General features: G+C 40.2%; 7 protein-coding genes across 18 annotated transcripts in view; 2 read left to right on the forward strand and 5 right to left on the reverse strand.

Moving 5' to 3' along the window:
- Positions 1 to 2,160: 2,160 nt before the first annotated feature.
- NIM1K (NIM1 serine/threonine protein kinase) lies at positions 2,161 to 11,284 on the forward strand. Of its 4 annotated transcripts, none has more exons than XM_085213328.1 (4): positions 2,161 to 2,459; positions 3,019 to 3,257; positions 8,064 to 8,332; positions 10,426 to 11,284. In XM_085213328.1, the coding sequence occupies exons 1-4, from the start codon at positions 2,392 to 2,394 to the stop codon at positions 11,173 to 11,175; spliced, it is 1,326 nt and encodes a 441-aa protein (XP_085069454.1). In that variant the 5' UTR covers positions 2,161 to 2,391; the 3' UTR covers positions 11,176 to 11,284. The 4 variants fall into 4 exon arrangements, with proteins under 4 accessions (XP_085069454.1, XP_085069452.1, XP_085069453.1 ...); XM_085213327.1 differs by lacking the exon at positions 2,161 to 2,459 and adding an exon at positions 7,237 to 7,321 and having other exon boundaries at positions 3,117 to 3,257; XM_085213326.1 differs by having other exon boundaries at positions 2,164 to 3,257.
- Positions 11,285 to 12,498: 1,214 nt separating this feature from the next.
- On the reverse strand, positions 12,499 to 22,336 carry HMGCS1 (3-hydroxy-3-methylglutaryl-CoA synthase 1). 2 transcript variants are annotated; one of them, XM_085213323.1, is made up of 11 exons: positions 20,532 to 20,645; positions 19,072 to 19,529; positions 18,581 to 18,706; positions 17,890 to 18,054; positions 17,063 to 17,231; positions 16,761 to 16,931; positions 15,957 to 16,063; positions 15,501 to 15,626; positions 14,985 to 15,148; positions 14,458 to 14,564; positions 12,499 to 12,745 (listed from the first exon to the last, which is right to left on the reverse strand). In XM_085213323.1, exons 1-10 carry the CDS (start codon positions 20,570 to 20,572, stop codon positions 14,472 to 14,474), a joined length of 1,620 nt encoding a protein of 539 aa, XP_085069449.1. In that variant the 5' UTR covers positions 20,573 to 20,645; the 3' UTR covers positions 12,499 to 12,745; positions 14,458 to 14,471. The 2 variants fall into 2 exon arrangements, with proteins under 2 accessions (XP_085069449.1, XP_085069451.1); XM_085213325.1 differs by lacking the exons at positions 12,499 to 12,745; positions 20,532 to 20,645 and adding an exon at positions 22,180 to 22,336 and having other exon boundaries at positions 12,802 to 14,564.
- Positions 22,337 to 25,934: 3,598 nt separating this feature from the next.
- CCL28 (C-C motif chemokine ligand 28) lies at positions 25,935 to 63,948 on the reverse strand. Its single transcript, XM_085213339.1, is given in 5 exon segments — positions 25,935 to 27,986; positions 27,989 to 28,136; positions 28,878 to 29,004; positions 38,400 to 38,728; positions 63,819 to 63,948. Coding segments are annotated over 4 exon segments (381 nt in total). The 5' UTR covers positions 38,479 to 38,728; positions 63,819 to 63,948; the 3' UTR covers positions 25,935 to 27,959.
- TMEM267 (transmembrane protein 267) lies at positions 46,416 to 63,952 on the reverse strand. Its single transcript, XM_010725382.4, has 3 exons — positions 63,819 to 63,952; positions 61,457 to 61,841; positions 46,416 to 54,746 (listed from the first exon to the last, which is right to left on the reverse strand). Exons 2-3 carry the CDS (start codon positions 61,766 to 61,768, stop codon positions 54,411 to 54,413), a joined length of 648 nt encoding a protein of 215 aa, XP_010723684.1. The 5' UTR covers positions 61,769 to 61,841; positions 63,819 to 63,952; the 3' UTR covers positions 46,416 to 54,410.
- A 1,965-nt stretch (positions 63,953 to 65,917) lies between these two features.
- Positions 65,918 to 79,743, reverse strand: CZH5orf34 (chromosome Z C5orf34 homolog). The gene is made up of 12 exons (XM_085213334.1): positions 79,463 to 79,743; positions 79,126 to 79,215; positions 75,604 to 76,250; positions 74,546 to 74,647; positions 73,176 to 73,299; positions 71,520 to 71,611; positions 71,242 to 71,311; positions 70,781 to 70,951; positions 69,683 to 69,771; positions 68,840 to 68,932; positions 67,986 to 68,026; positions 65,918 to 66,518 (listed from the first exon to the last, which is right to left on the reverse strand). The coding sequence occupies exons 1-12, from the start codon at positions 79,655 to 79,657 to the stop codon at positions 66,334 to 66,336; spliced, it is 1,899 nt and encodes a 632-aa protein (XP_085069460.1). The 5' UTR covers positions 79,658 to 79,743; the 3' UTR covers positions 65,918 to 66,333.
- A 2,993-nt stretch (positions 79,744 to 82,736) lies between these two features.
- PAIP1 (poly(A) binding protein interacting protein 1) lies at positions 82,737 to 105,160 on the reverse strand. Of its 4 annotated transcripts, XM_085213336.1 has the most exons (14): positions 104,910 to 105,160; positions 104,661 to 104,768; positions 103,720 to 103,815; positions 101,278 to 101,453; positions 98,167 to 98,355; positions 95,166 to 95,278; positions 93,241 to 93,352; positions 91,865 to 91,990; positions 90,342 to 90,448; positions 89,512 to 89,613; positions 89,146 to 89,263; positions 88,962 to 89,016; positions 88,244 to 88,337; positions 82,737 to 84,242 (listed from the first exon to the last, which is right to left on the reverse strand). In XM_085213336.1, the coding sequence occupies exons 2-14, from the start codon at positions 104,689 to 104,691 to the stop codon at positions 84,149 to 84,151; spliced, it is 1,413 nt and encodes a 470-aa protein (XP_085069462.1). In that variant the 5' UTR covers positions 104,692 to 104,768; positions 104,910 to 105,160; the 3' UTR covers positions 82,737 to 84,148. The 4 variants fall into 4 exon arrangements, with proteins under 4 accessions (XP_085069462.1, XP_085069461.1, XP_085069464.1 ...); XM_085213335.1 differs by lacking the exons at positions 103,720 to 103,815; positions 104,661 to 104,768; positions 104,910 to 105,160 and adding an exon at positions 102,583 to 102,961; XM_085213338.1 differs by lacking the exons at positions 89,512 to 89,613; positions 103,720 to 103,815; positions 104,661 to 104,768; positions 104,910 to 105,160 and adding an exon at positions 102,583 to 102,955 and having other exon boundaries at positions 89,146 to 89,306; positions 90,346 to 90,448.
- A 3-nt stretch (positions 105,161 to 105,163) lies between these two features.
- NNT (nicotinamide nucleotide transhydrogenase) overlaps positions 105,164 to 142,635 on the forward strand; it is a 43,629-nt gene continuing 6,157 nt past the window's right edge. Inside the window, exons 1-19 of one of the 5 annotated variants that reach the window (XM_085213329.1) lie at positions 105,164 to 105,300; positions 106,091 to 106,284; positions 112,586 to 112,815; positions 114,662 to 114,879; positions 115,258 to 115,345; positions 116,068 to 116,156; positions 116,901 to 117,088; positions 117,672 to 117,805; positions 119,412 to 119,603; positions 120,758 to 120,911; positions 121,779 to 121,940; positions 122,775 to 122,885; positions 123,628 to 123,773; positions 124,499 to 124,694; positions 126,342 to 126,575; positions 127,581 to 127,741; positions 128,186 to 128,365; positions 133,574 to 133,733; positions 134,469 to 134,550. In XM_085213329.1, coding sequence (XP_085069455.1) covers positions 106,134 to 106,284; positions 112,586 to 112,815; positions 114,662 to 114,879; positions 115,258 to 115,345; positions 116,068 to 116,156; positions 116,901 to 117,088; positions 117,672 to 117,805; positions 119,412 to 119,603; positions 120,758 to 120,911; positions 121,779 to 121,940; positions 122,775 to 122,885; positions 123,628 to 123,773; positions 124,499 to 124,694; positions 126,342 to 126,575; positions 127,581 to 127,741; positions 128,186 to 128,365; positions 133,574 to 133,733; positions 134,469 to 134,550 — 2,876 coding nt within the window. In that variant the 5' untranslated portion in view covers positions 105,164 to 105,300; positions 106,091 to 106,133. The other 4 variants (XM_085213333.1, XM_085213332.1, XM_085213330.1 and 1 more) reach the window with 4 other exon arrangements.

Genomic DNA, 142,635 nt, shown 5'->3' on the forward strand with positions numbered 1-142,635 from the left:
AAAGTGAATCTTTAAAGTGAGACTGAGGGCACTTAGCACTTCCTAGAATAGGACTAGAACATCAGTACCTGGAAATACGTGAACAGCAAGGTCAAACAAGAGCAGTGGTGGGCTGGGACGTATCTTAAATGTCTTATGTCTGTTCACTCTGTCTTATATTTCTTCTTGTTGTGTTTATTTAGTTAGTTATTTTGCATGATTATTTTGTTATAGGAAGTAATAATGTGGCCAAAACATTCTCCTGAGGTTTTTTATATCAATAGTCAGCCATACAGGAAACAAATAGATACATATGGATATTGTCCTCCATCATATATGGATGAATCCTGATTTCATATTTTCTTCCTTCTCCTTTGGAATTACTGCTTTCTTTTGCAGACAGTGCCCTTTTAGATGCTATCAGGGTGGATTTTACTGATCTAGGTTACAGGAAGGAACTTAGGCCAGAAATAGATGGTATATTTTCTGCTAAGAATACTGAAATAGTTCATCTTAAAAGATGGGGGAAACCTAGCCAGTTGGCCACAGGCCAGCAGATTGCCAGGCTGACAAGTCGCGAGAAGCCTGGCTGGCAGATTAATGGTTTAAAATCTAATGCTCTAAAAGGAGAAGTTGGGCTCCAGTAAGCATTTGGCAGGAGCAGATTCGGGAAGAGCTGTGTGCTAATGCCCTAATGCAGTTTTGCCTTTGACCCAACAGCATCTTTGCAAGGTCATGGCATTCCCACCTGGTGTTTCTGTCACTGTGGTACTGAACGACAGCCTTTTCTTTGCCCTTACCAAATGTAATCAGCAGGCAACTGTAGAGATCTGTTTGATAGAAATCCTTCTTGAGACTTCAACCATTTAATTGCAAGGTCCCGGTTATTTTTGCACAAAAGTCGTCTTTATTGTGTGGCTTTAATGCTGAACAGGCTGACATCTGTGAGACCCAGCTACCTCAAGTGCCCTTTTCCAGCTGTTCTCAGCATTCCAGTTGCTGTAGTACTCACTAGACCAGAGATTTCCAAAGCCTTGCTCTGACAGAGTTGTCTGCCATTAAAACTGTGCAACATGGTTGATGTTCATGTAACATTTTTTTTTATTACCTAAAACATTCTTAAAATCATTAAGTGAGACAGGTTAAACTAGAAAACAACTATGGGCCAGAATTCGGGCAATCCTGCAAGAAATTGTTCTTTCCACAAATGGAGGAGAGCAAATATAGATTGGGAGTTTGGGTTTAGGTGGATCTTGCTTGTTTGTTTACCTTGTATTTTTGCTAAGTATTTCTTCCCTGGTATCAAAAAATGGAGACAGAGGCAGCATACAGTGCTCCTCAGGATAGGCTGACAGGCAGATCCCGCAGGCTTTGCTCTGTTTCCAGTCAGTCTTTCTTTCACTTACAGTTTCAGGCTTTGGCCAGGGATGGTTGCAAACATGCAGTGTTTGTCAGGGGGCTGACTCTTGGATCCACAGAACACAATGAAACATATTTGAATACTCTGTCTTAAAGTTTGGGCAGTGTTTACAAGTTGTTTACTTTCCACTTCTTTTCATTCATTATTTCTCGTGATTTGACAGCATTCCAGATCCAAGATTGATTTGGTTATATCGTACACTTTTCTATCAGACACAAAAACGGCCTCTTCCTGTGCAGCTGTGTGACAGCAGAGCTCAAACAGGAGTAAGATCTCCAAATGAGAGTAAGAGGAGTTCAAAGGCACATTACAGAAAACGCATTTGCTGCCTGGCTGCAGTTGCAGCAGTGCCAGGGTTGAAGGCATGGCCCATGGGCAGCCCGGTGAGCAGAGCAGAGGGGATGGTGACCCTGCAGCATGAGCTCTGAGCTGGCGGAGCAGCTGTGGTGCCCTCAGGCTCTCCTCTTCCTCTTAGTGGGGTTGCTGGGTTTTAGAGGCCGCTGTCACACAATGTGCTGTTTCAATGATAAGTCATTAGTTATGCATTCAGAGAAAGGACTTCTTTCCAATGCTGCCAAACAAATTGAGCTAAACTAGTAAAATGATGCCTGGTGTGCTGTCTCTAAGTGAAGTGCTTGGCTGTTACATAATGGTTTTAATGACTTTCTTCATCTGTCTGCTTAGGAACACTATGCGTCTGGCAAAAATTTGAGAAGGCTCAAGGCGTTAAAGAAAGCTCATCTAAATAAAGGCGGGTTAAAGTGACATTGCAGTTACTTAATCCTGTATTGTCCTGCCATGTGACTTCAGTGATACTGAGACGCTGCGTTTCTTTTGGCTGGTGCACAGATCATGCTGTTCCTGTCATCTTCCAGGATCAGTTGCTTTGTTAAAGCAGCAATGGGAAGGAAACAGAGGGGCAACAGACTATTTACAGCAAGGCTTCGAGGCGGTCACTTCCAAGGCACAGTGACAAGCTCCCAGGCTGAGGAATGAATCAGAGAAAAACCCTGTGTTCAGCTTTTGGACTGGTACCAGAATCAGGAGCCACGTTCTTAAGGTCAGCTACTCAAAATGAACTGGAAGCATCTGAATTTATGCAGAGTAGATAATCAGCTACTTGTCTGAATTTTTTCTGTCAAGTTAGTTTTCAAAGCAGCTAGCTAAAGGCTGAAAATTTGTGTCAAATATTCTGCATTTGTTTCAAATGTACTACATAGAATGTGAGCAACGCACTGTTTTTCTGCATAAAGCTTGCTGTTTGAACTGCAGAGCCTCTTTTACCATGCAGATGAGCATCCTGACACACTAAATCTGTCAGTGAGATATGGACAAAAATAGAATCAAATTCCATCTCCAAATTAGGACAGAACTGCAATGTGTAAATACAACTTTTGAGGTGAATTCCAAACTGGTATTTGGACTTCTTCAGTAAGCTGTTTTGTTGCTGTTTGCACGGTGTCTGTTACGTGCAGGATTACGTGCATATGAGCAGAGGAATATTTCACTTCATTAAACTCCTTGTTGGGACATTTTGTTCAATGGAGAAGTGATTACCTACAGACTATGACAACAGGATTTGTAAATGGAGGAGGTCTTGGAAAGCATCGCTATGCCAGGTGGAATCGTGAAGACAGTGGAGAAGACTATGGGCGTGAGGAGTGCTGTGGAGGAGATGAAGAGGGCAGGCAGCAGAGGCTGACTCCATTTGAGAAACTAATGCAGGATATGTCCCACAATGAAAAAGTGGTGAAAGAATTAACCCTGGGAAAGAGAATTGGCTTCTATCGAGTCAGAGGAGAAATAGGAAGTGGGAATTTCTCGCAAGTGAAACTTGGAATTCATTCTCTTACCAGAGGTAGGCACTGCTGTGTGGGTCACCTGGTTTCTGATCGCCCTAGTTTTGTGTATACATAAACTGACCTCCTTGTTAAGAAAAATGCTGCCAAAACCTTCAATACACATACCAGTTGTATGTGCCTTTTTCGTTGTGTGAACCTGTAAGCAAGTACAAAGATAAATGCTTAGGTTAGAGGTAGCCTTCATCCATGACAAGCAGGCAGAAACACTTCATTTGGGTGGCACGTCTTACCCTGCAGCTCATGACTCCCCGCACTTTGAAAGATAGTGCTGCAAGCAGTCTGCCTGCTGTCTCCCGTGCCCAGCTCAGAGGCTGCAGGCTTGCGGGTGCTAAGCTTCCAGGGCAGCCTAGCTTGGCATGGGCCTGCCACAGCTGTAGGGAGCAAGGCTTCCTTTGTTTAATGGCTAATTTCAGTAATTTTGGTGAGAAATTTGATGTTGTGTCATGCAGGTGGTTCACTAAGGTAAAAAGCTGGGGCAGGGAATACAAGTGTAGGCTGAGCAAATGCTGGAAAACAAGCATTGGTACAGCCAAACCTGGGTAGAGGGTAAGTACAGAAACACACTGCATATACTGCTTGTATGGAGAGCTAGAAAAGCTAGGTAACTGCAGCAAACACTTTGGTTACAGGTGTAACTGTGAACTTGCTTTCGTCTACCCTGTTTCTGCTGCTGTCTTTGACCAAAACAGAAACTGCTTGATTTCCCTTGGGGATAGCTAGTTTTCCACATGCCTTTGTACATTACTATTTTCAGTTTTTCTCCCATCTTTCCTTTACAATTCAATCGATTCTCATTCCTTTCACCATCTGAAAGTTGAGAAGACTAGGTACTCCCCAAAACTTTTATTCTTTACTATCTGCTGCTATTTTTGCTGACCACCTCCTTCAGACCAGACTACAGAGGTCTGAAAGCTCATGTTGAGCCCAGTTACAGTGCAGTTTTTGCATTGGGAAGTGAAGAATTGGTGGTATTGTCTGTTCTTGTGTTTTTGTGCTGTTTTTTTTTTCCCCCAAAACTGATGTCTGTCTAAGCCGACGGGGTTTGTCTATCTGGGTTCATCTTTTCTGCTTCCTCGCTTCAGGAAACCCTGTTCTCCTTGGCCTACAGCAAGTTGTTTCTTTTTCTGCTGAGTGATATTTTTCCTTTCAGAGAAAACTGTCTTCTGTTATCATTGGCAGAAATGCTGCTCCCATACTGGCAACAGGACGAATGCTAACGGGAAGATAAACTTGAACCAGATGAGCTTTTACCTGTTGAATTTCCCTAGGAGACAGGTTGCTTTTGCATTTGCATAGGGCTGATTGATTGAACACTTTTGGACTTCGGCAAGTACAGTAAATTTGAACAAATTAAATACCAAAACCAGGCTTTTTTTTTCCTTTAAAAGCTTCTTTTTCACCAAAAATCTCTAAAATTATTTTTTTGTCATTGGGGGTTAAAATTTTCACTGGGTAATTTTCTGATGCTAATTTTGCAACTGTCACGAAGAAGGAAGGCTGAGGGGAAAGCATCATCTTACTTGTTTCTTCTTGTGACTTTGTCTGGCATCATAAAATATGCAGTTGGGATGGAGGAGAGGAACAAGTGTGGGTGTACTTCCCCAACATAAGCATGCACACATACACACACCATTCCAAAGAGGAGTCTCCTTCCAGTGTATGTTCACTGCTGTGTTGTTAACGAACTGATGTGTCTGCACAGTGCTAATGAGTAAAAGTCTCCTTTTGGCAGAGATGCAGATAAAAAGGCCTTCCTTGGGGCAAGGGAAGGTACGTGTATATCTTGCATATATTCATCTCTTCAGTTGTTGTTGGTTCTAAGCATTGTCTTTCTGCTGACATCTCACCCTACTTGAAGAAGGAAACAATTTCTTTCTTCACCATGACCAGTTTCTGTAACGATTCTGTAATCAGGTGTGTGCTGTTCTGTAGCCCTCATGCTCTGTTGCAGCAGAATGCTTGAAAAAGGTTTGCAAGAAGCTGGTAAGGGCAAAAAAAACCAATAGCATCAAAGTGGATGAAGAACCCTGCTTCTCTCACAAAGAGAACCTTGGTTGTTCAGCAGTTGCAGGAAAATCTTTGGTGGTGTGATGTGTATTAGGTTATTCAGACGCACTGCCCCAGCTTGGTTTTATTTCCTTTTGCCAATGTAGCATATGCTATTTTTTTCTGAGATAATTTCTCAACCATTTATTAACTTCTCTTATTCACTACGACTTCACATAGCTCTTTTCAAATCTCAACGTATGGTCAGTCAAAATCTTTTTAATAATTAATTTCAGTATTTTGGTGAATAGATTTCCTGATGAAAATGTTCCCGTTTAGAACTGCTGCCATACAAGGGAAATACAGCGTTTAGAAACGGGACTCTCTTTTTTTTTTTTTTTCCTTTTCTGAAACAGTTTTGAAAGGAAACAAAGGCCTTTTCTTACATTATAGGTCAGCTGGTTTTCTATGCACTGCATGCACATACAACATAGAATGCAGAAATGCAGATTTTAACGAGCTTGCTCCTGATACATGATGTTGTGTGAATAAGATCAGGCCTTTCAGTTCTAAACCCTTTTTTTTTGTTTATTTACTTTCCTTCTAAAATTTTATTGAGAAAGTAGACATAGCAGAGGGATGGGAACAGATGAACTTTAAGGTCCCTTCCAGCCTAAGACATGCTGTGACTCTATTTCTCCTACAAGTTGCTTTTTGTTGTTGTTGTTTTGCTTGTTTAAAGTCCAAATGCTCCCAACTTTTTATCAATCAAGATGTAACAATGCAATTACATAGCTAAGATTTCAAGAATTGTTTTCTCTGTAGCATCTAAACATCTAGCTGTGCAAATCTCCCCCAAGCCAGCACTCTTTATTCTTGGTTCAGGAGGTCAATATACTACAACGTGACAAGGGTTTTACAGTCTTTCACCTCTAGGTTAGCAGTCAGAGCTCTGCCAGGATCTGCCACGTGCTGTTCCCATTAAACAGCTCATTCCCTTCTGATTCACCATGCCAGGTGTCTGCACTGTGCAGTAGGTGCAATCATTCCTAACAGCCTCAGTAGGCAGCAAAAAGCAGGGAAGTCTGCTCTCTCCTCAGTTCAGACTTTGTCTGAAAGCAGAAGCATGGAAGGGGTAAGTCAGCAGCTCTCAGAATCTCACTTCCCCAGAGTATCTGCTGCACTGCAGTAGGGAAATCAATTAATGCATTTATATTACTAGGAAATATAAATATACCAAACATGGAGTTTTCTTAATCTGTACAGACATAAATGCATATATATCAATAACATTTCAGGCGTACTGAAACACAAAATTTGAGGTAAATACCTTTATAATAGTGTAAATGGAAGCACCTTGAAAGTTTTTCTACCAAATGTAAAACCATAATGGCATTGTCATGCTTCTTTTAAAGTAACAGCTTTTATTTTTTAGTAATTTAACCTTGTCTGCTAGAACATGAAGTTTTTCTTAGAAATAAAACGGTAAGAATGATTAATTGCTAGGACATCTGTAGAAATATATTTTTTTTTCCCAAGAATAAACAGTTGTTTTAACTACCATGTTCCAGTTTAATTTTGCTGTCTTAGTAAGTTATACAAAGACACTGTAAGCCTATTTTAACCAGACTAATCCCTCCAATACCAGCTGTATTCAAGACAAATGCCATGACCTACCAATTTTCATACAGAACCATAAAAGCAATTCTCACTGAGCTTTTTGAGCTACCCTGTTGATACGGTGAAGCTGTATATGTATACTAGCATTTCAAGGCCCTTAGCTTGTAAATATGCTACAGAACCAAGCAGAACTTAACCACAGCTTTGCATTACCAGGACTGTATAAGACTGATTAGTTGTTTTACATGATCCCTGCAACTTATTCTATGTCGCTGTTTTATTTCCTTCCTTGGTATAAAATCTGTGGTGTGAATTCACAGCCAACTGTGGTGCAGACATAAAATTGTACTTTTCCTGTATTCCGTGCAGTACCAAGAGCCACTCATGCATGAACACGTTGGAAAAACTGGCACAGCTATCCTGAGAAAGACAAACCTCTGCAACACTGATTTTGGTAACTGAGAATTTGTGGGGATGTGGGATAAGACATTAGGCAACATTTCTGTAAGTCACATACATGTAAACACATCTGCTGTAAGCCTGCAGGGTTATTTTCAAAGTCCTTGCACTACCTCCACGTTAGTCCACCTGCTCTGCAACCAACTGCCTAAATTCAAGCCTCCATTAGTCAGTAAGCACCAGGCTATTGCATGTAATTCACAGCACTGAGCTAGCACAGACTTCCTTTAACAAATCTGAGCACACAGTCAGGTTGAAAAGTGGGAAAGGTCTGCAGCTCAGGCTTAGGGGCCTTGCAGGAACAGTCTGTATCCTCAGAATGGAGCACAGCCTCCAGATTTTGTAATGCTGAGACTCTCATTTGCCCACTTCCTTCTCAACAACAGGAACACTAGCTTCCACTCAGACAGGGGCCAGATGTCTGTTTTGAAAGCTATAATGCCCAAGTCAGATACCTAGCATAGATAATTGTTGCCATCAGATATGTACTGACATGCTTGACAGGCTAGGAACATGTTACCTGATTTGATTAGCACTTGTAATACTCTACCAGCCCTTAGCTGTATCAGCAGTGAGGAGGATGCTGGAGACAGTAGGGTGTGAAAGATGACAAGGCTTTGTAGGCCTCTCTAGCTTATCTTATATTTATCATTGCAGTTATGTAACTATGCATTGTACATAAATAGTATTACTGTTTGTACTTACTGAATTAACATGGAAAAGTATTTTCTTTTCAGAGAAAGTAGCTATTAAGATTTTGGACAAGACAAAACTAGACCAGAAGACTCAGCGTTTGCTATCTCGTGAGATATCAAGCATGGAAAAACTCCACCACCCAAATATCATCAGGCTGTATGAAGTGGTGGAAACACTCTCAAAACTGCACCTGGTAATGGAGTATGCAGGAGGAGGGGAACTCTTCACTAAAATCACTACAGAAGGAAAGCTAATAGAAACAGAGTGCAAAATAATCTTCTCCCAGATTGTTTCTGCTGTGAAGCACATGGTAAGTGGCTCTACCATGGGCATTGCTCCTCACTGCTTCAGCTGATTTTGAGAATGTATTTTTTTTTTCCAATTAATAAGTTTAGTGTTATCAGGATTTGAGGCACATATCTTTGAAGAGCGAAACCAGCCTGAGAAATACCGTCTTAAAGATACCCAAGAGTGTTTTCACATCCATCTCAACTTACTGCCTCATGGTTAACATGTTTGGGGAGGAGATTGAATTGAGAGCATGTGGTGGATGGAGCCATCCATTCAGTTACAGTGTTCCTCCTGACCACTTGTTTTTGTATGGATCAGGTAGCAAAGCTTCATTTCACCTCTCAGCTATTTCAAAAGAGCATCACTCACTTTTCTGCAAGAAAGGAGTCCCAAGAAGAGGTGTGTTGTGTATTGCAGACATCCAGCTTACTTACTAACAAATATGGGAGATTAGTACTTAAGACAGTTAATTCCTGTTCCTTGCTTAGCAAGTCATTTCCTCTTTTCTAGTCTTCATTACTGCAACTAGACTTAGAATGATGCAATTCGTAGAACCCAAAGCATTCTATAAAGGCAGAAAAGAGTAATTAACCACTTCCAGTACAACCTCCTCTGAATCTTGCTTAGTAACTACACTGCTTAGAACAACGTTACAAAAGCCATGAGAAGTCTGCTCTGCGTTTGACTTAACACCAGTATTTGTTAAAGTTGGCTCAGAGTGCCCTCCGGTGGCTCACATTCTCCTGCCATGTAATGGGCTCCAGCTCCAACAGGCAGGAAGATGCAAGCAAGGGTATTTCCAGGTCAGATATCTAGAAATGCATTGCAAACAACGTACATGAAAAACATGTTAATGTATTTTGACAGAACAATCAGATGTCTTTAAATGAATTAGCTTCAACATCTTTTCCACAGGACAAGTATTCAGGATCTACTGGATCTTCAAGATCATGTGTATTTCTTAGCATTAAGACCAGACCTCCAAGCTCACCAACCTCCTTACTCATAAACTCGTTTCCTGCAAAAATATTTTATTTTTGCTAATCTATTGAAATCGGGCCACTTATATCCCATCTCACTGTTGTCAGCCCATATGCAGACTGAAGATCCTTGCTTGTTATTGATGACAGGATTTTCTAGTGTCTCCATGTGCATCCTCTTACTTACAAGGATAAGGGCAGAGAATGCTCAAACTCTTTCATTTTTCCTAGTCATTTCAAAGATGAAATTAAACCCTTACTTAATCAGTATAGTTTATATGTCTACTCAGCAGAGCACATCAGTACCTTCATTTCTGAGGTTAAAAAAAAGGTACATGTTGCAGCCTATTCACTTCAGATTTCTAAAAGTAGAAGACAATACTGAACGTCCTGCAAGGATATAAAATACCAGGTGCAGCTTTGTGCACACCTCTTCTCTTGCCAATACTAGATATTAGGATATGGATCATAAACTAGGACAGTTGCTACAGTTCTCTTATCTGGTACCATATTCACTTAATCACAGAATCATAGAATTACAAGGTTGGAAAAGACCTATAAGACCATCTAGTCCAACCATCTTCTCACTACCACTGCTACCACAAGCTATTAAAGCATATCTCACAGCTCCTCATTCAGACAATGTTATCAATGAACTAGAAGCTTTCAGTTCAGAAGTCTGTATGCTCAGAACAAATACAAAAATGGCTTTACATACTTAAAAAAAAAATTTCTGTACAGTAGAAATGTAGTCATTTCAAAAACAAGTGCTCTGAATCCTGAAAAAATACAAAATACTTGGTACGGGAAGATACACAGTCATGTAGGATTAGCCATAATGCCATCACATCTGCTTAATATAAATACTAATTCCTAACTAATATTAATAAACGCTAACAAGATGTTGCTATCCTTCAAAACGTATATGTATATATAGAGATAGATTTCCGCACTTCCTCAGTCATTTTCTTACCAGTAGAGAATTAAGATGGACTTGCAATCTTTGGTTTCATAGCAAAGCTTATTTCTTTGTTTGAGATAAATAATTCCCTCTCCTAGGTAGTAATTAATAAAAGATGAAGAGTAGTCACGTAAGCACTTGCTAATACCCAATGTTCTCCTTCTTCTACAGCATGAGAATAATATCATTCATCGGGACTTGAAAGCAGAAAATGTATTCTACACCAGTAACACCTGCGTTAAGGTGGGAGACTTTGGATTCAGCACAATCAGTAAAAGAGATGAAACTTTAAATACTTTCTGTGGGTCTCCTCCTTATGCTGCCCCTGAACTCTTCCGAGATGAAAACTATGTTGGCATTTATGTAGATATCTGGGCACTAGGAATATTGTTATACTTTATGATAACGGGGATCATGCCATTTCGGGCAGATACGGTGGCCAAACTGAAAAAGTGCATTCTTGAAGGGACATACAGCTTGCCTCCCTGCCTCTCGGAAGCTTGCCAGAAACTGATAAAAGGAGTCCTTCAGCCAGTACCAACAGAACGATATTCTGTCAAACTTATTATGAACAGTGAGTGGATGCAGGGGATACAGTACCCAAAACCTTTACAGCCATTTAAACTGGATCCTAAGTATTTATCAGAGATCAATACACTCAAAGAGGAGGAAATAGAAGTGAAAAATGCTCTGAGAGATCTGGGAATCACAGAAGAACACATTCAAAATAACCGGGGAAGAGATGCACGCAGCTCAATAACAGGAGTCTACAGAATTGTTTTACACAAAGTACAAAAGAAAAGGGCCCTTGAATGTGTCCCTATAATGTCCCATCCAGATCCCAAGGAACAAGACATAAAGAAAGGAATCAGCTCTTGTAACGGTATAAAGCACACATCCAAGCTGTGTTCTATTTTGTAAACCACACTGCAGGCTTTATACTCAGCGCACTTAACAAGGGGTTTTATTCACTTTTCACAGGTTTTGGTGTTGTATTTTTTGTAATTTTTAAATAAACCAAATTGCCTCATCTCCTTTGTATTTTTCAGCTCACATTTGAAGTGCTCAAATGCAGAGCTCTAATGTACTTGTTTGCCCCTTGCTCCAGAAACATGGTATAACTGGTGCAATAATTCAAGTAAAACAGAAAGAAATTATCAGCAGAAGTGATCTTTTAATAAAGATCAAATGGTACTGCATTTAACACACTTCAGACATCTCTCAGTACAGCCACGTAATCTTGACAAGTTTTACCTTAGCTTGACACAACTATACCACTGCAAACAGGATAGTTTTTGCAGAGAACTAAGTTCAAACAAAATACAGACTGCAAATTCTTAAAAACATTTTAAACAAATTAAACTTGCTAAATTGAAAAAAAAAAAAAAAGCATTTTAATTACAGAAAGAACAGTGCTGTTGTTGACCACGGTTCTCGATTTGCCACAATCCAAAGGCAAATTCAGATATGCTTACTTTAATCCTGCATGTGTGATTGCAGTTTTTAGTGCCTAACTGGCTGGGTTACCAACCATTAATCTTCTGACACCTTCCGCTATTTGTATGATTCTCACAGTCTCTAAATGCTTGGAATAGAGCTGCACTCCAATAAAAAACAGATGTAAGCATACTCTTAAACTCTGAAATTCTTGCTTTAGCACTAGATATCTGTAAGTAAATTGAGTGTTGTCAATACCAAAATCTAGTTACAGGCTGTACTAGCCTTCTGTCATACTATCTGAGCAAGAAGGCTGGTACAAAACTGATTTTTATATTCTTGACCACTAGAAGTTAAAAGTTGGATACCCTGACAATTCCAATTTTTCTGAGTGTCACCAAGATGTTGCCATGTCCCACTCTACTTTCATCTTTCAGGTAATTTATACTTCCATCAACCAGCCCAATGCAGTAGTAGAAAAGTGCAGTAGCTTTCCTCTGAATAGGCACAACTGAAATGCCCACGGTAAGGCAGAGTCTGAATGATTTTAGTTAAGGTGAGTAAATTAATGAAAGGTTTAAAGAGGTACATCTAGTGCTCTCGAATATAAAAGCAGAATCTATTACAGGGACTAATTAGATGTTTTGTTGACCTTAAAAAGAGTAATATAAATAAACAACAGGATGACTTTGAAAAAACCGCCTGTGGGAAACAAGGTTCAACCAGCCTCAGCTATGCAAAAAGCAAGAACCAATTCCCTTTCACAGTTTTTGTGAGAAGGAGATAAAACAATACTACATTTCAAAATACAGTAATGAGATAAATTTTATTTCATAGGCTGTGAATGAATTTCTCCACTATGAACAGATGCCACCTGAAAACAAGTTATCTTGAAACAAAGCCTTGAAGTAATGCTTTTCCACAAGCCTCAGCAACTCTTTCCTTTTTTTTTTTTTTTTTGTAATGAAATATTAAAGAGAACGATCCAGGAGGTCCACAAAGACTGTGAACCCAGAACTTCAAGTTTTCATAAGGCCAGTTTCCTCTTTCTTGCCTGTTAAAGAAAAATTGCATCCTGAAAACCCAACAAGTCAGCACTACTCCAGCATGTTTCAAATATCTCAAACTTTATTTTAATAAAGGATCTGCCTCACAGTGAGGTCCCTGTGGTTAACTTTTTGTGCCAGTAGCAGCTCAATTCTTGGCTTGTCCACTGCCAGCAATGGACTTTTGTTCCATGGCATTTTTATTTTCTGGTAACAGGACAAGTTTCATGGGGGCAAACTAAACCAAAATACTTGCAAACACTATTTTCATGCATCATTGCTCCATCACTTTCAGCAGAACAAACAGATTATTATCCATCAAATTATAAACATCAATTTTATCAAGGCTTGACTGTACAAATACAGCAAGTTACCAAACCCTAGTAAGTGACAGGTATTACAAACACTCTGTTACACAAAAAAAGATTGTGATTTAAACAGATGAATATTTTTTGCTACCTTATGAGATACGTAGCTCTGTAGAATTAGCAAAGAAATAAAGTTCAACAAAACTTCATTCTGTACATTAGCTCAATTAAATATATTACAAGCTTACAAGGCTCATGTCATAGTTTATTTCTAATCTGGGCTTTAAAAAGCTACCAGAGTATAATCCCCATAAGTAATATGTATCTACCACTTGCAAGACAGATAGCTTCTAGCGTGCACGTTTGGGAAAAAAAGAAAGAAAAGACCCCACTTCTACGACATCCCCAATAGAGAGAAGAACTTCAAAGCACAATGCCAAATTTAAAGTTAGAAATTGTCCCTTAGAAATGTATTATACAAACAATAGCAAGAGGTCAGAGTTCCAAGTTCGGGTCATCCAAAATGATCTTTTTTTCAGATTACCAATTAAAGCAGCTCTAATGATATCTTAGGAGCTTTATTTTAAAAGTCTGCTTCCTTAAATGTTTCTGTTACAGTTTAATAATCCTGAAAAAGTGCCGTATCAGTCAGTTCAAGAAATTTCTTATGAAGAACAACTGTCTGTCTCCCTTGTAATGCCTCTTTCCCTGCAGGCTTCTATGATTTATAATGCAGGCATAAAACACACAAAATGGATAGAAGGTGGAATTATGAAGTAACTAACGTTGTCAGTTACAGAGTTTCTTAAGGGTGAAACTATCAGCCTTGTGTTCTTGAACCAGTCATTCTGATGGGGGAAAAGTAATTTTATTTCAGTAATGTTATTTGGTTCTACACCTTTTCCAAAGCAACAGTGTGAGGAGAGGTAGACTGGGAGAAGAAAGGGAAGGTAATAAAGGGAAAGAGAAGTGCAGTATTCAGAAGACTGACTAGTTACTGTCAAGGCACTGAGAACCCTAACATTAAAAGCTCAGACTTTTGCAAGTACAAGTAGAAGTTAACAGTGTAGGTTTCAAGTCATTTGACATGGGAAAAGCAAGCAGAAGATTCATCCTTTCCTATGTAAAAAGACCTTGTAATAGACTACAACTACTACCCAGCAATTAAAAAATTCAGACACGTTAAGGAATCCACAAAGCCCCTAGCAAGTTGCTCTATCCCCAGTATATTAATGATTTTAGTGTTCTGAAAATACTATAAATATCAGCACGCAGTATTACGACAAATCCTTTCAAGGAGTTTAAACAGCTTTTTCATGCTCCAATTAAGTACTACTGTATAATGAAACTCCAGTACTACTGTAATCTTTCCACTCTTTCATCCTACCCTCACACCTTTTTCCATTTCCCACCTCACAGAGGTATCTTAATGCTCCCCATTGGAAATGGCAACAGTAACGCCTTCAGATTCTGTTGTTGCAGGGATTCTTGGCACTTTCTTAGCAGGGCTTGGGATGTGCTAAGAAGAAGGGAAAAAAAGCATTAAATACAGGTTTCTAGTTCACATGCATTCATACTTCATGGCTAGTCCAACTTCCGAAAAACATTCATGCTATGCTGGATGGCTTGGTCTTAAGTCATTCAAATCGGTCATGGCTCATGCAAACGAACGTGTGAAAAGAGTCTGTTTCTTCTTGTTTCATTCTTGTGTAGTTTCATTCATTCATGTTAGGATGAAATGTGCTTTTTAAAATCCCATGTTCTTTTTTTTTTTTTTTTTTTTTTTTTTAATATTTCTGGCTTCTATGTTACATATTTTAACAAAGCATTTGAAAGAACTTTTAAAACCCCTTCCTCTTTTAACACATGTATACATGCTGTGACAAAACATATATATCAACCATTTATATCAAACTTTAAAAGAACGCTCAGTGTTCACCTCATGAACAATGCCTGGGTGGACAACTTCAACTCCTGCCTCCAGGGGTCCATCAACCATAACTGGGCGTCGTGCATATGTTCTTCTGTGTTTCTCATCCACACGCACAAGATACCATGTTCCCTCAAAGAGATCTTCTACTGAACACTGTGGAATATAGTTGGCTGTAAACAAAGAAAAAAAAGCCAAATGATGTACTGCCAGCTGGTTCCTGCTGAGCGTTTTATACAACAGAGGCCATCAGGTGCTGCAGTTTGAAGTAAAAAAAAAAAAAAAAAAAAAAAAAAAAAAAAAAAAAAAAAATCAAACAGGAAAACCAAGTCTGCTTTTTCACTGCAGTTACATCAGTCCAATAAATACAAACCACTGAAAATATCTTTACAAGGTATACAGGTGTAGAAAAAGTTGGACATCAACTTCATTCTACACCCAAAACATTTAGTGATAGCCATGCAAATTTTGTAATAAGTATTTTGCTGTAGGATTAGTAACATTTTATATTTACGACGTTCTTACCCAAGTGATGTGTCTCCTGTCTAATCTTCATGTTTTCAGCAAAGACATCAGGTGCAATGCATTTTCTTGAGTCAAGTCTTGCTTTAAGATCAGAAAGGCTGGCAGTTATTTTGTCCAGTGCAGAACCTACAACATAAGCTTATAATGTAGGGTAGCACCAGTGCTAAATACCGCACATTAGCACTGCACAACCATTCAAGATATTCTGCATTATAGAAGCTGAACTTCTAGTTAGTTACAAATATTCCTAACAACTTGAGCAAAACTCTTGTAGCATCCGAAAATGCAATCCATTTGCCTAAGGAGATACTTTAAAGGTGATCCTGCTCTAAGGAATATTTTATATTACTATCATTAAGCACTGTTCAACAGATTTACTTAAGCTGATGGGTAATACAACAAAGCAGACAGAGGTAAGCTATTCAAAGGAGTTAATTCACATCTCCTTTCACTCACCAGGAGTAGCATCCTGTGTAACTCTGATGGAATACAGTGTAGCAGCAAAACCAGAGCCATATGAGAACACACTAATTCTTTGTCCTGCAAGGTGCTCTGGAGAGTACCTGTAGATCGAACAACAGTTGGTTAAAGTGAGAGTAAGGCTAAGGTGCAAGTTTTAAAATAACCAGAAAGTGCAGTTGACTTAGAAAAAGCAGCCAGCAGATTCTATCTACTACAATACCAAATTCAGGGTGTTACATAAGTGAATGAAAGAGAATTTCAGCATAATGATTTTCAAATTTGCCTAAGCAAAAAGAGCAAAGACATGCTCATTTATCTAGAAGGCAACCAATTTTCGTTTGCAAGTGACAAATACCCTAAAAGGAACATTCACACCTTGGAATGGAAAGTAACAAAAAAGAAAAGAGGATACAAGATAACTGGTTTAGAAAATAATGCTGCATGTAAACTAAGTTTTAGATATTTAAAAACAACAACAAAAAAACTATGACATGGTACTGGGTTGTTTGGAGCAATGTAGGAAGAAAGGCTAGTAAAAGGTATGCCACACTAAAATTTGAGATCCTGCTTTGAAAAGCAGTAAGTAGTGCTTTTGATCGGCTTCTGACACAGAAATTTTGACTATACTTGTCTTCAACTAATTGCGTCTGCAGAATAATTTTGTAACGCAGTTTTGCTAATTAAGGCAGTCTAATAGGCAAACATGTATTAAAACATGTACTCTTACAGAGAGTTTTCCAAAAGAAAAATGCTTACATACAGAAAGCTATGACTTTGATTTTCCAATTTTATGCTTACTGGGCTAGAAGAGAAGCAAGGCAACCGTAGACTGAAGGTGTGTACATGTTTCCATTCTGATTGGACACAAGTAAAGAAGCTTTGGTTTTCTGATTGAAGAGCTCTGCACTAGCTTTCATAAAAGCTTTTTCCACATCCCTGTCAAAATACGTATCTTCAAGCTTTACATCCCTATTTGGAAAAAAAAATTAAAAAAAAAAGTGGTCAGAAACCATTATTAAAACAAACAAAAGGAAGGAAAACCATCTCTGATTTTACCAAGTTAATACAATCTGAATAAAGAAGACAGCAGCCATTCTCACCTGAAAGCTTCCAAACCACTGAAAACACCATTTGCTGTTTCTGCATTCTGGTCACTGAGAAAGTCATTCAGCAATAGCCTTGCCACAGATTTCTGTACCAGTTTACAGTAGGGAGAATGAAAAATCATGAATCCAAAGTCATTCAAGGTGAAACGTCTGTCTGTCCCCTCTGGAAATGGCAGAAAACTTGTGTTAGAAACTATTTTTTGTATTCAACTATTAAAATAAAATAGTTGGATGGCATGTTCCAGTCATCTCAATATGTCAACATACAAAATGCAAAAGTCTAACTCCTGCTTGCAGGTTCATGTTCATTTAAAATGCTGCCAAAACTTCTGCTTAAAATTCTAATTCTTATTGATCTCAAGCACCAACTAACATTTGCCCTTTTAGAAGAAACAGCTACAAGCTTTACAAAAACTCAGTACTTCCACCAAGCATTTTGAAAGTAAGAAATACTCTGCTGCATCTATCTAATCCCAAACCTATGCTGCTTAGTATGGGGGAAGCAACTACTAAACGCACTTGAATAAAAACAATAATTATTTAATATGTATATAATAGCATCAGAAATGTTAAGAGGGTTGGGTAAAATAACATGCTCTTAAGCAAGTATTACAACAACAAGAGCCTGCAGAGACTACTCTTTATTGACTACCAAGTCCTCCAGCATATCAGAAGAGAAATAACAATTTCTTAAGTATGAAAAGCATGCATTTCAACCACTGCAGAACACACAAACAGGGGACTACACTAGTCAGAACAGAATGCTAAGACTCAAAGACATTATCTACATAATTGCAATAACATTTCAAGAGGTGACATACCTTTTTGCCACTGGGCATGGATTTTGTTGCGATAAACACTATAGCAGCGATCTAATGCACTGAGGTAGCACTGTATAGACAGCTTGCCATCAACTACAGGATATTCAGAGACCATATCTGGTTTATAGAAGTCATAAGCGTGCTGCATGTGAGTTCCACGCAATCCTGATAGAGAGAATTTGACAAAGCCAAAAGTTACTTGATTAACCTTTGAGTCAGTTTGAATACGTACTTTAACAAACATGGAAAGCAAGTAATATCTGACTCTAAACAAATAGGTTTTCTCAGGACTTCAGGCTCTTCTAGGTAATATTTCAGAAACAGATTTCAGTTGCCTGCTACTCAAGCACAGTACAATTGAATGTAACAAACAGGTAACAAATCATTTTTTCTTGAAAATACGGTGCTCTGTTACTCAGCTCTAGCCCACTCTTTGTCAATTTTAATTGGAGAATCCCCAAATTAAAAAACAGACAGAAGCACCTTTAATAGGTTTTTGCTGCTTCTTATGTTAGGACTTGGCCAAGTCAGCAAAACCAAGAGGAGACAAAATGCAATTTCTGATATTAATAAAGGTTAATCCAGTCTTCAAGTACCCCAGAAAAAAACAAAACAAACAAAAGAAACAGGACAAGCTTTAGAATGAATCTGGTATCTGATGGAAAAGTGCTTATTTTCTCACACGACTAACCTCTCTCAAAAATTAGAGGAGCATTTGGACCGACTAGCATAGCAACAGCACCAGCTCCACCTGTTGGCCTGGCATTTCCAGTCGCATACACGGCAATGTCTCCAGCAACAACAAGTGCATAGCGTCCTGTAAAAACACAGAAATAACAATGAGAATTAGCCATGAATTCATATTTTAACATCCAACAGTGATTTAGCCTTTGATTAGAGAGAATAAGACTCCAGGATTAAGGGTCTGTTGAATCCCTTCCTCCTTTTCATTTTATTGGCAGGAAATGTGAAGGAAAACTTAGAGGAAAAGATGATCATCTAGTGATTATCCGTGTTGTTATCTCTTGTATGTAATTAACTAGTGGCAAACATCCAGAACATTTAAGACTCCAATAGTTTGCCCTCTGGGTTTATATGGTTAAGAATGGATGCTGTAATTATAGGCAGACTACTCAATGGTAGAGAATGATGCAACTTCTAAAGAAAGTACCCTGAACTTACCATCCCAAGAGCTGGATTCAATCCAATTAATAGCATTAAAAAGAGCAGCAGTGCCTCCATAGCACGCATTGGTTGTGTCAATTCCTTCTACATCTGTATTACCGGATTCTTCAAACAGCTGCATCAGGACCGTCTTCACCGATTTTGATTTATCAATTATTGTCTCCGTTCCAACCTCCAGTCTCCCAATGCAGTCATAGGAAAGGCTGTTCCTCTCCATAAGCTTCTGAACCACAGTCAAACAGAGGGAATTGATATCCTCTCGGTCAGAGCAGAAGCCCATCTTTGACTGGCCTAACCCAATGGTGTATTTGCCTGCATCCACACCGTCATACTTCTCCAGCTCTGTCTGGTCAACATACTGAGAGGGAAAATAGATTTCCAGTGCAACAATACCCACATCTTTGGGCCAGCAGGATTCAGTGTTCACTGGAAGAGACCCAGGCATTGTGGCAGATCTATAAGCAAAGAACAAACAGACAAACAGCTCATTTATCCACATCCATCATCAGCAACATACTTCATACACTCCATCCTTCCTCAGGTTTACAGAAAATGTAAAGTTTTAAGGTAAAGTTTTAGGTATTCTGCAAGTTCGTTTGCAAACCTCAGAGATTTCTGGTCTGAGCATACTGTAAATGTCATTATAAATTTTATAACATTTTATATGAAGAATTTTTTTGTTAATATCAGCACCAGAGCTTGATGTACCTTGCCACTGTCATTTCACGGAGCGAAATACATGATGGAAGCATTTCAGAAACATCAGTCTCCAGACACATTATTCTATTCCTGTACACAGCTCTCACTTTTACACAAAAAAGCTACGCTGATTTTTTTATTATTATTATTATTTATTATTTTTAAGCGTGGCTGACCGAGAACGAGCACATGCAGGAGAGGCGAGCCTTGGGACGGGACAGACGGTTCCAAACAGCCTTTATTTTCATGCAGAGCGATCCGTTTGCTCACGCGCCAGGCCGCCGGGTTTTGCTTTTGTTTTCCCCAGCGCCGCTCGGCAGCGTGGGCCGCCGCAGCCGCTGGGCCCGAGCGGCGCTGACCCCGCGCAGCGCCGGGCTCCGCCACTTCCCCTTAACGCAACAGATGAGCGCGGCGACCGTCCCAGAGAGCTCACCGCGCTCCTTCCAGCGCCGCGCTCACCTCGTACCGGAACGGGGCCCCTCCACCCAGAAACGACCGCCGCAGGGAAAGCACCGAAGGCGCGCTCCCGCCCGCAGACAGCGCCGTGGGGACGCGCCGCCCGGAGCCGTCCGGGCGCGGCGGCCTCAAGGTTACCGGGACCCGGCCGCGGGCAGGGGCTGCCGCCGGGCGGAGGTAGCCGCGCCCACCCGCTCCGCTCTTCCCGCGTTCGGGCCGTGCCCCGCAGAGCCGCGCAGCGCCGCGCCCCGCTCCCCTCAAGCCGAGCGCTCCCCGCGGAGCCGCACGGCCCCGGTACCTACACGCTGCGGAAGCCCATGGCCGGCTGCCAGCGCGGGCGCATGCGCGGCTCCGGCCAGCTGGAGATGTGCGCACGCGCGGAGCTCCGGCCGCGCGCCCCCTCCGGTGGACCGGGAGCGCGCCGCGCGGGCACGGCGGGGCACCTGGGAGCCGGAGCGAGGGCGGGGCCGCCCTCGGCTTTCAGCCGCCGTCTCGGGAGCTGTCCGAACGTGCGCTGCTCGGGAGGAGCAGGGCGGATATACGCGTGCTGCGGCCGGAGCTGCGAGGGCGGTGCAGGCCCACCCCGTGAGCGGAGCCCGGGGATGCTCAGTGGCAGCCCAGGACCGCTAGCTGCACGGAGCCTTCGGAAGGTTGGATTTATCGGGCTGGAACGCAGCCAGAGAGCCGAACTGCTGCGGTTCGCAGCGACTGCTGTCTCCAGTGTCTGCTTCCAGCACCCACATCGGCGCAGGCAGTGAAAAGCCGCGAACAAACTGACACCGCGCACACGAGATCTGTGCCGCCTGGGTGAGGCCGGGCTGAGCCGCGTCCCCAGAGCCAGCGGGAGCCTGTGTGCTTCCGTGCTTCCTTTCAGCTAGATGGGACCCTCTCAGATCGTTGTGTCCAGCTGCTTGACCAGCTCGGGGCTCACCCCAGGTCACAGCATGCCCCTGAGGGCGCTGCCCAAATGCCTCTTGAGTATGGTGGGCATTGGACATCACCACTTGCCCAAGCAGCCTGTGACAGGGTCTGGCCACCTCACGGCACAGAAATGGATCCCAACGCCCAGCATGAGCTCCCCAGCACCTCTGTGTCAGTGCCATCCTGCCCTCGGTTTCGAGGGAGATCTTAATCGGGGTTACAGTGATAGAGAAGGTGATAACAGCACGTAAGGGACTGGATACGTCACAGCTGTATAACAGGCTGTGAACCAGGCACACGTTCCTCAGAAGTTCAATATACCAGAAGAGTTTACATCACCGGTAGGGGCTGAAGATGACACCGCCCCTATGCTTGCCCTTTGCAGACACTGGAGACAAGCAGCAGCATTTAATCCCGTATAGTTTCTGCAGTTCTCTCATCCAAAGGCTTTTTGCAGAAGAGAAAAAAAGAGGCTAATGCTGCCGTTTCCTTATAGCAGCTCACCAAACACACCCGACAGAGCAACCGCCAAGGGCTACCAGCACGTACCACAGTGTAAAAGCCTGGCTTTGTACGCTCGCTCTGGGAAAAAAAGGCGTGCTCAGCCTAAGACAAACAAGGAGTAACGAGGCCGGTTTGGGTTTGTTTCACATCCCATCACGATTACGTAGGGAGCGAGCTGCACGAAAAGCTACAACTTTCTGCTTGTGTACCCAGATACAGAAACGCATCTTCCCACTGCAGTTAGTGATTTTCATTGTCTTTATTAGTAGCATTTTTTCCTATAATTTGGCGCTAGCATTTCCTGACAGCTTTTTAAAAGGCAGGAAACGCTCGACTGAAAGTCATCAAACCCAAACGCAAGCCTGCTCCCCATCAGCCCCGCACCTGGCAGCCCTCTCCTCTCCTTCTCCCCCGCCCCGGGCTCTGCCCTAGACGCGCCGCAGCCGGCGTACAGCGCCCGCCCTAGCTACGCTGACCCCAGCCCGGTCCCGCTGACGGACCGCCGCGCTGCCCAGCGGTTCTCACCTGCACAAGGCGATGGCTCCGGCTCCGCTACCGCTGGGCGCGCTTGCACACACACACAGACAAGAGGACAAGCGGACACGGGCAGCCGATACGCGGCGCCTTTAAACCGCCCCGCCGCCCGGGCTCACGCCCACGACCTGAGCGGCTGCTCCTCCGACCAATCATGTCTGCCGACGCACAGGTCCCGCCCTCCGGTCGGCCGGCGGCCGCGGGAGAAGGCGGGGGAATGGTGTGAGAAAGTGACGCGGCATGGCCAGAGGGCAGCGCGCCAATGAGAACGCGGCTGAGGCAGCGGGCGCTCAATAGGAGCCGAGCGCAGCGCGCGGGCAGCCAATGAGAGCGCGCTGCCGACCGCGGGTGAGAGTAGGACGGCTGCCGGTCCCCGGCGAGGCGAGGAGCCTGTTGCCTGGCGACGGGGCGAGGCCCGCCAGGCCCGGCGGGAGCGGCTCGCCCGCTCGAGTCGCATCGTGTCGTGCTTGTCGCGTGTGTCACCTGTGTCATCTGTGTCACCTGGGCCTGGCCCCGTGAGGCCGGAGGCACAGGAAGGCAGCGAAGCTGGGTCTAGGGGCGGCCCCAGGCCAGCACCCCGCACCCCGACTCGGGTAGCGTGGAGAGTGCCGAGCCACCCCTGGCTCCGAGGCGGCGGTCGCAGGGGGGGCAGCGCGGGGGTTTTATTTCTGCCTTTCGCTGCGGAGGTTCCACAGTGTCCCCTCAGCCTCCTCCCTGATGGTTCTGCGAGCACAAGTGTTGCAAATGGGAAGTAGATCGATAAAAGTCGCATACCGATTTTAAAAGCTGGACGCGCTGGTTGTAAAACACAGAGGGAGTACACTCCCTTGGCAGCTGATGATTGCTGCAGCAAGCAGAAGGTTGTACCTGGCTCTCCTCACAGGTCGCATCGCCACAGCCCGGTGATTTCTGCCATCACAGGGGCAGGTGGAAACAGTGTGAAAGCATGGGGAAAGATCTCATGGAGAGCCTTAGCGGGTCTTGTTTCTTTGATCAGATTTGGTCTTGTAACTGTTCTGTAATCATCATGTAGAAACAGAGATTTGTCACAAATCTTCATAGTGTAAGAATTGAGAAATACTATTGAGAAATTGAGGGTTTTGTTTGCACTTGCTACTCTGCAGTCTTCTGACAAACTTACGTCAGTTGGTCCATACCATCAGCAATCCTGAAAGAACACAGTGACAAAATGCAAACTTGATGGGCCATGATGTAATTATGTCATATAAACACACTGTACCTTCCATGCCCGTAGACCAAACAGAATTCGTGTCTGAAAGTTCAATGTTTCCTTGTTTGAAATGGGTTGCTAGTGCCAGCCTGTCATGTACCTCAGCGGCAGAATGTTTCCTCACATGGTACTTTGGAGCCATGGAGCAAGACATAGTGTTGAATTGGCAGGATTGTATGTCAGGACTGCAAGCACACCCAGGGCCTTTGCAAACCCTTCCCCACCACCTTAGTTTAGCTGTCTGTGGAAGGCCGGCTTCAACAGCTCGTACCCTTGTAAGGGACTGCCAAGAGAAGACGTGTGGTGGGGAGCTGTGAGAAGCCTTCTTACTCACCTTTCCTCTTCACTCCAGAGCTGCTACATTCCCTACTGCTCCTCACCCCTTGGCTTGACTTTCTGAGCTGGACCTTAAACCCTCCCCACCACAGCAGATCTGGAAATCTGGACTCCTGGCTGACCCACCTGCTGCCACTGGCTCTGCCCTGCTCTTTTGTTTGGGTGCTGTGAGAGTGTCTTTGCCAGCAAAGCCACTGCTCCACTCTTCTTGACTCTCAGCTCCTGGCCCTTCAGCCCTTTAAGGGCAGCCTTTCCCCACTGCTTCCTGACAGCTTAACTGTACTTGCCTGTAAGCTTGTTGTTGCTTGTTTTTTTTTTTTTTTTATTGTCATTTTTTATTTGATAAATGTATATGCTTGTGAAATGGAAAAAATGTGTTTTTTTAAATTGTTTTTAATTTAACAACATATGCAGATATAAATAGCCATCTTCTGAATTTTATTAAATCTTTACATATCTAATCAAGAAAAAGTGCCAAAATGACTAAGTAGTTTGGTGAGATAATCCGTATTACTGCCTTCTTTTCCATGATGCAGGATTATGAACGACTTTCCACCATCTTTTGTATTTACTTTCCATGCTGTAGAAGATAGTATGACATAGACATGCACAACATCATTACTGTTGATCTAAGAGAATGTACTTGCAACAAAAAGTCAGCCACCTGAAAACAACAGAATTATAACCATGTTCTCCTAATGTGACTTAGAAAAGCACATTTCAAGATTGCACCCTACAAACGATGAAAGAAAGCTCAAAGGTAAAATTTAACAGCCAGTTTCTAGATTTTCAGAATTTTAAAACAGAATCTGAAGATGTAATTCAGTCGTACTTTTAAAAATAATTTTAAAAACTTAAATGCAGGGACCATGTTTAATCTGTACTGGCAAAAGCAATGTATTTGTCTCCTAAGGATGTTTCTGGATCCAAGTGCAAATTTAAATTTACATCAAATTCAGATGACCTCCTCTTGCAGACCGGTTTGATGACTAATTTAATAGCTTTTGGTAGCATTTAATAGCCTAAGGTTTACTACTACTTCTAATTAATCAGTACAATTTCTCTTATAATTGTCGTCAATAGTATTATTCTTTTTCTTCAGCTTTAAGAAGCTTCAGATCTGATTATCCAGTCATTGGGTGTATGTATGGTAATTCTTATAAAACATTGCTATTATCTCTGCAAGAAAGGATCTGCTCTTGCAATGGAATTGGCTACAATCATTTTATATGAATTTCTCAGAGATTGCAGAAAGAATATTAAAGTTGTTGGTGGATCTTGTTCTACATCTCTTAGGTAATTAATTATAATTATAATTATAGTCTTCTACCAATTTATTCTCCGGACATGTGATTGCCACCATTTGCACCCCTGCTTGTGAGAATGCAAGTCATTCTCCTTTTATGACTGAAGAAACAGTGATATTTTCAATAGAGACTGTAGTAGAGACTGCTTTTGGTATGTTCGGACTAACACACCAGAATAAATGCTGTACCTTGTCATAGTAGCCACAGAATGGGAAACCTAACAAACAAGGATTTGCCAAAGATGCTATTACCAAAGAAACCTAGAATAACTCAGAACCATGTAGCAGCAACATGCAAGGATGTTGGTAGGGAGAGGACAAATGCTTCCTTTTCCTCCCATTCATCATTTGAGTGTATTTTGATAGAAGTTTGGAGATAAGTCTCTCTTACCATTTCTCACTTTGCAGACGTGGGACCTCCTAAGGAAGGAAACATGTGTGTTCTCCTCCTGGTTTTCAGTCAGTGTATCAAATTTAGCGTTCTGATTTTGTCTCAATAGACCCAACAACTTCTTTACTTCTGTTACTTCTGGTAATTCTTAGTTACTCCTGTGGTAGCTTTATTTCTTAAGCTTCCTAGAGAGACAGCCTATTATGTTAGTTTAATTACTTAAAATAAATGAAACAGCCAGATACTAAGGATGTTTCTTAAAACTTGGAATTTCCAAGAATATTAAATGAATCATAAGCCCATTTTGAATGGAAATAAATGGAAACCAGACTTCTAAGTCACTAAAATATTCAGTGTATTCAGAAGCATCTGGCTGCATCTTTGGGTACCTAAATTCATTGAAAAGATAGCTTAAACCAGCATTTTTGGGAAGACAAAGTCATGTGCTGTAATGACATATTCTGCAAAACACAACATTGAGATGACTTTACTGAAAAAAAAAAATTGATTTTATTTTGTTGCCAAGTACAAAATAGCAAAGGTCAAAAATAACACTCAAGTACAGAGAGTGCAACATCTCCTAACTGAAGGTTTGCTAGCTGGACAGTTCTTTGTCATATTTGTGTGTCAGGGTTCAGGAATAAATCCACTCTACCAGTGAGTGGATCTTTAAAGTGTTGTCTTGATATTTTACATACCAATGTTGTGGAAAGCTTTTTACATTGAATGATTTGTAGATGTTATTCCTAATTCAGTTTCCAAAAGAATGCAAAGGAGCCCAACCACAATACACTTGTCAGCCTGGAGATGACTTCTACCTTCTCATAATCTCTCTATTTGATCTAGCGTATCCAAAAGAACCTTATATGAGATAATGAACACTCTGAAGAACTGAAAGATATAAACAAAACTATCAAAGCCTGTCTTTTAAAGTAGCTTAATAAAGGCAAATATTATAATTGCATTTAAGTTGCATATCTCTCTGGGTCTTAAAATATCTGTGGCTGTGGCACTGCAGCAATTTCAATTATTAAAAACTACAGAAGTACAGTTACATCCCAATTTGCTGTTTTTCTGCATATGCTGAATATCTCTGGTAGAACAGTTGTGGAAATTAGGGTACAGACAGTACTTTACTCCATACTTAGGTAAAGCCCACATGCACTAAAACCACTGGTTGTGTTGATGGAAAGAATATGAGGAGCTGAGACATCACCATCAATCCTCCTGGATTTGTTACTCAAGAGAGAAGAATGAAGGTATAAAATTTGGAATCATTAGAGCACAAGGAAGAAAAGAAATTGACAAAGCAGTGTAATATATTTGCAGCAATTTAGTATTCATGACACTCTGCTGACCTGGGCCCATTAGGTTTGGATTCTACTACACATTTGCTGTGTACATATGACATGCACTTAGTGCAGCATCAGGATAGAAATGAAATGGCTAAATCAAGTGTCATTTCAGTTTGTATCAGCCAGGCCACCCCATCGTGCAGCACAAGGCAGTGGGGACAAAGAGCTCCTGTGTATGATCAGAATGTTCTTCTACTCCTGGCAGCAGGGTGGAGCTGTGCCAATACACAGTATTCCCTAGAAACTGGAAGAAGAGTTGCATCATCTGTCAGGGCACTGTTGGCTCATCAGAGATTATAATTATGCTTCTTGTTTTCTCTTATCTGTTTTAGACAGAGTTCCTTTCATCAGATATGTATCTGTGGGAATATGCTATTCATTCTCTAGTAACCTTGATACAGATGTTCATCGTTACTGTATTTAGAGAATTTACAGATTCTTCTATCTACTGTCATCTGCCAACCATTCTACCATGTTTGCAGTATGAAGTTAGACATAAAATGAAAAAAACAAATACTAGAGATAACTCTGAGGAACTAATTTATCAATGTAGTAAAAAAGAGGGAATGAAATGAACAAAAGCAATAGGGATTATCTTTACTGCATTGCTTTGGATGGTGTTTCCATCCAGTGATAACAATGGCTGAGAGCAGAAAGTGTTTGGAATAGGCAAAGAATGTGTAGGCCAACATAGAGTAGTATCTGGAAAGGTATCTGTAAGACTAGATAAGAAAAAAAATCATAATTAATGACTGAAAGAGTAGAAACAAAAGAGGCAACAGCACAAAGGTATTGCAGAAAAAAAAAGAAAAAAGGTGCCAGTAGGGACAAAAAGGAACTTTGATGAATGGAGCACTGAGAAGGAATATTGGCATGTCAAGTAAAATCACAGGGAGTAACAATGAAAACAGAGTTGGAGAGGGGAGAATTTAAGTATATCCATAGATTTTGAGGTACAGCAGAACACTTGCTACACTTTCAGGAACACCATTTTGCTGTTTTGTTTGTAGTTGGCCCAACATTATTCTTGTGTACTGGTGATGGTTCGTCTAGCACATAGATATTTGAAAGGTCATTTTAATTGTATAATCATTCATCCTTGATGCAGTCTTGTACCATTGTTCACAGTTCTTATTGCCACAGGTACCTTCATTATGGGGCTTGCTTCATGTTATTGTTTATTCTTTTTTTTTTTTCAATATTTTGGTTCTTCTCTGTTTTCTTCCATGATGTTTTTTTCTGGGGATCTTGTGTTTATTCTTCTTCATCCATTTTTTAAGTCTTTTAATCCGTGGGCTTACACAGAACTTTCTGCCTTCTATGTGGAGACTGAGCAAAAATCAGTTGTTAGAGGAAAAGTGTAAACAAAACAAAACAACAAAAACCTATTATACTTATCATTTAAATATAAAATCATCATTAAAATGCTTAATCATATCATCAGTTTGGTTTTGTCTGGTGTCAGATATGGTAAATGTTGGTATCTAAGGTTTTCATAATTATAGTATCTTCCAAAATCTGAAAAAAAAATGTTCCTATTTCAGTGGCTCTGAAGAGAACCACAGTGCAAACCAGTACATTTTGATTGCTAAAAAGTAAGTAGAAGACTTTATTATTACTACAGCGATGATTATCCAGCAAATGTAAATGTCTAGAAATAAGTATTTCCAGGATTTATTTCAAATTTATCATTTTTACATAAACATGATACTGTACTAGCAAAAAAAAAAAAAAAGTGATTTAATTATAAATAGCTTATGTAATCAATACAGTCAAGAATTGGAAAAATAAAATGGAGAATGAAAATGCATAGTTCTTTTTCAGTTCTAAAAGTAAAGCAAGTATCAAAGTTATTACAGACTGAATAGTAATATTATTGTTGAAATGGAAATTGAATGTTAGCAGTCTTGAGTTCAAATAGCACAAGGGAGGACAAATCTTAAACCACTCACAATCTTGTTTTTCATTAAATTTTTGCTATCCGACTAAGATTCTATTGATTTTGATGAAGTCTAATAGTTTAATTTCATAGTATCCCTTTCACAGTGAAGCACACAAAGCAACTCTTACATAACAGCATGTAGGTGACACAGGCCATCATGTTTCTGGATTTCAAATCTCTCCACTCTTCGGAGGATTCCTTTAGGAATTTCTTCTGAAATTTTCGTGCAACAGTTAAAGGCCTCAGGAAATAAAGCTAGGAAGAATAACAAAGTTAGAAATTGCATAGATATGAAGGGACAACTCATAGCTTGACTTTACAGTATCACATAATAGTTGAAGATGTAAGGCATCTCTTGAGGTCATCTAGCCCAACTTCCCTGCTCAAGCAGCAACAAGTAGGGCAGATTACCCAGTTGAGTTTTGAGTATCTCCACAGGTGGAGACTTCACAGCCTCTCTGAAAACCTGTTCCAGTCTTTAACAACTCTCACAGTAAAAAAATGCTTTATTTTGTTCAGATTGAATTTCATGTGTTTTAATTTGTAACCATTGCCTCTTGTTTTGTCAGTAGCCACTACTTGGAAAAACTTGGCTCCTTTGCATTCTTTCCCTCTCATCAGGCATTTGTGCACACTGTTGAGATCTCCCCTTTCAGAAATACTTTCCTGGAGGATTTTTTCCATTCTTTTCCCAGGGACTGAGGTGAGTTTGGCTAGCCTGTAATTCCTTGGATCATCATTCTTGACCTTCTTGAAGAAAGGAAAGATATTTTCTCTCTTTCAGTCTTCAAGAACTTCTCCTACTCATTATGACTGTTCAAAAATAATTGAGAGCGGCCTTGCACTGCTATCAGCCAGCTCCATCAGCACTCACCAGTGATGCAACCTGTCAGTCCACAAGGCCTGACGTCCATTTATTTTAAGTGGGTTCCATAGCCTGATACTCCTCCACTGAGGATAACTCTTCAGTACTCCTGAGTTTCCCTCTGGTTGCAGAGGTCTGGATTTCTGAAGACCAGTTTCAGTCATAAAAAATGAGGAAAAGAAGGTATTGGGTATCTTAGTCTTTTCCATTTAACATCTATAGCTCTGCCCTCATTCAGTAGTAGGCCCATGTTTTCCTTTATCTTCATTTTGCTATTTAAGTACTTGCAGAATTCCTTCTTGTTGCATTTTATAACCCTTGTTAGAGTCAGACCCAGGCCAGCACTTGCCTTTGGACCCTAATCCTGCAACTCTTCTCCTTCTTCATCATTTGCCTCTGCTTCTTCCCCTTGTACACTTCCTTTTTACACCTGAGTTCAGTTAGGACCACTGTGCTCATCCTTGTAGTAAGGCTTTTGGTTTATTGGGATGGACCTTCTTTTAAGGAGGTCCCCTTCACCCTGGAGGGGGTGACTCTTGAATATCAATCAGCTCACCTCAACTACTTTTCTCTCTCAGATCATATTCTGTGGGATTCTTTCAAGCAGGTCTCTGTAGAAGAAGACATCTCATCTCCTGAAATCTTGGGGTATGGTCCTTCTTCTATGGTCTCCTCCTTTCCTCCTAGGATTCTGAACCTTACCATCTCATGGTCAGTGCATGTTTTTCTGTCTTTGGTGAGTTCTTCCTTCTTTGTAAATACCTGATATAGCTGAGATCCTTGGAAACTGTCATCAATGCACTCAGATTACACTGATGTCTCATAGATTGCTTGAGCACATGTCTTGTCTTTCCGGCAGGTATCGGGGATGGTTAAAGTCTTCCATCTGGAAAAGGGCCTGTGAACCTGAGGCTTTTTCCAGTTGTTTGAAGAAGACCTCATCTACTTCTTGCTGACTGGGAGGTCTACAACAGGCATTCACTCAGTGTCACCAATGTTGGCCTCCCACTAATCCTAACCATACGCTCTCTGTTGGCTTAGCATTTATTCTTAGAGAGAGCTAGAGACCTCTGTGCTGCTCTGTCACAGAAAGAGCAACTCCTCCTGCCTACCTTCTGGGAATGGAAGATCACTGACACATGAAGTTTTCAGGAGTGTAACTTAAAAGCTCTGCCTTGTAAGGTTGAATCATCCCCATTATCTTTTGTCTTAGAAATTATTAATGCTGTTGCTGTTTTTTTGTTGATTTCCCCCCCCCCCCTTTCCCTGCCCCCCCATGGCTCATGGGTTCATGACTGAATGTGTCTCTGCTAGGGAGTGATCTGCAGATTTTTTCCTGCTTGATAAATACCACTGTAAAAGAAAATAATTTCAAAGTCAGATCATAATTCAAGAATCTTTGGTGACAAATAGAACATATTGGTGTTTGATTTTTCTTCTGCACTAGTGCAGAAATATATCTTCTGAAAGGGATTCCCTCCATCAGTTCAAGTTTTGAGGGATTTATCTACATTGTGATAGTCTTGTGATCAAACCCATGTTTCAAGGTGAGCACAAGGACTTCTCTATCCCAGTCAATGAATCAGTGTGGGTGCAGTGGGGAGTCTGAATTTTTTTTTTCCTGGCCTGAAAATCATGCTATTCCTTAAGTAACCATTTATCCTTGGAGTGCAAGAGTCATGCAGCAAGAAAAGAATAAGTAGGAAAATCTATTTTGAGTGGTTCCTGTAAGCAGGAGATTAAAAATTTCCTCAAAACATTTCTTGCAATGAAGAAGATTGCATGCACTGGTTCTTATGAGAACTCTGGACGAGAGCTGGGATAACAGAAGATGCCAGCAGAGGTGCAACACTGAGCTAGAGCAACTAGTACTGTAGCAGGAGTCACCAAAGATCAGCCATGCTATCTGCCACAGCTTTCAGGAGGTTTTGTACCCAGTGTGGTGAATGACAGCCCTGGGACATCATGGGTCACAGAGGAGAGTGAAGCAGTTGCCTTTTCAGCAGCCTGGAAAGGAGGACTATACATAATCATGTGGTACAGAAGGATGAATTAAATTTTTTTGTGTTACCTGTATTATTTCCCTGATGTCCCTTTCTCTTCTTGCTTTAATAGCACACCGTTTGTGTAGCCAATTAATTTGTATTTGCAGATGGAAATTTAGTTCACAGAACATTGCTACATTTAAACATTTTGTGGGTGATTGAGGTATGAACATTTGTTTTGCCGGTGCTCGCAGAAGGATTATACAGGAAAAAAGCTCAGGAAAGGATAATTGTATCCTGAACACTCAGCTCTATTCCTCAGCTTCTGTGGGGTCTGGCATTGAGTCCCTTAGCAAGGCCAGCACTGATAGCTGCTTACAGTGTCATGGAGCACTATAGAAGGTCTGAGGGTGAGCCAGCTATCTCCTGACCTCATGCTTAGCTGTTTTCTCTGCTTCATGGTCATCATCTCTTGCCCACATCCACTCTGTATACTTTTTGTACTTAGAAGTATCACTTGTTTTGTTCCACAGATCTGGACTATATCGCACCAGCCTTTGCACACTGTGTAACTGAAAATTAATAAATTATTTTTATAGTAATTTAAATTTATATTAGTTTTATTGTATTAATTTTATACCTGTGTAAATTTGTATGAGAAAAATTAAAGCAAAATTCTTAATGTCTTCAGATGAACTTGTGAATATCTCACTGTCCATGACATTGCCCTTTTGCAAGACACTTGGGAATGCAGAAAGGTGTTTGTAATTGCATCTTTAACAATCACTTATGTAACCAGAGTAGCAATTTTAGAATGAACTCAATTATCCAATGCTCAATCTTTGAACTGGAGCATTAAATCCTCCTAATTAATGCAACTATGCAGAAAACCTGTGCCTTTAAATTTGAAAGTATACAACAGACTGCATGTGAAGCTGATGAATACATCACCAGGAAGCAGAATGAAATTTTGTCCTAAAATGTGAATGAGGGAGTGCTTATGTCCACCTCTCACAGAGGCTAAGAACCTGTCAGTTACTTTCTGTGGAGGTATGTGCTTAGGGTTTGTATGGGTGCTTGCCTTGAGGAATTCCAATCTGCACTAACTTGTTTTTTGACTAAAAAATAAGCTTTACTTTTAAATAAAATTTTATATATTTGTTGTTGTTGTTCTGTGGATGATCCGCAGTTACAATATGGCAAATGGACACTAAATATCCATCTCTGAATTGCAGATAAATACACATTATCAGAGCTTTTCCATTAGACAACATGTAAACGTCATCTGCAGTCTCGTGCTGGCAGAGACATGATCACTTTGAAAATGAGTCAGTTTGAACAAGGGTACATTTATCTTCTGCTGAACAGGAAGAATGCTCAGGGCAGTTGCTCAGGGAATTCCCCTGCACCCCAGAAGCAGGGACCTCCTCTCCCGCAGTGCTGGCTGCACTACAGCTCCACTGCCTGGTCCATTATTACTATAACTGTGCTCTCAACCTGTAAGTGGGCAGTGGTTAGAAGCAAAGAACTGCAGTTCTCCACCTGGAAGCTGGCCTGGCCTTTTGTTTGCCCTTCCAACTCTACAGAGATTTTTTCAATGCTGCCCATTTCACTTGTCTCTATGCCTCGGCAACACAATCAGAAATCCACAGCTGCTTACCAGAACTGTTTAGATCTACTATCTGGTATCGAGCCTTCTTACTCAGACATCTAAAGGAGCTTTCTGTGTTGCTGGATGGCAAGACCAAGATTAGTGATGAATCTTAGACAGGTCCGTGCAGGGATCGCTCTGCTTTTTAAATATTTTGTTTCCCATTTTCAGTGGCATCTCAATACTTTGATCTTGCAGAAATGTCCATTGGAGTGAGTTAAGCACCACAACTGATGGCAAGCACAAGTAACTGGAAAACAGCTTCACTCACCCGAACTTCTGTCTTGAAGATGCCTAGGTATGATGTCCTTTTCAGACGGGTACTCTGTCATTGTACCTTATGGCATACCTCACTTACTTTTCATTATACTGGCTTTATTCAGTATGCTGTATATAGCTTTTCCAATTTCAGATGAAGTGGAAAGAAAGGAAAGCTTTGCCTTTCAAGTGAAAATAAGGTGTTTAGCACCTTTGAATAGAAGGGGGAAAAAAAAAAGTCTTGATTTTTCCTTTAAAAAAAGAAAATAAGAGAGAAGATGTCTGAAATTCTGAATTACTTTGAAAATGTCCTTGCTTTTCAGAGAATGCAGCAGGAGAACTTAATTTCAGCTTTCCACAGTAGTCTGTTTTCTTTCAAGCCTATCAGACTTGGTAGAGCTATAGTTACTTTCTTAGGGCTGAAAGGATCAAAAGCAGTTGGCAACTACAAATGACTTCTTTCATCTGTTCTTTTAGAGAACTGTTTCTCCTAAATGGAAGAGATCCTCAAAGTCTGTGATATCCACTGGGTTTTAACTGAACTGCTGTTGATTGCTAGAGAATGAGCCACAGAGAATACAGTGGCTTTGATGGAATAGGATCTTTGTTTTATCTGCCTTTACACTTGTGTTCATCAGTATCAAGTCTCTTTGCTGAAGCTTCCTTCCTTCCTTTCTTCCCTCCCTTCCTTCCTCCCATTTTTGGAAAATGCCTGATGAAGAGCCCTCTTACTGAATCCTGTAGGGGTAGTGAATGGTTATTCTGCTGGCCCCTGGCTGTAGGCAGCTTTTTTAGGCAGATAGATTAATATTTCAGTGTGTGTAAACACTGTGAAGGAGAAACACAGCAGCCATTGTCTCAAATAGACTTGTCCTGCAGAAAACAGCAGGGCATGTATTTGTCATATATTTTAGCTGAGGGGAATCAGCTGGAGGAAAAAAAAAAAAAAAGGAGAAGAAACCAGGTGGAAATAGAGTGAGTGATGGAGAACATTCCCCCCCCCCTGCACTTTGTCACAAATTTGCTTGGTATCACTTTTGCTTCCTTTAATCAAATACAATAGGAAAATGATGGGCTGTAGGTGGGAACAGTAAGAAAATCATTTCTGGTCTCTGTGTCCAACCTACCCACGTTAGACCTTCTACAACTCTCCTCCTGGCAGGTTTCATGCCAGCAGTTAGTATTTTGGCATCAGTCCTGAATCCTGCTGGCAGCATGGATGAGCCCACCACTGCTGCTGGCAGAGCCCTTGATTGTGAGCTGCACTAACCCATGGGCTGCTGAGTGAGAAGCCATCTGTAGACATTCTCCTCTGTAACCAAATGGAAGGTCGGTAGTTCTTAAACCTATGCGGGCTAAAGGAGTGCAGCAAAGATACATTTAGACATTAAGCAGCATGAATTCTTTGAGCATACCATGTGGTCAGACAGATAGCTTATCTTGCATGGTGAAATCCATAAACCTGGGGCACTTTCTGTATCTGTGCTGAATCTGCTACTAATATCCCTCAAATTTGTTGTGAATTGATGTAGCTTTGCATTGATTGCACAATTCCTGGAATTATTAGTAGCAGTCATTAGTGTATCCTAAAGGAATTTTTTTGTGGTTGCAAAGTAGGCTTTATATATCCACAAAAAAAAAACAAACCAAACCAAACCAAACCAAAAACCTTACACTGATTATCTGGATTAAAGCCTTGCTTAGAGCATGATAGCTATGAGAATGCTCTAGTGTCTGTAAAGACATTTCTGTAGATTACTTCATAAATTCGCATAATCATTAAGGTTGGAAAAGACCTTTATAAGATCATCCAATCCAACCATCAACCCATCAACCGTTGCCCACTAAACCATGTCCCTAAGTACCACACCTACATTTCCTGAACACTCCAGACGCCTTACCACTGCCACAGGGATACTACTCATGTGATAGTTTGCTTCCCCCACTTCTTTCTTTCTCCCAACCTCCTCCTTCAGCCTGGCCTTGTACACAAGGTCTTTCACAGGAAGACAACAAGCAACAGTAGTGATTACACTCTATGAAACAGATTAACAACCACAAATCTGTCTAAAACTGGAGAATTGAAAGAAGGGATAGAAGACACCTGGTTCAACAGCTGAATGCCTATCGAGCATGTGCCTAAAAACAAAGTATGAATATTAGTCAGTCTTTCTACTACTGAGAAGCCCAAGAGCTCCTTGAGCTCTTCTGCATGGCACTGGGCTGCATGACAGGATCTCTCTTAAAGCAGGAGCGCATCTCAACGTTAACGCATGAGGGCTGGCAGTGAGAGTGGTGCACTCAGGGCAAGGAGGCTACTAATGTATGCCATCCTGATCTCTGTGCTGGCTGGCTGCTTCCTCATGCTCCTGCTCCAGCTCCTGTGCTTCTGCAGGAAGATGCTGGAGACCCCCTGCATGGCCAGAGTTAATGACAGCTTCTTTCACACCCACATCACATCCAGACATAGACTGCAGTACTATTTCCATGGCACCAAGCCAGCAAGTGGCAAGGTGGCAGCAAAGCTGGTCCTGGGACCTGTGCTGGCTGCCTCAGTTCCCGTGGTGGGCCTGGAGCCCTGCACTGTGCTACCACAGCAGTCAGATCCCCTCTGGATTCCACCTCCAGCAATGAGTTGTGCCATTTCCTCAATGCCATCTTCCATTTTCTTTTCCAGGAGCTTGGGGACATGGCTCTCATCAAGAACAGGGTGATTAAGATGGAGTTTGAAGAGATGCTCCAGACCAATATGACAGGGAAGGTGCTTAAGGAACTCAGAAGATCTGCCTGGACAATGCCTTGTCCATCTTCAAAGCCATCAGGCTCATCTGGCCAGTGGTCTGTCTGTAAGGAGGAGGGTGGCCCCAAAGTGCTGGGCTTTCAGGTGGACCTGGAATACAATAACAGCTTCCATTTGGCCATTGACTTGGACCTGGTCTTTGGCAAGTGTTGCTGAATTATGAAGATAGGCTACATCCTCAAAAGAAGACTGCTATCTCACCTACACTCTGGTTTAGCACTATAAGGCAGATCTTTTAGTGCTTGTTTGCAGGTACCAGAAAACATTTCTCTCATCTGAAGCAAACTTTGAGCTGTTTTAAGAGTTCAATTCCTCAAAGAAGTTCTTTTCTGCTTAACCCAAAGCACATCAGTACCTCCTTTGCTATGAAGGAGGCTCTGATCCTGGCTGACAGATGAATAAGACGGGATGCTAGAACCCTTGGCAAACGTAGTGCAGTTGTCCTCTGTGAAAATGTGGAGATTGCTTAACAGTTGGATGTGAGAGGGGTACTCACATGATGAAATATGCTTTAATACACCCTTCTTCTATTCTGACAACACAGGAATGCACAAAGATAACTCATACAACTGAAAACAAGACAAGGAAGAGGGAAAGCAAAATCTTTAAAATGTAATTAAATTACATTAATAAAATAAAAATTTCCTGCCACAATTCTACAAAATGATCAGGATCTCCACTCATTCTGGCACTGCCTGGCAGGGCCACGGTCCTGTCCATGGCAGGTATGATTTGGCCTCCAGATGGCCTTCCTGGCCTCAGTTCAACAGCTATCAGTGCACAGCCATGAACAAAGACAACTATTCCAGGTCTGTATACATCACCCAAAATGTGTTTGTATACCTGCACCACACCACTGAAATAAATAGATGCATGCGAAACAGCTTCAGCAGCCTGACCCATCTGCCAGCTCCAGGTGAGAAGGGTGTGCCTGGGCCCATACACATGCAGCTCTGCCTACTTTTATTGCAGATTTCGCTGTTGTATGTTGCAGTAAAGCATGGAACATGTTTGCATACAGAAAACTAGAGGATGAAGGAATTTTCCCTGTGCCAGATAGCTCAGTGTGAAGGAACGTGCTCCAAGAAAACCTTTCCTTTGACCTGCGTATGTGCACTCTATTGCTATTGTGCAAGATCTGGCTCAGTGGCCAGATCATAAAATGAATGGAAAAAACTCATGCAGCCTGTGCAGGCCAGCAGGTACTGTGGCCATTTTAAAGGATTAAAAAATTAAGGTAGACTTTGTCCATGCATCGTGAACTCAGTAATTCCTGCTCCTACTGCAGCCAGTGGGAATTGAGAAAAGTGCACTGCAAAGACTGAGTCCTCCAGAGTTATCTTCTCCAACAACATACCTTATTTTACCACGGAAAATTACAAACAAAAGGATTCAAACACAAAACTGCATAACTGTTTTGAAATGTATTTCAATGGAAATACAAGAAAACAAAAGCAAGCATTATGAGATCTCATGAATCCTCAAGACTCACGGTGAATGCAAAGTTGTGAAAACCCTCGTCTGTGTATGAGAAATAGGTTACATGGAGTTTGTCATATTGAGATCTTTGTCATCTGTGACAACTGAACTTTAGAAAGAAAGGATCAAGTTTTTTTGTAACCCATTCTCTCTCAAGAAGTTTGGAGAGGATTGCAGCTGAACAGGAGAGATCCTTTTAAACAAACAGTAAATCTTTATTAAGTGTTCCCTTGGAAATTACTGCTCCAAGGTATTACACCTTCAGCAATTAAGGCTCTCAGCTGCAGCGTTCCTGATTATATTCCCTGTGACAAATCACCCACATGGCTTTTCCTTGTTAAGCCATTGTACAGAATCACAGAGTTCCCATACCTTTAGGGAAACATGAAGGAAACACTCAGAAGAAACTAATACTGGCGGCTCTCCGTGGGTGGGAGAGCTGAGTTCCACTTTTAGAACTTCTCATGCCACAGACCTGACAGCTAACAGCTCTGATCCAGAGCTGCAAAGACTGAAGCAGACATAGCTCACCAGGCAGACACCTCTTGGGAATACCCTCGTCCTCTTTTAGGAAATTAAATCACAGAAGTAGGTAAGTGCAGTGTTACTTACTTGGGGATGTCAGGCTCACTGCAGCCGCCAGCACAGCCAGGGCAGTGACAAAGCTCACATCCATTCCTCCCGGGGCCATGGGTGTACTGCAGGCAGGTGCAGGTGTTTCAGGAAATGTCCTGTGGCTCCTGTCTGCCAGGGAGCGTGGCTGCCAGGGCCCCTCCCTGCAGCAGCTCGATGCTGGCCCTGCTGTGCAGCAGTACTACCGACTACCGGTATCCCTCCTGTCTGTAGCCCCATGCCTGTCTTGGGCTCTCCACACTCTCCTTGCTAGCGTTGCTCCTCAGCAGCAGAGGATGGAAACGTCCCCAAAACAAACACTTGCAGAACTAAAAAACAAATCAAAACAAGACAACACAAATCAAGAAAGCGCCTTTGCTGTTAAATACTGTGTCTGTGTAATAACAGCTGAGTGTGCAGCACTGTGGACAACTGGCTGCAGCAGAAACAAGCTTAAAAGGTGGGCCCATGTGTATCTGATGAGGTTCAACTCAGCCAAGTGCAAGGTGCTGCACCTGGGTCAGGACAGTCCCAGATATGTGTACAGACTGGGAGAACCCATTGAGAGAAACTCTGCAGAGGATTCTGGAGTCCTGGTGGATGAAAAGCTGGAGTTACATCGAGCCAGCAGTGTGCTTATGGCTGGAAGGCCAATTGTACCCTGGGCTGAGCAGAAGAGGGGTGGCCAGCAGGGAGAGGCAGGTGATCATCCCTTATGCTCTGCCCTTGTGAGGCCCCAGCTGCAGTACTATGTACAGGGCCCCCAGAGGAAGAAAGACATGGAGGTATTAGATCAAGTTCAGAGAAGGCCACAGAGGTACTCAAAGACCATGAACACTTCTCCTGTGAAGGAAGGTTGAGGGAGTTGGGCTTGCTTAGCTTGGAGAAGAGAAGGCTCCAAGGTGGCCTTCCAGCACTTAAAGGGAGTGTATAAACACGAGGGAAGTCAACATTCTACACAGTCTGATAATGATAGGACAAGGGGGAATGGTTTTAAACAAAGTGAAGGGAGATTCAGTTTAGATGTCAGGGGTAAATTTTTTACTCAGGACGGTAGGGCCCTCTGTGCACAGGCTGCACAGAGAAGCCTGATCCCTGGAGGCATTCAAGGCCAGGTTGGATGGGAATGTGGGTAGCCTGAGCTGGTGGGTGGCAGCCCTGCCTGTGGCAGGGAGGTGGAAATAGATGTTCTTTAAGGTCCCTTCCAACACAACCATTCTATGATTCAAAGAGGTGCAACCTGGAGAAGCCTTGAGCCAGGCTTGAGTTAGACAGCTATGCCTTCAGTGTGTGCATTCCCAGGGCTGCACTGCCCTAGCCCTTCAGACCCACTGGGGCTCTGTAGTAATTTGGAGAAAGACAGCAAGAAGGGAGCTGCATCTGGTGTGCATCCTCCATTCCTTCCCGATTCTTATCTCTGCAGCCCATTTCAGTAATTTTCCGTGCCTCAGTCTGACCAAAAGCATGGCCTTCTGTGGGGAAAAATAAAAACACTGTCTTGGGGCTGATGCTATCCAGAGTGCTTCTGTGAACAGTGTCAAGAAAGACTTTTCCTGGATCATACAGGCAAAGTCGGGGGTGGGGGAGGGAAAGTCAGGGAAAGTGTTCTGCTCCACTTGACACAGTTCACAAGTGCCAATCTTCCAGTGCCTGCAGAGATTATGGGCAGCCTCCGAACAGGGGCTGTAACAACTGCAGCCACACTGCACTGCTACCATGCAGTTCTTCTGGGACTCCCTGGGGCTGAACAGCAAAACCCTAGGCTCCTGACCAGGCTCACCTTTGCTCTGTCTCACCACAGCAGTGCTTACTGCAGTGGTTCTTAGCTTCCGAAATCCCAGATCACAAGGTGTAAGGAACTGCTAGCCTCAGAGACTTTAATCTGCACTTGAAACTTCCCAACACCGGTTTCACAATTCAGCCTAATAATAAATTAATATGGTGCAATCAAACTGATGGGCTATCATGGTTTAACTTTGTCGCTCTTGGTTCCTTCTTGATGCTCTTATCTATGAGGGCAAGAGAGCAAGGCACCTGCAGAGCACTATGCATTCAGATGAGAGCCAGCTACGTTAAGAGGGGAAGATTACATGTGCCACTTGGAGCACAATTTCAAGGAAGTCATTTGCGCTGAAATCAACAGGCTGACTCATTGTCAGCAATTAATTACAGTGAAAAATCTGTTAAAAAACTCAACTGCCACTGCAGAAGCTAAAGTAGCTCACGGTTCATTCATAAACCTGAGCTTAGGTAATGATGAGACTGTTAACAGCATTAATGCACTTCAAGGCAGCACGAAGAGGAACAAGCTGAATAAAAAGAAACACAATGAGACAGGTGTTACTGAGGCAATATGTTAAATAAACAGTCTGATTCAGTACTTATTAGCTCCTGTGTTCCAGCTGCTTGGCGCTGCAGAACTGGGGTACATATCCTTGAGGACAACCAAGGCATTCACTCTGACACATGCTCTGCATGGGATCTCCAGATGCAGCTTTAAAAGCCTGGTGCAGGTTCACAGAATCTTAGAATCATGTAATTGCTTAGGTTGGAAAGATCCCAGAGATAACCTGGTTCCAGTCCCTGCTCTGGGCAGGACTACCACCTGTCAGCTCAGGCTGCCCAGGGCCCCATCCAGCCTGATCTTGAATATCTCCAGGGATGGGACATCCACAGCTTCTCTGGGCAGCAGTGCCAGTGCCTCACTGCCCTTTCAGTGAAAAATTTCCCTGACATCTAACCTAAATCTACCCTTTTTTAGTTTAAAGCCATTTCACTGTGTCCTGTCACCTGCAATGAGATCTCCCCAGAGGCTTCTGCAGGCTGAACAAGCCCAGCTGCAGCATCCTCAATAAAGCTTACCTCTGCAGTCTCATCACATAACTTTAGCTCATGTTTTACAACTTTTGTTCTTGCAGAGTCCACAGTAAGGGTCCAAAATAAAATAAATACCTACTTACTTTAGTGGGAAAGTACCGCAAGGAAATTGATTAAGGAGACCCAAATATGCTTTCCACTTTATGTGCCAGTAATTTACAAGATGAAACCTAATAGAAAAAAGGCAAAAGGTAAACTAAGGAAACAACTCCTTTTATGACATTGGGAAATTCAAAATAATAATAAAACCAGAAAACAATAGCGAATATTTTGCTATGACTACACTACATAGGCAACCATCCAGCACACAAATAAATACCAGGTTAGCCAGAAATTCTTTTCCCAGAATTGCACTGACGTAGTTGACAGTGGCATTAGCTGTAATTATAGCTAAAGTAAAGTGGAGGGGTTTATTGACATATTGGCCTGGATTGAATTCAAAGCTGAAATGAAAGTGCTAACCTGGAGGCAGAAGGCAGTTATTCTTCTGCCTTGAGAAACAAAGCTAATTCTTGGTTTGGTCACTTTTTAGGTTCTAACTTGTACTTATGAATGGAGCATAATGTCTCAAACCTTTCTCCAGTCACTCAAACAGTCTGCCCTTCTAGCCCACTCTCTGTCCCCACAGCCTCCCATCACAGCAGCGATGGTGTGGCACAGGAAGCAGCACCTCGTGCCCTGCCCCACTGGCACAGCCCAACTCCAAATCCAAAGCCCTCTGCAACAGTGGAGGGAAAACAGGACTCAGCAGCCTTCAGTCTGCCCCTGAACTCTCAGCAGAGGGGCTGATACCTGATGAAGAGTAAAGCCAGTAACTCAGTTTGTGAAATTGGGATAAAACATGTTAAAACAACTTTGGACCACGGCTATGTTCAGTAAGATGTAATTCAAACCTTTGTTTTTGGCTTACTGATAGATCCTGTGGGTTTCTCTCTAACTTCGGAACTTTTTTTTGTTCTGCGTTCCCCAAACCTGCACACAGTGCTCAAGACGAGGCCAGACCAATGCAGTGCAGACTGGGACAACCCCTTTTTTCACCTAGCAGCCATATCTCCTGCTCCAGGTGAATGTCCCAAGATTATAATGCTGCCCTGACCCTGGTCCTCCTTTCTGTGCCTGAGGTGTCCCGGCCTCTGCTGTGAGCTGGTACCTGGGGCTCTGGCATTATTAGGCACTATATCTGCAAGTGCATCTACTGGACTTTGCTTTGTTTTTGTACATTTTCATCCTAGGTCCACGTCAGTGCCGGGCACCTGCCTGTGGGAAAGACTGTGATCCCCCTCCCACCTGACCAAGCCCCCTGCCTGTCGGTGTGGCTGCTGAAGTCATTGCTGACCATGAACTGTTGAACCCTGATCTCTTGCAGAGACTGTTTGTTCTGGGAAATTAAATTTTCCCTTGTACATCATGAAAACCTAATGAGTTCAACAAGGCCAAGTGCAGACTGCTGCACTTGGGTTGGGGCAATCCCAGATATTTATACAAACTGATCTCCTTGAGAGCAGCCCTGTGGAGAAGGTCTTGGGCGTCCTGGTAGACAAGAAGCTGGACATGAGCCAGCAGTGTGCACTTGCAGCCTGGAAGGCCAACTGTGCTCTTGGCTGCATTAAAAAAGTGGTGCCGGCAGGGAGAGGGAGGTGATTGTCCCCCTCTACTCAGCTCTTTTGAGGCCCCATCTGCAGTACTGTGTCCAGGACTGGGGCCCTAAGCACAAGAAAGATGAGGAGGTCTTGGAACACGTCCAGAGGAGGGCCACTAAGATGATCAGAGTGCTGGAGCTCCTCTCCTGTGAGGAAAGGTTGAGGGAACTGGGCTTGTTTAGCTTGGAGAAGAAGGGCTCCAGGGAGACCTCATTGTGGTCTTCCAGTACTTGAAGGGAGCTTATAAACAGGAGGGGGAATGGCTGTTTACATGGGTGGATAGTGATAGGACAAGGGGGATTGATCTTAAACTGAGACAGGGGAGGTTTAGGTTAGATATTAGGAGGAAGTTTTTCACACAGAGGGTGGTGATGCACTGGAACAAATTGCCCAAGGAGGTTGTGGATGCCCCATCCCTGGAGGCATTCAAGGCCAGGCTGGATGTGACTCTGGGCAGTCTGGTCTGGTGCTTGGCAACCCTGCATATAGCAGGAGGTTGAAACTAGATGATCTTTGTGGTTCTTTTCAACCCAAGCCATTCTATGTTTCTATGATTCTATGATCATCGTGCTCTGTGTTACCTCTCTAGCATACAGCTGGCACTAGGACCTTCCTGCTGCCTTGGTGAACTTGTGCCCATGGTCACTAGCCCCTTTCTCTGAGGAGAGCTCACCCAAAACATATCCTCCCCACACCTTTCTGACTTTCCATTCCTTTTTTCTAGAAGGACACAAAAGAAATTCAGGATGAAACTCAACTATGTGTTACACACGAATGCATGGGCAGAATTGTAGCTGGGTTTGTGTTGTGATATTAGCTGTCTGCTTCACTGGGAATAGAATCACAGAATCATAGCATCACAGAATCACAGAATTGTTTGAGTTGGAAGGGAGCATTAACGGTTATCTAGTCCAGCTGCAATGAACAAGGACACCTACAGATAGCTCAGGGTGCTCAGAGCCCCGTCCAGCCTGACCTTTAATGTTTCCAGGGATGGGGCATCCAGCATCTCTGGCAACCTGTTCCAATGCCTCATCACCCTTATTGTAATAAACTTCTTTCTTATATCCAATCTAAATCTTCTTTCTTATAGTTTGAAACCATTTCTCTTTGTCCTGTCGCAGCACACCCTGCTACAGAGTCTGTCCCCTTCCTTCTTACAGACCTTTTTTAAATACTGAAAGGCTGCTCTCAGGTCTCCCTGGAGCGTCCTCCATGCTGAACAGCCTGTCCTCATAGGAGAACTACTTCATCCCTTGGATCATTTTTGTGGATCTGATAAATGTTTATAAATATCTAAAGGGAGGTGGGAGGCAAATAGATGAGGCCAGGCTCTTCTAAGCAGTGCACAGAGATAGGACAAGGAGTAATAACCTAAAACTTGAACTTAGATAGGAAGTTCTGTACTGACATGTGGAAGAACTGCTTTACGGTAAGGGTGACAAATGTTGCCCAGAGAGGTGGAGTCTCTTATAGAGATATTGAAGACCCAGCTGGACCTACCTCTGTGACATATTGTAGGATACCTGTTTTAGCAGGAGCTTTGGACTCAGTATCTCCTGAGGTCTCTTCCAACTCCTTAAATTCAGTGATTCTGTGATTCTTACGTCCCTCAGCTTCTACCTATAGTGGGGGTTGCTGTGACCCTGGAGCAAGGCCTGGAGCTTTTGCTGAACATCATGAGGGTCACCTGGGCCCACTGCTCAGCCTCCCTAGGTCTCTCTGGAGACCATACACAGCTTTTTACAAAGATAAATACTGCATCAACATGATGGAAGGCAGACAGACCAAAATTCTGGACAGCGAAAAGATGCATGAGCTAGGTACTGAGCTTGATATCCTTGTCCACAACCCCATGATCTGCGTGGGGCAATTTTTGGCAACTCATTCTGTAACATCTGATAAAATTAAAGAATCATAGAATCATTAAGATTGGAAAAGACCTCTAAGATCATCTAGTCCAACTGTCAGCCCATCACCACCATGCCCACTAACCATGTCACTCAGTGCCTTGGACACCTCCAGGGACAGTGACTCCATCACCTCCCTGGGCAGCTTCTTCCTTGAGTTCCATGAGTTTCACAAGTCCAAGAAGCATGGGAATTACCAAAATTTTTTTGGGAAAAAAAGTCCTGTAGGCCTGTTTCTTAAACGAGACCATAAATAAAATAAATAATTTTGTAGGATCATAGAATGGCCTGGGTTGAAAACAATCACAAAGATCATCTAGTTTCAACCCCCTGCTATGTGCAGGGTCGCCAACCACCAGACCAGGCTGCCCAGAGCCAATTGAATCTCATTAGGTTTTCATGGGCCCACTTCTTCAGCCTGTCCAGGTCCCTCTGTGTGGCTTCCCTTCCTTCCAATGTATTGACTGCACCACTCAGCTTGATGTCATCTGCAAACTTGCTGAGGATGCACTTGATGCCATTATCGATGTCAGTGATGAAGATGTTGACATGTTACTTATTACCTACCACATGTAGAACAGACTGTGTAGTTGGTGAGATCACTTGGTAAGGGGCTATGTTATTTGTAATTGTTACGCAACAGCCCACACATGTGACTGAAATCTTCCTGCTCTACAATATAATGCACCTGCTTCTGCAGCTCTTATTCACTGATACCAGGAAGAGTTTTGTTTGCTGGGTTTGGTTTTTATTTATTTATGTATATATATGTATATATAAAATTTCACTAAAAGGAATGCAATCACTACATATTCCTTGTTTGTGTTCCATCCTTTCCTCCTTCGGACACACTGCTGCAATTTGCCCGCTGGGCATGGGCACCCTGACATGTCCCCCAGGTGGATGTGCAGGTGACTGCTTTCCAGAGGACATCACTCACTCCCACTGTCATTGCTTCTGTCACTGCCTGTCCTCGCATTATCCAGCGGTTCCTGTCCATTGGGTACCTGGATGGGACAACACTATCGCACATTTGTATTTACCAACGTCGGGCAGGAAGGACATTTACTTTGGCAAGTGAATTTATTACCTTAGTTCCTGGCATTACCTGTTTCCTGGCTCTGGAAAACTGTTTGCAATAACAGCTCTCTTTTTGTAGTTCTTAAGCCCTGGACTGTTTCATCATTTTGGGCCAGCTAGCAGGAAGTGAGTGACTGACCATTTAACCATGCAATTCCCTGCTTGGAAACACCGAGTTTGAAATTAGCTCTTTTCTAGAACCATGTTTTTTCTTAGAAAACTGCATTTCATACCAGTTTTCCCCATCTAGCTCTACTTCTTCCACTTTGAAGAATTTATCCTTGAGAACACTTATCTGGCCCAGTTTCTTTTTTTTTTTTTAATGATACTAAACCTTTTAATGTATTTTTCAATTTTTAAAAATTTACTTATTTATTTATTTGAAGATTAAGTAAGCACCTATTGAGATTACTAATGCTTGTAAAGCATTGGAAGATCAGGGTGGCTGAGCTAAATGCAGACGACTCATGGAAACAGGAATCATGAGAGAAAAGAGCAGGTATCGGGAAGAAGTTTTACTCTCAGTTTTACTGTGATAAATTAAGAAGGTATATAACTTTTGATAGCATTAAAATGTTCTTAATGCACGTCCCAGGACACTTCTGTTCAGCTGTTTGTATTTGGAGAGCAAGCAGTACCTAATGCAGGAGGCCTGACTAACACCATGAGCCACTGTCCCTCATGGCCTCAAAAGAAGTGGCTGTCAGGCAGCAGACAGATTGGTAATGCATTTTCTCCTGTACGCACCTACAAACATGGAAAATTTTACTGGAAACTGTTCTAATTACACAGGGAAAATCTATATTTGTTGCTTTTCCAGATGTAATTACGTCAGTGCGCCAGATCAGCTAAAACCTGAACTGAAAGCTTAAGCTTTCATCTTCATCAATAAGGTCACTTCTGCCAGGGAAACTGGCATGCTGTCCTTGCACGAGTAAACTCCTTTAGTGCCAGAGAAACAGCACTCCCTACTTCAATCAGTGCTGCTCCTTCTGAGATGTGTCCCTGCACAGCTGCATGGTGCAGCAGCAGCAGCAGCAGGTCACCAGCAGGGCACTCTGCTACCATTGCCTTACTCACCTTCACCTATGCACTTGAAACCTTTCATCCTTCATGGGAGCATTATGTGTACACTATGTGGCAATGCAAACACTCTTGAAAGGGCAGTCCTCAGCAAGCCGGAGAGGTAGAACAGACAGATATAAGAAAAATACAGCAAGGTGACTCTGTCCTCAATATTTTGGATTTTTTTTTTTATATCCTGTTCTATCACGTCACTGTCTTCCATGAGAGATGCACCTATGGTCTTCTGCATAATCACTTTGGGCAGATTCTCACTGAATGCTCAGTAGGTGCTGAGTTCGAGGCATTTTCCACCTTCAACAAAATAGCTTTTGTACACAACTGATAGGACATTTGTAAAACACTGCTAAAAACAAAAAAACGTTGTTCAACCTTTTTTGCAGCCATTTGTTCATTGCAAGGAGGGGGAATGCTAATGTTCTTGATGACTACGAAGACACTGCATTTTTTTGCCAACCCAGACAACAGGGAACCAAAGAAATGTGCCAACATTAATCTTGAAATAAGGCAGTGAGAGTTTCATTTCCTTTAAACTGAGTCAGAGTCAGACTGGTTTTCTTATCTGAGATAAAATCACAGGGATATCATGTCTCATAGGGAATCTTCTCCTTTTTTCCAAAGGACAGGATTTTCTGTATAGCAGATGACAGTTTTAGCACTCAGGAAGTGCTGAAGCACATAACCCCACACCACGTACCAAAGCCAGAGTTGCCCCTCACTAGTGCTGCTCCTCCTTCTGTGCAGGGTGTGTGCAGTGACAGCTGCTGCACAGCCTGCATACATCTCCTTGAGAATAGGCAGAGTGAGACTCTGCTGAAGTAAAGGACAGAGTGACCATGACTTTCGTGGATGCTGTACATAACTGATGGCCTTGTTATTTCTGCTGCCTTGGTTTTCTTTTGCTCTGCTCCTGTACCAGAACTCTCAGCCACTAACCTTTTGGGCTCTCTGTGAGATTTGTTGTGAAGGAATAGAGAGGAGATCTGAGAAACCACCCTGTGAACCATACCTGTTCAGGAATCTTTGCTGAATGCTTTGCAATTCCTAAGGGGAAAAATGACTAAAACTGAAATAAGATCCAGCTCTTGTCAACATGAAGAATGCCCTTGACAACATTTATTGGGCAAAGAAATGGTGTCTGTGGTGTAAATAGCAGCATAGCATATAGTCTGACTTACAGAAGTAGGTTGCTTATGCAGATCTACTGCTACAGATGTTTTCTGCCAGTTGGTTTTGGTTAAACATACCTATTTTTGCAAACAGATATGGATTTAAAACTTTTGTTGAAAGGAATATAGTGTCTTTTCTTTTAATTAGTTCTCAATATTCTGAATATTTCATTAAAATTGCATTAAACTTTTTGCTGAGTAGTAGTATAACATACAGATGCAAGCACTGCTCATCTTTAATGTTACAAGGTATAAGCAAAATAAAACAATTCTACAGTGCAACATTCCAATTTACAATTCAGTGTAGATAACACAGAATTTGAGGAATTATAAGAGCCAAAGTTACAAATTCAGTATTTTGAGGAAAATCTTACTCCTGTGTTTTTTTTTTCTTTTTTTCTTTTTCTTTTTGTAATAAATACTACTCTCACAGTACTTCCTTTGTTCCAGCACAAGGTCTGCCTGCAGCAGAAAACAAAACTCAACCTGTGGGCTTGAATTACTGCTGATCAAAGCCTGTGTTATGTCACAATATCACATATATTCACAGTACCAGATTTCTTTCACTGTGACTAAATTTACATAACTGACATAATTTAGATCAGTTGAACTAGTTAACATGAAATGTACTCTTCAAATGTATTTTATCACCTAGTTCCATTTTGACAGCAGCTGATGTAGCAAATGCACGTATACATTCAAAATTAACAGCATGCCTATATTTTGGAATGCTGTGTCCAGATGTGGAGTCTTCAGTACAGGAGATACATGGACCTCTTGGAAGGTGTCCAGAGGAGGGCCACAAAAACGATCCAAGGGATGGAAGACCTTCCCTTACGAGGACAGGCTGAGAGAGCTGGGGCTGCTCAGCCTGGAGAAGAGAAGGCTGCAAGATGACCTGAGAGTGGCCTTTCAGAATCTAAAGAGTGGGGTAGAAGAAGGAAGGGGACAGACTCTGTAGTGGGGTCTGGTTTCAAACTAAAAGACGGAGGGTTTAAATTGGATCTAAGAAAGAGGTTTATTTCAGTAAGGGTGGTAAGGTGCTGGAACAGGTTACCCACGATGGTAGACACCCCATTCCTGGAGACATTCAAGATCAAGCTAGACAGAGCTCTGAGCACTCTGATCTAGCTGTAGATGCCCTGTTCGTTGCAGTCAGTCTAGATGACCGTTAAAGCTCCCTTTCAACTCAAACAATTCTGTGATTCTGTTATTTCCTTCAGATTGAATTTTAGCCCTTTTCCCTTCGTGTCTCTTTCTGGGCCTTTATTTCCATCTGCATTTTCTATTTGCCATCCCCAAATTCCATTAGGGATAGCTGAAAAAAATAAAATTATTTTAATTCAAGCATTCCTTGGAACATGGCATCTATGATGAAGAATTCACTTATCAGTAACTGATTGAAGGTACATGGTCATTAACACAACATACTTTGCTGCAGAAAAACTGTATCAGCAGTTATGTGTAAATAAAGATTAGATTGTCAACCAGAACACAGTCTGATAAGAAACATGTTCATTTTGTCTGAAAAGGCCACTAGGAAATTAAGAGCCATCTTGTTTCTGGGGCACTGGGGAGAAGAAACATTCAAACATTTTAAACCTGGCATTTGTTCATACCTACTTTTTCTGACAGATACTCAGTAGAGCAGGAAAAGAAATCAGCACCACTACTTTATTTAACTTTAAAAGTACAACTTAATAACATGTGGAAATAGTTAAATAGTTCAGATTAGTGAAACAAATGAATAATAATTTAGTGATATGTATTGCACATTGCAAGTGAAATTACTACCTTGAGTTTGATAAGAAGTTTTTGATGTAATTCACATACTTTTTGTACTTCATATGTACTGCATGCAGTCAAACACAAATTCATTAAGACACATTCTTAGAGCTGGTTCATTTTTGCCATAGTTTTGCCCCATTTGGTGGGTATCGGTGTTGAGAAATCAGTACAGCTGAAATGTAAACTACGTAAGAAATTGCAGAACTTCATTTGCAATAAGGAGGTGCCCTAGGGACTGAAACAAATATTTAACTTCTCTTTTCTGCTCAAATCTGGCTGCCCACAAACTACAAGTCAGTTCACCTTAAGAAGCTGTCCACGGCCTAAGATAAAGGCAGGAGACTGACTTGTCTGTTTAGAGCAGAAAGACGTCACACGTGGCAAGTGCTCAGTACTGTCCTGAACTCATTTGTCTACGTGGCACTCATATATTGGTGCGGCTGAAACAGTGTAAGAGCATGATTAGAAAAACTGTTTTGGAATGCAGCTGAAAATAATTGTTAAAAAATCTGCTAGAAATACAAAAAAGCAAAATATGTACTTAAGATCTACATGCCATCAGCTCTTTCAGCGTAGCAAGAATGATAAATCATTTCAAGTGAGAATTGAGCACAGTACAGCACCAGTCGGTGTAGCTGTAATTTAGAAATGGGAAAGTGTAATTCTCTACTTTATTCCTATATATATTTCACTTTGCAGCGAAAATGGATAAACCGCAAAAATATACAAATGAGACCAGGAATCAGGAACACAGAAGATGTTTGTTGTACAGTACTGAAGTGATCACTTCTGGCAGAAAAGACCCATTACTTGTGTTTCACAGCCTGAAGTTTAAAATGCAGTTTAGAAGTAAATGAACATGTAGCATTCCTCCTCCACTAAATCACCACACCTATGGATAAAGGACAGATGTTCAGTTTCTGCTTTGAGAGCTGTAATGCAAGACACTGCTGATGCTGTTTCTGGGAAACTTTCACACGCTATGCAAAACAGAGATCCACAGTGACAGTAATCCCTTAAAGGTTGTCCTGCTTTTGCATTCTTCTTTCCAAGAAACAAACAAACAACAAACAAACAAAAAGCCCACCATCTTTATTAATTGCAGAACAGAGGCTAATCAGGCCCTGTACAGTCAGAGAAGTTTCTGTAAGCATAGATTTCTAGCGAGAAGAAAAAACGGCAGCAACTGCTCTTCTTGAAGGAAGGCACATTTTAAAATGATGTAACACTTTCCATACAAAGCTGAGGCGCTCCAGAGAGCCTTTAGAACTTTGTAGTCTTACAAGGTCTCTGGTAGTTAGCCATCAGTTCTTTCTTCTCCTTTTTTTTAATTTTAATTTTTAGTACTTTATCCTAATATAAACACTGTATAAGTTAAGTAATGCTAAACATAAACACATCACCTGATCACTGCACCTTTTGGTAAGTCCAGCACATGCTCGCCCACCTGGGCTCTTCCACAAAAACATTCCCTTTCACCACCTGTTAATCACTAACAAGGATAATTAAGGCCCCATCTCCTTAGTGGGCAATGAAGTTCAGTGAAAACCAAACTAAACCAAACCCATTATTAGTAGACATTTCTGGAATCATACAAAGACAGAGTAGTTTGGGTTGGAAAGGATCTTAAAGCCCACCCATTTCCAAACCCTGCCAGGAGCAGGGCTGCCCCCCACCAGCTCAGGCTGCCCTAGGGCCCCAGGCACCCCGGCCTTGAGCACCTCCAGGGATGGGGCACCCACAGCTCGCTGGGCAGCAGTGCCAGCACCACAGCACTCACATAGCAGAGGATTTCTTCCTTGTTTCTAATCTAAATTTACCTTCTTTCAGCTAAAAGCCATTATTCCTTGTTCTTTCACTATACTCGCTGCAAGTCTCCCCCCAACTTTTCTGTACTCCCTTTAAGTACTGAAGACCTCAGTGAGGACAGCAGTTCCCAGAAGGGGCACAGAGGGCATAGTGTGGCAGTTCACGCAGGAAGGGTGGCCACAGCGCAGCGGGCAGCCCACTCCTTTTCTCTTTTGAGAGCAGCAGGTAGCTGCACTCCACTGAAACAAATGTGGTGACCACAGTGGTTGAGCTCAGAACCAAGAAACACAGGCTGGAGGACCACAACTGTTATGGGCTGATGCATGCACCCAGAGCTCCAAGGAAAGACAGAGCTGCCCAGACCTCCAGTTGTGGCAAACTCCAGAATCCGGAAGAACTTCTAGGGCCTGAGTGAAGGAGACATCATGGCTGCAAGTGTGCCCAGCTCGATGAACTTTCTGAGCAGGTGGCCAGGCTGTGTGAGGAAATCACCAGGCAGCATAGTTTCTGTGAATCAGAGAGAGACTGATGTGTGGTATTGTTCAGTGGCACAGACAACCCTGTCTTAAGTCCCTATAAGAGGAAGGTAAGCTAGCTTCCAACTCTGAGGAGACGAACAGCAAAAACATGCACGAGGAAGGAAACTGGAACCTCCTCTCTGCTGGGAGCAGGAGTCACTGTCTCCCTTTTGTCCCCCAGCTGTCCCTTATGCAACAAAGCTTTGGGATGGAAAGATGAGAGGTGATGGTTCAGAACTGGAAAAGGACAATCCTGTAAAGTTGGTCCAACCAAAGACCCAAGTCAAAACCAGTGACACCAAAGAACAGACCTCCTTCTGGCCTTCCAGTACTTAAAGGGATCCTACAGACAGGAGGTAAATTGACTTTTAACACAGGCAGATAACAATGATCCAAGGGGGAATGGTTTTAACTAAATAAGGTATATTTAGATTAGACGTTAGGGCAAAGTTCTTTACTCAGTGGGTGGTGAACCACCGGCACGGGCTGCACAGAGAAGCTGCGGATACCCCAACCCTGGAGGCATGGAAGGCCAAGGTGGATGGGGGGCTGAGCAGCTTGATCTGGTGGGTGGCAACCCTCCCCATAGCAGGGACTGGAACTGCACGATCTTTGAGGTCCCTTCTAATCCAAGCCATTCTATACTTCTATGATTGAGGCCTCCATGAGCCCTGTCTTCTCCAAGCTAAACAAGCACAGCTCCCTCAGCCTTTCTTCATAGGAAGTGTTTCAGTCCTCTGATCATCTTTGTGACTTTACTCAGGACCTGCTCCAACAGCTCCAAATCTCTCGTGCTGGAGGCCCCAGATCTAGATGAAGTACTCCAGGCCTCTTGAGAGCAGATAAAGGGGGGGGGAAATCACCTTCCTGTCCCTTCTGGCCACCCCTCTTTTGATGCAGCCCAGAATACTGTTGGCCTTCTGCGCTGCAAGGACACACTGCTGATTCATGTCCAGCTTTTCATCCATCAGGACTCCCAATTCCTTCCAAACAACTTTCTACTTTGAGACATTTTCTGAGAAATTCTGTTAAAAGACACTTTTACTTGGAATAGCTCACAGCTCAACTTATGAACCTGCTGCATAATCACAGCTACTGTTATCAACCTGCAACATATTCATATTTTTCTTTAAGAAACTTATTTATGAGGAAAGTTCTATTTCACCATAACAATAATGCATTTTACTCTGCAGTGAGGTTGGTACTGCACCTAAGAGAAAATGCTTTATATTAGTAAAGTAGTAAGGTCTTTAATCAAAATTTGAAGCAATTTTTATTTTCTTGCAACTTCCAGAATCTCCCTTAAAGCTTATGTTTTACTATAATAAACAAGTTTCCCCTACATACACCTTAAATATTTAAATTCCCTACCTCCAATTTAAGTATTCATAATTAATGTATTTTAAATAAAGCACATCAGTTGACACACATAATAATGTAACCACTGTCTTCTCCCTTTCTAATAATTAGCAGCCAGCAACTGTCTGCAAACTGGATATCAAGTAACAATTGATTACAGTGGAACAGAATTTACTATAAACACTGTATTGTAACAGTGTTCAAACTGATGCAGACCCACAGCTTCATATTTTGAAATACAAATAGCATTTCTTTTAGAACTGCTGAATACCAGAGCCCAGCAGGAAAACAAATAACTTACTTCAAAAGCCTAACTGGTGTTGTTCAGAAGTGTGATAAACTACCAAATTCAAGTACTTAGCATCTATATATAACTTCTCATTTTTAAAGTGCTATACAAATGCTATCTAGATGAAATGTAGCAGACTCCAAATCCAGAATGTATGGTGATCAAATGAATGGCACCAGCAAAATAAAATGTAATTACTACAGTGATATTAAGTACTTTGTTAATCAGTACTTCATTCAAAGCTAGCTATATATGAATAGTAACGGAAGACTAGATAATTTACAAGGGGAATGTACAGATATGAAATGTTAATGCCATCTATGGAACAAGTTACTGTGATCACAAGGAACTGACGTTGGAGCTCTACTGGCTTCAAATGCCTGACATGGAACTCGCAGGAAACATAAGTAAACCATTCCAGTGACAAGCACAGCCTAGTGTAACGCACTAGGCTTCAAGTGCGTTACAGAAGACTATGATACATCATCCTTATACATCAATGTGGATTCCATGTTTTATAGACATTAATTCTCTAGTTCCCGTTAAATACATAATAAATGAGCATAGATGAGGTAAAGATGCTGTAATTGCCACATAGAGCCAGTATGGCAAAGGCGGAGTTTTTCCAAATGGACAGATCCAGAGGCCGTGACGAATTCCATCACGGACGTGATGAGAAGTCCAGGATATAAACAACATCCAAGGAAGAAAGCACCATGAGTCCTTAAGCCTAAAAAGGTGCATAATAAGCTTTAATGTCAGAGCCACAACAGGAATCACAGTAGAACAATGAAGGAGTGGTCTCCGGGGAAGACTCAGAGCAGCCTGCAGAGAAGAAGAACGTAATTGCAGTGGCTACAATCATGACAAGAAAGAAAGATTTCATGTGCATTTACATGTGTAATGCCTCTGGCTAAGTGGAAGTGCAAAGAAATACGTATCGTTCCTTTCCACTGTGGTTGATCAATATCAAACAACATGAACAGTCAGGTAAGCAGCAGGGCTGAGGGTGCTGGGACAAACTTTTCTCTTTTGTCTGAATCACACATCCTGCTAAGCAGTATACTAATGGATACAGAGGAAGGGAGAGGTATAAAATATGCTATCATTTAGTCACAGGGCATACTGGAACCTATACAGTAGGCTGTACTGATTATATATACTTAAGATAATAAAAAGGAATACAATTTGCTTGAAATATTTAATGTGATCTATTGGTATTTATTTTCAAAAACACATCCTGTATTACATTTCATTTACTACCTGTAAAGTTCTAGTTTGACTATATCTAATAGAGACATAGTTTCCAGTATAATAAAAAATACTGAAGTCATATGTATTTCATTCACCTTGACACAGTATTCTTCACGAGCAGAGAAATGATACAATCAGAACCTATTATGTGAATCATTTCTGATTTTAATTAACAATTTGTTTAATGTTAATTCAGGTGAAAGCCTGATTTTGGGTTTTAAGTAAAATGATGTCCAGCTAGTGGGATAACACACTACAGAAGATATCAAATTTAAGAAATGATAGTTATCAATTAAAAATGTACTTGAGAAAATATATGGATGTACTTACTAGCAATAGTTATAATCACTTTCACAAACTCAAAGAACACACAACAAAAATTCTGTATTTCAGAAATGAGGAAGTTGATTCTTTGTGTAAGTACAAGGGAAATAATAGCATTTTACTGAAAGACTGATGACAGGACTAAAAACTTCACAAATACAAAGCAGAACAACAACAAACATATCAACCTTTTAATTATAAAGCTATAGGCCCAAATTCTTTAAGTTGGTACAATGGGTATATTTTCTACAGATTTATTTTTGTTTCATGCAAGCAGACCGTTAGGGGATTGAAGTGCAACAATCTTGTGATGGGGAAACTGTCATCTATCCTATAAAGACAGTCAGATTTTTGTTACTGACTAAAAACCCCTATTTTGCAGTAGCTGAAATTCTCAGAGAAGAATAGTTTGTTATCTCTTTCTTTCTTCTTCTCCTATGAAGAAAGGCTGAGGGAGCTGAGCTTATTCAGCTTGGAGAAGGTCCTGGGGTGACCTCACTGCAGCCCTCCAATACTTAAAGGGAGCTTCAAGGCAGGAGGAAGACTGACTTTTTGCATAGGCAGATAGTGATAGGACAAGGTGAAACATTTTTAAACTAAAAGAGATTGAGGTTAGATGTGAAGAGGAAACTTTACTCAGAAGGAGGTGAGGCACAGGCTGCCCAGAGAAGACGTCCCAACTCTGGAGCTGTTCAAAGCCAAGTTGGATGGGGCCCTGGGCAGCGTGAGCTGGTAAGTGGCAGCCATGCCCATGGAAACTGGATTTTCTTTAAGGTCCCTTCCAACCCAACCCATGTTGTTTTGTGATTCTATGATTTTATATTAATATCCTTGACTTGCTAGGCCCAGGAGAGAGAGAGATGTCGTTCTGTTTGGTAATATAAGCTACTATACTTTTTCTCCTACCGGTCAATTTAGTTGGCCAGATTGAGGCAGTTGTCTACCATGAGAGAGACTGGGCTGCAGTTGCAAACAGGATCTATTCATAACATAAATGACCTTTTTTATATACCTAACATTCAACTAGTTGCAAAATCTTCCTTAAAGTCCTGCTCCTCCAGCCTCTCTCACAACCACAGTGAGGTGGAGACAAGAGACTCAAAGCACATGTGGAACAGCCCATGGAAACTCTACTTTAATGCAGTGAGGATAGCAATGAATTAATCTAATGACATGGGCTTCAGCACTCATATTCTGTGATTCTTCAGAAGCCTGAGGTCATTAGTATTGAGTCCGTATTTGTAAATTCAATCTTAAATTCACTGTGTGTGTGCAAAGCTTATTCTCCAGAAATGCTCCACTGCAGCCCGGACTGAGTCAGCAGTGGCTTAATAAACATCTGCTATGCATGTTTGCCAGTACAAAAGCCTGTGTGTCACTAGCTGCATTTTCTATACTTTCACAAGCTGATAATTTTTAATTAGCAAGCTAGCAATTTCCACACATCTATTCTGCAACATGAGTATTTGAACTACAGTACTGGTGGAGACTTCTCCATGCACGTCATGGTCATGCCTGTATCACATTTAACCCATCATGTCACCCTAGTTTAACAGCAAAGCTGAACATGATGGCAGGTTCAGTAATTCTCAGACTTTTGTACCTTTGTGTGCAATTATACAGAGTGAAAACTACCTGGAATATGCTGGAGTACAAATTCTAGGAAGTCTTTATAGGCTTCACACTTATTGCCAAAGACAACGTGGGCAAAAGGTCATACAAATGTTACTTGGTACACAAGTATTTATTAGTATAAATATTGAGTATAAATCATATAAATACACAGGTGACTGTTTACACTAGGTACTCCAGAAAAAATGATGAAACAATAGCCAAATAGATCACTCAACAAGCAGCATCAGCAGAAACAAGAGAAGGAAGCTGATGGTAGCAACTCACAGCAGACGGTAATACTGCCTTGTGCTGCTTACAAAAATTACTTAAAAAAGAGTAACCAATCATCAGATTTAATTATGATGATTAAGAGCTTTAAAATAAATGGCGTATAACAATGTGAAAGATATTGCTGTTATAAATTAGTAATAGTGGTGTGGTTACTTAACTAGATTTCTTAATTTATTAGTTCCTTGGTAATGTGTTGCTTAAGCAATAAATGCTGTAGTGTCATAAATCAGTTACTCTCGATCCAGAAATATGAAGAGGGAGAGTGGGACTGGAACTAACGCACAAATAGTAAAAAGGTGTTCCATGAAGTAATGAGCTGTACAGGCAGCAGTCTGAAATTATGACACAAAACAGAAAGCAGTATGATATTAAGATGCAGAAGGAAAAATCACACATTAAAAAATCAAGTTTAGCTGGTCAGGCAGAAAAGTTTATGAGGATGACATTAGATCACTAACTAAAGACTGCTGGCTGTACAAGAAGACATAAAACTTGAAACAGATTTTTTATTTTTAAAAAGACAGAACTGCAAGTGATAGTAAAAGAGATTAATCTAGGCTACTTGACTCAAATCTAATCTGTTTTTGCAAAATTCTGTATATAGTTTGGGATAGGATCCTTTAAAGATAATTTAGGCAGACAGCAATTCAGAGGAGGCCAGATAAATGGCAGAAGGCTTAGAAAATCCAGGTGCATTAGCTTTGTTTTGTGAGTTAGTTAAGAAACCCGTTGCAAAACTATGTTTTTCAAGCTGTAAGATTAACGCTGTTACTGTAAGGAGACCTTAGACAGGGTACAGCTTATAGGTAAAACATCCTTTATTAGCCCAATTAACCTATGCAGGAAGAAAGAGGTAAGTGTGCAAGTGACTATGACAAGGCCTTTGGTCATCTTACCTCTTACTTTCAGCTATGCAAGTGTGGCTACTCAAGGGCTATCCTTCTGCACGCAGTGCTTGTATTTGTAATTTAAAAAAAAATTTGGAAAGAGCAAAGCAACCAGGCATCTTTCCCAGAAAGACTGTAAAAAAAAACAAGATCTAACCATCCAATGTTTGTAATTTAAGCTAAATATTAGGGAAAAAAAAAAAAAATCTAGCTGTTTGGAAATTTCTTCCTGTATTTTTTCAATTAACCCTAATTTACTCAGTAATTTACTTTGGGAGACACAAATATTCTCCATCACATTAAGTGTGAACAGATTTTCACTCGCCTCACTGAAGGCAGTAAGAAAACAGGTTACCTCTCTGTTCCATGATGTGATTCCCGTTTTCTAAACCATCACTGGTGGAGAGTGTCGCCTAGTGGTCATTAGTAAAAAATATTAGTGCTAATCTCAAGTACCAGAAAAAGCAGCATGAATATTTAAAAAAATACTTCTTAATAACTAGTCTAAAATCACACAGTACTGATTATTGACTTTAAAATAAGAAATATGCATCAGAATAATTAGATTTAATTGCTGCAATAAAACATTACAGGACACATTAATCAAATGAACTTTCCTTTTTTTTCTTTACGTTTTTTAAATTTTGTGGTATTTCCATATACAAAAAGTACAGAAAAGGGGAGAATCAGTGACTACCTAAGAAAGAACAACACCGTACAGCAGTATATGCTGAGGGCCAACAAAGCAGACAGCAGCTGTGCAGAAAAGAGCCTAGGGTCCTTGCAGATGCTGCACTGAACACCAGCAAGCAGTTTGTCCTCATCACAAAGAAAGCTCATGGTGTCTTGGGCTGCAGAAGGAGGAGCACTGCCAGCAAGTCAAGGGAGGTGATGCTTCCCCTCTCTTCAGTACTGCTAAGGCCACCTTTGGAGTTACTGTATCCAGTTCTGGGCTCCCTGGTACAAGGGAAAGAAGGAGCTATAGGAGATTGTGAAGGGCCACAAGGGCAATAAAAGAAGAATCTCCCTCATGAGGAAAGGCTGAGAGAGCTGGGACTGATCAGTCTGGAGAAGAAGAGGTTAATGGGAGGCAGATCTCAACATGTTCTGCAACTATCTGAAAGAAGGACACAAGAAGGATGGAGCCAGTGTCTTTTCAGTGGTGCTCAGTGTCAGGACAAGAAGCAACAGGTGCAAACTGGAAGACAGGAGGTTCCATCAGTGTATCAGGAAGCACTTCTTTGCTGTGCTGGCGACGCACTACTGACACAAATTGCCCAGAGGCTGTGCAGTCTCTTCCGTGGAGATCTTCAAAAGCCACCTGGACACTGTCCTGGGAACCTGATCTGGAATGGCCCTGATGGAGCAGGGAACCACTCAGAGGTGGCCACAGATCGAAGGGCAGCTTGCCACCTCAGTCATTCTGAAATTCTGTGAAACCCCTTCTTTGTCAAAGAGAAAGGGAGAGTGATCACATTAAAAGATCTACCAAACTCACCAACAAGAAAAAGTATTTTACTTAAAACAAATACTGATACTACATGCAAACAAAAAAAGCCCACTGTTTTTCCAGTGGAACTCTAGTTTTTACATCCCAACTATAACCAGTAATGCTTCTTACATACATGTGTCTTCTGCACATTAAAAAGAAGAAAAGGTAAGCCATTTCAGACTTTTGTTCTCTAATTAAAGGATTGCAAAAAACAGCAGTCTTCCTTCCATCCCTTTCCTTCCTCTTCTGCCTCTACTTGCTGTGTGTTATTTCCTCTGTCATCCATAAGAATAATTTAATTCTACTCCAAGCTAAGAGGAAGAAAAAAAAGAAGGCAAGACAGTCAAACAACCTTCCTGCTGGCTGATCGGAAAAGTGTTTACTCTCCTGTGCAAAGTAACATGTACCAATATCCATGCTAGAAACATCAGCTCAAGGTATAAGGACACAACTAATTCCTTGTAACAAGCAGCAGAGTGGCATGGCTTCATCTACAGGGACTCCGAGCCTGCTGTGGGCAAGTAGTGTCTGGCTGTGCTAGGAGATGAGGGCAGTGCTGAGAGGTGTGGTCAGAGCAGGCACTGCTGGAGATCTTGGGCTGTGCCAGCACTCAGAGAACATACAGATCAGACTGATGTTTTCTCAAAGAGCTGGGAATACATGCCTGAAGCATGTAAGATTAGGGAACAGGACTGGAGAACAACTGGAAAATTTGGTAATGCACATCTGGGAATACTAATTCTACTGAGAAACTGTGTCCTAAAAGGTAGTTCTGCAAGTGGATGAAGGTGACTCATATTCACTAGCAGGAATCAATTCATTTTTCTCCTTTTTATTAACACGTTTGACATTTGCTTGATTCTCTTTTACAATCAACTATATTTAAAGGCCAAACTCAGTCTGCCTTTTTGAAGATGAACAGGTCATGTACTGCTGGGGATGGGAAAAATGTTTAGAGATTACTAAAACCAAATATACCACTTCTCAGTATGACTAGTTGAATGAAACAGAACATAGAACCATAGAATCATTTTTGGAAGGGACTTTTAAAGGTCATCTAGGCCAACTCCTCTGCAATGAACAGAGACATCCAAAGTTAGACTGGTTCGCTGAGAGCCGTGTCCTGAATGGCCTTGGATGTCTCCAGGACAGGGCACTCACCACCTCTTTAGGCAACCTGTTCCAGCATTTCACAACCCTCACTGAAAAACATTTTTTTCTGTTTAGGGAGTTCCCAGAAGATTCAGAACAAGATGCATACTGGAAGCTCCTATTCCACAGCTAGTAAAGGACAGCTTAGCAGATGGACAATCTACTTTCCAGATTTCTACTTCTTACTGTAAAATGAAATGGAATAATCCACTTTACACACAAAGCATGTATGGCAGCACTTACTTGCTTAACTTGGGTAACAAAACACCTATGTGATACTAATAGGATGTTGTCTTAAAGAGGCTTTCAGAACTTCTTTTTTTCAGAGGCTTTTGAAGGGCAGAACTTAGCACTTCTTTGTTCTAAAATCTATATCAATTACATAAAAGTAAAAATTCCCACAGATCTTTTAAAAGATTACCAGGCTGTATCATCACTGAAGGTTTTCTGGTTCAGGATATAGTAGAACAATAAAGTAACAGCGATAAAGAAAATATGAATTCACCAAGCCACTCATTTACCTTTAATGACAGGGAGCCAGCAAGTAAGAAGTGGTCCACGTCAATGACAGAGGCAAGGAAGCCGGCCATTGTAACTTCAGTGAAGTCACTTTTCTTCCTGAGTCCAATCACTATGGCCCAGGACCACATGCCCAGTATGCCGTGCACTGCACTGTCAGAGAAGGCTCGGAGCCAGTCATTCTGCTGAACGAAGGAAACCTGCAGAAGTCTGTCTGCTGCAAAGCAGAATATTCCCAAACCTAGACTAGAAATAACTGAAGCTGCGCTGAAAGTCTGGAGAAGAGCATGGGCCTTTTCAGTCTCAGATGCCATGGCAAAAACCACGTGACAGCATGCAAAATGTCACCAGGGTATACACTGTGCATTGTCCTATGTGTCTTCAGTTCTGTAAATGTCAGAAAGAATACAGTATTAAAGAGAAAAAAAAATCCACATGGCATTTGTCATCACAGCTAAAATGAGAATAAGAAAACAAATGTCATGTTCATGTTTAACATTTCTAGAGAGCCTTTGGTTCCAGTTAACTCAATATGTGCGACAGATCTAAATTAAAATGCTTGTCCTGTTCCACTCAGAACATGCAGCTTGGTAACATAGGTAGCTCTAACTCTGCTTTCTGAAATCTTCAGTTTCACAAAATAATTTGAGTCACGCCTATGATATGACAATGAATATATTTCAAGATTCCTTCTGCTCTTAAATTCAAAGTTACTCATCAAATTGAATACCTTCCACTATAGCAACAGAGAAAAAGATTTAGTTTTCAGGATTGCTAGGACTGATACTCAACAATCTCTAATCCCTCCATGCCAGAGGTGTTAAAACTGACTTTCTGAACTAGTACCCTAATCCACTGTTTTCATTTATATACTCTGTAAAGATATTTGTTATCACCACAATGCCCTTTTCTGAGCTAGTTCTTGTTTGTCTTGGACACTGGCAATTAGAAAAAGCATTAAGAAAACCAGAATAACTAAAATAACATTAAAAAAAACCAACAACTAATAAATACTATCATAAACACAAAGGCAGCACTATTCAATCAACCTGAGGCAACCCGAATTGACCTCTTACAAAAGAAAGCTACATATGCTTTTCACAGCAACTGTTACTTCCAGGCCTCACCTACTATTTCCTACATTAACTTTATATCAGCTCTTTTCTGAAAGAAAGAAAAAAGAAAAAGCAAACTAATCTCAGTAATGTTATTTTTCAAAAGCTAACCATTCTAATGTGAAAATACAGGCACTGCTTGTAGTATTAATAATTACTTAAAAGTCCCTAAGTAATATTTATGCTCTGTAATTCTTATGAAACCCTGTTATGAATTGCACAAGGTGATTTCTCAAAGTCCCTGCCCTTAAATAACTGCTTGACACCTCACAAGAAATTTGAAGGGGATTCCAAGGTCCAAGAGACCCCTACCCTGCAAAGACACAAGTATAAGATACCTGGATTATAAAAACAGAGTACTTATTTCTGTGAGAATATTAAAAAAAGCAAGCACTTGGAAAAAAACATATCCTCTGATAAAACATATACTCTGTAGCTTTGTTGTGTTAAAAAGGCAGCGAAAGGAGATTTTAGAGCACAGCATCAATTCTAACCATCTATTACGCTCTTCTGAATTTCTGGGCAGCCCTGGAGACTGAGCACAGTTTCAAAGCACACATCCTAATAGGCTGCTATTTCTGAGAGACACACGGAATCTTGCTCATCTCATTGCTACACCAGGTAAATTTTTATTCTAAAAAGGCTTTTCCTGGATGCATGAGACCTCCTTTAAAAACAAATTTAAAAATGCATGCTTCTATCAATGTTAAAAGATAGTGTTTTATGATTTTAAACATATTATCAGTCATAAGCCCCAGAAAATGTAAAACATTTTTTTCTGGCTTATTTACATGCCTGTTTATTGTAGAATTATCCACAAGGCATGACTGACATTGATCTTCATAGAAAAAAAGCACACCACGCCATTTATTTGGAAAAGGTTAAAAAAAGCAAAGAACATATGAATAATACATTAGCTTTGCATAACATATAAAAAAGCAGGCGGAGTTTAGAGCTTGTTAACCGTAATTGTGCTGTGCATCTTCTGGATAAACATGCAGACACAAAATACTTCCTCAAACACTGGAACTGCCATTTTTTGCAGGCAGATTTGTAATATTCTGTTCATTTCTGAATAAATTCCATTTGAAGAAACAAAGAGCAATAGCCTAAAAATGTTCATTCTACATAGCCATCATGTCAAACTGGATAAACACTGTCATGAAATTTCTCTAAGAAACCAGTTTGGGAAGAGCTGTTGCAGCAACATATCCATAGAAATCATGTCAGTATTGAGGACCAGACTCACCCTGGGCCTAGGAGAACACATTTTTGCAGTTGTTTATTTCCAGTAGAAAATGTGGTCTGTGCAGTCAGTAGGGATGAGTTGCTGTATCCAGCTGGGTCCAATGCAGGAAAGACCAAAACCAGTTTCTTCCATGCCTAAGTAAAACAAACCAGGCACTGAAAGCATCAATGCTGCACAAAGCATTGCAAACTCTTTAAGAGAACAACAGTCAAAAGTACAAAGAAAGCTTTCCCTTCAGATTACCCATAGCCAAGTATGTCTATAGCAAAGCTGCCCTTTCATAACAGTTTCTGCCACCTCTTACAAATGAAAATGACTGCTCTCCATGGAAAAAATCAAGCCACATCCTAAGTACAGAAGTATAAATATTCTGCAGGCCAGCAGCAAGATCTGACCAGAAAAAGCAAAATTCTGTTCAATCAAAATTATCTCTGACATTATATATCTAATATTTAACTAGAAATCTTTTTTGTCTGAAGACAAAATGGTTTTTGGACTTTACAAAACACTGCAATAAAAATCTTCTGTACTGTAAATCTCAGAAAGCACAGTTATGGAGTGTACGCACTTCTTAAAACAGAAAGTGGGAAATGGAGGTCCATCACCAGAATACTTAGGAAGCTAACTTCCCAGCTGAAGGCTGGTGGTGCTCAGCAGTTAGCATGCCAGAAGCAGGCTGGGTGTGCATAAAGCCCATGCACAGCTGTTACACAATGTTTTTCAGACCTGTCACTTCTCATCACATTCTTACAGGCGATAAAGCATTTAACATAACCTCTGCCTGCACAGCCAAAATGAGATAGTGACTGTAAATTTAATTTCATTTAAGGAAACTATAAAAGAAAATAACAAATGCAGTGCTATCGCCGTAAGTTACTGACAGAAGTAGATATTCATATTAAAGCTGCAAAAGATGCATCTTGGGAAAAATCTGACTCAAAGATGCCTTTCAGCTCATGCTATAAAAGCAAAATAATCCAATGGCCGAAAGCAGCATTTGGAAATACTATCACCCTCCAAAATTTCTGCTCCAGTTTAGCAAGAAGTTGTTGGATACATGGACAGGTACAGGTCAGGAACGAATAAAACTACTGTTTCTTTTATACAAGAAGTCAGAAGGCCACGGGGATCTCTTATAACACTACAGTCTGCTTGAAAACATGACTTGACGCTAATTTATATGAAAAGCTTCACGACATATAATTACCCTTGGAGACACGAGCTGAGGCCGTGCTGTGTCCCGCAGAAGCAGCTGTGAGCACCCGGCCACCCGTGACGGCTCTCGGCACAACGCACGGTCCGCTCCCCCACGCACACCGGGCTCCCAGGGCTGAGGGAGGCCAAAGAGAAAAGCGGACAAAGCGTAGGCACACCATGTGAATTAAAACCACCAATTAACAACAGCACTCCGCGTTTCGGCACCGCGCCCCGCGCCTCGCCTCCGCCGCCCAGAGGCACGGATGCAGCCGTCCGGCGGGCAACGACGGAGCGACACAGACGCCAAGAGGAACGCTGCGCTCCCGCCTTCAGACGCAGTCCCGCCGGCGGGACCAGGCCCTCACCCGGCTCCCGTCCGAGCGCTACGGTCGCGGCCCCGCCCTCCGCCGCCGCATCCGCAACACCGGGCTGCGGGGCCCCTTCCGCACGGGGCACAGCGAGCCGCAGCCCCGCGGTGGGCTGCGAGGGAAACCCAGCGTGCCGCGGAGCCGGCGGCCGGCCCGGCGTGGCTCGCGGCTCCGCGCGCAGCGAGGGAAGCCCCGTCCCGGCCGTCCCCAGCACCCACCTGAGGAGCGGCGGCCGCCCGCGGCTCGCCTGGCCCCCGCTCGCCTCCGCCACGCGAAGAGGCGCGGAGCGAGGAGGCATGCGTGGCCGCGGAGCACGCCGGGAGCGCGGTTCGGCTGCGGCCGCTCTCCGCCTCTTGGTCGTGTTCCCCGCGCGGCGGCGGGGTGAGCGGAGCCGGGACGGACGGCGTTGTGTTCCCAGTTCCAACTGAGACTAGGCGCAACTCCGCAGGACAAAACCACAGTGAATGGCTGATGCTTTATCATTTGGGACGGCGCGCACCGCTGAGTGACCGCGCACAAAGACGGGCTGTGCGCTTTTTGAATACGTGTTTTATTAGAAAACAATAAATAGGAACCGTTTGGACAGCTTTTTACTCTATTCAATCCTTAACTACTTGGTACAACTTCTGAACAAAAGGATGCTTTTATGTGAAAACTGCCCTTCCTCGCCCGCCATCATTTGAACAACTGGAAACAAATCCATCCCACAATGAAGTTACACCATTCCAGTGGACATTCAATACACTCCTACAATTAGAACTAGCACTGCCAGACCAGCCCTGCCAGATCTGCTGTGCCCCATCACTTGGCACATTCTCACCTATCCACACCACATCACACAGAGCAGGTCAGGCCACACTTTAAGCAGACACAGCCCCGTCCTTCCTCTCACACACCCAGGCGGCTGGGACAGCTGGGACAGTGCCTGGGTACGTGCACAATGAAGGCCTTCACTTCCCAGCACTAGCAAGAAGAGATTCAATGTCTTGAATTACCCTAGAGGTATTCTGCAGAGCCTCCAAAACGTGTCCTTTGCTGATTTCCTCAGGATCAATCCCACTTTCTGTTTTTTTGACAGATAGATTGCTTTTTGCAGCAGATGTCCCTTCCAGAACATTGCTATTATCCAATAAAACTAGCAGTAGTTAGTTAAGAAAAATACAGTCTTCCACCAATACTGATAAAAAATGCTTCTCTGCATTTTAACCATCATTCTGCATTACAGAGGCTCACATTTTATACCACAGTAGTTAGACAAAACTAAAAAACGAGTAGACTGAAATGTCTACAACACTTCTAGAGAAGGCCATTATCTAAGGCCTCAGTTTACCTGAGTTACTTTAAAAATAAAACTTTTGATGTCAGAATGGAGTTTCACAGCATTAACTTTCACAGTAGTAAAATAAACCACTGCCATAAAGAGAACTACACAATAGCTTTCAGCAAATTAACCACTGCATGCTTTTTTGGGCTGGCTGGCCAATCCTCCGGTGTCTGATAAACAGGATGACATCTCACTGCAACACACCAAGAGGCAGATGCATCATGTGCGAATGAAATGTTGTTTCTGCATTTGATATTAACAAGAGCAATTGGTTTGAAGAAGTAGAACATAAAACAATTGTATTCTGTAACTTATCCTTAGAAATAGTTGATCTAAGAAGTAAAATACTGTATATGTTAGCGGCATGTTTTAGAAACATTATTATTGAATTATGTGATTAATTCTTTCTTGCAAAACTGTAATAGTTGTTAAATGTTCCAAACAATGCGAGTACAGTGCTAGGGATTAGAAAACATATTGTAGAGTTGTTCTGTTAGGATAAGAAAGTGCCAGCAAAAGAACAGATTTAGCAAACATCAAAGAAGTTAGGGCCTCTCCACAAGGCCGAACTGTCTCACTTTGTGAGAAGGTTGGGACATGACAAGCAGGCACCAAGATACTCCCCTGTCTTTCTCCCGAACTTATCTCTGTGGGAAGAAGAACAAGCAGATATCCGAATTAATTAACTACAGATTTACACTGATGCAGCAAAAATTTATGTTTGTCCAGTGTTTCCATGTTTAGTGAAGCGTTGAGAAGATTGTGAACCTAAAGTACTCAGCCAATGAAGAACTAAGGGAGAAAGAGATAAGCATCGGGAAATAGGAATAAAAGATGGAACTGTTTTCTGGCTGCCCTCCTGCTTGCAGGAGGCCTGCCATTGCAATCACGAATAAAATCTGCTTTATCAGAGATACCATCCTAGAAAATTATTTGGATATTTCCAACAATCATCCCTCCCTCAAGAACAGATTAGCAGATGATTTTATCCAAATGGATTTAGTACCCATTACTGGATTTCTGCCTTTTTGGTAACAAGCTTTTACTTTCATTTTGTACTGTGTTACTATTTTTGTTTCCAGGGCTGTTGTACCAAAATTGGACAAGATAAATGAGAAATGTGACTTCAAAAGGTTATTTTAGGAAGCAAGTAAAGCAATAAAAGGAGGTGAGAACAGAACAGAGAGCCTCTGATGCTCTAAAAAGACAGCTCTGATTATAGAGATGAACTTCATATGAGTATGAACATGAAAATGTTCATAGCTTTCAAAAGGATACAGTTGAATCTCTGTATTTTTTCAAGCTCAGCATCAGCAGACCTGTCCAAGAAAAGAAAGGTTATTATTTACAGTATTATCTAAAAAGCTTCTCAACCATGTTTTTGTACATAAGATTTTAATAGTTTCTCAGAAATATTGAAAAAAATAGAGAATTTCAAGTGAAAAAAAAAACAGCAAACCAAAAAACCCCGCACTTTTTTATTCCTATCAACCATTAATATTAATCATTGATTCCAAAAATCAGGGCTCAGCTCAATAAACAGCCTCCTTCTTGTATGTATGTACAAACATATATATTGACATACATACTTGTTTTATCAACTACTTTTTCTGCTCTAATAAGCATAACAAGTGCAAATGTAATCAGTTTCAGTTATCACATTTGTAATTACATGAATATGTTGTATATTATGCCAGTAGTCCTTTGGCCATTAGCATGTATTATGAAGGACAAATATGTTTGCAAAAGATCCAGATGTCTTATAAAAGTTCTACATATTACTTTGGACAGCTTGGTGTTCTGTTAAAAGAACTGCCCTTCTCAGTCTAGAATCTCATTTTCACTTTGTAAGATATTACTTTGGTAACACAATTCTTCCTTTGGCAGAGCGATCACCATTCTGACTTTTAAGTAAGGCAGGAAGAAACACCATGGAACTCTATCTACTTCTGTCTAGAACTCAATTTTCTGTACATTTTAAATATTGAATGAAAAATATGAAACCACACAGAACAAATGGATTCACAGTTTTCATTTCTGGTTCTTAGGAAATGCAGTCTATTAAATTCAGTCTCGTTGAGTTTTATTCCTAGTGTTATTTATAGTCATTTATTTAACATAAAAATGAGTACCAATTTTCTTCAGTTACAGTGTGCGTAGTAAATTCAAGAGCCTCCTTGCTTTCATTCAAACTTCTGCACCATCCTATTACTGTTCTGATGTACCTGTTTACATGAAATTTGACAAAAAGTAGTTATTTAGATGACAAATGCAAACTCTAATTCAAGCTACATCCCCCCACCCTACAAAAAGTACTAAGAAATAAACCTGCGTTTGAAAGAAAAAGCCATGACTGAAAATCTAGCTTTTTCTCTGATTCTTTGCTTTTTCTTAATTTCCTTTTTTTTCCTCAAGAATATCCTTAACATCTAAATCTGTGCAGTTAGAGAAAATTATAACAAAGCCTTCTGATTTGTAATGAATAGTATACAAATGTTAATTTGTGTGTGGATATCAGCTTGCTAAAATGCAGTGCAGTAAGGTTCTGACGATTCCCATGAGGCTGTGAACAGAGCAAGTGGACTAGAAAAAGCACTGTGCAGGTGGAGGTCAGTATCTGTAATAAAGCAAAAATTGGATAAAGCACTACTTCAGCTGTATATGCCAGCTTCATACAGCACAAAGATTTTTAAATTTTGCTTACCCAATGATTTAAGTGCCAAGTTGTAGCTCTAGTTTGAGTCCTTCTTTTTTTAAGAGACATTACACTTCTATAGCAATTATACTGGAATGACCATATACAGTAATCCTGAGTCAGAAAGGTCTCAAATCTTTGCCAGGTATGCGTTATTTATCACTACATATTTGGGCATGTTTTTCCCCCATGTATTTCCAGTAACTACCATTTCTTTATATAAAAGGGTTTGCTTAAAACTTTTTAATATTTCACTTTAAATTGTTTAAATTATTTATACCTTTCATAGATTCCAGGATGCCTTATTTGGATTAGCTGCTGTGCCCCATCAGGAGTAGTTAATTTACACCAGCCTACATCTTCATTTACCTTAGGAAAGAAAATTATTATGCTGCAGTCTGAAGAACTAAAGGACAGTATCACCATTTGCTGTAATAAACTATATGTGAACACCTTAAACATTTGAACTGTGCTTTTTGCTAAGGATAGAATTTCTTACAGTCTGCTATCACAAACATAGGGGAGGGTGGAAGAAAACCTTCCATGATCTGACACTGTTTTTTGTGCTTTTTAGAATTATTTATTTCTAAAAGTCTGCAGGAATGTTTCCAGATCTGTATTGTTTTCAGTTCTTCCTACTTTCATCACAACTAAGTGTAAGGACTTCAGCTCAATCACATCATACAGCTATTGCTCTTTTGGGAAGCTGAGTATCCTATTTATTTTGTTTATATCCTCAGGCACTTTGACATCTTTTTTTGTGGTTAATCATCTCAGAGTAAAAGAAAAGACATGGAAGCCAAAAGTCTTAGCAGCCAACTTTGAATTCTACTGTGACATAGTTTTCTCTGTAGTGCCATTTGGTATTTCACCACTCTGTAATGCACAAGTCAACATTATCTTTTTACTGCAATATTAAATAAATTTAAAATTTTAAGGAAAAATATTTAGACTCATATCCACAAAGTATTTTTTCACTACCTATTTATGCAATCATAAATAATCTGAAATAACAAGAACAACAACAACAAAGGAAAAAAATACCACTCCCTTCTTTCACCCATTTGAGCAACCTCTTAAAAGGATAAAGTTTCACTTATTTCTTAGGTATGAGCCATGCCCTAAAATATTTTTCCTCCTCAGTTTCTGAATAAAATACTCACAATGCATGGTGGCATCTCCACATAGTTCCTATACCAGCTTGAGAGTAAGCCATAGTAGAAAACTGCGTGGAATTAGGACTCACTGAAAAGATCCTAGCTTGTATTGCAAGACATCACATCTTTTTTCTTTCTTTTCTTTTTTCCTCATTTGTTTCGTAATTACCATTTTTAATGAAGATTTTTAAAAATAGTTATTTCTCTATCCTTTGAGTTACCTGAATCTTTGTATAGCAAGAGCTGAAATCCCAGACCATACTCAAGGAGATCCCATCCCAAAAAACAGCATGGACTTTATGGTCTGAATATACAAGAAGTCTTCCTGTGCCAGGAATAACCTTCTCATCCAGCAAAACTGGCAACATTTCTCGTCCATCTGTCTCAGGTACCTCCAGTCAAACAAATACATTAAAAATAATGAGGAACGGTCACTTACATCATTAAAGCTGTTTGTATCTTTCTGAGATTTTCATGTTTTACTAGACAACATGTATCTCTCTTTATCAGTTAATTGCTTTCTGCTTCACCAACACAAATCAACATTGCATGCTTCTGGTTCCCAAATCTTTTCAACTTTCTTTGTAGGATCTGATCACCACCATTCCCTCTAGACTAGGTCCTGTACCCCATATAGTTATCTTTGTAACACAAAAAGATTTATAAATCTTCAGCTACATACCATTTTCCAGCAGCAGAGATGATAGTTATGAATTAATGATAGTTTAGTCTTGTAGCAGTACTGAAGCATTCTGAGGAAGAAAAAATCATAAAATATTAAGCATTTTGTTCTTACTGTAGTATGTCCTCCACATTCTGTAAGTTGCAGATGTTTTCTTTGCTACTATGAATTTATTTAATTTTTACACTTAAGTACATAACACATGTAATTTCAATTACTTTCCTCTCTCGAAGTCAGATGAATTAATGTATTAAAAATAAATGAGAAAAATAGCTTACTTGGTTGCTTCAGTAATAATGGAAGATACAGAGTACTGACTTCCTGGTATATCAGGAGGTAGACTATTTACCCAGTACATCTTTTCTTCTCTCTGCAGTAAAGAGCAGAAGGAACATTAGTTATTTATAGAGGCACTGTAGCATGGAAAGAGTATTTATAAGCTTGAAAAATAAGAAAAGACCACAAAGCAGCAGAATCCTTTAAGTCTAGTTCTGTAAAAAGACACATTCACAGTTTCCATGCACTCAGTAGGACTAAGGACTTCTTTTATCAGAGAAGAAGCAGACTATAATTACTATTAATTGCTAAGTAACTAAGTTTTTCTACAAGTTAGAGGCTAGCTTCAAATAATTCAACATTAATCTTTAATGTTGCTTTAAAACTACAAACACCCAAGCCTAAAGACAGAAGAAAAAAAAATTAAACATTAAACATGATTATATTTAATAATTAGAGGAAAAAAATGATAAAGTTAAGAAAGAGAAGTGGAATAAAAGCCATGCTAAAGAAACTTATCACTGAAAACAATGAACGATTTCTGCTACTATGCTTATAGAAAATTTTTGGTCATACATAACATACTAATCAACCTTCTATTTTTTTTTTTTCTTTTTTTTTTTTTCTGTTTCCCTCTTCACCTAATCTAAGAAGACTATACCAGTAAGCATGGCTATTACTGGACAACAGATATTATGTTATGGATCAGAAGAGATTAAAGGATTGTTGCATCTCCTTCCCAATTTTCAAATGTTTCTGACCCTACTAGGAAAGAGGACCACATGCCACCACATGTAGACGGATTTACAGGCATCTTCTTCAGTGAAGTGCCACAGATCTCCCTTATTTTCATGATGCTCAGATTTGCATATTGCTCTTAAAATATATATATCCAAATAGATCTAACACTGCAGGATTATAACATTTCAGAATGTTAAATCTGTGCCTTCATAAAGATACAGGCTCACCATACAGACTCCTTCATTTGCCCGAACATTGATTAGAGTATCTCAACTGCTGACAGGATTCACGTACTACCCATTTTTCTCCAGCACAGGAATTCCAATGTGAAAACAGCAGTTTACTACATTTCTGTGTATCTTTGCAGCTACATGCAATAAATTTACATTAAGAACTGCATAAGTACCTCAGAGTACCTACTCTGGAAAACTTAACAACAATCAGGACAAGCCACAGAGAGGCAAAACCATTTCTCCAATATGGAACAGCTGGTCTTTGGCAAGGACTGAACAGAACCACAAAGTTTATGACTCCAAAAGTACACTACTGCAAGAAAGAAAATGCTTAAAATATTTTAATTTTAAAAAGATTAAACTCTAATCGATATTAGGTTAAAAAGCAAACTCACTGATATTAGTGAAAATGGATCTTATAGAATCTCATTACAATACTAACTTGAGCTTGTGAAATAAATATTACAATGTTAGATATTTTTCTTATTCTGCCTACAACCTATGGCAAATACATTCTGCAACAGAAGGAATAATCTAATTATTTTCATGACAGATTGCTTGATTCATTTGTTACAGTAATCATCTGAACAACAATGTAGAGCTTTCACTACGTCCAAACATTTTAAAGCAAAGACGCTAAATTAAAGGAATTCAGAACATACTGTTGAACAGTTTTATTTCTACCTTTTTCATTCCTTTCTGGATTGCATAATGTACAAAGTAGTTTCCCAAAAAATCTCCTTCTGACTTGAAAAGTGATTCATCACCAGGATAAACTTCTGTGATGTTTCTTTTGCCATGGATCAATCTAAGAGAGAAAAACTAGGTTTTTAACAAGTTCTTAAAATACTCCAACAGCAGAAGATATAGGTTAATAAACTTCAAAAACATTATGAACATTTTTCTATTCTTTCCCAAATACTAAAGTATACCAATTATATTAGACAGGTGATGAGCATTACCAGGCTCTATTTTCATGGGCTGGAGGTTGGTATAGGATTAGTGTTCAAAAAACTTAACAGAACTTTTTGGGTTGAGGTATCTCACAGAAGTTGTTCAGTGTCCATGCCACTGGCCCAAAAATATAGCAATGCAGAAGAGAGAAAGAATGTTCTTTCTGTTGGACATGCTCTAAGTAGTGTACGCAGGAAAAAGTGTGTGACCAAATGCTTTCCAGACAGCCTGAAATCATCATTTACATTGCACCTATTTTTTTTACTAAGATCACCTGTCTTTTTCCTGTGATTATATGATATTCTGGAGCCTTAAAACTCATTTGATGATTCAGCTGTGCAACAGTTTGGTCAGATGCCTGCATTCCAGTAATGGAAGTATTAAAGGGAGATGTAAGACTTACAAGGAAATGAATTATCGTACTAAAAAAGCTGATGAACAGCTTTTTTATTGATGAGATTGAAATTGAGGAATTACAATGAGGGAAAAAAAGGGCATGGGGAGAAAGATTAAAGCTTTAAAGACTTCTAAATTCTGATAGTAACTATAGCACTTTCAAAGTTTGTAGCGCAGATTTAAAAAGCTTATTTTACAAGAATTCTTGTTTAAAAAACAAACAACAAAATCAAAACCACACCGACAAACTCATTTGTAGGAAAACGTAGAACTCAATAGAATTCAGCTCCCTGCAACATGGGAGTCGCATAGGTCACCAAAACAACCGTTTATAAAATGTGAAGATTTTAGCTTTGAGATGAGTGCTGTAATTTGCAAAGAAATCAAGCACTGCAATTGCCACTGAAGCCTGTGGCAGTTACAGCTGTTCATTTAAGCCTCTAAGAAATTAGATCACTTCTTTAGAAGCCACAAACATTACTTCAAACTGTACGTTTTAGGCATACCTACTTTCAGACCTGGAACTATACTGTACTAGCAAATGTGAAGCAAATTTGAAGCCCAGTGTACAAACAGCAGAAATGAACAGAACCTTACATAAAGACAGCACACCATTTATCAAAAAGTTGCAAAGGAATGAAGTAAGACATCCTAAAGTTTAATTCTCATACAAATGAGGATGAAAAGAAGGACTCCCTTCATACCTATATAAAACACCCTTGCACCATACAATTTGAATTAGTTGAGGGTATGAATACTTTCCAGAATCTTGATTGTTTTGTAGAAAGAAGTCACAGAAACTCCACCTGTAGAAAATACAGTAAAAGCTGCAGTAAAATTCAACTTTTTTTTTCTTCTGGTAATAATTTCTGTATCCTAAATAGGAACATTTTTCTAGATCAAAACAGATATATGCACATCTATTCAGAAGCAAATAGGCCACATACTTTAAATGCCTTCTAGTTCCTTAGTTATGCATGTTAGTTACTGAATCCAATTTCTTGAGCCTACTATGAAATTTTCAATTATTTTTAACAGTGCTGACAGGCAATGTATTTCACTGTCTCACTTCAGAAGAATTAGCTTCTCAAAAATGAGAAAAGGCAAACAAGCAAAAAACCTCAAACATAATATGGTGCTGATTTCAGCACTCTCATTTTCATTTACAAATCAGGTCAGAAAATGTATTTTTCCCTCTGGACTAGTTACTCTTTAGTCATTACTGAAGGAAAAGAATGTTGGTGTGACAGATGTCATATTCTGAGAAGTTCCTAAGAAAAACACAGTACAGTGATGTATTTTTTATTTCTTATAGCTAGAAATCAGTTGTTTTGCTAAAGGTTCAAGTCGATACTTATAGAGTTTGAAACGGATGTATATATGTAATATAATTAAGACAATCAGTATAAGTTAGTTTGTGGGAACTCTTGAATCATGGCCTGAACCTCTAATTGATCACCTTAGGTGAGCACTGAGTCAGCCACAGAAGCACAGGTGAAGGCAATTCAGCTGTGTGACCGGAAGGGATCCGTCCTAGACCCCATGTAAGGACTGACCACTGAGGAAGGATCTCTCTCTGGAGATTGTTCCTCTTCAAGACTTTTTCTGCGAGCCCAGGAGACAGGTAAGCTTTTCCATTCATTTCTGATTATCCCTTTCCAACATGATAATCTTTCCAGCTATATGCTCTCTAAAAGACCAGCCTAACTTCTCTGTATACTTGTCAATTATACATCTGTATTCTTGTTGATTATACAGTTACCTATGTAAATGTGGTGCTCTGCAGCTGATCGGCAAAGCTGCAGGCAAACGAGATACTGCTTCGTATGCTTTGGGGTCTTGTAAAACATCTGCTCCTGTAGATGCATGGTTATTTTCCTCACATGTCTTCAGTACGTTCTTAGCAGTATGTAAGCTGTTGCACATTAATGCCAGTGACAAAGGGTACTTCCATTCTTCTGGGCACGAGGAAACTGACCAACGCTGTGTAACCCATGTGTATTCAGAACAACAATTTGTATAAAATAAAGGAACTCCATCTCTGTCCCTCTGGTTGTTTGATTTGGTTGCTTCCCTGTGTTTATCTCCAGCATGACCATCTTCATTGTTTCTATTATCAAGTCTCATTTGTTTTGATGACATTTCTGGAACATAATTTTTATTTGATTTTCCATACTGATCTTTGGTTTTATAGTTGCTGTTCTTTGGAGAGAAGGGTGAGGATGCTGCAAATGGTTGGCTGACTTTACATAAGAACTCCACAGTAAATTCTTGCTGCAATTCTGACAGATAAAGGTGGGCATAACCATCTACTGACGAGATCTTCACACTGCCATTCCTTATGCATCTTGTCAGATCAGCAGTAACAGGGTCAGGCCATCTAACTTCTAAGATATCACTGAAAATAATCTAAGATAAAGGATTGGAATGAGCTGTAAGATAAAGTGACATTAATTGCCAGAAATTACAGCGGGATAATTATTCAGTCCTTCTGTAAGCTGTTGTTTTGCAATAAATTTTACTCCGTACTTATTTGTATACATGAACTCAGAATATTTGTCTTTCGTATCATCTTCCTCCTGTTTCAACAGGATTCTATCTAACCAAAAGCTTGTAATTTAATATCTGTTCATGCAAACTATGAAGATTAATGATCAATTGACCAGCACTCACTGACATACTCACTGACAGCAGGTATTTCTATTTCAAACTGCTTCTTCAGAAATAATTAAGTTACACAGTTACTGCTGAGATGTGGATAGGATGTACCTCTGAAGAAGTATTTGAAATATAATGAAGGTTCTAGAATCTTACAATACAGCATTTGAGAAGCCTCAAAAGAATAGCCTCATCTTACTCCAGTAATATCCTAGTGCTGCTTGCTGCCTCAGTTAGTAGTTTTGTCCAAAATAAATGTGAAACATTTTTACAGTGTATGTCCTTGTGCTATACTTTTTACAAAGATGAAGCAGATGAGTCTCAAAAATGATTCCATGCACATACTGCCTCTACTTCAATCCCCAGATAACAGCTTTATTCAAGGAGGGGATAGAATTAGATACAACTTAGAAAATACAGTAATTACATTCTGAAAACAGAAAATTCTGTCCAGAGTGCTTTTCATATGCAAGCTCTACCCTAAAAGGACCCATTTTCATTTGTGTTCCCTACAACTGATCACTGCACAGAAAATATTTAGCCTGCTTTCATTTGTTAAATTACAGGCTCCTAAACTAAAAAAGAAGCAGAGACTCACTCAAATAAATTCTGAAAAATACTTCAGCGGAAGAATATTCATGCTCCTAATCATATGTTTTATTCCAATTTAATTAGCTTTGCCTCACTTCACTATCCTAGTTTTGGCTAGGACAGAGCTAACTTTTTTTCCCAGTAGCTGGTGTCGTGTTGTGTTTTGGATTAGGATAAGAATACAGCTGATCACACCTGAATGTGTTACTGTTGAGCAGTACTTACACAGAGCCAAGAACGTTTCAGCTTCTCACACTGTCTGGCCAGCGAGGGTTAGGGCTGCAGAAGGAGTTGGGAGGGAGCCAGAGACGGTCCTCTGCTTGGGGGCTAGCGGGCATCAATCAGCAGGCAGCCATCAACTGCATTATGCACCACTTTCTTTGTGCATTTTTTAATTTCCTGTAACCGTTTTCTTTCCTATCAAGCTGTCTTTATCTCAAACAGTGAGTTTTACCTTTCCCCCTCCCTCATCCCCTCGTGGAGAGCAGCCAGTAAATGTCTGCATGGTGCTGAGCTTCCAGCAGGGTTAAGCCTCAATACTCAAATTATGTCAGGAGCATACATCAGCCCAGCACTGGGAAAGTACAGAGTCCATTAAACATGAAACACGGCAACATGAGCGTACTAGCAAGGTGAGAAAGTATGCTGAAGGTATTGTGGACGTTAATTATGAAAACTGGTTGTAAAGAATTGCAAAAGGATTTGCCCTCAGAAATCAGGTGACTGCTCAATAAGGCTGCAGGTCAAAATTCTTTGGAGCTAAGCGTACTGCAGTATAAATGAGAAAGCAGTCCTAACTTTACATATAAAACCATGGCCTCTGACCTGACTATTTCGACTGGGAATGAGGTGTTCCTGTCGTGACTGACAATTACACAGAAGCATACTCTCTGACAGCAGAATACTGAATGTTAGAAATTTTACAAAAGAAACTAGAGTAAATGTATGGTTAATATGCATATTCATAATTAAGTGCAACTCTAAACAAACCTCATGAATGATAGGATACCCTTTGTCAAGCTTCCTAGAGATGTGGATAGTCATTGTGGCCAAAAGCATCCTAGCAGAGCTATACTGTTTTGAATTTAAGAACAGTGAAGTAAAACAAGGAACTGTGGATGCAGCCTAGTGAAAATAGTACTGTCCATAAAAGCCACAGGCCTTTAGCCAACTACACTTCATGCTCACTCTCACAAGGCCTCAGCTGGCTGATTTAGGCCAGTAATCCCTTGTTACGGGATTTTCCTGTGAGTACATGGCAGTTGGTAAATGCTGTCTCTCATTATTCTGTAAAGCTCAAGTGTGCGAAACAGCAAAGGCCTTGAAGACATGCACTGGTTGAAAACAGGCCACAAAACAATAACTGATGATAAATCAGTGGTCACTGAGGAGGTGCCATCTCATGAACTACAAAAATACTACTCTTGCTTTAAGAAAAACAGCAGAATCTAAACCAAGAGTGTGTTCCCAGTGTGGGTCTGGGAAGCTACCCTCTGCATCCTGAAGTAGGAATAATTAGAAACTGAGTGGAAAGTCAGCCATCTTCTATGAGAAGCTGAGCCTGGGGAGGGTGGGAGGTCACCCATTGCTCACACCATGGAGCATCAGTATGGGCACGGTGCACATCTGGAAGGAGAGGTAAGGACTGATGGGGAATTGTGATGGGATGGTACAGCTGACAGCCCTTCAGAAAATGGTATTTCAGTGGATTTAACTTGGACAATTTTTCATTATAAGAAAGCAACAGTATATAAGATAGTTCATTCTATCAGATGTGAAATATTTGGGGTTTTAGAGCAAATAAAATCTGTGCTGTTCAGCTGTAAGAGATATGCAGGACTATGGGCAAAGGATGAACTAAAATTACAGCTGTAACTTAAAACGTTACTATTGCAACCAAGTTAGCAATGCAAGGAGCAGCCTGCACTCCGAGGCCATGGAGGCCTGCACCCACAGGGGCATACGGAGCCGGGCAGGCACAGCTTGTCACAGCTGGGGAAGGTCTGTGTGTAGGCGTTATGTGTGTAGAACTTACTCTTTTTCTTTCTGGGGATATAATACGAGAAGGTAAATACGGCCGAGAAGAAAACGTGTTCCGGAAGTCGAGAGCTCGCAGAATTTGCTCCTAGTTAAACAAGGAAACAAAAATAAAACTGTAGCATCACATGCTTTCCTAGGCAGCCAAAGCCGTTCAGCGGGGCGCAGGCGCTACTGTTCCAGAACAGAGTTCGAATCGGCGCCCGCGGGGCCGGCAGCGTGCGCAATGCGCAGGACCGTGGCCTCCTCGGCGGGCACTCGCTGCCTCCGCCGCCGGCGGATCTCTTTTTTTTTACCCGCCCACCGCTCCCCGAGGGCCGCAAGCCGCCACGTACCCTGTAGGCACTGAGGACGAAGGGGACCCGCTGGCGGGTGCTCTCCGCCGGCTGCAGGGGGTGGGCGGTGGCGGGCAGCGCTTCTTCGTACAGGTACTCGGAGCCGCAGGGGGACAGCAGCAGGCGGGCCCCGTCCGCGTAGTGCACCTCCACGGAGTCGTCCTCGTAAAGCACCATCAGCTGTTCCGCGGCCATGGCCCGGCGCTGCGCGGCGGGAGCCGGAGGCGGGCGGCGAGGCGGGCCACCGAGCAGCTCCCTCCCCGCCTCTCCCGGCACGCCCTGCCGCATGGCGGGCTGCTGCCGCGGCGGCTCCGGTGGTGCGGAGTAAAACAGGTCGTTGTGACTTTTGTTCGTATTTTCTCACGATTTGATGCTGCGCCACATCTGCTGCAGTCTCCCTGCTCGTGTCTTCACTCAGGCTGGGCAGGAACGGAACATCACCAAGTACTGATTCCTTCAAACTTGAGTGAGAAGTGCTCAGAAGAGGTGTGAATGAAAATAGATATCTCCTGAAAAGGAAGTTACTGCCGTGTAAAGCAGTGGCTTCTGGTTAAAATACATAAAATAAAAATGGATGTCCAACTTATGTGGAGTACAGGAGAGTCATGGACCTGTTGGAGCGCACGGAGGAGGGCCACAGAAATATCCAAGGGATGGAACAGCTCCCCTGTAAGGACGGACTGAGAGCTGGGGCCGTTCAGACTAGAGAAGAGAAGGCTGTGAAGTGACCTGAGAGCGGCCTTTCAGTATCTAAAGGGGAGCTACGGGAAAGAAGGGGACAGGCTGTTGGTCTATTATTAACTGGGCATGTCCTGGCGGACTAGAGAATGGCAAATGTGACATCCATCTCCACAAAGGGCCATAAAGATGATCCTGGTAGCTAGACCTATTAATTTCACATTGGTGCCCGGGAAGGTTATGGAATGGATAATCTTGGGAGCCATCATGGACCAATTAAAGGTCAACCAGAAGATCAGGCCCAGTCAGCATGGGTTTACGAATGGTAGATCCTGTTTGACAAACCTGATTGCATTCTATGACAATGTGACCTGCTTAATAGATGAAGGTAATACTGTCAGTGTGGTCTGCCTGGACTTCAGTAAGGCCTTTGACACTGTCTCCCACAGCATTCTCGTGGAGAAGCTGGCTGCCCATGGTTTGTGTACCCTCCGCTGGGTGAAACACTGGCTGGATGGCCAGGCCCAAAGAGCTCTGGTCAGTGGATTTAAATCCAGCTGACAGCCAGTCATGTGTGGTATCCCCCAGGGCTTGGTACTGGGGCCGCTTCTATTTAACATCTTTATTAATGATCTTGATGACAGGATTGAGTAAGTTTGCAGACAACACCAAGTTGGGAGGGAGTGTTGATGTGCCTGAGGGTAGAAAGGCACTACAGAGGGACCTGGATAGACTGGATTGATGGGCCAAGGGAAACTGTATGAGTTTCAATAGGGCCAAGTATTGGGTCCTGCAATTTGGTCACAACAACCCCAGGCAACCCCAGGCTTGGGGAGGAGTGGCTGGAAAGCTGCCTGCTGGAAAGGGACTTTGGTGTACTGATGGACAGTCAGCGGAATATGAAATAACTAACAGTACAGAACAAGTGACAGTGAAGCTCAGTGCCACAATGGATGTCATTTGAAAATAATCCTAACTGTGCATAATCACTGACACCTGTCCTACTTGATCCAGACTTATTTCTGTAGTGCTACAATTACACTTAAAAGCAAAATTCAAAAACTTAGTGATCATATTTTCCTAATTAAAAAAAAAAGTAGCAAAAGTTCTTAGCAGAAAGAAATTACTAAGAACGTTTCTGAATATGAAACTTATTCAATAGCAAATGGCATGCAGAGCAGTACGTCTTGCAGCCCTGCGTTAAATGACTTTAAGCAATTTGAGATCTAGTATTAAACTCTTTCACTCAATCACAAAAATGACTCTTTGTCAAGAATGTCAGATCTTGTGCATACTTTCTGTGGTGTGAAGTTAACCAGTTGGTCACAAGAACAATTCAAATTCCATGAACGTTCCTTGTTGGAACTGTACATAAGAAGTTGGCTTTGCTTCTCTCTTCAAGTTTCCATGCTACCATTAACTTCACTGGCTTAGTACTGTGCACAAAGAAAGCATCTCTTTAAAGAATTGTTCACCTGCAAGGTGCTGCTTAGAAGCTTATAGATAAAAAGCACTTTTTCACAGTGCACTATTAATTTGTAAACGTTGAAGCATAGGTAAAATCATCCTTAAACTCCTGGAGACTCACCTCTGTGATACACAGAAGAGCTACTGGCTGTTAAAAAGTGGTCAGATAAGCAGTAAATGGTAATTGTTGCAATGTAAAACGTGCTTCCTTCTTCTGCACCCTTATATCTCATTCCATTGTCAGTAATTTGTATTAGACTCCTGTGAGAGTTAGGATAAGCAGGAAAGATTGTTTTATTCTTATGGTAAACACAATATTGTCTTCCTTACTAAGTAACAGAGACTTAAAACCAGTTTTTCCTTATTGTAGTAAGGCTGTTCTAAAGCTCTCACAAACCTGTGTACGTAGAATTCTCCACTACCTTGAATGAAAGTCCCAATATTCAGCTCTCACTATTGTTCCTAGAAAAACAGAAAAAGCCTATTTTGTAAGTATTGATGTGGATTGCCTAAAATATACAGTTCCAAATTCACATTTTTGTACAGGATGACTTAGTGTATTTTCTTATTTATAATTACATGTGAGACATACATCCTGTCAGCTTGTGCAGATAGTATATGTATCCTAGTTTTCATAAAAACATGCTGCTCAAGAGGTGCAGATTTAAACATGTAAGGCAGAGTTCCCTGAAGAAGCTCTTAATTTACTGAAATGAATTTTGCAAATCCTCCTTCCTTTGTCATGCTACTGAGAATTTCCATTTTCAGAAATACATGTTCCACAAGAAATCTGCTTGTAAAGTCATAGGAAGACTGACCTACATGTGAATTGAAAATTTTTAAAGAAAATTATGCACAATCTAATGTCAGCGAATGCATGTGTTAAGTATCTTCATCTGAAAATAATTTAATTTACATATTTCTGCTTCTTGAGTTTTCATCTAGAGACTCTGAAATGTTAATACAGATCTCCTGACCGCTACTATCCTTCTATAAATTTTGTGGGTCTCATTTGTAAAAGACAGTCCTCTCTGCAGCTGCTACTTTAAAGAAAAAAAGGACTTTTGCAGGTAGGAAAAATACAGATTTTTTTTTTTTTTAAAAGCAAAAAGGCAAAACAGTGAAAATATAACAAAGGAAACAAAGCTAGTTAAATTTTATTTTCCAAAACTCCAACCTAAATGAATGTTTAATAAACACCCAGAAAACAGTGCTCACTGTATTAGCAGACGCACAAGTCATTTAACCAAATGTATTACAGTGAAATGTTAACAGAATTATTTACATGCATATTTACAACAACATGTTCTTTACAGTAGCTACTTTTTGGAAACTATTTCCTTTTTTTTTTTCTTTTTTTTTGTGTGTACGTGTGTGTGTGTGTATGTGTGTGTATTTGTGTAGTAAGGGATTCTACTTAGTCTAACCAGAAACAGATAACAAGAAACAGTACAACTGAGTTTGGCAACAACACCAACAATGGAATATTATAGACTAACATGATTATATTAAGTCAAAAAAGCGCAGTCAGTTTCAGAATGTTAACATTTATGAAATACATGAACATACTCAAACTACAAAATTAAGACAACTTATATAAAATAATTAGAAGAATGGAGAAAATTACAAGTGTTGCCAGAAGATTAGACATGTTAGATACATTCAAAAATATATCGAGCACTGCACATACTCTTGAGGAGCACTGGTTAAACCATAACTATATTCATGTAGTCTTGAAGAACACGGCAAATTATTTAAAGGATAGTTTTTGCTTGTAAAAGTTAGAAATAAGCTTATCTGAACCACAGATCTTGAAAGCACCTGACTTATAAAATACAGCTTAGTTTTTCACAATATCCCCATATTTCATGTTAATGTGTCCAGACTTCACGCAAAAGTGTAGAGGAAAGAGGGAAGAAACAAAGAAAAAAAGGTGTATATATATATATATGTATATATATATATAGATATCCCCACAAAACAACCCACAAAACACAAGATCTTCACAAACTACTTCTCATGATTCCATGATTGAGATCTAGAGATAATCTGTATTTGGATCATACTCTCCTTAGCAATAAAAAAAGAAAAGCAACAAAACAAACAAAATCAACAAAAAAAGGATAGCTTGCATATGATAAAAGAGATGGGAGAGTTCTACTGCATATTAGAAGCAAGCAATTAAAAGATCAAACTCTTCTCCTTTCTCCCACAAGAGAAATTTCATGGGACAGTTCCGCTTTAGTTAAAATTTAATTTCCATTACGATATTTTTAAGATGAATTTTTATTGCAGCCAAAACATTGTTCGTATACCTGTACATAAAATAAACTATGATATATACAGAACATTTTAAGATACAGGGCATATGATTACAATTTTTGGCAGATTCTGTTTAACAAAAGTGAAACTGTATCTTCAGTTGTTGGAGAAACTCAACTTTCTTATTTTGGTACAAATGTTTCAATTTATGCATCCCCTTACACTCTAACCATACCTAAACTGCTTTAACAAACATATTTAATATTTATGTGTAACTTCTCACTGTTTTCTCCCATGTTCTGATTCTAGACAGAATTTTTCATACGCTTCTTCAATTTCTGGATCCATCTCATCATCAATGTCATCAAAATATCTACAAAATAACACAACACCAAAAGTAAGCTTAAGTATACATTTTCAGCAACAGTATGTTGGTGAAATATTTATATAGATGTCAAGAATAAATCAGACCTTTACAAATAGTTGTTAACTGTAACATTAATTAAAAGGGGATGAAGAGGAAAAAAAACAATGGCATGGAGAGTAAATAAAAGCCTCTAAGCAGCACAGACAGGTACAAATCATTACATTGTTTGACACCATTTTAGATCATATCATGTTGCCTACTAGGTTAAAGAAGTATCTTGGATGACAGAAAAAGTGGGTAATACAATTTAAAACAACTTTTTTCCAAAATTTCACAATGAATTTGTGCTAATCTTTTTGAAAAAAAGGTTAATTAGCATCATCTTCAGTTAGTCAATGTCCTAGTTCAAACAGTACATCAACTATCACGTTTGGATGTGAGCTGGAAAAAGTTATTATATGGACAACCTATATTCCGAATTGCTGATACACATAAGAAGGCACTCTTAATTCATCTCTTTTGCATTTGTATTATAGTACCTTTTATTAAATCATATCCTGCCCCCCTTTTTTTTTTCTTCTCCAGGAAAGACCTGTCATAAAGACTGGATTCCGTTAATAATAATCAGTATTGCAAAGAGTGAAGACTAACACAGAATTTCAAAACAGCACTGAAAACTGATGGGGATCACTTAACAGCTTTCATTCTCCCCACAGCTAGCAGGAAGACCATGGAACACAGTCTCCTGGAAGATATGTGAAGTTACATGTGAGCTGAGGAGGTGATCTGAGACAGCCATCACAGCTTCACCAAGGGCAGATCACGCCTGATCAATGTGGTGGCCTTCTATAATCATGGCATCAGCAGACAAAGCAAGGGCAACTGACACTGCCTCCCCCTAGACTTCTGCAAGGCATTTGATATGGTCCCACAAGATACCCTTATCTCTAAATTGGAAAGAGATAGATTTGAAGGGTAGGCTATCCAGTGGAAAACGAACTGATGGGATGGTCGTAGCCAGAAGGTTGTGGTCAATGGCTTTCCAGGTGGAGGCCAGTAATGAGTGGTCTCCCTCAGGAATCTGCTTTGGGAGTGGTGCTCTTCAGCATCTTGATCAGTTACACACACAGTGGGATTCTGTGCAAGTCTTCACATGAATCACAGAATCACAGAAAGAGCAAGGTTGGAAAAGACCTACAAGATCATCCAGTGCAACCATCCACCTATCCCCAATAGTTCTCACTAAACCATGTCCCTCAACACAAAATCCAAACGTTCCTTAAGGAAGAGCTGTCACTCAAAAGGACCTTGACAAGCTTGAGAAGTGGGATTCGATGCAAAGAGTTGCACTTGGGTCAGGGCAATCCCAGACATGTACAGCCTGGAAGAACTAACTGATAGTGGCCCTGCAGAGACAGGCTTGGGGGTTCTAGTGGACAGAAAAAGGGATACAAGCCAGCATTGCGTGCTTGCGGCTGGAAGGCCAACTGCATCCTAAGCTGCATTGAGGAGCTTGAGTAAGCGCTCGGGTAATTTGCAGATAACACCAAGTTGGAAGGAAGTCCTGCATTCAGTTTTGGTTTCCTAACTACAAGAAAGATATTAAGGCCTGGGAACGTGTCCAGAGAAAGATATGAACGCTGTGAAGGGTCTTCTGAGGAGCAGCTGAAGGATCTGGGATTGTTTAGTCTGGAGGAGGTGCAGGGGAGACCTTATCAATGGAAAGCTGACTGTAGCAGGGTTGAGATCAGCATCTCCTCCCAAGTAACTCGTAACAGGATGAGAGGTAATGGCCTTAAGTTGCACCTGGGGAAGCTCAAATTGGATATTTGGAAAAGCTTCTTCTGAGCGGTCAGGAAGGAGAACAGGCTTCCCAGGAAGTCTTCCCAACTTTCTGCTGTCCCTGGAGGTTTTCAAAAGCAAGGTAGCTGTTGCCACTAAGGAACATACTTTAATGGGCATGATGGTGAGGAGATGATTATTGGACTAGATGATCTTAGTGGTCTTTTCCAACCTCAGTGGTTCTATAAAAATGATTCTACAAAAAGAGAGGTGCTCAGCAGAGGGAGGTGATTATTCCCTTCTAGTCTGCCCTTGTAAGGCCCCACCCACAGTACTGTGTTCAGGCCTAAGGCCCTCAGAACAAGAAGTATGTGGAGCTGTTGGAGCACATCCAGAGGAGGCCACAAAGATGATCAGATGCCTGGACTACCTGTCCTTTGAAAAAAATTAAGGGAGGTGGACTTATTCAGCTTGTAGGAGATGCAGCTTCAGGGAGACCATATTGCTCAAGAGGGAGCTATAAACAGGAGGAAGACCAACTTTTTACATGCTTTGATAGTACAGAACAAGAGGAAATGGTTTTAAACTAAAATGATAGAGATTTACATCGGATAGTATGAGAAAATTCTTTACTTGGAGGGTGGTGAGGCACAAGAACAGGCTGCCCAGAGAAGTTTTGGATGCTCCATCCCTGGAGGAGTTCAAGGCCAGGTTGGTTGGGACCCTGGGCAGCCGGAGGTACTGGATGGCAATCCTGCTTATGGCAGAGGAGTTGGACTAGTTTATCTTTAAGGTCCCTTCCGACCCAAGCCATTCTGTGTATGATAGGATGGGTATGTAATTCTTAAAAAGTCAGCAGCTAATGACTCTCAGCAAGTGTGCAGTTGTTTGAAGTTATCATCTTCTGTGCATGAGTTCCAAAGAAGGAAATCACATATCTTCATAGAATCATAGAATGGCCTGGGTTGAAAAGGACCACAAAGATCATCTAGTTTCAAGCGCCCTGCTATGTGCAGGGTCGCCAACCACCAGACCAGGCTGCCCAGAGCCACATCCCAGCCTGGCCTCTTATCTGTACTGGAGCCAGAAATGTTAGGTTTCACACAAAATCACTGTCAGGGAAATATATATTAAAAAAAATTTCTTGAGCACTGTGCCTTAAAAAAAAAAAATCAGTCCTCTTTCTCTTGTAGTAGTGTAGATGCACAGATACCCCGTTTCCTTCATGAAAGCTGCAAGGAATAGCTGTCAGAGGATCAATACTATACACTTGCATAAGCTTTCCTTAAGCTTTCAGCAAAGATAGTTCTGAAGTCAGTTCTCATAGAGGCTGAGACAGTCTTCCACATTCAGATACGCTTTTTTTTAAAAAAAAAAAAAAAAGTGCTGTCTTCATTTTGCATTTAATTTGGTCTTACAAGCACATTAGTTCAAAAAGGTATTTTTACTTCAAATATTAGCCTGTTGATTCCTGATGGCATCTCTAATTTATGTTCATCCCGCAATTTCTGCAAGTATTCTCAGCTAGCTTCCATCCAAGTCTTTTAATTTACTAAGAAAAATATTGATCCAGGCCAGAACTCTTATCAAACACGAAGCTAACACTTTTTAGATTCAAATTTCTTTCAACAAGATGACTACAAAACTCAAGAGTAATTTCTTTTAGACCCTATTCTTTCTAGTGGCTTCCAATTAGGTTCTTATAAACCAATATCAGAAAATCAGACTATATTCTCATTTACTGCTTCCTCCTTTGCTATGAGGTTGCTTTTTGTGTTTTACAAAAATACTTAACAGCCATGTGACTGGGGAATACAATTTATGCTTAAGAGAAAAACTTAGCAACCTCCTCTGTGAAAGGCTGACTATTGTCATAATCTCTAGCTGTGACATATACACAACTCAGTGTATGTCAGCTCAGGCTGCCTCACAATGCTTGAAGCTCAGTTGCTTCCCTTTTTTTAATGCTGAAAAAAACACAAGCAAAGTTTGCACCTGTTCAGAAATAACTGAAACTTCATTACAATATTCAGAAGGATAAATATTTGTTTTGAACTTGTGTGATTACAATCCAACATATACCATAACAAATATTTAACTTCTATTGTAGGGTTGAGCAATAGTCATTATTTAATTTTTGTCAAGATGGCATTATTAAGTTTGCAGTAAGAACAACTAGTATCTAGAAAGTTATCTTTAAGAAAGTTTTCTAGAAGTAAACATACAGATCTCCAGCTCCTGATAAATCTGTTCCGTTCTCTTCATAATCTGGGAACCAATCCTCTCTTTCAAGCAGCTCTTGGTATTCTTCTTGGTAATCTGACATAGTAAAAAACCAGATGGAGATATATACAGTGAGATTAGTCCTTTAAATTAACAATTATCTACACAGTTTGAAAGTAGCTTATTTAATGAAACCATAAATGGAATGAAACAGTAGGGAAAAAAAAAATCTAGTACAGCGTTTTTTCAGGACATCAACCAAACAAAGAATAATAGCCATCATCCCACAGAACTGTAAAGGTAGTCACAGATACCTTCATCTCAAATGACACCATACTATGCTGTATCCAGATGTTAGAAAACAAGTGCTAGACAGTAAGGGACATAATTTAGTGAACTGATGATCTAGAAGATCTTTTCCAATCCAGCAATGATTCCATGATTCTAACAGTGTATAAAACTAAGTTTTCTGGCCTTAAAAGAGACCAAGTGTTGAGGAATACTTTGAACTAAAATACATATCCTTGATTTCAAATATCTTCAGTTTCTAAACCCTGAGTAAGGGATGTTTTGTACAATTCAAAGCCAGAAATTCATACATAATTTTGCCTTTTAAATTTCAAGAGTTTCAGATATTTTACAAAGAACTTCATGTGTACTTAGGCAAGACTACAATTAATTACAACTTATTAAAGAAGGTATACATTAAACAGGATGTACCTGGATCTGCTGCAGTGAAAGGAATGCCATCAGAAGTGTAAAATGTTGGCTCATTCTACGGATAAAGTTACAGAAAAAAATCACATACATTCAAAGAAGCAGTTGTTTGAAGTTTTTAGCAATATAGATGTCTATGAATCAAATTAAATTCTTGTTAAATTAAGGAACTGAAGTACATTCTTACCATAAAATAGTTTGGATCATTTTCAGGAGTAGCTTCTGTATGTGAAGAAGTTCCAAGAACTCTACCCCAGTTACTTGATCGCAGTTCTACTAGTTTCAGAAGCATATGTTTCACATCTCTGGTAATACCAAACAGGAACACCATAGAAGTTAGAATGTTCTCTTGCTAAGCAAGGAAATGGGCATCTGTTATCCTACAAATACTAGATGGATACCTCACAGAATAAGCTCCAAAAATAACCAAAAATTTGTTCCAACCTACAAGTAATTTTGAGTCTTCTCCCCATTCCCTGCCCCTCATCCCTCCCCGCTCCCACCCCCCCCCAGCAAATCTAAATACTCTGTATGTCAATTAAGAGGTACTCACTCTCTCCACTTCCTCTGTGTTGATGTAGGAGTCCATATTAAATAGAAACTGCTATAGTTTTTCTCAATATAACAAATCTGCAACACAACTAGTGTAACACATCTTCTTGTAAAAGGATAATATAGTGGGGAGAACAGAGAGGAGGGTGGGTGAACGATAATCAAACATCTAGTTTAGGCTTCTGAATTTAGCCCCCTACTTCAAACTGAAATTCTGTACTCAATGGGGCAAAATTAAGGTCTCCAATATATTAAGTATCACCTCTCCTTACTTCCCTAAAATAAGAGAAGTTGTTTTCTTCTTTGAAGAAAGTTCACGGAGAAGAGTTCTTACTGAGAGGGGAAAAAAGTATCTTCAGTTGTTTCCTCTACTTTCTGCAGCCTGTAGTAAGACCTTGCAAAAAACGTACGTCCAAGAAGGAAAAAAAAAGAACCTATACAATTGTATTCCATTTTATACCTTCAATTACAGTGATTTAAATACCATATTTAAGGCTTAAATTCTGGTTTAAAAGTATGAATGAGGAGGTATCATCATCATTACACTGATACTTGCTTTTAAAGCCTAAAGCACTTAAGAGAGATTTCAAGACATAAATGTCATTAATCACATCTATTAAGATAGAGAATAAAAACAAACAAAAAAATCCCAAGACTAGCAGTTGAAAAATACTACATACTAGTTACAAAGTTACCCAAAAAGACCTCAATTTTGGTGAACGAAAGTTTTTTAGTGAAGGCATGTTTTGGACATGTTCAGTACTCTTGAGGATTTTCAAGCTTTTCTGTTTAGTAAAACAAACCAAACAAGGAACAAATTTATCTTTTCACCTGCTACAATTTGCATCCAATACAACATTTTCAATTCTCTGAATCACTTCAGTCATATCATCCTTTCCTTTTTCTTTCCAAGCATCTTCTAAAACTGAGCCTGTCAACTAAAGACAAGGGATGAGTACATCTTTTTAAAAAGCAAATTACTGAAAACTTTAAGAAACTGTCAACATAATAGGTTCTGTAACATTCAGATAATAAAGTAGGATTTGATATATGATAGAACATTTTGCTGAAACAAACAAACAAACAAAAAAAACCCCAAGAAAACAAAAGTGGTAGATCTCAGTATTTTTCAAAACAGAAAGCATGCCCCAAACCCTACAATTTATTCAAGTTGAGTACTGTTTTCTCCCACAGCAAAAGTGGCAAAAGACCTGAGGGGATTGCTTACTCTTTGGCTTCAATTCTATTGCCCTTGTTTGCAGCCTTGCATTTTAATACTTTTCACTAGTATTTAACTTTTTTTTTAATTTGCTCAAGTTCATAATGCTATTAATCAAAAAGTACGCTTCATGTTACTGACAATGTAAGCCATAAAAGCCCATACACATTTCCTCTCATTTTGTGTAACTGACAATGTAAGGCATAAAAGCCCGTACACATTTCCTCTATTGCAGTTTGGTTTCCCTCATCACTCTCAAAGCTGAGATACATCTATTATCTCAGAAATAAAATGCTTTAAGCAAACATTTCCTTATCTATCAGGGATTTTAAAAGTAATATTCTTCCACTTATCCAAAACCGCTCCATTTTCTCTTCCCAACCGTCAAGCACTTAAAAAAAGAAAAGGAAGCAAAAATTCTCATCTTTCTGATGATAAGGATTCCATAAAACATGCTGCATTCACTCTATGCATTACAGAAGCTCAATCCACTGACTTTATGCAATGCGTTTCTCTTTTGAGGTATTCAGCTCAACCATTCACAGGGCATAGAAAAACATCACATCGAAGATACCCAAAAATGACAGTTACTCAACTCCACTGATGTTTATGCTGAATAGAAAACTAACCTCTCTCCTGTCACCCAACCAATTCTGAACTTCTACTTACCCATGATAGTAAATCTCTCTATATCACATCACTGGTCTGTAAAAGGAATTGTGATATGATACCTCTGCTAGCCTAGATATCAAATCTGTTACCAAGGAATACATCTGGCCTCTGGCATGAAGACATAGGTTTTCCCTTGACTTTTCTTTCACTTTCCCTGCTTTTTTTTTCTCCTATTTTCTCTCTCTCTCTCTCTCTCTCTCTCTCTCTCTTTCTCTCTCTCTCCATTCCAGCCCCCCACTTGGATTCAACAGTAGGAACCATAGATGACCGGATGTCGTTCTCTTCACTTCCCATTATATGCACCCTATATACTTACCCCATATGAAGAAAAATCAAAGCATCCAAATATTTGTATTTCAACTACAGTATGATGTATACACAATTACATAAAGAAACAGTGCCGATGAATTTTGTCCTTACTTACAAAATTTCTTTTTTTTTTTTCATTTACAACTACTCTCACCTTCAGCAGCTTCACAGCACATATCAAATTACTGTCCACAGGATTAGAGAAAAGCGCATTTAGTAATTCTCGAAGGCCTTCTTGAAGAATTTCGGCTCGTGTTACCTGTCCCCTTGTTCCCTTAATCTGCAAGACATTAACAAAATATTTAAAAGACTTAAGTTTCAGAAATTAGTTATATTTTCTCTCTTAAATGCTGTGTGATTAACACAGTTAATTACTTGGTAATTAATGTAGTTTAACTCTTCAGTTGGAAGAATTCACCAACTAGCACAACTATTTTAGAACACAGACTGAAAGATATTCTTACAAATCTAACCTAAGCATAAGAATGCATTTCTAGCTTTCTCTTTTTTGTTACTAAATTAATGAGAAAAAATGCAAGATGCTTGGCAAATAGTCTGCATCATCCTAAACTCTTGGAATCTCAGGTTCTTCCTACAGCTGTAATAACTTACTTCTGTAAGGCATTCTTCATGTATTTTAAAATTATAGAAAATTGTTTAAAAATAAGGGGGGGTAACTCCACAAAACTGGACAGCTCCCTCTTCCCCCATACTTCCTGTAAAGATTCCTTTTTACTTCCAGAAAGCAAGAAGTATATTTCAAAGCCCACTTGTGTACAAAAATGGAAGAATTGAAGAATTGTTTTCTTTCCTCGTGATAGAACAACATTTTTATAGCATCTCATTAGATCATCTTTGAAATACTCCAGTAAAAAAAAAAAAAACAAAAAAACTGTCAAGCATATTACAGAAGCTGATGACTTTGCTGAACTCACAGGTGTAAGAGTCAAGTAAGGTTTTCTTGTACAAAAAAATATGAATGTATGCACTACAGATAGAAAAAACTGATCTAAAGAAAAGACTAGGTGCTTCATGGATAAGCCAAGGATTCAAACCTTAAGAAGAAATCCCAATAAAGCTCTCCATTTCTAATTGCTCATTTTGAAATCCCCATCCCTTCTTCAAGCATTTAATAGCTCCAGCCAGTGGCCGAATCTGCTTTTGATAGATTTTAACATCTGAAGGCTTTGCAAAAGGAAAGAAAATATTAAAAAACTTCATTCCAAATTTTCCAACAAAAAAATGGGTAAGATCAGACAAGTTTTAGGAAAGGTAGTCTATGGTTGGTTCTTTTAATGAACTCTTTTGCTTTTTTTAAAAAAGGTGTCTTTATACACTTTTTTTCTTTCGATGATCCTGCCTATTTTTGCTTGTTTCTTTGTCACACAAAATGTTCTAAATTTTTTGGCTTATTCACTTCTACATAAAAAAGCAACAAACAATACTTCAAACGATGCCTTTCATTTCAGTATTTGCTTAAACACAACAAAAATTAATGAAGAACCATGTGAAAAATAACTTTCTTCCTACCTCTAGGTTAAGGTAAAGTTCACCTAAGAACAATACAAAGGCATGAAATTGTTTTTGAGTAGCCTCATCTCCTTTTGCAGCTTCATCTCTGTTTTCAAACTCTGCTTGACACCTGAAAACATTAAACAAAATCACATTACTATTGTCTGTAAGCACCCCAACACATACAATGTGCCACTGATCTAGTACTAAGTGGTAAGAACTTATGAACTGTGATAAAACTGTTCCATGTTCAATCTTGGAAAGCATGATTTTTGAAGGAAATGAAAGGACTTCACAAAGGCAAAAGGTTTTTTTGTCCTCAGTAAATAACTATGATGAGGTGATTGCGGTTTCAAGCACTGAGATATTGAAGACAAAAATACACCTAATACAATATGAATGCAAGTTTAACACAGGTATCTAAATGTTAACAGAAATACAAGAGGTACTGAAATGCTTCTTGCCATTTTAGTAGTGCTCACATTGCCATGTATGCCTTTACACTTACTTGATAAATTCTTTATGCCACAATTTTAAATGACAGCTATGCGTAACTTAGTTATAGCTGGTGTAAGCTGAATACATTTAATAGCATTTATAACTAGAGGTAATACGGCAGGACACAATATTTTAGTCTTTGATCAGCGTGTCAAGGATAGCACTAGTTTACACAGCAGCTTAAAACCAGTTCAGAATAAAAGGAAAACATGACAACCTCCAATGTATTCTCAATACCTATGCACTGAGATTAAGAAATGGACTGGGAAATGTTTGAGAAAACTGAACAATTTTAGGAGTTGAGATATCACATTTTACGTATAAATTTAGGCTGAGAAAGAGAATATGTATTCATATAGTTAGCCTTTTCATCCTCACTCCATCCCAATTTCATCCATAGTAGATGCAAAAGCATAAGCAACCTCAAATTTGCATTTTTAGGGTGCTAATTTTATCACCGGGTTGGTTTTAAAACCAACAATCGCTATTACCAGGGATTTCCTTCATTATACTATTCATTTAAGAAACAATTCAAACTGTTCAATTAAGACAAGATAAAAATGATGATTTGTAGTGTCACCAGGAAGAAAAGGTTATCTCCTTTGCAACAAGGACAACAACGAAGTATTTTCAGCTTTTCCATAAGGTACTGCTCCCGATTTCAAGAAATTCATTTTGATGATCTTTAAAGCTTACTATGCTTTTGCTTGTAAATATCCATGTACTAAGTGAAACTTTTAAATTAAGCCTTATACTTAAAAAGCCAGAAGTCCTTAAAGAGAAAAGGATTATTTTTAAACACTCCTGAAGTAAAACGTATTAATCCTTCAAATGTCATACACTATGATTTTAAAGGAGACACATTCACTTAAAAGATGTTGCATCATGTGATCTACAACGTCTAATCATTGAACTGTAATCCCCCAGATTTCTGAAAACTGCGGATCATTCTGCATTTTATGCATCTATTTAATGTATGTAAAGTGACCTAGCTGATCAATGAACAAGCTTTACACAGCAAAAGCAACTTAGATGATCAATGAAAAATCTTTACACAGCAAGTTCAGCCAGTTAAGTAATTCAGGGAAAAAAACCAAGTCCCAGTAAGAGTCAAAGAACAAGGACAGGACAAAGAAAGTCGGTATACTTACGTAAATTTTTAGGATACTTTTGAAGTTGACTAGCTTTCAAATTCACTCTATAATTTGGTACTGAGTTCAAAAAAGAGAACCTGAACTGAGTCCTGTTCTTGTATTAAAACAATAAAGTGTGTATATATTCAATATCCAGTATGTACCTCTGCCTCAATAGCTCTCAATTTAAAATCTTTCTATTTTAAATACATACTTCTTTGGATGCTAATTTAAGAATTACATACAAAAGAAGACAACACATAACTCAGTCACAGGAGGTAATAGGTCTTAAAAGGACACACTGATACTCACCTTTTAAGTAACAACTGTCGGAAGTTCCCACTTTGTGGACTAATGGTTAGACAGTGAGACAAATAGTTACATAACCTTGCTCCCGTGTAGGAAAAGTTTGGAACAGATGTGGCCTTTCAAAATAAAAGTGAACAAACAATTATTTGTACAGGTAATGATTAGGTTATTAGGAAATACCTTTAAAATAATTTTAGAAAATGATGTTTAACAACAGTTGATTGGATCACTGAGAAGATTAATTATTATTATTTGGTGCATTAATTTTCAACACTTTGCTATGTGCATTTCAGAACACAAACATTCACTACAGATGATTCTGTGGCTTTTCACCATGAGTATTCAACTCTAGTTTTCCACTGTAACCTATTCCGGAAAGTGTCTAAAACTTACTTACAAGCTGTTTATAAAAAAAGGTAAAATAAATCCAAAGAGGGCATTAAGACTACTTCAGGGACATGCACTTTTTCAAAGAGCAAGGAATGATTAAACAAAAATAATCCCACACAAATGCAATTTCAGAGCTATCTGTTCCAGAATCTACATTTGGCAGTAGAGTATGCCTAGGGAAAGAGTACAACATGACAAGGAATGTTATATACGTAAATGAATTAGGAAGAACAGAGGGAAGTAGATGATTAATCTTTATAGATTGCCTGAGATACCTGACCCTCAAAAGAAGGGAGAACTGCACAGGATTTCTTTCCTCTTCCTTCATTTTAGCCTTTTCCTTAAATAGATCTACTATCTACAGATCTTCTCAACTGAATTTAATTAGTATCACTGAAGCACATACATACAAAAGCACTTTGGCAATGTAATAAAAATTTTGCGATAAGTTAGGACTAGTATCGAAACATGAAACAAAAACACACTGGGATGAATTTCACTTCCCACATAAACTTATGTTTCAGATTGTTACACTCAGCAATTTTCAGTTGACAAAGCAACAGCCAACCACAATACCAGACCTCTTCTAAACTAGGAGATGAGGTGACAAAATTAAAGGTTTGCATTAAATGTGAGTCAGTTTATTTAATGCATACAAATGTTTGTTATTTAGATGAATTTTTTTTTTCTTTCAGTAAAATTATACTGAATACTTTTGTTGTTTATTCAATGTCAGCCAGGTACTCAAATAGAGGATGAGAAAAAGATACTGCCAAACACAGTACTCATTTGGCAGTTGTATAAGAAAACTGTATGATAATAAAAAACTCAAGACTGAGTCCTGTATGAAAACCAACCAGTCATGCAGCTTCTACATAGTCCAGAATATTTCAGAGTAAAAATTCTGCAAGTATCTGCACTTAGATGAGGAATATAAGAGTTGCTCATGTTCTTCAAGTGTTTGAAAGCAATCAACTCAGCGAAGTGGGAGACACCCAGTGTAATTAATAGCAAGCCCCAGTGTGACTACATTCTCTGTAGCAAGCCCAAATGACAGGAACAACAGTTCATTTGCTTGGATTCAAGTGATTCAACTGTTCTCTCCAATGGCTTCCCCAATTAGTGCAGAGTTCAGTTTAAGGTCTCTGTCCTCATTTCCATGGCCATTAATGGGACTGGACCTAGTTACTATTAGACCAACAGTGAACAAAGCCTGTGAGTAAAAGTGTATTTCCTGAAGGGTGATATATACAGAGGTGACTAGTTAGTTGTTTAAGATTTCAAGTAATTAAAAGTAACTAAGCATTATGAAGAATATTAATTGTCCCCCTCTACTCAGCTCTTGTGAGGCCCCATCTGCAGTACTGCATCCAGGACTGGGGCCCTAAGCACAAGAAAGATGAGGAGGTCTAGGAACATGTCCAGAGGAGGGCCACTAAGATGATCAGAGGGCTGGAGTACCTCTCCTGTGAGGAAAACTTGAGGGAACTGGGCTTATTTAGCTTGGAGAAGAAGGGCTCCAGGGAGATCTCATTGTGGCCTTCCAATACTTGAATGGAGCATGTAAACAGGAGAGGGAATAACTGTTTACATGGGTTGACATTGATACTACAAGGGGGAATGGTTTAAAACTAAAATGGGAGACGTAGGTTAGATATTAGGAGGAAATTTTTCACTCAGATGGTGGTGACACACTGGAACAGGTTGCCCAAGGAGGCTGTGGATGCCCCATCCCTGGATGCATTCAAGGCCAGGCTGGAAGTGGCTCTGGCAGTCTGGTCTGGTGGTTGGTGTCCCACATTAGCACATAGCAGGGGGGCTGAATGATCTTTGTGGTCCTTTTTGACCCAGGGCACTCTATAATTCTATGAATATATTCTGTAGGAAAGAATCAAAACATATTACTCAGACGTGGCTTAAGACTTACTTTGATACCTGCTATGTAAATACAGCAACTCAAAGATGACTCCTTTAATTAAGCACTGCAACTGCAATTTAGCAAGTAACCTAGAAGATAAGGATACACCATAAAGGCAACTCAGAAATTGTAAACTTATCAATTAGTCAAGAGTAGAGGGGGACAATTCATATTCTTCATAATGCTTAGATACTTTTAACGGGTGGCTTCTACAGGACAAGAGCAAGATTTTCTAAAGTCTCTCACTACCTTAATGAATGAGCTTCAGACACAAGTGACTTGGCAAGCAAGAGGAGATTGAAGAAGCACGGCAAGTCCACCAACAACTGTCTGGTGATGATTAGGGAAATGTTACTGCCACAAGCCAGGGAAATCCATGCTGCCTGAAGCATCAGCTTTTCCAACAGCAAAAAAAAATAGGAGTCTTCTGCAAGAAATGAAGTCTGCTGCAGCTGCTGAGGGTGTGAAGAGCCTTGGCCAGAACATTCAGTACCTGCCTGTGTCCATGTAGATGTTTCTGAGCTCCAGCTCCAGTTGTTTAATTATAACTCGAGCTATCGTTACAGCGTATCAAGCAAAATCTTTAAAATGCTACACAGATACAATTACATAACAAATAACACTTTTATGCATATCTTGGACACTAAGTAACAAAAGGCATCCAATCCATGATATAAAACAGAATACACAAGCTACCTGCTGATAGATGAGATCAACAAGCTCTTGCAAAGCTTCATCTGTAATGACCCAGCCATTCAGCGTTTCAGCAAACTGCTCTATTTCAGTTTCAAAACAACCTGGGTGTTCAGTGAGATGGTTTAGGAAGCCTTGTACATATTCTGCCAAAGTCAGATAGCCACCATATCCATCTTCAAAGGAAGAATCCTATAGCAATGAAAAAATGTAATATTTAAAAAGAACCTAGAATTGTTACACTTGCCAGCTTCAGAAGCAACCATACTCTCCTTAGTTACCAGTAACTCCTGATGCTTGGCATGCGGGGTAACAATTCTTAGTACCTGGTTCACAAATATTTTTAGAGAGCATAAACATCAGTACTTCAGTAGTGCTATGAGAAGAACTAAGTAACATGCTTTTACAGAGACTAGGGTCTCTCAGACAAGCATGCCAATAAACTAAAAAAAGAAATAAAGAATAACACAAAACAAAGAACAACCAAATTACACAGTTTGCTAAAATGGATATAAGATCAACAAGCTAACGAGTAAGTATACCTTCTAAAAATAGAACTACCTAATTGAGACTCAAAACCCTTTCTTCCTGTGCACGCATACTCTGCTGCAGATAAATGAACTGTAGAAGGAAAAGTAACTGGAAATTGGAAACAAAATATTTTGCACTTACAGAGAGTGCCACTGTGCTCCAAAATAAGCAAGAGAGGGAGAAAATACAGAAATATAATAAATGCAGTAAAGTATTCCTATGCATAAACTTAGGCCAGGAAAACTGATTTTCTAAAGCTAGTGAAGCTGCATTTTTTTGGCAATGGATCAAAGATAAATAGTTCTGTTTAATTTCTTCTTAAGTGGTATTGCATTAATTTGCAGTTACTGAGTTAAAAAGCAGACAGTAAACACACCTGCTCCCTAAAGAAAGAAGGAGCAAGCACAATAATACTTAACCAGTGTTTATGCTCTCAGTGATGAAACAGAAGACTGCTAATTTTGTTCACTCAAAAATGAATTTAACATTTTAATACAGTTACGGGATGATTACAGTGCAAGTACATGAGAGCAATAGTATAGGAAGAATGTATTTTGTAATGTAACTAACTAGTAATAGCATATTTTAAAAACTGAAGATTTAGTTCAGTAACTTCTAGATTTAAGTCATATTTCTTACTGGCAGACTTTAAGGTTTAACAGGGAATACAGCACGCTATATCAACTAAATGAAAATAAAGCAAATTCCTTTTGGCTATTTTTAAATAGTAGCTGGCAAACAGAAGGCTGTACATTTACACATTTGCTACAAATTTATGATTCAAAGCCATGAAAGTCAAATAGAAGCTTTCCATTAATTTCAGTGATTTCTCAGTCTAATTCCTTCTCTTTATGTTATTATTCACAATGAAAAAGGATGTGCAACTCATCCGAAAATCAGCAGTTTGCCTCTCTTCTACTAGGAGTCAGTTCATAAACTTAAAGAACTAACAATGAACAGGCAAGGCAGACAGCAAATAACCCTCTGATTTACATAAATTTAAAAATCAGGAAGTTTATAGGGAAGATCCATTAGCCAAACCTGCTCTCAGGCTGTTTCAATTACTGGGCCAAATGCCATTTTCCCGTACCTAACATGTACTCACAACATTTCCATTCAGACACTTACAATTTATCATCAGTTTGATTTCTCTTCAGACTTTTTAGGAATAAGCCTTTTCTCCTTCAGATTACATACATATATCAAGCTTACAACAAAGTTAGTGAAAAATTAAGTATAAGAAATGTTGCATGTACAAGGTCACATATTTGAGTTGTTTGTATGAGGTGAAGGGGCACAGAAGCATCGCCTAACTGGAGATGAACAAAATGGCTGAATTATATATAGACACACATTGCTGTTACCATAATTTACTAAAACACAATAAACCAACAGATTATTCTTAAGAAAGTTAATGCTTAATAGCAAAAGCACTGCGTATTTTATAAGAGGAATGTGAATTTTCTGGTCTAGAAACTCCTGGGAACATTACAAAGGTGATTTGTAATTTGAGTTGCATTAATTCTAAGTCAAAGAAATCAAAGTTTCTCAAAACTTTGATTCCGATTTTAAAACGTGCGAGTAAAACCTGTGCAGAAACAAGATACTCTAAACTTACATGTTAATGCAGATTAACTGAGTTTATGAAGTTAATTCAGTATGAAAGATCACTATTCCATGCACAGTATACACTGATTAGGGTTTTATTAAAAGCTGGATCACTTATAATATATTCCTACAACATAGCAATGAGGAGCTCCCACATGCTTACATGCTTTTGCAGAATAGCTGAAAAGCAACATTGCTGGCCCCAGGAGTTAGCAATTATACACATGCAAATGCATGACAATCTAAATGGCAGTTCTGCATCTTGAAACTGAAATGTAGTATTCACAGAAAACGTGTAATGTACTGGGGCAAAGTAATACTCTTTCTCCTGTCTTAGCCATTAATTGAAGAGTGTTGCGTTGGCTTTTTGCTAACAGTTGTATATTGGCCATCAGCTCCAGTAGAGTCACTTTATTCAGTAACCTGGCAAAGCAGGTAATATCAAGCAACGTGATTTTGCTCATAAGAAAAAAAGAATTGAAAACACCTCTATGTTTAGTATCCAACTTGAGTTTTTTTTCTATTAATTATTCAAAATCTAATCTCAATGTAGTTGCTTATTATCACATCACTGTTTTCGTATATTTTTGAAGTTTAAGTTAAGCCTTCATCTTTGCTTCAAAAACTTGAGAAATCTGCATAAAAGCACAACTAAACTTTTTCTTAAAAAGCATTGTAGACATAAATGCAACGCAGGCAGACTCTGAAAAGATAGCTTATTCAGATGTTTATGGAATCAATGTCTGGTGTAATCAACAAGGAATGTGGTTATCTACTGCAAACTTCAGAAAAACACCCCACACTAACTCATGTACACCATAATACCCACCCACTATCATTATCACTACCTTGACTCAGGAGGTTATCATGTGAATTTCAGGAATTTTTTAGGCAAACATTGAAGACAGCCTTGAAGATCTCAAGAAGGCATAGAAGTAAATTGCAATAAGCTAAGAACAGAAGATTAACACTTACTGGAAAGTTCTGACTGAAGTTTGGGTTGTATCCTGATGGATAAAACTCAGGTGCTTTAACTGACAACTTTGACATTACCACAGGAGTCACAGCCATCTGAGGTTTTGCAACTTCTGGTCCAGCAGTAGGAAGTGAAATTCGTGATCCAGATGGAATTCTTGTCTGCTGCAGGTGCTCTGGAAAGGTTTTGTTAACAGCTTCTCTTAGACATTGCTTGATTGCTATGTGCTCTCATGTAATATGCAACTTTTTTGACCTTAAATACACTTTTACTTTAAGTATGCTTGAAAGTATGTACTCTATCTTATTTAGATATTTTTATTGCTTCTCTGAAATATAGGTAAAGTTTTCAATTTTGGAAATTCTGATGCCTTTCCACATTACACTCTGACTTCACATGACAGCGACAAAAAAAAGGACAGAAAAGGACAGAAGAGAAAAGGACAGAAGAGAAAAGGACAGAAGAGAAAAGGACAGAAGAGAAAAGAAAAAGAAGGACAACTCCCTCCCTCGCAAACACATTTTCTAAGGACTAATGAGAAACCAGTAAATCTACTTCTGGTATGCCTGCTTTCTTTGTGGATTTTTCAAAGATTTTAAATGCAAAAGAAAGATTTCAAAGATCAATAAACAGCAGATAACACTAATTTTTAACATATTCCTCAAAGCTATTATGTCCTTCTTGTATATAATTTGAAAAAACAAACAAAAAAAACCCCCAAGCATTAAAGTATCAAAATAATATTTTTAAAACCGTATTTTTGCATATTTCCAAATCTGCAAATTAGAGTAGCTCCTAAATTTATTGAAAAGGGAAGCTGATACCTGGACCTTAAAAATTAACCAATCAACAACGCCTCGGGCTGCATTTGCCTTGGGTTTATGTTTTCTCAAACCTGTAGGCCGGAGTTAAGACTTCTTCAACGCAAGGAAGGATGAGACCATCTGCGGTCGGATTAATAGACGGATAACACGCACGCACAGATGTGCGCGCACAAAAGGGGGGCAGGGGCATCGCGCTGAGGCTACGATGCAGCATTACGCCTTTCCCCGGGTGCAGGCCCATAACGCAGAAACGCGACAGGAGCGAGAGGTACAGGGACCTGGCCCCCTCCCGGCCAGGACCCGCCAGGAGCACGGGCCGCGGAACGCAGGCCCTCAATCCCGTCAGGCCGCGCCGTCCTCCCGGCCGAGCCCCGGTCTCGGCGGGACGGGGAAGGACGGGGAAGAGGGGCGAGCGCGGCCCTCTCGGCACCCGCGGCGCCGAGGTCCGGGGCGGGGGCCCGTCGCGTGGCGGCCCGGTACCTGCGCTTCCAGTGCCCAGCGGCGCCGTCCTCGGAGGCCGCAGGGGCTCCTGCTGGGGGAGGAAGCCGCTCATTTTGTTCTGCTGCTGATCGACCGCGCAGGGGCCGTGCGAACCGCCGCCTCCGGGGCAGGCCCCGCCGCCGCTCTCCGACGCGCCAGCGAGAACGCCGCCTCCGCGGCCCCGACCTCGACCGGCACCGGGAGCTCGGTCAAAATTCTCAGCCATGCTCGGCCCGGAAGGCTCAAGCGCTTCGAATGGGGCGGGGGATGCGAGCCGGAGCGGCGCGGCGCCGGGTCCCGCCTAGCCACGGCCCAAGCCCTCCACTTTCAGTTTCACCCCGCCCGCAACGCCCCCTGCCGGCCGCCAGCAGGCCGCACGTCGCCATAGCGACCCCGGCGCCGCCGCGGCGCCGCCCCGCAGCAGATGGCAGCGCGCCGAGAATGGCGCCGCTTGGCGGCCGGCCGCCTCGCCCGACACAGCTCTGTGGCGTTGGGCGGGCACCCGGCCCAGCGCGAGGCTGACCGCCGGCGGCCGACAAGCGCGGGTTTACCGTCCTAGCGGCCTGCACGGAGCGCTCCGGCAGCGCTTCAGAAATCTCGATTCAGAAATTATCGATTCCTACGGGCGCAGCGTGAGGCAGTACGACAGCAAACTGCACCTGCAAGCACCTCATTTGAAACGTCACACCACCACCCGAACAGACGGCTGTTTTCCTCAAAAACTGTGGCATGGGGAAAAGCTGCAGGCTGAACTAGAAGGTAAAATTTAGCCGACACAGTTAGGCCTCCAGTGTGACAATAAAACCATGTTGGTGAATGGTGAATTTTCGTGTATAATTTATACATCAGATGTGACAACAAACAAGTTTAGTTTTACAGCCTTCAATACCAGTAAGAACTCACTCTACAAGACAGGCTGTGAAATGCATTTTTCTTATATTATCTCATTAACTGCAAATGGTTCAATTCACACACCCCTTCACAACTTAATTCACCTATTTTTGTTCAGAGTCCTGCTCTGTTTGCTCTGAGTTTTGCACTCAGGGAGAGAACTGTGCACTGGGCTGTCCAGCATATGCTGCTGCTGACAGTGTTTGTAGTTTGGCTCCCAGAACAGCCCGACCCTGACCTTCCCACCTGGTGTTTCCAAAGCGCAATCCAAAGGTTCGCGTGCTGGTTCCAGCTCAGGTGATGATTCATGAAGATGAAAAACTTGCGAGTCCGTATGAAAACCTGCAAGAAATCAAAACAGTACTGTCCTGTATTCAAAATACAATTACTGTGACATCTCAGAAGGATGTCCCTATTTATTGTTACACCTTACTATTTTAAATGTAGGTTATAGAGTGTAAAGCACAGTTAGGATGTATTATTTCCCCAAGGTATGTGTTGGACTGATTTTTGTTGAGACAAACTTGGCCAGATACTAAAGGTGACACATTTAGAACTAACTGGGTACTTGGGAAAACTGATCCTATGCAACTACTGCTGAAAGCGAAGTCTGACAAAGAAATCAATTTACACTGAATGACTGAAACCAGAACAAACATTGGAAGTTTTGATGAGTTTTCAAAGCATTAGACTTCATTTTCGTAAATGACTGACAAAAACAGACATGAGCAGGATTGCCAAACTCTTACAGAAATTAGCTACTAAAACAACTACATTTATTCAGTGCTTTCGGGGTTTTTTTTTGTTTGCTTTTGTTATTGTTGTTATTTGTTTGTTTTTCAGTCCGGTTTTAAGGCCTGTGTGTGACCTCTGGTCACAGCTGGAAATCTGTCCTATTGGGAAGAGATAAAACCTTACATTAATGCGAAAAGAGAAAGTTGAGACTCTCAATCTTTGGTTTCAGAATGCAGAGGCTTTAAGAAACATAATAGTACAGGCACCACCACTGTTCAATGCACCAATCTTTCAGTAAAGCAAATCTCACGAATTAAGATATGTATCAGTGAGGAATTAATTCCTCGGGTTATCGTTACTATGTCAGACAGCTTTTCACCTTTGGTAACAAACGTGATTCTTAACAGATACTCCCTTCACTTTACTATGAGGAGCGTTTGGCAGCTACTTACACTGCAAAGCGGAATGTGATCCCAGGCTCATCTTTCCTTTACAGACACACAACCGAAATCTGCGTCAGAATGAGTGGGAATCCAAGTTTTCCTTCCCAAAGCAGAAATCTTAAAAAACAAAACAAAACAACAACAAAAAAAAAAACCACAAAAAACCAAACCAAAACTAATAATAACGAAAGCCAAAATTCTAATTCCCAAATACTACCCCGCAATCGTCAGCCTCTTTAAACAGTGCCCGCGAGGTACCTTGCCGCCGCGGTCAGCAGAGCCCAAGACGCAGAGGGCGCAGCAGCACGTCAGATAAGCTCTGAAGGGATTTTTTCACAGAAACGTGTTTCAAAACAGCCGTCCCGACGGCTGCGCCAACGGCCGCCACGGGGCCACCTCCGCGTCAGCGGGCTTCTCCTCAGAGCCGGGCGGGGCGGGGCGGGGCGGTGCGCGCGCCCTGGAACACCTCACTGCCACCCCGCGCCCGACTTCGGCGCGGTCACGTGACGCACGCCCCGTCCGCGCGCGAGGCTGGGGCCGCCGCGTGACCGGCTCCCGCGCTCCCCCCGCTCCTTCCGCGTTGTCCCACCGATCCGCGCTCCGCCCCCGCTCCGCCTTCTCCGGGCCCGCCACGCCGCCTCGCCCCAAGGTCGGTCAGTGCCGCGGCGGGGCCGGCGCCGGCGGCACGGCGGGTGGGTGCGGAGCGGAGGGGAGGAGCCGGGGCCGGGAGCGGCGCCGCGGGAGCTCCGCTTCGTTCCCGCGAGGAACGCGGGCGGGGTGGGGGAGACGGTGCGCTTCCGTAGCCGAGGAAGGGCGGCGGGCGCGGGGAGAAGGCGGCAACTGGCGGGCTTGGGGGTGCGCCCTGCGCGGGAGCCGAGACCGCGGCGGGGAGCGAGCGGCTGGGCCGAGATCAGCCGGGGGCCGCAGGGTATAAATGTCGGCGGGAGGCGCCGCTGGGGCGGCAGGACGGTGCTTCGCTGCCTTCCTAAGGGCGCGCGGTGGGTCTGGGAGCGAAGCGCCGTTCGCGGCCCTGTCCGGGTCGGGCGCGCCTCTTGCGCGGGGGGCTGCGGCCCTTCGGGGGCTCAGGCTTGGGCCCGGCTTGGTCTGGCCCCGGGGGCGGTCGGAACTCCTTGTTCAGAGCGATGGTTTGAAGAGAATGCGGTCCTGAGCCGCGGCGTGCCAACGTGTAGGTCAGCCTGCAAGGTCAGCTCTGTCGTGTCCTTGTTTAGCTCGATGGCTTTACTTCCTTCCTCTTCCCCTGCTTTACTCTGTTACCTCACTTCGAAAAAGTGGATTTTGTGTTCCAGCTGGCAAGAAAAGGTAGAGAAAAATGACTGCTTTATGGCGAGCGGCAGTCAACCAGACTTCAGCTGCTGAGTTTACATACCTTCGGTCTCCTGTCATTATTAACTGTCGCTTTGTTTCCACGTGCGCGGCAGGGATTCCATAGTGGCAAGGAGTCAGCTGGGAGGTCGGGGCGACATGGCGAGCCTTCTGCGTATTGCTGTCACTGGGTGCTCCGTGCCTGTCCTCGGTGCTGTGCTGCCACCCAAGGTGCACTCCACAAAGATGCCATGTTTGCGAATGTTTGGAACCCATCAGAGACTCTGGTCCCAGGCAGCCCCGAAGCCAGGTAAATGGCTGTTGCAAATAATCTCTTGTCTTAAAACTCGTTCAGATATGTTAGCATAGAAAAACCTTAATAAGGAGATTTAAGTCATGCCAGTGGCTGGCAGTTCAATTTTATGCTAGCTTACAAGGCTTTATATCAAAGGTGTTTGTCTTTAGTTTGAGTGCTGTGGATTCAAATACAAAGAGGTAGGTGGTCAGAACTTCTGCTGACACAATGTTTCTCTCAAGCACAATTAAATTATTTCTTTATTACCAGCCTGAGTTCCCCATGAGTTTTGGTAGTGTGGCTCTTTGTGTGAATGTAGAGGGAAATACATCCCTCACAAAGGGGGCACCTGAAAGCATAGCTGCATGCAGATGTTGTTATAACATCTGAAGAAAAATAATGTCTTTTTTTTTCCATGAAACTGTTTTATGTTGCAGCACCCTGAGGAATTTCTGGACTGCATCTTTATGGTTAGGGTTTGTTAGTATGTTTAAATAGATTAAATAAATATGACTTAGTATTGGTAATGGACAAGTTCAGATGTTTTCAGAAAAGAAGAAGAAGGAGGGTAGGAAGGGGGAGTCCTTGGTTCTAGTTTTTGATGTGAGCCTGGTGTATGAAAATCTATTTCTTCTTTTTTTTCTGTCCTACACTATATGTAGTCTGACAGGCAGAAGACTGGAGGTTATGTAAGAGTGCTTTAATTGTATTTTTGACCATTATCTTGTATAGGTCATGTATCCCTGAAAGAAAATAGGAAACCTGCTTCATTGCTAGTCCAGAGTCCTCGGTCTGAGACAGATAAGGTGGAGAGCTAGGCTGATTGTGCATGCAGTGCACCATAGGTGCTACATTAGCAGGTCTTCTGGAGGCATAGAAAAGTAGAGATGTTTTCTGTTTTGACAACGAAGGCTGTAAGAACATACCATAGAACTCAGATTTCTACCAATTCTGACAGTGGGTATTGTGTTTTGGAGTCCTTTTAAATCAGTGACATGGTGTTTGGGGCTTCTGAAAAAAATGTGTTGAGAGAAGATTGTTTGTTTATTCTGTCAACTCCTGATAGTCAGTATCGCATACCTTTTTATTAAAGTTGTGTGGTAATTTTTTTTTTCCATCTGACTGACAGTGTAGCAATCTGGAATCTATCGAAACTGATTAGAACATAGGATTATATCCCATTAATTTGTGATGCTTCTTTCCCCTCGCCCCCCACCCCAAATTAAGTATTTAAATGTGAGATGTGTCTGTCCATCTTACGATTGTAAATTGTCCCTTCGTTGAGCATATTAACCTGGGATGTAGGGAATGAGGTTCACAGTTCTTTCTCAAATGTCTCAGGAAAGGGCTCTTGTTTTGTGATGACTTTGACCACAAATTTGGTTGTGAAATTGAAATATCTCTTCAGTTTTTTTGAGTGTGTCTACGGGTTTTTTTCTTGTTTTTAGGAATTGATTTCATAAAATGGAGTGAGAAATCTAATGGTGTAGTATGTTTAAACACTCAGTGCTGTCATTTTTGACCTCTTGTAGAAGCCTTCATTGTGTACTGTTTATAATATTTCAATGGAGTTGTTTAATGCTGAGAATTATGAGGGTTGATAAGTCTTCTGGTTGATAATTAAGCTGTCCTTATGTTTCATTTTGGTAACATGAGATTCGTCATTCAGTAGAGGGCAAATCAAGGATAAAACAGTAATTGAATGACAGACGACCAGCAATAATGTAGCCTGTGTAAACTTCTATTTGCTTTTGAAACAAACTCCAGTAGCATATGAAATAACTACATTTTTTTCTTAGTTTTAGAAATTACGTTTGCTTAAGCTGACACTTGGGAAAATTGATGTAATATTAAGTATGATATGTTCTTGTAAAAGAATAGCACACTAATTCTTACTGAGCCTGTAGCTATTCATTGCAGTCTTTCAATTATGCTTTCATTTTGTCCTGAATATCTTATATACAGGGTTAACAGCTGTATGTGGAATGAAGGGATATGAAGTCAGTTGAATGGTAGATTTGGAGAATGGATATGTCTCTTATTGTTATTTACTTTGCTACTATTTTCTTTCTTTCTTGGAAACTAGGAATTTTAATGCAGGAGTAAGCAAATATTCCAGTTGCCAGCATCAGATGCTTCAGAAACAGATGCAGAACTTTTCCAAACCCTGGTAATAGGTGTTTATGGAGTAATTGGCTCTGAGATTTCTTGTACTTCCAGATTGGTTTGTCCACAAATCTGTGACTTTCACCCTATCTATCTTGGGATTATTGATGTCCTTTCTATTTTGATGTTTCCTTCTTAAAATTTTCTATTTTTTCTAAATCTTGCATATCTCTTTTTAACCCACAACAGTTCATTATTAATTCTATAGATAAGGTGCACATTATTCGTAAACCACATACATTCTCCTAACATTTTTTTTAAAGTCTGGTTACTTGTGTAAGAACAGGGCTCAAGTGTTTGTTTAATCTTCTGTATCATTCTTTTTTTTTTTTTTTTTGCCTACATCATATTGCTGTTCTTCGGAATTTGTCCTCATCTTCAGAACAGGTGAGATGGTTTGTTTAAAGCTGATGGGGGAGTAAACGTACCAATTAGGCAGGTTTCATATCCCATTTTACTCTCTCAGAAAATGTAGCTTATTTCTCCTTTCTCATTTCTCTGGGACAGTCTCTGATATTTGTTGATCCTGTTTTCCTACATGCTACTTCCTGAAATCAGGTTATGGAGATTTAAAAAAAAAAAAAAAAAAAAAAAGTATTTTTCTTTCGTTTTCTTCATAAAATATTCTGAACTTTCTTGATAGTTTTAATTTGGGATGTTCTTTTAACACTTGATTTGGATATGGAATAATCTAAGTGGAGAAGGTTCTTTTATAATTCTTCTTAATTGTTTGTCATTTGAAGCTTGGAGATCTAGATTTTATTTACCCAAAGTTTGAATCTATGCTTTGCACCTCTTCTCTTTACTCAGTGGAGATTATACTGAAAGGTTGAGAAGGCATAATAATGAGTGACTTATTTAAAATTACTTAATTCTTGTTAATTTTCTTAAATTCTAATACATATATGGGATACTAAGTTTCTAAGGCCTGTGAAAGTTAATGATTCTACTTTTGAAATTGGCAACATCATTTTTGCATAGATTCTTCGTATCAGAAAAAGTACGGTGCATCTCTTACTCAGTTAACAACAAATTCATAATTTTTATACGACTCAAAAACTGGTCAAGGAATGTGTAACACCATTTGTCTTTGGAAAATGTTATGGGTGTCATAAAGCAGTAAGTTACTAAAACATATTTAAAATGGCTCTTAAAAAGGTTATCTCATGTAGAGGCCTGGAAACTTGGAAGCTTCGTTCATTCAGCTTTAATCCCCGACAAAGATAACAGATGTAATTTCTTGAGGTGAAAACTAAATCAAGATCCTAAGTTTATAATTGCAGATTTCAGCCTTTTGGATCTAATGACTTAAATGAAACTGCTAAATTCAAATCTGTGTTTTGTGTTGATAGTCGGGATTCCTTCAGATATTTTATTCATCATTTCTTCACCTGAAGATTTAACAGATCTTTGCTTTGCATTTGTAGACGTCTGCTCGTTTTTGTTGTTCAATGATGTAGTAGATCAGAGGAATCTTTTCGAAAAGTATCCTATTCCTTCTGTAGATAAAGCAAACTGACATCTGTTTGGTTCATTTTTCACTCGTGTTCTGGTTGCTAGATATTTGGTAGTGAGACAGAGTAGAAAAGGGGACAGAAGAATGACACTTATTGGATGTTTGTCTCTGAAAGGACTGGAGGAGGATGTAGTCCTCAGTGCTGGTCTGTGATTGTTCTTAATGGAGAGGGTGCAAATGTTCTCTCTGTGAAAAATCTTTACCTGTGCTTACTGGATGCAACTCAATATAATGTTAAAGGAGGAAATGAGAAATTTGTCTCAGAGTACTTATTTGTGTCCCATCCTTCTGAGCCATTTGCTTTTCTGCTCTGCTATTCCACACAAAAACAAGTGAACAAAAATAGAATGTAAGTTTAACTTCTCATTCAGCCTTGGGTCTTAGCAGCTAAGAAATATGTATACACATTTTTGAGAAGTGTATAAGCTTTTATTAAATATCTGTGTGCCTTTAAATTTTATAACCATCCTTCTGTTCTCTGTATGCTGTTATTAATTTATTCCTTAATGTGTATTTGTTCACTGCAAAACTTAAAAAAGGTGAAAGGAAAGGTAACATTTTAGTTCATATATTCTCGGTGCTTCTTGAAAAGCTTTTTGCCTTCAGTCCTGGAGCTATTTATTTTCTGAAATTATGATTTTTTTTTTCTGGTATTTCAGCAAATTTCAGTAGTTTCATTTCTGCTTTTTAAAAGACGAGAGTTCACTCGTTAAGATGATTTAGTGAAAATCATAAGCAAGGCTTTTAACTGTTGAATACTGAGGAAAAGAGATGAGGGAAAAGGTCTCTTCAGAGAGCAAGAGTAATTTGTATAAATCACAGCAGCAGTTACTTTATCTTTCAAGTGGCCAGTGAGGCAGTGATTGAGATGCCCCTTATTACATGATGGCGTTCAGATGTCAGCATTGCTGTCAATCACTTTGGGTCTGTTGCTTGAAATGTGTGTTCTCACACTTGCTATGACTTATGTTCCATTAAAGCTTATTCTTTCAATTCGGTTTGCCTTGTAATTTGAATAATTGTTCTCCACCAAAATACAGATAGGTAATATATTAAATATCAAAACGCATGTCATTTAGATATTTACCATTAGTTTAATTTATAGAGAAAAATAAAAAAATAAAAATAGGAAGTAAAGCAGGTTGCTATATGGTTGTCTTTCATGTTGTAATCTTATTGATTATATTCAGTTGTTAGTTTTTTTTTCCTAATGGATGAGAAGTACAGATAATTGCTAAAAATTCTTGCTTAGATAACTCAGTATTTTCAAAATGTTACAAATTGAGACTATTTTGAGAATTTTTAACAACTGACATTTTTAGATTAAACTTTAAGCGTTTTGCAGTCCTAGTTATATTTCACTGATAGGTTTAGAATCAGAAACATAATCAATTTCCTCAATGTTCTCATAGTATGAAGTGGTTTTGATTTTGTTTTGATTGTTTCAATCTCAAACAAAAAAGCAAAAAGCAAGCATTACTAAAATGTGCAACATGTTACTTACTTGTCTGGTACAATTGATGTGATAACATGCAGAGTATTGGTGGCCAATTTAAAAGTGTATTTGTAATTTGAGTCTTGTATGTTTGACTTCTAGTATGACTGCCCGCTTAGGTTGCTGAAGCTACTTTTCATTAATGTGTATTCACTGTAGGCCTGTTCTATATGAATCTCAGAATCTAGATTTAAATTCTTCTGAGATATTTGTGAAAGCTGCTATATAGCAGGACCTGGGTGCATGCTATCTAACACAAACATGATGCAGTGTGGTATCTGATTATCCTGCCTGAGACTGTATTTATAAATAATGTATATAAACCACTGATGGGGATCTGAGGAGTTTAACTGTCGGGAGGGAGAGTACAGATTATTCATGAACAAAGTTAGATGTTTGCAGTTTGAAACCTTAAGCTAAAAGCGGCAAATTGAAACTTCTGCACTTTTCTGATCATATTCAGTAAAACTTGCAAGAGCTTTAAAGAAGGAGATAACATTGAAGAGAAATGCTGTTGAACAAACCAGTTGGCTGTTATTCCATGGTTCTTAAACTACTGCTAAATTCACATTTTTAATTTTCTGTAGCAACTTTTAGAGTTGTACATCAGCCTTTCAATATCGTTTGTGGTATACTTGTCACATTTGTAAATAATGACCAAAGACAACTGAAAGATGGTTTTGGTATACGTTTAAAAAAAGTTTAATTAGAATGCATTTCAGCTTAAACTCATTTGTTTACTTCTTCACTGTGAAGTTAAAAACCCTCTAAAACCCTCTGTAGTCACATTGTCTTAGCCTGGTTAGAATGAATTATCACCAGGATACCCCATGTTCTGTAATTGGAGAACTGTATGAAGTCTGATGGTTTTGAACCACAGTAAACTGTTGTTAGCACTGGGTGGATTGTACTTACTTGCTGGTACCTGAAATAAAAAGGATGTTTAGAAAGTCAGTCATTTGAGGAAATGTAAACTGCAACACTAGAAAAAGTAATTTTTTTTTGCCATCCCTGAAGTGATTGACTAAATGTGATGTGTCTGCATGTTTCTGTACAACAGTGAAGAATGCCATTAATAGCAATTTGGTTATCTTCTGTGCAGCTGACACTATCTTATCTTATCCTATCCACTCTCAAAGGAATCCCTTACAAACAACTGACTGTAGGTGTACCCAAGGAGATTTTTGAGAATGAGAAGAGAGTGGCTCTATCACCGGCTGGAGTTCAAGCCTTGATTAAGCAGGGCTTCAATGTTGTCGTGGAGTCTGGTGCTGGAGAAGCCTCCAAATTTTCTGATGATCATTACAGAGAAGTTGGAGCAAAAATCCAGGGCACTAAGGAAGTCTTGGCCTCTGATGTGATTGTAAAAGTAAGTGCTTTGTTTATATATTTCTTGCATTTGTATTGTGAAACTCACAGGTCAAACTTTTCTAATGGTCTTCTGAAAGCTCAGTATATATACTCCTTCTAAGTCTTTTTATTTGTTTATTCTAAGTTCTAATTTAATTCTGCCCCTATATCTCGCTTATACAGTTACGATACAAAATTGGTCAACAGCAGCATTGAAAAATTTCTTACCAAGCTTTAACTTGGGGGATTTGTGTTTTATAGAGAAAGGCTAACTAGTTCAAGATGCTAATCAGACAAGATACATGTTTTAAGGTTCTTCTGCTTTAAGATTAGCAACCTACAATTCCAAGTTACTCTTCAAAGAGAGTTGCTTAGAATTTTGAAGATGCAGGTGTCTAAGTCCAACAATCGCTCAGAAGCAGTGTATTTCATAATTATTTCCAATTAGAGTGTCAAGGAATACTGCTGAAAGTAAAGTTGCTTCAGATGTGTTAGGTTTTGCAGAGTCCTGAGAGGACAAATAGATCTTAATCACACTGAGGCTTCCTTTAAAGTTGTATTTGAGGTTGTACTGTCAGGGATGAATACGGTGTTTCTCAGTAGGTTTGTTTATAAAGAAAAGTGGTAAATTAAACATAAGTGGTAATTAAATATAAACAGATCAAGGTAATTATCTGCTGGATTTCATGCTTGAGATTCCCTGTATCCGATAATGCATTGCAAAATATGTTAGTGACCAGTTCAGAATAGCGGTTGAGCTTAATTAAAACCTATATTTAGAAATTTTGTTTGAAAATGGCTGTTTTTATAACAGCTGTGTGTAATTGCTGGTTAGAAGCAATGGGTGCATTGATTTTTGGAAGTATGTCCTGACTTTTATTGCTCTATCATCCATTTGCCTGAAGCTAATTCTAATAAGTCACAGAATGGCTTAGATTGAGGGGATCTTCAAGGTCATCTAGTTCCAACCCCCTGCCATAGGCAGGGCTGCCACCCACCGGATAAGGTTGCCCAGAGCTGCAGCGAACCTAGCCTTGAGCTCCTTCAGACATGGGGCACACACAGCTTCTCTGGGCAACCAGTTCTAGCACCTCATCACCCTCTGAGTAAGAAATGTCTTCCTAACATCATCTAACCTAAGTCTCTCCTCTTTCAGTTTTTAGCCATTTTTCATTGTCCTGTTACTATCAGACTGTGTGAAAAATCAGTCCCCTCCTGCTTGTAAGCTCCCCTCAAGTGCTGGAAGGCTGCAGTGAGGTCTCCCTGGAACCTTCTCTTCTCCAAGCTAAATATGTGCAACTCCATCAACCTGTCTTTGTAGGAAAGATGCTCCAGCCATTTGGCCGTCTTCATGGCCCCCTTCTAGACCCACTCTAACTGCTCTGCGTCGTTCCTGTACTTGGGCCTGAGACTTGGATGCAGTACTTCAGATGGAGCCTCACAAGGACAGAGCAGAAGGGGGGCAATCATTTTCCTCTCCCTGCTGACCATTCCTCCTTTGATGCAGCCCAGAAGGCCTGCTGTATCCATGCCTGGAAGAGCACAGTGCTGGCTCATGTCCGGCTTTTAGTTCGTTAGGACAAGCAAGTCCTTCTCTGCAGTGTTGCTGTCAATGAGTTCTCCTAGTTGTTACTCATATCTGGGATTGCCTTGTCAAACCTCATTAAATTCTCATGTTCCCACTAAATGTACTGCAGCTAATAAGTACAGTTACTCAGATTAGTTGTGTAAACAGTCTTTGATATACTTCCCTCCTTGTGTACATTGTGGACAGGAATGAACAAACTGCAAGCTAGAAGAAAGGAAGTGAATTGTGCACTGATGTATTTCAACTGATTAATTTGGAAACTTCTCTCTTTTTTCAGGTGAGGGCTCCTATGCATAATCCAGCCTTAGGTGTACACGAGGCAGACCTTTTTAAGACAGCACCTACCCTGATTAGTTTTATCTACCCAGCACAAAATCCAGACCTCCTGAAAAAACTTGCAGAAAAAAGAACTACTGTCTTGGCTATGGATCAAGTTCCACGGGTCACCATTGCTCAGGGATATGATGCACTTAGCTCCATGGCGAATATTGCTGGGTATGATACGTTTTTTTTTGGTTGTTGTTGTTACTGTTGTTAATAGAAGACATAATTGCAGAATGATGTGTATTTTCAGGTAACTCTGCTGATGTTAACTTGGTGTCCAGTCACCCATTCCAGGACGGCTATAAAAGCAGATGTGGTGAAAGAAATAGCAAGGTTAAGCACTTTGCCCTAAGCCGTGTATATCCAAAGAGTTAGATCATCTTTTTTCTGAATGTGTGCTTGCTTGCTTAAGTGAGCTTTCTGCAAAGTAGTAAACTTTCTTCATTCTGTGCATGCTGTAGGCAAATGTATGTCCTTTTGATGGCTGTTTTGAATGGAATTGTAGTTAGCCTGAGAAAATACTGAAATATGTTCTTCCTTATTCAACAGTTACAAAGCTGTTGTATTGGCAGCAAATCACTTTGGTCGGTTTTTCACGGGTCAGATCACAGCTGCTGGTAAAGTTCCTCCAGCCAAGGTATGTGCAGATGCTGCTCCAGAATAATAAGTAAGTTTGTGAACACAGTTAACCACTGCTGAAAATTGTGAAAGGCTTTTTTCTTGCTTTGAGACTAACTGTAGAAACTTCAGAAGCCTGTGTTACTATTTCCATATAAGTTTTTGCTGACTGATTATAGTGGTTTTTTGGGGGGAAAGGATAGAATAATTCAAATTTTATTCACATTTGCTTAGTTTTGAACTTCAGACTAGATGTACATGTTTTTTTTGTTGTTGTAGTTGTTGTTGTTTTCTTTTTTTTTTTTCTTTAACAGACTGGGAAAGGCAAGGAAGCAGTTAGGAAAAATCAGAGATGTTGAGATTTTTGGTGTGCTGAAGTCTTTGCCCAAATTCCAGTTTCAGTGGAATTGTAGGTAGATTGTGGGATGAAGATACACGAAATTAAAAAACTTAAAAAAGAGGAGGGATGAGGGGAAACCTGTGTCTAGTTACATGAATTATTAGCCACAAATGAGTTGGCTCCCAGATAGATGAAGCTAGGTGTTAAATCTTTTAAAGTGTTAACATTTACAGGGCAACATTACTGAAGCAGTTCTTGGTTCTATGTCATAAGGTAAATCCTTGGAATGACTGTGTGTAATAGAGTTTATCTGTTGTTGTGAAAGTGGCATATTGTTGCTACTTTTCTAACCAGCTCTACTTCTAGCTTTTGCTTTAATCTGGATGATGTTGTCATTCTAGGTCTTGATCATTGGAGGAGGAGTTGCTGGCCTGGCTTCTGCAGGAGCAGCTAAATCAATGGGTGCAGTGGTTCGTGGTTTTGATACCAGGTGAGTGTGTGAGAATAGTAATAGTAATCTAAAATTATTCTAAGATAAAGTATTTTGAAGCGGTATTAAGTGGAAGCACTTGTTCTGTGTTAAATCAGAATTCCTTTCCTAGCATTTTTTATTCCTACATTGTTTCTTAATCTTTTTATTCCCTCAAAAAGCAAAACTTTCAAAGATCTCATTAAATCATTCATCACCTTATGAATCAAAAATTGTTGCTTTATGAAAATGATAAGGGCTATCATGTAATGTAACGCAAATTACAGGTGTATGGGATAACTCTTGAAAACAATTCTGCCTGTGAAAAACAGACTTTCTGGTATTTTCCCCTTCACAGATTAAATACAGAGTCACGAGCTATGGAATGTATGTCACCTATCTTACACATCTAACTTTGGGCTATAGGCTGGTACAATTGAGGCAAGAGAAATGAGTGAACAGATGCAGTCAACAGTTAAGTTCCCAGCTCTGATTCTATTTTTGGAGAACTCTACTGGTAGTACAGAAAGCCTGCCTGTTTGACTGCCTTCATTCCTCATCCAAGAGTCATCATTAGGGCTCTAAATTTACTGATGCAAATGACCTAAAATAAGCTTTAGATTTCTTGACTGAACTCTAATATGAAACAGATCAGAAAAGTCACGGTGGATTGAGCTACTTCTAAAAATGCATTTCCGTTTTTATGTTATATATATATTATATATATATATTTTTTCCTCTTCCCTCTCAATTTTTTCTTCTTAGGGCTGCAGCTCTGGAACAGTTTAAGTCTCTTGGTGCTGAGCCCTTGGAAGTAGACATAAAGGAATCTGGAGAGGGTCAGGGTGGTTATGCAAAAGAAATGTCTAAAGAGTTTATTGAAGCTGAAATGAAACTCTTTGCCAAACAGTGCCAAGATGTTGATATTATCATCACTACAGCACTTATTCCAGGTATGGAAGAGTTATATATTCTCTGTGTGAACACGTATCTTTTCTCTGATGAATATCTGTGTTTAAAGAAATTATTTTTTCCCTACTCTTCTTTGACTCAACACCGTATTTTCTTATTCGTAGGGAGTAGATAGTAAAAATGTAAGGAGAAAATATTCTCTTGTTTACTACATCTCACCTGCTTCTGTGCACTGAAACAAGTTCAGTTCAAGCAGCAGTGTCTTTTGTGATTAAAATGCAGTGAGACAGTGCTTAGGTTTCAGTGCTCTACATTATGTAATGTCAGTCTTTTAATAGCTTATGATGTATTATTTCCTCCCCTCCCTTTCCACCCTCTGACTTGAATTGTAGGATTGGATGTTGTCTGTTCACTGAGGACAAAATTGGACTTTGCAGCTTTATTGTCATGCTGCCCATGTACACTTACTTTATTTATATGCTTGGTAGCAAGATATTTATATAAACAAATCTTCTGACATTTCATCCTAGGTACTCAAGTTTATAGAGATAGCACAGGAGAACCTGCCTCCTGAGCTTTACAAATAAAAGCTGTATTTTTTTTATTTACTTGCCATCTCGTCAGGTAAAAAAGCTCCTGTCTTGTTTAAGAAAGATATGATTGAATCTATGAAAGAAGGTTCAGTTGTTGTGGATTTAGCTGCAGAAGCTGGGGGAAATATTGAGACAACAAAGCCTGGAGAACTGTATGTTCATAAGGTGAGCATCTCGTGCACATCATTCTCTGTTGCGTAAATTCACATTTGTCCTATTTGATGAAGTGTATGCTGAAAATGAGTAGCTGCTTTTTCTGTTTAGACTTAAATAGTCCTTTATGCTTGCAGTTGATTGTGAATCATCTATTTCTTTAATAATTTGAAGATTTTTAAAGAAACAAATACAGTTGTGTAGTAGTAATTAGGCTGGTAAGTAAAGAAGTGTTAGTTTTCCAAGACCAGTGATTTGTCTCTGCTTATCTGAGAGTGTGGTCAGTTATCTTTTGTCTTCATCTACCTAGAGCAATGGCAATAGCTTCTTTGACTTGTTTATTACTTTCTGTAACTAAGGTTGTAACTGGTACAGCTAAACAGATTCAGACTATGTCAGTGTTTATAACAATGCAGTCTCTGGCTTAGCTTAATGTAATTTAAGCTTCAGGAAGTCTCACCAGCTTGAATGTATCTCTCTTAGAGTATCCGAACCACTTGTTACCCAAACTAGAAGTAGCATTAAATTAATTTTGACCTAGACTGAATTAACTACTTTTTTTTTTTGTTTAGCTCCAATATTCTTTGCCCTCTGAGTGCATGTTTTCTATTCATACGTTTTTTTTCTTTTTTGTTGTTTAATTTATACAAGAAATCTACAAATATATGCGTGTTAAGGTTGAAAATAGCACACTTCCAAGTTTGTTATTTGGTAATATAAAGGCATAATACTGTTACTGTTGTGCTATATCTGTACAGGCCTGTATGGGTATCACATGAGTAACACATTGTATTAGCTTTTGATTTTCTATGACTTTTGAAGTTGTTGCTTAAAAAGTGAATTTGCAGTGTGTAGGATAGAAATAAACAGATACTTGCATGAAGAATTTATATGGGGCACTTTTAATCAGAAGTATAGTACACTAGCACTGAGCTATGGAAAAGAGCAGCAGTGCAGAACTACAAGCAACGTGCAGAGCATTGCATCGAGTAGCTAGTATTCTTGGAAGTATGTGTGGATCTTAGCTGTAGCTTGTACAAGCAGTGTTTTAAGATGTATCTGCTTGAGCATGAGGGATTTATGCTAGCTTCCATTCTCCATATCTTCCAAAAGCTCAAGAGCCTGACAGCCAAATATACTCAGCTTTGCTCTTAAATAGTTGTGGATACACTGCGCACTTACATAAATGCAACCTTAAGCATGTTTCCTGTACAGTTTAGTAGCTCTAAGAGAGCTCCTTTTGCCTCTTTGTTAGCTATAAAATTGCCTCCAATGTGTGCCTTCAAGAAGGACTGAGATAACGCCAAATGTTGGGTAGGATTAATCTGTTATCAGGTTGATTTAAGAAGCAAAGAATGGTAGGAATAGGGAGAAGATAAGCTCTTCCACCAATATGTCCTCCTCTCTTTGAAGGCTTGTTGCTTATAGCATTTAATGTGTTGGATTTAATCACGTTGAATTGTCTAAGTAACTCTCGTTAAACTAATTATGTTAGATCTGTAAATAATGCAGAAGAAATGAAACTGTGGATATGTATATCCAGAAGGCTGTGTTGGAAGAGATACTGCTGCTTTAGAGACTAAACTAGTCCTTGGTATTTTACTTGAATCTCTTTCAGGGTGTTACACACATTGGCTACACAGACTTACCGAGCAGAATGGCTACTCAGGCCAGTACTCTGTATTCCAATAATATTATCAAACTACTAAAGGCTATTAGTCCTGACAAAGAGAACTTCTACTTTGATCCAAAAGATCAGTTTGATTATGGTACTCTGGATCATGTAATTAGAGGCACTGTAGTAATGAAGGTAAGTCAGTAAACGTTCCGATTTTAGCTTATGAATATGTATTTTTGCGTTTATCTGTCTCCTTAGAATGCATTCAGAGATAATACATACTGACAGCTCTCGGAGGTGGTTTGCTGGACAGCATAGGTAGTCATATTTGTATTCAGTTGAATATTCCTCTTGTCTTTTTTTGTGAAGGGAAACCTCTTTGCTTCTTTTCTTGTTTAAGCAGATATCTAATTAATCTACTGTTGGAAAATAGGAAGACTGTTAAATTTGCGTGTTGTTTTCGTGTGGTTAAAAAACATAATTATTTAAAACATTTTTATAACATTACTACAGGACCAGAAAACTTTTTTTCTTAAATACATGTATTTTCTTCATATAACTTCAGAATTAAAACAAACAATCAAAAAAAACAGAATACGTATCAGGAAAAACCTCAATAAACCAAAAACCCAAAGGAACTTGAATATTCAGGATACTCTCAGCTCAACTAGGAAATAGTAAAAACTGCACATGGGCTCTACTTATGGTATGCAGAACACATTAAGCTCTGTTAGGTGGGTAAGAGGTATCCATTTCTGTTGAGTTTTTCTAGATAAGATTACAAGATTTTTGCCTTGTATATAAATATCTGCTTTAGAAGAAGCTTATGTTGCTGTCAATTGTCAGACCACTGAGGGAATGTATACAGCTTTTAGATCTGACAACTTCAATAATTGCTCTTCCAAGGACCTGAGAACAGGAAGAAATGTAAGACGTGTGTATGAGACATTCCTGAGCTCTAGGGAGACTGTGATTACAGTCCTGATCTGTAGCAGAATTTGCTGTTTTCAAGACTTCATTTTATTTTGGTTAAGAGTTTTCCATTTAAGGAGCTTTCCCACTTTGTTTTGGTTACTGCTTTCAAGACCTAAGCTTTGCGTCCATCTGGCGTCCATGGACGCCATTACTAAAGGGTGTTAAAAAATATTTGAACCAGTGTGGTTAATTTAGTCAGGATGTGCTACTCCTTCAGCTTTGTAAACTTCTAATGTAGAAAACGGAAAATACTTCTGTGTCATGGCTCTGAGTCGTTCAGCCTTCACAGAGTTACAGAATTAAGAACAGTAGACTCTTCTATCTATAAAGCAGCTAGTATGTCAGAGTTAACAGTAAATATCTGTTATTAGGATGGCAAGGTGATTTTTCCAGCACCTCCACCAAATAACATTCCCCAAGGAGCCCCTGTGAAGCCGAAGACTGTAGCGGAGCTGGAAGCAGAAAAAGCAGCTACTATTACACCTTTTAGAAAAACTATGACTAGTGCATCTGTATACACAACAGGTAGGCAATTTCCAGAGTTGGAGAATCACTGTAGAGTACTCCTGATTTGGCTAATATTTTTAAGTGACTCATCACCTTACTCATTGAATTTAATAATTGACTCAGAGAGCATTTGGTTGGCTGGTGAATCCTAGTGGAAAGTTAGTACTGTGTGATTATCTTTTTTGAGAGAATAAAATTCTAGAAACTTAACCAAAAGTATTAACACTTCAAACAGCACTGACTCACGCTGTATGCATTTGCTTTCTTATTTAAATATCAGTTACATTTCTGAAGGACTCTTGCTTGGTTAAAATATGTATTTTTTTTTTTTCAGCAGAATAAACCTAGTATCATTATTTTCTTTGGTCTATAATGTACTGTGTAAGTCTTAATATCTACAGTTTTTCTTTAAGTATTGGGTATATAACACTGTCTTGACAAGCAAATACTAGGTGTTCCTGTCATTAAGTATCTTTATCTTGTGCTCATTAGAATTTCTACGCAAGGGAATTAATGAATTGAGTATTCTTAAATCTTAGCTCTGTTCTTCATGTTTTGTGTTTAATGAGTAGTAATACTCTCAGCATGATTATTACTATTTTTGTGTGGAACAATAGATAAACAAGAGTAAGTGTTAAGGTAGAACCATATCCCAGCATCCTCATCTGCATTCACAACACAAACATCCATGTTATGTTTGTTATTTTTAGTTTCAGAAGAAACCTGAAGAGTTTTGTCATAGATAATCCAGCATATACTGAATAAAGTCTGTGCACAGAACTTTATTTAGCTAAAAAGCACAGTGCTGGACTCCTGTTGTGCAGTGTTTAAATGTAGGAAACCACTTAAAAGTTATTGAAAAGTTTTACCGTGCTTCTCTTCTAGGTCTAGCTAGCATGCTAGGACTTGGTATTGTTTCTCCTAATAATGCCTTCACTCAAATGGTGACAACATTTGGCCTAGCTGGAATAGTAGGATACCATACAGTATGGGGTGTGACTCCTGCTCTTCACTCTCCACTCATGTCAGTGACTAATGCCATTTCAGGTAAGTAGCAGTTATACAGCTACTTGTTCTCGATTTGAAATAGGAACAACTCCTTTGTAAACTTCAGACAGAAATCTGTTGATTTGCCTTTTGGAATGCCAAAGGGTGTAGTACTGCTTTCCATCCTTTCAATCCTTTCATGAATTGCAAGGATGACTGAAAAATACTATTCCCAAGAATACTTTTTTTTTTCTTTCTCAGAAGAAAGACAAATGTCGTGTTCTAGTGCTTTCTTTTTTGTTGTTGTTGTTGTAACAACCTTTTAATTCTTAAGCCATTTGTTTTACTTGGGCTGCTGCAATCTTCCCTTCCATGCAACATTTCTTTTCCTTCTTTATATCCATAGTGTTGCCCTGAAAATAACTTGTCTTTCTTATTTCCTGCTTCTCTTCATTTCCTCTTCTCAAAATATGTACTTTAGAACCAAGTGAAAATTTCTAATGGGAATCTGTAAGATTGGTGACATTATAAATATTTCAGATAAGGAGAGGGGGAGAAGCTGTGTGTGTCTTCGTGACAGACCCCAAATCTGATCTATCTATTTTGACCTCTGAAAGCAATTTCTTTATTGAACCTGTACTCAAAAGCTGACTGTACACATCTCACTGCACCTCAAAATTACATTCACATGCTAATTATTTTTTTTAGAAATATGTTTGTATTAATACAAGATCACTGTTAATTTAAGATCATGGGAGTCTTTGTTTAAATGCTAATATGTAGAATAAGGGTTACAATTTCAGTTCATTGGTATATGACAGCTGAAAGGAAGCTTTCTATAGGTATAGAATCTTATAAATTTTAGTAAAGATATATTTTTTCTCTTTTGAACAGGACTAACTGCAGTTGGTGGGCTGGTATTGATGGGAGGAACCTATTTCCCTGAAAATGCTCCACAAAGTCTAGCAGTTCTTTCAGCATTTATCTCTTCAGTCAATATTGCAGGTATGAATTATAGTCTTTTTCTTAAGGATATCTTACAGCACTTCTGTAATTCTTCTGTTTCTTTTTACCTTTAAATGGATAAACTTGAGAAGTTACTATTCTGGCAATAGAATCTAATAGCATCTACTGCTAAAGGGAAAAATAAACAAAACAAATTTAACAGTAGCTAATATGTCTAGCTCTCACTCCCTGTGGTAACTTATTTTTTTAAGGAAGGATTTAAGTGTGCATTTTTCATTTACAGTATTACTTGAGTGATCACTGATATGAAGTCTATTTTCCTTTATACCCCCAGATGGTACTGCATTTCACCTCGTATCCCTTATTCCACTTGAGAAATGTACCAGTGGCATGGAACAAAGTTATGCTTTATCTTCAAAAGTCCCAGCTTAATAGTATAAATGTGAAAATAAGTCATGTGGCTTAGAAGTACTGTTTTTTGCCAGTGTAGACAGGGAGAAGGGTGGAGTCATAAGCTAGACTGTATGCTATCATCAGCATAGAATATGAAGCCAGAGCAAGTCCTCCAAGCTTTCAGACTCCTTTTCTTATGAATTTCTTCCAAACATTAAAAAAGACAACAGCATCTAACCCTGATTGCACCTTTATTTTCAGTTTACTTACTTTCTGAAATTAATAGTTTTGTGTGGTAGTATGATTTAACCAAGTACTTCTCTTATAGCTTGGCACATATTGTCAGATTTTTTTTTTTTTCTAAATTGTTGACTTCTTTTTTGGCTAGGTGGGTTTCTGGTTACACAGAGAATGCTGGATATGTTCAAACGTCCTACAGATCCTCCTGAGTACAACTACTTGTACCTACTTCCTGGTGGTGTATTTGTAGGAGGCTATGCAGCTGCTCTCAGTGGTGGCTATAGCATTGAACAGGTAAGAAGATTACCCGAGACTTAGCTCGCTATTCCCAATGTGATATCTTCTTCGGTACTTACGCTGTAGAGATATAAATTGGAAATTAGCTATCAGAGTTTTTCACCAGTTACATATTTTCAGAAGGCCAATCTGCAGTTGATTAACTTTTAATTAGTAATTCTACTGATTTTAAAGGCTTATTATTTTCTCAGAAGCTGCAAGTAACTTGTTATTCATTGGACAGCCTTCTTAATTTACAGCTTGAATTGTAAATTAACTATAGAAACCTACTCTGTAGAAACCTACTTTGTGCTCTAGCATTGAGTACAGTTTTGAGCAGTATACTACAAGTACATAAAACTATTAAAGAGCACCAAAGGAGGGATATGAAGATGGTGAGGAATCTGGAGGGCAAGGTGTGAGAGGAGGGGCTGAGGTCTCTTGGTTTGTTCAGCCCAGAGAAGAGCATATTGAGTGGAGATCTCATGGTGGCCTCCAGCTTCCTCATGAGGGAAGCAGAGGGGCACATAAACTCAGCTCGTAAGACACAGAAAATTTTAATAAATAACACATTTTAATTGGTCAAAATCACATCTCTTCAACACATTTTCAGTCAAGATTTTCAGTTAGGCACAAGCCATCTGATGTTCTGTAGAAAAATGCCGTGCTGTGTAATAATGAGAAACTTCCTGATAATGTTATGCACTTTGTGATGCATGCATATCAATGTTCTTATTTTAAAGATGATGTATCTGGGCTCAGGCTTATGCTGTGTTGGTGCCCTGGCTGGTCTGTCCACCCAAGGAACAGCTCGTCTAGGAAATGCTTTGGGAATGATTGGTGTTGCAGGAGGTTTAGCAGCAACTCTAGGAGGCCTTAAGCCCTCACCTGAATTGTTGGCTCAGATGTCAGGTGCAATGGCACTTGGTGGCACCATAGGTACGTATGTTATTCTTTAAACTAATGAATATATATTCAGTACCTGCATTTACGTAACCTCTAGATATACCATATTTTGTGTAGGTCAGGTGAATTGACTGTTTGTGGTGGTTTCACTTGCGTGGACAGCTGAGCTCCACCACAGGGCTATCTTATGTCTCCTCAAAAGAACAGGAGAAGGAAATACACTGGAGGACTCAAGCACTGAGATAAGGACAAAGATCACTCACCAGTTACTGTCACAGGCGAAACAGATGCAGCACAGAGAGATTAATGTAATCTGTTGCCTATTGCTAGCAGACCAGCGCAGTGAGAACTAAAACAAAAACACTCCCGTCGTCCCCCCTCTTTCCTACCACCTCCTCCTGAGTGCTACAAGGAATGGGGGCTGCAGTCAGCCCTTAACACTTCATCTCTGCTGTTCCCCCAAGGTCACGCTTTGCTCCTACTGCACGCAGTCTCCCTCCCACTGGGTGTCACCCATCTGGAACCTCATGGGCTTCCCACAGGCTGCAGCTTTCCGAGCACTGCCCCATTATGGCTCCATATTATAGGGCTTATCCATTAGTCTTATCCACTGTGCTCCAGCACAGTGATGCATAGGTGGTAGCTCCCCCAGTCACCTGCTCTGCTGCAAGCTGCTCCTCTCAAGCTGCAGCTCAGGCCTGGGGCTACTCCTTTGTGGGCTCTTCGTGGGCTGTGGTCTCCTTCATGCTGCATCTGCTGCTGCACTGTGGCTGCAGGTGGAGATATGCTCCATGTGATGCCTGTGGGCTGCATGGGGCTATGCTGCTCCACTGGGGGCCTCTCTTGGGCTACTGGGGAGTTCTGCTCTGTGCCTGGAATACCTCCTGCCCTTCTTCTGCACTGACCTTGGTGCCTGTAGGGCTATTTCTCTCAGCTTTTCTCCCAGCTGCTGATACACAGTAGTTTTTCCCTTTGTTATAGATGTTCTCCAAGGTCAAACCCAGTGTTGCTTATGGCTTGGCTCTGTCTAGTGTGGGGGGGAGCCTGCTTTAGCAGGATTGGACGTACATGGTCTTCGGAGGTCTCTTCCAACACCTGTGTTTCTGTGGCTCTGATCTGACATGAGGCAGCTGTGAGCAGAGCACAACAGAGCCTGCACCTGTAGAACCCTGCTAGCTAAACATCGCTACATAAGTCCAGTTCACTATTTTATATCTATTACTTGCTCATGTTATTTTGCAAGTATGTGAATGGAAAATTACAAGTCCCAGGGCATTTATTGATGCATCAAGACATGATAAAGAATGGTGAATCTGGTGGAAAGCAAGAGAGCATCATTTGTGTTAGGGAATGTGAACATGCAGTAGCGGGTGAACAATCAGTTGCTGACTGAATGCTGCTAAATTCCCTTTTTCAAACTCTGCTTTTTTCAGAAAATACTGAGTTTCTCAATACTTAATGAAGCATCTAGAACGTGATTTAATTGTCTTCCTAGTTTACAGTGTATTTACTGTGCAGAGTAAACGTGTACAGCTTTCAACTGTCACACTCAGCAATAGTTTTTTCACAATAACAAATGTGTATTTACTGTGTATTCATTACACAGTGCAATGATGCATCAACTTCTAACTTCACAGGTTGTGTTCTTAAGAATTCCCTTATATCTTTAACTCTCCATAGGTTTGACAATAGCGAAACGCATCCAGATTACAGATCTGCCTCAGCTGGTAGCTGCTTTTCATAGTTTGGTTGGTTTGGCTGCTGTGCTCACCTGTGTAGCAGAATACATGATTGAGTATCCTCACTTTGCTACGGATCCAGCTGCAAACCTTACCAAGATTGTGGCGTACCTTGGAACGTACATTGGAGGAGTGACTTTCAGTGGCTCTCTTATTGCTTATGGAAAGCTGCAAGGTGAGACCGTCCATTCAGAGCTAAGTATTCGTTAAAGGTTTTTTTTTTTCCATCTGAATTTAGCTCTGGCATAGATCAGTGTGTAACTGGAAAGAAAGCTTGTTTACTTCATTGGATGTGCTGTTATCTTTTTAATTCTATTGTTGTTTGTTTACAGCTTTATTTATGAATGGTTTCCCTTCAGTGCATGGACATATTAGCTTAATTAATTTCCAAATCTTATAAGCTTTCATCACTTCATCTTGTCTAGAAACAAGTGTTGCTTCAGAGTGTTAAAACCTGACAGACTTGCATTATTCTTAGTCTTTGCTGAGGTATTTTAAAAAAAGAAAAAAAAAAAACAGTCACAAAAAACAACAGCTAAAAAAACAACTGAAAAACAAAACACAAACTATGGTAAAAATATGGATATGTTTGTCATTTTGAACTGAATCACAGAAATACCACAGCCTTTTTTCCTTTCAATTCTCTGTTAGTTTGAGAAGCTGTGGAAAGTCCAGTAGTTGAGGATACTGGTGAGTTTAAAGCAATTGAAAGCAGGATTGTGTGCAGTCGTTTGTAAGCGCACAGCTTTGGAGAGACTGATAATACTTGTAGTAAGAAATTTTAGCTAGGAGCTTCCTGTGAAGCTCTGTAATGTATGGCATGCACAGGCTTGGGGCTAGAAAGAGATCAAAACCACAAAATAAAGTATTTTTGAGAGGAAAATATATCTTTAGATTGTTTTTTTTCTTCTGAAACAATAAAGAATAGGAAACACAACAAGAGTTTAAACAGGAGTATTTGAGAATCTACAATAAACCTGAATGTGTTGTGGTACTGAGTCAGGACAGGGTCTGAATTTCAGCTTTACTTTCCTCCCCTTTATCTTTCCACTTCCTCTGCACTCTCCACTCCCTTATTTTTCTTTTGTTGAGCTGTTCAGTCTTCTCTGATGCAAGAGACAAGACTGCCCAAGACTGCCCACATATGTATGTTAATCTCTGCACATTAATTTGATTGCAGGTATCCTGAATTCTGCGCCTCTGCTCTTGCCTGGTCGACATGCATTGAATGCAGGGTTACTGGCTGCCAGCTTTGGCGGAATGATTCCATACATGATTGATCCTAGCTACACTACAGGGATTACTTGTCTCGGTTCTGTGTCAGCTCTCTCAGCCATAATGGTAAGTTGGGGAATTACAGACAGTAGAACAGATAAAACAAGCAGTTTGTTCTCTAGCTTTGCAGGTTTCCATGTAATGGTTGTATTTTACCATCCTGAGTCACCATTATCTTATGTAGTGCCTGTATGTTAACTTCCAGTAGTAAATAGTAGCTGACTTTCTGAAATCTAGCTGTAAAACAGAACTTTCAGAATACTTTCAGAATGTTCATCTTTAAAAATCCATGGAACTGAAACATTGGTTTTGCAAGTAAAGATATGTAAATAAACACAGATAAGGACAGTGGAGCTCTTTCTTGTTCTCCAGCATGAGCTTGATGTCTTCTATATTGAAAATACATGAATTCATTATTAAGTAACTTCGTATTTATTTTTTTGAAAGCTGCAGGCAGACTCTCCTTTCTGCATGTTCTCTTTAGTCGTAGCATATGTTTTCCTTTTCCAGGGTGTCACTTTAACAGCAGCTATTGGAGGTGCTGACATGCCTGTAGTTATTACGGTTCTGAACAGTTATTCTGGATGGGCCTTGTGTGCTGAGGGCTTCCTTCTGAACAACAACTTGCTGACCATTGTTGGTGCACTCATTGGATCTTCTGGGGCCATCCTCTCTTACATCATGTGTGTGGTAAGAAGTCAGCAGAAATTGTGCTTTTTTCCAGGTAGTGAAAAACCTAATTCAGAATGTTCACTAGAAAGATAAGTAACTGGAAGAGAGGGGTGCTAAGTACTTAGAAGTAATACCTCTTTGGTCTGGAGAAAGACCTACTTCAAATCCTAAAAAGGAAAGCCATTGAATTAACTCGGGCATCTGGGGTTTGAATCTAAACTCATATAGGCATGATTACATGTTCTGTTGTCTTTGTAGTTGTGTCATTTTACAGTCTTGTTAAAATTAAATCTAAATTTATCAAGAAGATATTTTGCATAGTGCCTTCCTTTAAAAAAAAAAAAAAAAAAGCGGTTAGAGAGTAATTTGAAGTTTGTTTTCTGGAGTGTGGGACAGCGCACTTTCTTCAGAAGACAGTTACTTTGAAGTAGCACTGGGTGGCAGCAAGCTTACACTCATTTGTTCTAAATAGTAATATGTGTGTCAGAGCAAACTTGAACTCCAATTTTTGGTGTAATCATGATACATTATTATTAATAGACTTTTTTTTTCTGGATAATTTACACACAGATCCTTTTTCTCTACCTGTATTTTTTTCCCTTGTGTTTTTCAAAACAGAAAGAGCAAGGAAACTGCAGCAGCCACCAGCCTTCTGATTCTCTTTTGTGTGATTTTTTGATTCAGTTCTTTTGTATTCTTGTGTGATAATTGTTGCTGTTGTGCTGTCTTAAAGCTTTCCTGTGGTCAGCCCTGGCCATCTTTTACTCTTGTCTCTTCCAGTAAGTCAATACTGTTATCGTGTTAGGAGTGAGGAATAGTTTCAGAAGAGCTTATAAAATATTATTTGTGCAACTTCATGGAGGGGAGATCAAGTAGACAGTCCCAGATATGAGTTTTAAAGAAGCTTGTTCTTTCCTAAATGTTTTGTATCTACTTATCAAAAGGAAATAAAATTATGTGGCTCATGGAACATCTGTTTAAATTTAAATACCTGCATTCAGTCAGCAGTTTAGATCATATCAATTGAAAGATATTGCTTACAGGGTAACACAGATTTGAAAAGTATGTTCTTTAAAGTAAATATCAGATTCTTATAAGTCCTGGTGAAAACTGGATACGTATTTTCCCCCAGGCATGGTCATTGTATAACTTAATATCTTTTCTCTTACTTTTGTCTTTTATTGCTAGCAGAGAGTTTTGTCATACTTCCCTAGGAAACCCAGGGATTTAATTAAAAAAAAAAAAAAAAATAGTTTTTCAGTGACAGAGGGTTTTTCCTCTATGTAGTTCTCAACCATTGGGAAAGTTAGTTTTTCAGATAATATTCTAGATGTCTTGTGCTGCTTCACACAGACTTAGACGACCAAAGTTGATTAGCTGGTAAAAATTAAAATCAGTTTGTATAACTCTGCACAATAAACAGAATAATTTGTTTATCACCCAGCATTTTTATTTTGTGTTCTGCTTCCTTTAAAGGAAGTCATAACTTTTACAGGCATTGTTACAATCAAGGAATTCAGTAATATTGCCTTCTGTAAGCTGTATAGCAGAAGGAAAATAGGTTTCAGAATTCCAGTAATTTCAATAAAGGTTTGTGCTTTAGGCTATTGTAAGCTGTGCTGATGAAGCAATGAAGTGAGACTCGCCTACTGCAGATGAGAAGGTTTTTGCAGAAACATCTTAATAGCTGAAAGCTTCTTCCTATTACTCTTCCAGTTGCCTTTTTTTTTTTTTTTTAAGGAAAAAAACAAAACAAACAAAAAACAAACAAGCAAACAAAAAAAAACAAGAAAAACCAAATTGCAGTTTATTAATCCCAAACTTATCCAGATAATCTCTTACGACTGAGTTGGTAAAACTCACCAAATCTATTCCTATAATCCTTTAAAATCTTTGCATTTATATCTTACTGACCGATTTTTCTGGCCATCCCCCCTTTGTACATATATTTAGGATGAGCTAAAGACAAAGAATTCATCTTTCAAATAAGAAAGCAAAGGCTTTGCTCCTCACTCTTTTTGTGGATTCTGACCACTTTTTAAAGCACTAATGCAACATGCCTTTTTTCACAACAGTTGTTTCAGTTAACCTTTCTCCCTGTTTTTTTTGTGGTGAATAGTTGGTGTTTACAGCTGTAGTTATTAGGATCAGTATGCTTAGGGGTAGGAGAGGAGCCATTAGTTGGGGTTGAAACAGAGCAAGACAAGGGACAGACTGTGTTCATTTTACACGCTGTGTGCTGCACCCTTATGCATTCCAGCTGTGCTCTTTATATGGGTGCAGTTTGCTGTGAAAGAACTTGCAGTTCTCAGAGATCAAGGGCTTGGTTTTTCCTGGTGGGAAAGCTCCAAGCTGTATTACCTGCTTGTATGCAGAACATTGGTCTTTTTTTGCTGGTAGTTCTGTTATCTGTGAATAACTGGAGTGTTGAAGCCTACACTTTATTACTGTATGTGTGTGATCTGTGGTGGTAAAGAGTGTGAATAAGGCTATTGAAGACTTAAAACGCTGTTCCTGTGCTGAGTGGCTCTTTGCTGCTTTGGTTAATTGTTGCTTAATGAGGTCTTGGCTCATTTTGAAGGCTTCTGTGGTTCAGAGCCAAGCAAGGGTGCATTGATTTCATACGTGCTTTGTGTGATTTCTCAGACTTCTAATAATGTTTGAACTTTTTTTTTTTTTTTTTTACTCTGGACTGGCACTGCTGTGGCCTTTTAGTTTAGATAAGAATTGAAAGTGCTTTTGTTCTTGTAAGTTTGGTGTGCAACATCTGAAAAGTGTATTCTTCCACCTGAACAGACTTACCAGTTAGAACTGCTGTAGTACACTAGTCTGTTTTCCTGCTTAAAGGTTTAATATTGTGATACACATCAAAGGTGTTCTTAAAGGATATGAAGTGCTGCCAACTGCAGCCAGTACAAAACACTGATTTCACAAAGCCTGTGTTTGGGCCCTGTTGTGCATCATTCTTGCACTAGCTGGAATAGTGAGAATGTGTAAGGACAAACAAAAGTTCTTCTAGCATCTTTCTTGTGCTTATTTGCTGGATGCTGCATTTCAAAGAATTGAACATTTCTCTGGCTATAGCAAAAATCCATGGGTTTGCATGATTTTTGTCTGTCAGTGGAAGCATACTTTTGTGCGAGGTTTTTCATCTTGCTTGTATGTGCGTCTCTCTAAATCTGTTCTTAAATTTTGTTGTGGTTTATGAGCTAGTGCAGCAAGCGTACGACACGCATGTTTAATTAAAGAAGCAATTTATGCCTGTTCCATTCTTGCATCTAAACTATTGCTTGCTGTAGGTACAAGTTTTGCCTATTTCCAGATATTACTTTGCCATTGAGACCATGTAGCCAGTGTCTTTTCCTGGCTGTGTATCTTCAGAGATGAATTTTCGAGATGTATTCTCTTAAAGCTCCTAGTTTAAGATCTCTTGTTCCCCCCTTGGTGCTTTGTGAGTAAGTTTAATGGCCCTTCAGTTCATTAAAGTTTGTTTTGAGTTAGCATTTGGTTAATTTTGTGTGGCTACTTAGCTTTGTTCTGTTCTGTTGTGATTTCTGTAGGAGCTTTGCTTCTGTACTGCCTGTAAGAGTCATGTGGTTTACATGGAATTCTGTACCTACACTTCGAATTGCTTAAGAACTAAGAAAAATATCTCAAAAAAAAAAAAAAAAAAAAAAAAAAAAAGTGGTGTGTGTATATCTGAGAGCTGCTCCAAAAGTAATGCCTCCTGTTTGGTTACGTTGGCCCACAACACTAGAGAGGCAGATATAGGTGGTACGGCAGTAGGAGCTGAACCTTCCCACCAGTGTTCCATTTACATTTTGTTGCTATGTGATAGATGGCAGCAGAGGGGCAGTTTGACAAAATGGCGTCTGACATGGAAGTGCATGTAAAGCAAAAGTGGTGACAGTGACGTGAAAGAGCCCATGCTCCAGGTTGCCTGCACAGCTGTCACACCACTAAAGAAAGAGCATCTTGATCAACCCTTCAATGTAAATCAGTGGATTATGACCAGGGAGCTGTGTATGGTGCTGGGTACTGGCTTCGGTGCACTGGAAGTGATGGTGGAATGTGTTGAAATGTCACATAAATTGTGCCAAGTGGATCCCATGAATGCTCGCACAGAAATAGAAAGAATACTGTATGCAAGTTTGTCAGGACCTATTGAATCGATATGAGAAAGTGACAGTTTCCTGGATCCCATTGTTACTGATGCAATGTGGTGTCACTGCTATGAGCTGGAGTCAAAACAGCAGTCCACTGTAGCAATATGTAAATTCTCTGTAGAAGAAAAAGTTCAAGATGCAGCAATTAGCAAGTAAAGTGATGTGTGCTGTCTTTAGGGATAGGAAAGAGGTGGTAATAGATTTTCTGAAACCTGGACAAACCATCAACTCATACAAACCTGAAGGCTCGCTCTTCTAGAGTCAGGCCATAGAAGATGGCCTTTGCATGATGATGCTGTCAGGCTCAATATGCTCTAAAGATTGTGGAGCAAACTGACAGTCTTGGCTGGACTGTCCTTCTACATCTACTGTAGAGTCCAGATTTGGTGCCTTCGGACTTCCGTCTGGGCTGGTGAAACATGGACTGACCGTATGGGCAATATATTCCTAGCAACACTGGTATTATAACAGCTATGAAATTGTGGTCACCTCCCCTGGTTCAGACTTTTATGAGCATGGCCTGCAGGCTCTTGTTCATCCCTGGTGAAAATGCATAGCTATTGCAGGTGACTGTTTTGAAAAATAGTATTTTGTGGCTGAGATTTTTATCAATATTGCTTTTTGTAATCTGTTTTATTTTCCATGCAAATATACAGGAGGCATTACTTTTAGAGGAACTTCTCTATGTGTGTAAAATTTCTGTCATAAATCTATATCCTTTTATATCTATCAACTTCAAGAACAGAAAGAGTCCAGTATTTGCTGAAACATTGTTTTTCATGTGTTGTTTTGTTTTTTGCCATAGTGAAATGCTGATTATCTTTCATTATCTGTGTAGTATTACATGTTAAAAACAGATATTTGGCTACTTTTGGTTTAATTTGGATGCCAATTTTAAGAAGCCTATTCTAAGCAGTTTTGAGATGTCAGCAGGCAAAACCAGCACATAAAGACTATTGTCAGGAAAGCTTTAATGTTTCCAGACATTCCTTTGTGGATGTCTTCTCTGCTTTGTTTTTGGGTTTCATCTTTAGCTGATCAAAAACCTCTTGTATTTCAGGCTATGAATCGTTCCCTTGCAAATGTGATTCTAGGGGGCTATGGTACCACATCGACAGCTGGTGGAAAGCCTATGGAAATAACTGGAACCCACACAGAAATTAATGTGGACAATGCAATTGAAATGATAAAAGAAGCAAACAGCATTATTATTACTCCAGGTAGGACCTTCTTGATTCATACCAGAAGGTGTATTGTTAAAACAAATACTTATTTTCAAGACAGCAGGTTTTTTTTTGTGTTTTAAGGTATCTATCACTTAAGTTACTGACAGTATTTTTTTATGCTTTACTTGCTCAATTCTGTATTGCAATTGTTGAAAAACCTGAAAACAAACATCTAAATCTAAGTTGTATCCAATAAATACTGGAATTAAAGTAGAAAAAATGCCTGAGTTCCATGTAACTCCTGTGTAGGCCATAGATTCATATGATTCAGTGGTACTTTTCCTGTTAGGAGTTGTCAGGGATGTCAGGTGAGTAGTAGTTCAAGACATGCTTTCTTTAGCTGAGTGGCTACAGCTATGGTGTTAAATTATATTTTAGCACTGGAATGAGAAGAATGCTAGAAATAAATGCTTCCTTTTCTGTTTGAGCAAGGAATGTTTCTGTGAAGCTGAAACAACTTATTACATAATGTGGCTGGCCTAGCTGTTGTGCTGTTAATGGTCAGTACCCCCAAAAAGAAGAGAGATATTGTAGTGCTTAGACTGAAAAATTCCTTGAGAATGTATTGTACACACACACACACGTATGTGTGTGTGTGTGTATATATTTTTTCATATACATTATATGTAAAATTTTAATGATGATTGCCATTTTTGTGTGGAAAGTATACTTACTATAATTTTCTATGCTGAAATTACAAATTAGCTTAGAACTTTGGAATTCTTTCAGGCTATGGTTTGTGTGCAGCAAAAGCTCAGTACCCCATAGCTGATCTAGTGAAGATGTTGAGAGAACAAGGGAAGAATGTTAGGTAAGTACTTTAATAGTTTTCATATAGAAAAGTTCTTTTCATTCCTTCAAAATAATCTGTAAGTGTATGTGTTGGTTTATTTTTTCTTTCATCAGTTATTCTTAAGCTAGTCTCTGATTGAATTCCCTTAGGAAGTTATCTCCTCTGACTGTTATGCTGTTGGGGATTAGTTGAAGGGCTGTGATGGGGATGGTAAGGGATCCTTGGGAGGAAATACAGACCGTTTGCAATATGGAGAAAATGTTTGCCTCAGCCAGTCTCATGTAAAGTGGAAAAGTGTATCAGGTAGCGAGCTGCCTTTGCACCAAGAATGTAGGACTTTATTTCCTGGGATAACTTATTTGCAATTCTTGCTACTACAGAGCAGCAATAGTAAATTGCATGGATGTAAAAAAAAAAAAAATCAATTTTGGAACGTTTATGTAGACTCCCTTCTGAGATTTATAAAAAAAAAAATAATAAATCCAATCTATCTTGCTTCTGTTCTCTTCTACTGGCAGTTTTCTGTGCTCTGTAATAGCTAATGACTCAGTGATTACTGATGAGAACTGTCATGTAGATGCTCAAGAGTGGCACCTATGTTTGGAGTAAGATGTGTTGCAAACAGTCCCCCTGTTAAAAGTAGATACCTACCCTGTTATGTTCTTCCAGAATCCTGAAGGATCATACTTTTGCAGCTGAACTTCCAAAGGATGTACTGCTTGATTTACCTTTACTTTTTCCAAGCATTAGGGCTGCGGTGTCTAATTTCACACACATCTGAGATTTCTACAGTCTAATTTGTTTAGAAGGCAGCCTGTGGAGACAGAAATGTCTGTAAACATCTATCACTATTTTAATGTAATGTAATTCTTCACAGAATTGCTGTGTTAAAGTGATGCCCCCAAGAGCATTCTCTTCTCCAGGCTAAGGAATCCAATCTCGCTCAGCCTTTTTGTCATGACAAATATCTCAGATGCATAAGCATCTCAGACTTATTTTTACTGGGTTTTTGCTATTGCAAATAAGACTAATTAGTCTTTGATTATTGCATGGAAGGATTTTTGAAGTGGCTGTGGCCATTGCCATGGATTTATTTATTCTGCTGATGTGTGGCTCCAAAAAGCAGAGAGCATTCTTAGGTGATGGTATTGGCCACAAGTTCTTTGCTTCTCATGCATAGAATCATAGAATCACAAGGTTGGAAACGACCTATAAGATCATCTAGTCCAACTGTCTTCTCATTACCACTGCTACCACAAGCACTAAACCATATCTTGCAGCTCCTCATCCAGATGCCTCTTGAACACTGCCAGAGACAGGACTCCACCACCTCTCTGGGCAGCCATTGCAGTGCCTGACCACTCTCTGAAAGAAAAAGTTCTTCCTTATGTCTAACCTAAACCTCCTCTGATACAACTTGCGGCCATTTCCCCGGGTTCTGTTTGATGCCTGGAAGAAGAGGCCAAACCCCTCTTCACCACAACCTCCCTTCAGGAAGTTGTAGATTGCAATGAGGTCTCCCTTGAGCCTCCTCTTCTCCAGACTAAACAATCCCAGCTCCCTCAGCTGCTCCTCATAAGACTTGTGCTCCAGACCCCTCACCAGTTTCGTTGCCCTTCTCTGGACACGCTCCAGGGCCTCAACATCTTTCCTGTAGTGAGGGGCCCAAACCTGAACACAATACTTGAGGTGCGGCCTCACCAGAGCTGAGTACAGGAGGATGATCACCTCCCTGCTGCTGCTGGCCACACTGTCTCTAATGCAGACCAGGATGCCGTTGACCCTCTTGGCCACCTGGGCACACTGTCGGCTCACGTTCAGCATCAACCAACACCCCCAGATCTCTTTCTTCTTCACAATCATCCAGCCACTCATCCCAAAGCCTATAGTGCTGCATGGGGTTGTTGTGGCCAAAGTGCAGGACCCGACACTTGGCCTTGTTGAACCTCATCCCATTCACCTCAACCCAGTGATCCAGCTTATCTAGATCCCTCTGAAGAGCCTCCCTACCCTCAGGCAGATTGACACTACCTCCCAACTTGGTGTCATCTGCAAACTTACTGAGGGTACACTCAATCTCCTCATCTAGGTCGTCAGTAGATATATTAAACAAAATGGGCCCCAGTACCAACACCTGGGGGACACCACTTGTAACGGGTTGCCCGCTGGACTTAACTCCATTAACCACTACCCGTTGGGCATGGCCCTCTAGCCAGTTCCTTACCCAAAGAAGAGTATACCTGTCCAGACCAGCCAGGCAGTTTCCCCAGCAGAAGCCTGTGAGAGTCTAGGTAGACTACATCAGCAGCCTTTCCTCATCTACCAGACTGGTCACCCAGTCATAGAAGGAGATGAAGTTGGTCAAGCACAACCTGCCTTTCATGAACCCGTGCTGATCCCCTGGATGACACGCACGTGCTGTGCGATCTCACCCAAGATGATTTGCTCCACTACATTCCCCGATATCAAGGTCAGGCTAACAGGCCTATAGTTCCCCGGATCCTCCTTACGGCTCTTCTTGAAGATGGGAGTCACATCAGCAAGCCTCCAATCCTCCGGGACCTCTCCAGTTAACCAGGAGTGCTGATAGATGGCCGAGAGGGGCTTGGCAATCACCCCCGCCAGCTCCCTCAGCACCCGAGGGTGTAGCCCATCCGGTCCCATGGACTTGTGACAGTCCAGATGGAGGAGAAGATCTTTGACTGTCTCCACCTGAATTGCTGGGGGTATATTCTGAGTAGGGTCCCAGACTTCCAGATCAGGGCATAAAATGCCCAGCGGATAACTGGTCTGGCTATTAAAGGCAGTTGTAAAGAAGGTATTGAGGACCTCAGCCTTCTCCTTGTCCTCAGTGGCCACATTCTCTGCTGCATCAAGTATAGGATGAGAAATACTCTTGGTTCTTCTTTTGCTGTTGATATATTTATAAAAGGATTTTTTATTGTCTTTTACTGCAGTGGCCAATCTGAGTTCAAGTTGAGCTTTTGCCTTCCTAACTTCCTCCCTGCATACCTTAGCTACTCCCTTGTAATTCCCCTAAGAAGCCTACCCCTTCTTCCAGAGGACATAGACTCATATAGAGAATTCTATAATTCTGTGATCGCTCTGCCCAAGACGGTCCCCAACCTTCACTTCTCCCACCAATCCTTCTCTGTTAGCGGAAACCATGTCTAGCAGGGCATCACCCCTGGTAGGCTCTCCTACCAGTTGCATAAGGAAGCTATCTTCCACGCAGTCTAGAAACCTTCTAGACTGTTTCCTCTGTGCTGTATTATATTTCCAAATATATCAGGGAAGTTAAAGTCTCCCACAAGAACAACTGCTGGCGATTGCGCAACTTCCGCAAGCTGCTCATAGAATGCCTCATTCAACTCTTCATCCTGATTAGGCAGTCTATAACAGACCCCCACCAAGATGTCGCCCTTACAGGCCTTCCCCCTGATCTTTACCCACAGACAGTCCACTCTCTAACTCCCAACCCCAAGCTCTTCAGCATTGAAAAAGTCCTTAATGTAAGGGCCACACCACCACCCTTCTTGCCTTGTCTATCCCTTCTGGAGAGCTTGTAGCCATCCATCACAGCACACCAGTCACGGGAGTGGTCCTACCATGTTTTGGTGATAGCAACAAGGTCATAATTAGCCTGACTCACAGTCACTTCCAACTCTTCCTGCTTGTTCCTCATGTTGCATGCATTGGTGCAGATGTACTTCAGTCAAATCATCTGCCTCACCCCCAGCTCAGGCATCGTTCCCCTAGGCTCACCTCTTGAGAGGCCTGTTTTCTCTCCTTCCCCCTTCGTAACTAGTTTAAAGCTCGTTCAATAAGCCCCACTACCTCCTGCACTAGGATTTGTTGCCCCCTTTGAGATGGGTGGATTCCACTGACAGATAACAGGCCAGGGGCTGAGTAAACTGCCCCATGATCAAAGAACCCAAAATTTCCGGCTTGACACCAGCCTCTGAACCAAGTATTCATTGCTTGTGGATTTTAGAGTATTATTAGAGCATTAGAGCATCTTAGAGTATTGAAAATACAGGAAAGCAAGTGTTATGCCTCCCTTGCTATGTGTTTGGTAACATTCTTTAATTATAGTAATTGAATATTTTTAAATTAGTTAAAGCTCAGCTTTCACTTGAAACAATATATTTGGGTGCATAGTAGTTAGAAAAACTCATTCTCTGATTTGCATGTGTTAATTTCAATTAACTGGTGACTCCTTTGGAATCAGTACTTGAGTAAATAGTATTTTTTTTGTTCTTTGATTTTTTTTCTTTCACTGTTTTTCCAAGCTCATTGAAAACATTTATATAGGTTGTCACAATATTTTACAGCACTTACTGTGGCGAATAAGAACAAAGCAATTGTAGAGTTTAGCAACAATTCTGTAGGTGCTTATCCAGTTCTGCATGTAGCATAGCTTTAAAGAGGTATTTACACATCCATTCATGAAAAGTGAGGGTTCATGCTGATCTGTCTGCTTCTTACAGGGGTTACCTTAATTCCTTATGTTTCTAGGTTTAGCAAATCTGCGTGTCCAAACTGCGTTAACTGTGCACAAACAGAACCTAGAAAAACTGTGCACAAACAGAACCTAGAAAAACTTTTTGGCTAGTGCAGTGGTGGTGTCATGTGCTTTTGGCTTTCCTTTCTCAGCTTCTGTGTGGGCTAGCTTTTCTTTTTTTCTTCTTTTTTTTTTTAAATTAATCTTGGTGATATAGAAGATTGTTGATTTTTGCCTTCTCATGTTGGCCTTGCAAGGGAGAAGCATGAATGAATCCTTGAATTAACCAGCTTGTACTTGAAATGAGTCAGTTTCAGGAAGGGATCACTGTAGTGGTTACCTAGTATTTTAATGAAATAAATCTGTATTTACAGTTTGTGGTAATTTAGGCCTTTCATCACTTTGTGGAGCTCCCACGGTGTTCATTGAGTGCAGCTGCCGTCCCTCTGGTTGCAGTAGGGTTGAAGTGCCTCGGGACCCCAATACACTCACCATCCAGATGTAGTGACACTCTCACATATCCGCTGTGGAAAGGTGCCAGCATGGACATAAGATTGTCATCAATTTGCAATGCCCGTACTGTGCCAAGAAAAACTGCATCTGTCATATGGTCTTTTTTTGCATCATGGCTCACAATTGGTCCAGACACACTGTTGTTTTCATTTACTATGCATATGGCCATAACATACTTGGTGAAGAGTGCAGATTATATAATATGATGCAAACGCTTTTACGACTGGGGTTTAAATTTAGAAATACAGGAGAATTTGGAAACCTCAGATGGTTCTAGGCATTACATTGCATAGGTAATATCATCACTTACTTGAAATGATCTTGCAGTAGATCACATCTTTAATGCATTAATACATAGGATCACATTGAAAATCAGTGAGCCTTTGGTGTAGGTTTTCCTTGCTAGGGATGGGCAAAACAACAAAACTTTTCATAGACTAAGTTCATTGGACTTAGAGAGAAAATGCCTGTTCTATAACTAGTTCTGTGTTTCCACTAAGTTGCAATAGCGTTAATTGTGGAAAGCTCCCACCATAGCATATTTCTTTGACTATTTCTTAGGCTATGTGTATAGGTTCCTACTTGTGAAATTCTGTTTTTTTTTTTAATAATTTGTTATTAATATATAGATAAATTATATTCTATAAAAAATTCCTACATAGACTGTTCAATTTTTTTAATGTTGCAATACACTTAAAAATTAAAAAAAAAAGTATACATTCTAAAAAGCTTAACTTTTTCCTCAGCATTGCATCCCTAAGAATTTTTCTATAAATGTATTTTAATTTTCTGAATACAGAGCTTCTGAAAAGAATCAAATTTCAGTGAAAGAATTCTTAAAATTATGTTTTGTGTGGTCTTTCTAAGAGTAATTCATAAATAAGATTTCTCTTTTTAGTTGTTGGGACATGCAGATGACTTCTTCAACACTCTTTCAGGCTAGCTGTTAAAATGCTGTCCTCCCTTCCTCCCTTTCTTTTTCTTTTAACCTTTTTATAAGTAGATGTTTTGCTGGGCTTCAGTTTCTGTTCTGTGATGCTGGAGAATCTAATTTTTTTAAACACATGGAAACACTTCTTACTTATTTAAAAATTCTTACTTATTCAAAAATTTGTCAGGATGGATTTAGTGTTGGATCTTTGAATTTTTGAATTTTTATTGTTACCTCTGTGGCTGATCACTAGTCAGATACATATTTTTCCTCAATGGTGCTGTATGTTTCTGAGTAATAAAATGTTGATGGGTACGACTTACACATTTTTATGTATAACATTCAACTGATAAACTAAAATTATTTAATTTCGAGTTGCCGTTCTTTTGTTCCTTTGCAAGAAAAACTAGGTTGTAAATGGAATTGTAAAGACTGAGCAGTGAAGATGCTGTCTTCACATATTGCATAACTGGTGTACATGAAATAGAAACTGTTTCCACAGTGCTGAATGGCAATTTAAGAACAGTGTGTGCTGACTCAAGTTTCTTGGAAGCAGAAGTAGTCTTATTAGGAAGACAATGGGTAGGTTATGTGTCAGTTCTCAGTCTGTATCTTAGACATATTAACCAAGCAGGTTCTGAATTATTAATACTGATGGAGGGACAAACAAAGTCTGTCTAGTACATCCGTTATCACAAGTAATGTATCTGTGTAGCTAGAGAGAACCATCAAACCTTGCTGTATGATCTGTTTCTGCAAGGATGCAGCTGTAGCTGCATGCTTCTGTATGTACATTTTAGGTATGCCAATGGATCAGCTCAGCTTGAAGTCACTTTACTACGTCAGTCTGTAAGGGTTTTTTGAGATATATTCATTATTTCCTACTGTTGGGCTCTTGGCAGGTCTGTTTCACTAAGGGAAGTCTGTGCCATGTATTTGGATCTTGCCCTTGCTGTGTTAAACAACTTTCAGCAGTAGTGGCTGAAAATACAAAGCTAGTACTAGCCTTAAGTATGCTAAATACAGCTTCTGTTTAGCAAACCTGACTCCATCAGGGCCTCTGAGCTTTGTCCATTCTCAAGTACTGTTTCTGGGGATATCCCGTAGCCGAGGCATATTAGCCTTACTTACTTGAGCTAGTAATGTACTTTGATGCTAGTAATCTACATAGTCATCTATGATGTGTGATGGGAGAATCATATCCTGGTATTTAAAACCCGTTCTGCACTGAAGATGGTAACATATGTCAAGATTCAAACTGTGGAATATCTGAATGATAATGACAGGAATCCTGACTTCACGTAGTTGAAACACTTCTGCATTGGTTTAGGTACGTTTGCCCTTTCAGTATTGATTACAATAATATTATCTGGTCACTTTCACTGTAGAAAATTGTATTTTACTCTTCAGGTTTTTCAGTAATTTGAATGCAGTAGTTTTGATTTGAAATGCTTTCTGTGCTAGGAAGAGTTTATATCAGGAATGGTGTGGTGAGCAGGACTAGGGAAGTAATCCTGCCCCTGTACTCTGCACTGGCGAGGCCTCACCTTGAGTACTGTGTTCAGTTCTGGGCACCTCAGTACAGAAAGGACATGGAGGTACTGGAGCAGGTCCAGAGAAGGGCAGCAAGGCTGTGAAGTGCTTGGAGAATATGGCCTACGAGGAGAGACTGAAGGAACTGGGGCTGTTTGGTCTGGGGAAAAGTAGGCTGAGGGGAGACCTTGTTGCTCTCTTCCAAAACCTGAAAGGTGATTGCAGTGAGAGCAGGGTTGGTCTCTTCTCACTGGTGACAGGTGACAGGATGAGGGAAAATGGCCTCAAGTTGCATAGCAGACGTTTAGGTTGGATATTAGGAAACACTTCTTTACAGAAAGGGTTATTAAGCACTGGAATAGGCTTCACAGGGAAGCGCTTAAGTCACGATCTCTGGATGTGTTTAAAAACCGTTTGGATGTGGTGTTCAGGGACATTTAGTGATGGGTTGTTAGAGTTAGGGTAGTATGGCTAGGTTGTGGTTGGACTTGATGATCTTGAAGGTCCTTTCTCAGCTGAGTGATTCTATGATTCTGTGATTCTAAATATGCCATGCTTGTGAGAAGTTTTAGGTCTTTAGTCTAAAGTAAAAGGAAATGTTATAAAAAAAGGTTCAGAGTAT

This window comes from Meleagris gallopavo, chromosome Z (genome assembly GCF_905368555.1).
Source record: "Meleagris gallopavo chromosome Z, MGAL_WU_HG_1.1, whole genome shotgun sequence".
In the NCBI taxonomy this organism is placed as follows: domain Eukaryota; kingdom Metazoa; phylum Chordata; class Aves; order Galliformes; family Phasianidae; genus Meleagris; species Meleagris gallopavo.

Bases quoted from the DNA above. Each gene is read 5' to 3' on its own strand.
- CZH5orf34 (XM_085213334.1), bottom strand. From the start codon at position 79,657: ATGGCCGCGGAACAGCTGATGGTGCTTTACGAGGACGACTCCGTGGAG. The intron at 76,251-79,125 runs GTAAGTTCTACA...CCTTTATCTTAG, and splicing joins TATCCCCAGAAAGAAAAAGA to ATTATTTTCAGTGATATCTT. The intron at 74,648-75,603 runs GTAACTGTATAA...TATTTTCTACAG, and splicing joins AGAGCACCACATTTACATAG to GTGGAGTTTCTGTGACTTCT.
- PAIP1 (XM_085213335.1), bottom strand. From the start codon at position 102,808: ATGGCTGAGAATTTTGACCGAGCTCCCGGTGCCGGTCGAGGTCGGGGC. The intron at 93,353-95,165 runs GTGAGTATCAGT...TAATGTTTTCAG, and splicing joins CGACAGTTGTTACTTAAAAG to GTGTCAAGCAGAGTTTGAAA. The intron at 88,338-88,961 runs GTACATCCTGTT...TTACTATGTCAG, and splicing joins TTTCACTGCAGCAGATCCAG to ATTACCAAGAAGAATACCAA.
- HMGCS1 (XM_085213323.1), bottom strand. From the start codon at position 20,572: ATGCGCCCGCGCTGGCAGCCGGCCATGGGCTTCCGCAGCGT. The intron at 17,232-17,889 runs GTATGTCACCTC...TGCCATTTCCAG, and splicing joins CCATGCCCAGTGGCAAAAAG to AGGGGACAGACAGACGTTTC. The intron at 16,064-16,760 runs GTAAGCATAAAA...TTCGATCTACAG, and splicing joins CTTGCTTCTCTTCTAGCCCA to GTACTCTCCAGAGCACCTTG.
- NIM1K (XM_085213328.1), top strand. From the start codon at position 2,392: ATGAATCAGAGAAAAACCCTGTGTTCAGCTTTTGGACTGGTACCAGAA. The intron at 2,460-3,018 runs GTCAGCTACTCA...TCGCTATGCCAG, and splicing joins TCAGGAGCCACGTTCTTAAG to GTGGAATCGTGAAGACAGTG. The intron at 8,333-10,425 runs GTAAGTGGCTCT...CTTCTTCTACAG, and splicing joins TTTCTGCTGTGAAGCACATG to CATGAGAATAATATCATTCA.
- TMEM267 (XM_010725382.4), bottom strand. From the start codon at position 61,768: ATGGCATCTGAGACTGAAAAGGCCCATGCTCTTCTCCAGACTTTCAGC. The intron at 54,747-61,456 runs GTAAATGAGTGG...TCTTCTCTGCAG, and splicing joins CTGGCTCCCTGTCATTAAAG to GCTGCTCTGAGTCTTCCCCG.